This window comes from Chionomys nivalis, chromosome 4, assembly GCF_950005125.1.
Source record: "Chionomys nivalis chromosome 4, mChiNiv1.1, whole genome shotgun sequence".
Classification (NCBI taxonomy): Eukaryota; Metazoa; Chordata; class Mammalia; order Rodentia; family Cricetidae; genus Chionomys; species Chionomys nivalis.
The window spans coordinates 51,080,004-51,224,182 of NC_080089.1; the positions used below are offsets into that span (position 1 = coordinate 51,080,004).

Sequence of the window (144,179 nt, forward strand, 5' to 3'; positions counted from 1 at the left end):
ATTTTCTTGCAGTTTTAATAGATAACATACTTTATGCTATGCTATTTGAGACATGCGCTGCTTCCTGTACCATATACCAGTCTTTTTAGGGAATGTGAAATGCTAGCTGAAGATGCTGAACATGAGCGTAAGGGAACTAACCTGACTTTAAAGTAGTCTACTTTTCCTTTTTGTATAAGGTGCAGCTGAAACCCAGTGTGGAAGATCATAAAGTGTGCTTTTTTTGTCTTTAACAGGCAATAATAGTTTATAGAACTGAAGAGTTCCTAAAGAAGGTAACAAACAAGAGAAGGAAAATGCCGAAACCAGTAAGTTTGTTTCTCTTGATAATGCTTAGCATTCTGTGGGTTGTAAGATAATCATGGGTGATAGACAGTACTATTAAGGTTAACATTAATGAAATTTGGGACCAAGCTGTCAAGTTCTATCCTTGCTTTTATAGTTAATCTGTATGACTTTTGTTTAATCCATTTTGCTCTTGATTTACTTTTTATAAAATAGGGCTATAATTTCATTTGCTCAAGGAAGGAGACAATGATTATAAGAATCTAGCATGCATTTATTGCTCAATAAGTGTAGCCCATTGTCACGAGAAAGTAGTGGCAGTGTGAAGGAGCCATTCTTTTTAACTTTCTTCTACTTAGAACTTGAACGGCAGCTTAGGTTTGTATGCCTAGGTTAATTTCTTTCTTTTGGAAGTTTCTTGACTAAGATCCACTCCTTTGATTTAGGGAAATAAAACGGTATTTTCTTCAATGTTATTTTTAGCTATCAGTGTATCTGTGTATAACTCTAGGTAGCCTTGAGTTCATAATTTTCCTCCTTCAATGTCCTGAGACTTGGAATTGAGATAACACAGGTGGAGTGGAGAGATGGCTCAGTGGTTAAGAGGACATTTGTTATTACAGAGGATCGGTGTTTTATTACAACACCTATGTCGGGGGCTTATAACCTACTCTAACTCTGGTTGCAAGAGGATTTGATATCTCTGGCTTGTATGGGAACCAAGCAGCATTCATGTGCATAAATCCATGTATACACATATACATAATTAAAAGAAAACAAATGTGGCACCATTACTGACCAATTAAATTTTTAAAGAAAATTGTTGGTTATTAGAATTTTCTATTATGAATATCACCGTGGAATGACTTTGATGCAAAAGAAGGTTAAGAATAAGGTATACAAATTAGAAAGAAGCAAAACTGTGTGCATGCACACATACCTTCAGAGGCCAGTCTTTGACTGGAGCTGGACCTAACTGGTAGCCAGCAGGTCCCTGAGATCTTAAAGAGGATATCTCCCCCATAGCTTTGGGGTTGCAAGTGTAGGCTAGCCATACTCATCTTTCTCACATATGGTGTCTGGGGATTTAAGCTCAGATCTTCCTTCCTGCACAGCAAGTACTTGTAAGTGCTGAACAATCTCCCCACCCCAGAGTTACAGTTTTAAAACATGAAAAATTCCATAGATTGGAATCAGAGTTTAAAATGAATGTTAATAGCATCAGAAACAAAATACTTAAGGATAAATATAGAGGGGGCACTGGCACTGAAAACTTAGCATAATCTGACTGTGGAGAAATACACAATGTATGGAGACTAATTATAAAGCATTCTTAAGATGTCAGTGTCCTCTGAATGTATCAGTAGATTTAATTCAGTTCTAATCGTTTGAATCCCAGCATTCTTCTTGGGTAGGGTGGGTAAAGATTGCTAAAGAAATTAAAAAGAAGCATGGAAAACTTAGCTGGATTAAAAACAAGAAAGGAACATCTGTTACTCTGCAGTCTAATTTTAGCAGGAATGCAAAACTTTATTACTGCTTTGGAAAGTGTAGTTTGTCTTATAATTGATATTAATCTGTTACTTATCAATGTCAGGGATTAGCCCTGACATAAATTATTTTTTATATTAGAATGGAGGTGTGGAAATGAAAACACAAATTATATGACTATATTGGGAGGGAGTTTTAGTGATTTTTAAGAAATTTTGCATTTATATTTTGAAAAAATTATTTGTGCTTATTTTTTAAGCAGCTTGTATATTAAAATGTAAACTGGGGGAAATTTATTAGTATTTTGTTTTTTAGGTTGTGGGGAATGACTTAGGTTATGTTTTGTTTATTTATGTTTGTCATGTTTATGTTTATTTTGTTATGTAGACTGAAAAACACCTTTTTTAGATGCCTTTTTAAATTACAATAAAATTATAATTCAATTTGCCTGTCATGCATGAGGGCTTCATTTTTCAGTACCTCCTACCCCAGGTTTTTTAATCATACATATATATCCCTATAATCCCATCAATGAGGAGGCTGATGGGGCAGGCATGAACACTGCAAGTAGGCCAAGTTTGAGTTATATAGCAAGACTTAATCTCAAAACCCAAGGGCTAGGGATATTGCTTAGTGGTAGAGATTTGCATAGATGCACAAAGCCTTGGATTTGATTCCCAGCCACACAAATACTAGAACTCCAAGAATTTTCTCATACTTACTACATTGTGAATATATTCACTTTACTAATCACTATCTTTTTTCGGTTTTATTACAGATCAATGTACGGGTAACTACAATGGATGCTGAGCTAGAATTTGCTATTCAGCCCAATACAACTGGCAAACAGCTTTTTGACCAGGTATCATTAATCCCACAAAGCATGCAATTCTGTGTGCTTGTCTGTGTGTGGTTTATATATGTATGTCCTTGGTGGTGTGTACATGCTGAGGCCAGATAAAATCAAATTATCCTCTGCTTTATTTTATTGAGACATCTGTCACTGAATCCGGACTCAGGCTAGTGGGTCAACAAGCCACAGCAGTCCTGGTTCTACCCATCTACAGTACTGGTGTTATAGGTGTGAATGGCCAAGTCCAGCTTGTTAACATGGAGACTAGAACCTGAACTCATCAGGTCCTGATACTTCAACAGCAAGCACTGTTAACCATTGAGCTATCTCTCTGATCCCAAAAGATGTAACTTAGATAATTATTGTGTGCATGCTATTGCATGCATCTTATATTTCCAATATCCTTGATAATTCAACAATGTAGTGCTTGGAAGTTTTAACCATATATATTCAGGTTGTTTGAATAACTGTAGGAATATTTATGTATTTTCATTTCTACTTTCATGGGATAAGTATTTTCAAAAACACACAAAAGCATAAAAGGGGCTGGCAAGATGCTCAGATATGCTGCTAAGCCCAATAGCCTAATTGAACCCCCATAACTCACGTAGTAGAAGGAGAGAACTAGTGCCTGAGCATTGTTCTTTGTTGTCAACATGCATGTTATATTTGGGCTTAAGAGGTTTTACCATAAAGGCATGATAAATGAATGGATAGATACCATTAATATAATTTAAACTTCATGCAGTGTACACCTATAGTGAGACATTGTTGCCTCAGCTCTCCCTGGCTTTGATACTCAGCTTCTACTTCTCTTTATAAGATTCCACAAATGACTCGGATCATGGGTGTTGGTGATTGCCTCTATGCATTCACGCTCTGAATGTTGGTCTAGGTTATTGAAATTGCTACCTGCTGTTCTTTCAGCAATCCTTAAGTTACTGTTCTGTTTCTTAACAACGTCCTTGAGCCTGAATACCACAAACTGAAAGCAATGCCTTGACTGTAGTGAGTATCTAGGATGGCCAGTGGAAAGGTTCAGTCAGGTAAGGCTAGGAGCAGATATGGCCTTCTCATAACTTCATATGTGCATGTAACAGAGCCTCACTCTTTTAAAACCAGAATTTGCTGATTTAAATAAGAATCTTAAAATAAATCCCATTATAGGCAGTTCAGAATTAGTGTCACATTTGTAGAACATTGTCTTTACACCGAAGTATATAGTACCTGCATAATCCTTTTATGGTTTTTCAGTGTCTACAGGTGTGGATGGGTTAGGGTCTTAGCTGATATTAACATGTATCCCCACAGGGCAAAAGTGTCATTACTATTTTCCTTGTCACTTCCTTTCCTACAGTTTTACCCTGGGGTCGGTCCTTAAAAGGTGGTGGTGTCTTACTTTTAATTGTAATGTTAGATTGAGGCCAACTACTATGTCAGGCATAGCAGTTCTTTTGTTTGATTCTTTGTTGAATAACCGTTTCTCTTAACTTCTCCATGTTGGACCAAAGAATAGAATTCATGTACTTAATGAGTATGCAAGAAGATTTCTTAGGGTACAAGAAATAGTGAAATATTTGTTTTTGTTTTTCTGTTTACTAGCATATTTGTGAACAGACTTGTACTGCAGTAATGTGTCTGTCAGTTCTTATTTGCAGGGGAAGATGAGAGCCACTAGGGAGCTTGGGCCTATTTTAGAATTTCCCAGCTGAGCTCTCTGGATGATTGTGTTTGTTGTGACAATTACATACTTGTGTCCTCTGTCGCAACTTCTGAGTGGTCCTCATGCCCTTTCTGTTAAGTCAGCATTGAATGTGTTCTGTACTTTGAGTCAGTTACTTGTGTTGTTGCTGTGAGAAAATAACTTTACAAATGCAGCTTAAGGAAGGAAGGCTTAGTGTTGCTCAGTGTTTAGATCCAGTCCATCCCAGCGAGGAAAGTAAGGCGGCTGGAACTGGAGGCAGCAGGTCACATCACACCCACAGTTAGGAAGCAGTGAGTGATGAATGCCTGGTTTCAAATCTTTTCGTTGTTGTTGATTGAGTTCATGTCTCTGGTTGTGGCATGGTATTGCCCTTGAGCTCACATTCAGGGTGAGTCTTGGCACTAAAGTTAACTAATCCAGATAATCTCTTGTAGGCACAGGCAAAGTTTGTCTCCAAGGTGATCGTAGACTCTCATATTGACAGTATTACCATCACCTTCTCTCTGTCAGAGTTCAGTTAGCATTTTTCATTGTTTGGTACTGGTTTGTTTTTCCATCATTGGTATGAGTCTTTGTATTTGTATTCCACCCACCCTGCCCCCAGAAATTTCTGCTTTTTAAATATTTCTAAGTGATTTTTTTCTTATTTTTTATTTGTATTATTTAAGTTAAAATTTTCAAGTAAGGGAAAGTAAGCTGAGTTGGTTTGCTGTCTTGAAAACAAGTCTCCTTTAAAAAATTAGCCAAACTGCAAAGATGGCTTAAGATGAGTCGTTAAGAGAGCTTGTTGCTCTAACAGAGGACCCAAGTTTGAGTCTCAGCACCCACATGGTTGTTTACAACTATCTGTATTCCAGTTCCGGGGGAGTTGGAGGGTTTCTTCTGACCTCTGTGGCATCAACACACTTGTGTTGTAAAGACAGATGCAGGCAAAACACCCACATGTAAAATGAAATTAATAAATCAAAAAATTGTTTAATTAGCCCAAAGTGCTTACCACTTAAATGAAATTAATTCTTTTTTTAAAAATATTTATTTATTATGCATACAATATTCTGTCTGTGTGTATGCCTGCAGGCCAGAAGAGGGCACCAGACACCGTTACAGATGGTTGTGAGCCATCATGTGGTTGCTGGGAATTAAACTCGGGACCTTTGGGAGAGGAGGCAATGCTCTTAACCTCTGAGCCATCTCTCCAGCCCCAAATTAATTCTTTTATAAGGGTTTTAAATCTCATGTCACCTCCTAACTCTCCTCATTTTATTTTAAATACAGGTGGCTTTTTTTTTTTTTTTAAAGAATACTGTAATGTATCTTGGTGTGCATTCTAGTTCTGCCACTTTATTCCAGTCCTTAGAATGCTTATCACAGATCAGTGTTCATGTGCAACACAGCTCTCACCTCAAAGGGTATAAGTTTATTTTGAGCCCTTTAGAAACATGTACACAGGTTGCTGTGACTGGACCCCTGTGTAAGTGGTTCCATGGACTGTTACAGTCACGGAACCAGGAAGAAGCATAGGGCATTCATCACACTAGTGGGGACAGCAGACAGATGGGAAAAATGCTGGTGTATTTTTCAGATGTTATGTGATGACATTCTTAGCTTAGGGTTAGTAGAAGCTGGTGATCTGCTACACTGCAGTCTAAAGGTGTTTGTTGTTTTTGTTTTTTAAACTAGATAGTTGAAAGGATGTTAAGTCAAATAAAGTGCACGATGAATGACAGTCACAAAGACTAAAGATAACAGGATAATTTATGCACCTATAACATTCAGCTCTCCGCTAGTCTTGTAGAATTTCCGTGCTTTGTCTTGTGGAGTCTTCAGTATAATGTGACTTTTTCCTGGGAACTTCACACTAGTCATTCTATCAGAAGACGGAGATTTCAAGATGAATAAAATAATATCACTCTGTCCTTGAGTGCTAAGGCAAAGCGTTAAAACACATAAGAAGACACACTATACCCCAGTTGATTAGGGAACAGGTGATTAATTTCATTTCTATGATGGAAGAGATTTATTCACAGAAAGAACGTTAGTTGATCTGGGACTTAAAGATTAATCAGTGGATGATAAAGATGCAGAAATCTAGGCAGAAGGGAAAGCATGAGCAATGATGTAGAATGGTCCAAGAATTGTTTCAGTGAAGGTAGAATATTGAAGACACTAGACTCTGTCATCAGAGTGATGTGCTTTGCCCTAGTTACTGGTGGGAATCAGATAGGATTATAGGCTTACCACATCCGTGCTTCTCTCCTTTTGGTTATTGAGGCTGTGATGTGAGCTAAGGAAGTGAAGATAGAAAACACTTAGTCAAGGATGAAGATAGAAGTGACATAACAGGATTGAGAATAAAGAACTTGAATTGATGTTTTCAGAAATGTTCTTTGAACATATCGAAAAGTAAAGAGTGTGTTAAAGAAAAGCCCTTTTCTGTGGCACTTCTACTTACGTAGTTTTGTCCTTGTGATCTGTGGTGTTGAGGGTCATCTGATCACAGTGTGAATGTTGAACTGAATTTATCTGTTTTACAGGTTGTAAAAACAGTTGGTTTACGAGAGGTCTGGTTTTTTGGGCTGCAATATGTAGATAGCAAAGGATACTCTACATGGCTTAAACTGAATAAAAAGGTAAGCCAAGTATACTGATTAATTTGATGCGTTTATTAATCTTTGCTGAAAAGGTATTAGCAGGGTCTCACTAAGTCCAGGCTTCCTTTTGCAGTTGTCTCTTAATTGATTATTACTTACGCCTTTTAGTTCATTGAAGCACCATCAGTATTACTAAACATACTCTGTGAGAACTGAGCTTGTGAGAAATAGAACCTTGAGACAGGTGTTAATATGCGTTAAAATCAAACATGCAGCTGTAAACGTCTTCAGGGTAAAGTCCGGCACACAAAAGTTTTCATTCTGATTGTTGACTGGGCTTCCAGAGCTGCTGGCAGCCTCAGGACCGCACACAAAAGCCTCTTGAGCACATGTGTTTGTTTACAGACTTACATATAACATTACTATCTACTTCGTCAAAAAGGAATTTGATGTAAATATGTTCATTTACAGTGACTTAAAAGTTTTGTTGATTATACTTGAAATTACTATTTTAGGTGACACAGCAAGATGTTAAAAAAGAAAATCCTTTACAGTTCAAGTTTAGAGCTAAATTCTTTCCTGAAGATGTTTCTGAGGAATTGATTCAAGAAATAACACAGAGACTTTTCTTCTTGCAAGTTAAAGAAGCCATCTTAAATGATGAGATATATTGCCCACCAGAAACTGCAGTTCTTTTGGCTTCGTATGCTGTTCAAGCCAAATACGGAGATTATAATAAAGAGGTTCACAAACCAGGATACCTGGCTAATGACAGACTTCTACCACAGCGGTAAGTAAACCATATCTTTAAAAAAAATATTTTCTAAAGTTATTTTCCAGAAGCATTGGTGAAATTTCTTAAAAAATCAGCCTCTGCCTCCCGAGTGTTGGGATTAAAGGAGTGCGCCACCACTGCTCAGCTTCTTAAAAAGACTTATAAGTTGCCAGAAGATGGTAGACTAGGTTTTAAAGATCTTAGATTTTGACACAGAGCTTGACACAGATTTATTATCTGTTCTACTGTCTACTGTTCTTCTGTAGGATGTACAGCTAAAGGAGGTTACTATTTGGTCTTGATGTCAAGATATGAATTTTTTTTTTTTTTTTGTTTCTACATTGAAACACACACAGGTAGATGCATAATAAACACTGTGAGAATAGTAAGTGGCAAGAACCGTTTCTTCCACAGAATGAAGTTTTGGTTTGGTGTGCAGTGTAGTCCAACACTCAAAGCAACATTGCATGGGAAACAAATGACTGCAGAATGACGGTTGGGAACTGAATCTAATCTGGTGTTTGCTCGTTATACTACTTTAGATTTGCAATTTCTTAGGATCCATCATAAACAAAAGTTGTTAATTATTCTGTGCTCTAAAGAGAATTCTAGTCAGAGTCTATGGTGTTTCTAGTATAAGTATATTGTTTTTTGTTATATATATTTTATATATATATATTTTTTTAATATCCTTTGGCATTAAGAGTAGAAAATATGACCGGGCAGTGGTGGTGCACGCCTTTAATCCCAGCACTTGGAAGGCAGAGACAGGCGGATCTTTGTGAGTTCAAGGCCAGCCTGGTCTATAAGAGCTAGTTCCAGGACAGGCTCCGTAACTACAGAGAAACCCTGTCTCGAAAAACCAAAAAAAAAAAAAAAAAAAAAAAAGAGTAGAAAATATGAATACTTTTGGTTTTCAGTGGAGTAAGGACATTGACAGACTACAGAGGAAACACTTCTCCACTAGAGGAGAAGTGGATGACAGGGTCATGTGATGTGAAGTATGCCTTCTTTCTTGTGCTGGCATAAGGTTTAGTGTGGAGTACAAATGGTCTTGAGCACATTGCGTAGCCCACATTGACTTCAAATTCAGAGTTGGCCTGCCTCAGTTCCTTAAGTACTGGGATTGGAGGTGTTTACCACCATGCTCAGCTTAATGTATGTTTTCTTTTTTAATAAAAAAGTATTATCTACGTGAAACAACAGTATTAAATTTAGTCACAAAAATAGATATGGAGAATTAAGGGATAATCAGGACCGAAGAATTCTGTTTTACTGTCTGTCCTTAATTTTCCGTGAGTAATGAGGTAGTCATTTTTTGCAGTCCAGGATATGATTCGTTTAACATTTGAGTTGTTGTAAACTATAGAATACCCATTCTAAAGCATTGCTTATTTAAAGTAATTGAAGCTGTCTGAAACTTGGTCTTAGCTTTCCCTAGTAACCTCTTCTGTGACTCCAGTATTGAGCCAGGATGCTGACTCTGACGCAATCCATCCTTGTCTGGTCCGTGTTTATATCCTCAGTTGTTTAGTTCTCTGCAGTTTTAACCTGTGCATTGGCTCGTGTGACAGTGTCATCACAGTGCAGTTACGAAAGGACTATAGACGTTGAGAAGACCTTGATTTTTGAATCACGAAGTCATTAACTACATTGTTTTCCTTTTTAGTGTTTTGGAACAACACAAACTGACAAAAGAACAGTGGGAGGAGAGAATACAAAACTGGCATGAGGAACACAGAGGAATGCTAAGGTATCTGGGTAATGGTTTTCTATACATTTCTTTCCAAGTTAAAGCATTTTTATCTCATTCAAAATCTTCTTGGTCTGGCAAGATGCCTAAAGCCTCTGCCACACTTGATGACCTTAGTTGAACCTCGAGAACCACATGGTGGGAAAGAACCATCTTCTGAGGGTTTCTCCCCCCCCTCAATGAAAAGTATTATCTACATAAAATGACAATGTTAAATTTAGTCACAAAAATAGTAATTAGAGAGTATAAAGTGATAATCGGAACTAAAGAATTCTATTTTCTTGTCTATTCCTTAATTTTCTGTTAATAATGAGATAGCTGTTTTTTTCAGTCCAAAGTATGATTCTTTGGAAACACTTGGGCTCTTGTAAACTATGTAATACTCACTTTAAAGCATGAATTATTTAAAGTAACTTAAGCTATCTAAAACTGTTTTAGCTTCCCTGGTAACATCTATAACTTCAGTATTCAACAGAATACTGACTCTGCCACAGCCTGCACACATGCTATGGTTCATGGGCCCCTACACACACACACACCCACCCCCCACTTGCCACCTCCACCCCAGGTTATGCTTCCCATCTTTTGATGTACATAAATAAATAAAAAGCACTGAATATTAGTTCCATTAGTTTTAGTTTGATGTTTCAATTTGTCTACTTCAGTGTATTAAATTCAGCTGTATTTTAATAGGGAAGATTCGATGATGGAATACTTGAAGATTGCGCAAGATCTAGAGATGTATGGTGTCAACTACTTTGAAATCAAGAATAAGAAGGGCACTGAGTTATGGCTGGGTGTTGATGCTTTGGGTCTGAATATTTATGAGCATGATGACAAGTAAGTTAAATGGGTGTCTAGTGAGCTGGTCGTTCTGTGATCCAATGGCTTTCAAACATCTCTGCTGGGAAAAGCTGTCTTGATTGTCCTTATTGCTTTCTTTCCTGACAGGAAGGGCTAGCTAATTCTACATTGAGTTTTAGGTATCATCTCTCTACTTCCTAGTACTTTGTAGTTTCTGAGTTTTACTTCTGAGTCAGTTTATTAAATTAGAGGGGTCACCTGTATTTAAATGTGCCGCTTTTGTCTCTTGAGTGAAATGTAGTAACAAGTAAAATCTATTGCTTCAGTAAGTTAAGAGAGTCCCTAAATGTTGCTGTAGTTGATAGTAGCTTGAAATAACATACATAAGTCAAGAGCAAATAAATTGATAGATGTGTTTAATCATTTTCTTATAAGAATTGTTTTGCATACTTTTAAATAACAATTTAATATATTATCTTTATGTTATTCATAGTAACTAATATAATATCTTGACAAATTAATTTTTATATATACAGTTTGTATTATATATGATACATCATGTCCTTATAGTATTAATATATGAATATATAATTTATGTTAATACTAAATATATGTATGCTATAAATGTATGATATAAATATGTAATACAGTTTGAATATATCACTCTCATAATCCTTTCTCAAGTATAAAAACTAAAGGCTGGAGAGATGACTCAGCAATTGAGAGCATATGCCACTCTTAAAGAGGACGTGAGCTTGATTCCTAATACCCGTGTCTCAAGGCTCACAACTTTAACTCCAGGTCTAGGGAGAATGGATTCATTTGGTCTCTGACGGGTATTTGTAGTCATGTGCACAGGTACATACATAACTAATAATAAATTTTTTTAAAAGAATAAGTCTGTTAGTAATCCTTCCCACCCCAGGCATGATTTTACAGCCCCCTATTAAAGTAGATCATGCTGATTTATCTCATTGGACATTAGTGAGCAGAATAGCATGCATATTGATTGAGTGTTTATCTAAATAAGTAGCTATGCTTAGTGCTTATTAGACTTTAAAAGTAGCATAAATAGTAGAAAATCTTGGTCTCTTATCAGGAACCTGACTAAAATGACCTATGTATGTGTCGGTTACTTTTGTTGTCATAAGAACAAAAATGATTCCAGTCTGATTCCCAGTGTGTTTATAGATAGGGTGGCAGAATGGGGTCACATTGGTAGGCATAGTGGCTCACATCCTGAAATTTTAGTACTCGGGTGCTGAGGCAGGAGGAATGTACATCCTGGACTTGCCGGGTCTATACAATGACAAAAACAACAGACAGAGGTGGGGGACAGGGAAAAAAAATAGAAAGAAAATGGGAGTGTTTTTCCTTGTTTTTACAAATATTTTTGTTCACATATCATAAAGTCTTCAAGCTTTACTGAAATTCAGTACTTTGTATCTGTATTCCACATGACATTTTTAATTACTTTCCCTACCAAGCTGATACTTGTAGCTTAAGACTCAACATAATAAAAGGTAAATGAAGAAATTCAAGCCCGAAGAGGCTCAGCCCAATACTCTTGTTTACTGGATTTTTCTGGGTAATTTTAAGAAAATGAGACATGTATGAAAGTCTGAATGGTTGTTATTTTATGTGAGTTAATTAAATTTCTCTTTAAAGTTAGCATCAGCTGTGTAGTGTGAAGAAGATTAGATGTTCTTAGCATCAGAAGCTCTTAAGACTGGTCATTCACTTAACCTGCCCCAGACGGCTCTGTATTTTCCATTGTTAAGTTTCCTGATTTGAATTTAAAGCAATATTCTTTTTTTTTTTTTTTAAGGTTAACACCTAAAATTGGTTTTCCCTGGAGTGAAATCCGAAATATTTCATTTAATGACAAAAAGTTTGTTATAAAGCCAATTGACAAAAAGGCACCTGTAAGTATTTTTTGTTCATTAACATTTTCTGCTACTTTCTGTGAAGTAACTGAGAGAAGGACACTGATCACCTTGTGTTTTTTCTGACGGTATTCTCTTCCCATAGATAAATTTTACTCAGTGATGAAATGCTATTAAAAATGCAAAGTTTATGGCTGGGCCGTGGTGGCACACACCTTTAATCCCAGCACTCAGTAGGCAGAGGCAAGCTGATCTCCATCAGTTCGAAACCAGCATGGTCTTACAGAGTTCGAGGGCAGCCTGGTCTACAGAGCTAGTTCCAGGACAGACAGGGCTACACAGAGAAACTTTGTCTCAAAAAACCAAAAAATGAAAACAAAAAGTTTCCATTTTTCTTAGTAAACTATCAGAATTTTAACTGTGAGTTAATGACGTAATTGATAATGATATTAGAGGGGTATTAACAATCACTCCTAAGAAATAGTTTAATCCACATTTATTGCTTTCAAGAATGTAATAGAGATAAGCCTTTGAAAATTCTGTATTCTTGTATTCTGAACTTTGTTTTTAATATTTGAGACTTTTATTGAAATGGATTCTTAATAATTAGTGTCACATATACTTGAGTATTCTCTTTGTTATCTAAAAGATAAATATCTGAAGAACTTTTCTAGGCTAAAACACAGCCATGGAGGAAGACCAGTTTTCACAATAATGGCAAAACACACCCTTCTCTGGATTGTAAGGATAACTACTTGTAGTTTCTTCAGAGTTAAAAGATGTGAGGAATGAAGGTGTATGAAATTTCAGAGTTCCTAAACTTGTGTTCATGTGCAGTGACACCATAGTTCTACTGTTGTTGAAATTGAGTAGTTGTGAAAGACGCTATCATTCAGAAAGATTTTAAAATTAAGAATATTTTCTATTCAGGATTTTGTTTTCTATGCTCCTCGTCTGAGAATCAATAAGCGGATTTTGGCCTTATGTATGGGAAACCATGAACTGTACATGCGAAGGAGAAAGCCTGACACTATTGAAGTACAGCAGATGAAGGCTCAGGCCCGGGAGGAAAAGCATCAGAAGCAGTTGGAAAGGTATGTATGTGTACCTGTCAATTTTGTTTTGTTTTTTGTTCTTTGAAGACAGGGTTTCACTGTGTAGCTTTGGAGTACCTGTTCATTTTTAATTGCTTTTGTGACAGGCTATCTAAAAGTTACAGGCTGCTCAGTTTTATTGGTGTACTTTAATGTCAGACTTTGTGTATAGTTTAGGTGATGGGCCTGAAAGGTATTTCTAAAATTTAATTTTACATGCCAGTATAGAGACTTTATAGTTTAGTATATTTATGTCCTCAAAATAGAGCTAGGTCAAAATGAGTATTTAGAAACTCATACTCTTGCTGGGTAGTGGTGGCATATGCCTTTAATCCCAGCACTTGAGAGACAGAGTCAGGCAGATCTCAGTGAGTTCAAGGCTAGCCTGGTCAACAAGAGCTAGTTTCAGGACAGGCACCAAAGCTACACAGAGAAATCCTGTCTCAATAAACCAAAAATCACCCCCCCCCAAAAAAAAAAACTCAAAAAAAGAAACCCAAACTCTAAATGAAAAATACATAATATGAAATATGGGTAATCCCAAGAAGCTTCCTGGGGGAAATGTGATTGATTTGGTTAGGGTGTGGGAGACATATTCAGAAGAGAAAGCTAGCATAAGCAAATGCATAGCGAGAGATAAGAGTATGCAGGGTTTGCCTAGGGACCAACCGGTAAGTGTACCAGGTTAATTCTTTTGAGCACTGTGCAAAGAATATCTCCCAGTGTTATGTGGGAGATAAGAAAGACCTAGCAACCCCAGGTGTCAGGTGTGGTATGCAGAGCTGGGTGTGGTTGGCTGGGTGTGGCCTCTGGAGATGTGAGCCCTGGATCTCAGCAGTGTTGCAGCATCAGCTGCAGAGGGTTTTCACATAACCGGGTTAACTGTCTCCTATAGATCCATTCCACTTTTCAGCAGTAAATAGTGTTTGTTCCCTGCTTGCTTATAGCCATATTCCTTTGAATCTTTCTTTTTCTGTGTACCTATCTCCTTTACCTCCATCCCTGTAGAAGTGTGAGTGAGTCACCAATAGGGAAAAGCTACGTGAAGCCAATACCCTTTCCTAGAAAGGACATTGGTACCAGAGTGCAACCCAAAAAGTTTTGAGCATTTGGATAGGTTATTATAGCCTGCAGTCTTGAGACTTGTTTTGTACTGAGTCCTCAAGAATTAAGGATCTTGTGGCCTAGCAGCGAAGGACCTGTCTTGTGGACCTGTGGTAGTCCTGTACATGACTGTACAGAGGCTATGAGCGATGGAGTAGCCTAACAAACACCCTGGGTTGAGACAACATGCTGTAGAAAAATAGTTATTTGAAAACTGCTTCAGTGAACAGCCTGAGGGGACAGCAGGCTTTTTAAGTTAAGGCACGTCTTAGGCCCTTCTTTTGTCCAAAAAGCCCGGGATATGCCCATTTGCCCATAAGCCTCTTCATCTAGGTTTTCTAGAGGTGTTGAAATTCCCAACTTCTGAAGTCTCTGCGTGAATATACTTTATAAATTAAAATGAGGAGGCAAATGCTGCAGAGACCAAGGGCAGATAGGTGTTGGCTCTTTGTTCTGAGTGTTGAGGAAGTACATCATAGAGAACCTAGAACCAGAGTGGAGCAGCCCTTACCTTTTCATTTATTTATGTGTTTGTTTATTTGTTTATATATTTTTCCTTGTTCTTTAAAAATAACTTTTCTAGAATTTGATTTTTTTTATATGTATTGACTGTTTTGTCTGTGTGTATGTATGCGCACACGACATATGTGGCTTGTGACTGCAGAGGTCACAAGAGGGTGTCATGTGCCCTGGAATAGGAGTTACAGATGGTTGTGGCCTACCCTATGGCTGCTGGGAATTGAACTTGAGTCCTCTGCAAAAACAAGTACTCTTAACCACTGGGCCAACTCTCTAGCCCCAGGTCTCTGATTCTTAAATGGGATGAAGTTGATTAACCAGCAGGAGGCTTGGTGACCCTTCAACCCCCTGTCAGTGCTGGTGTCTCAGAAATTCACCGCCAGGAACTCGTGCTGACTTATGACATTTCTCCTTCAGGCTTCCTTTCTTGGGAACAGACTGATACCCACGATCTGCAGGAATTTCCAAATTCAGGCCTTTGTAGTAAGAAAAGTTACTTTGGTAGAATAGTTTGTGATGTGTCTGAGTGATGTATCTAAGTTCCAGAATTGACACTAGGTGGCAGTCGGTACTGTTTTGTTAATATTAAGGAAATGTTAGAGGAGTCACTTCAGTGAAAAAAAACTATGATTGAAGGCAGTGATTTGAATATTAAACATACGAAGTAACACAGTTTAATGTCTTCATCCTTTTGGTTTTGGTCACCAACATGGAGTTTGTTCAAGATAGGCTCTTGCTAGCTGTCTGATGACAGGTTTTGAGTATATTATTTCCCTAACTCCTTTACCCCCAATGATTTTATCAGGACTGATAGACACAACTAAATCTTCATGGCATTGTTTCCCCTTTTACCTGCATTAAATATCTTCTGCTATCCTAATGGGATTGTGAGAGGTGGTAACTTGTCACCTTATATTCAGGAATAAATGCTAGTACCAGAAGTTAAATGTGTATTGTTTGGTTTTGGTATTTTTTTGGTTGTTGTAATTTTTTGACTTTTTGAAGGGGGCTTCTCTGTGTAGTTTTGGAGCCTGTCCTGAAACTTGGGCTGTTGATCAGGCTGGTCTCGAAATCATAGTGATCCACTTTTCTCTGCCTCCTGAGTGCTGGGAGTAACGGCATGCATTACCACCACATGGCATATTGAGTTATTTTTAATAATTGAAAATCATTGATCTTCCAAGATATTTTGCTGTTAAAAGTACTTGTGTGTTCTCTTTAAACCTTTAGTTTTTTTTTCCCGGTTGGAGGGCTCCTGCTAACTCAAAAAGTGAATTTTTTTGGGTTATGGCAATGGTGCAGCAAGCTATATTGAGATGTTACGTATAATCTGTTCTGTATGCAGACGCTAGACCTACTGAGTTTTTTTCCCACCTAAATTGGCTTTGAGAGCATGCTTTAAACACTTGTTTTAAATTTTAAAATAGTGTCTGTTAATGTGTGTAATATGTGTATATAAACACACATGCATAAAATAGTGTGTGTTAATGTGTGTAATATGTGTATATAAACACACATGCATAAATGAGTATGGAGGTCAGAAGTTGAGATCAACTGGGGAAGATACTTGATAGACAAGGTTCCAGGGTCCCACCTGCTTCTACCATCCCCAGCTCTGGGTTGTAACACATGCTGCCATGTATGCCATGTACGGCTAGTATGTAGTACATACTGAACTGTATGTGGTGAATATATTGAAAAAATTTTAAATAGTTATGTTCTTTTTTATTTAATTTTGGATTAATACAAATAACTTGTTAATTTGTTTCTGTTTATGTGTAACGTGTAACTTGTAATTTCTTTAAGGGCACAATTAGAGAATGAAAAGAAGAAAAGAGAAATAGCAGAAAAGGAAAAGGAAAGAATAGAGCGTGAGAAGGAAGAACTAATGGAGCGTCTAAGGCAAATTGAAGAGCAGACAATGAAAGCCCAAAAAGGTAAAAGTTTTTTTGAACAGCGAATTCAAGATTATTACTATGCTGTTAGATAGCAGTATTCTATGCCAATATGGACTGTTAGTTTGTGCTGTATAGGATAGGTGTGTTTAATTCACAGATGTGCTTAGTGGAATCACATTGAAGTCTGTTTAAGACATGGTTCTGTTGTACTCTTGTTCCCTTTCATTTTCAACCATACAAATGTGTGTGTTCTCTATAATTCATATATAAATTTATGACTTTTCCTTTTCAGGATTCCGTAACTAAAAACATACATTTACTATCTTCTGGCATCTAAGCCAATACATTAGTGGAGTGCTTTGGGACATTTTAGTATTAAAAGCATTTTTCAGTTCTTCCTGTAAAAACTAAGCCCCCAAGAAATATTTGATTTCAGTGTGTTAGAGAGCACTGAAGGTGGGGTGTGCTCAGTACAACCCTTGACTAATATATATAAGGCTTGATTTTCAGCTCCAAAAACATGCACAGACATGTCATTCTGCTTGTTTGCTTTTGACATGTTTAGATGAACTTTCTGTTCAGCTTGTAGTCAAAGTATTGATGTATGTAACGGCGTAAATTAATGTAGACAGATTGTAAAAATATATACAGCTTTAATGGGGAAATAGACTTACAGAACCACAGGTTCCCTCGGAGAACAGGAAAGCAGAAGAAGGGGCGGGGCAGATTTATAAGTAAACATTAGCCTGAGGCGAACACGCCCCCTAATGGGCGGGGCTTATTCTTACAGATGTATATAGAAAGAACAGTGTTTACATTGAATACTTGGGATACACTACTTTAACAAAGCATTAGTAGAAAGAACAGAAGAAAAAAAGTTAATTAAATGAATCAAATTGTTCTTCCGAAGCCAAAAAAATTCAGCAGGCATTGTGAGCTTACTCTTTCTATACCACCTTTCCCTAACAGTTAGTAGAACTAGCCACTTATTTTTATTAGTAATGACAGTGGTATTTAAAGCTTAATTTGATTCTATATATGATGTTCCCATGTGGCAATGTTTTTTAGAAACAGTCAGAATCATTTTCCAGTAGGTGTGTCCAGAGGAGGTAGTCACATAAATGACTATTCATAATTCCTGGAGTATTGGGAATAATTTTTAGTGCAGACTGTTGTGACTTTTGAGTGGAGAGGGGCATATGTTTACTTAAATTTATAATGCAGGCTGGCCTCAAACTTTTGATCCTTCTGGCTCCCTCCTCACAAATGCTAGGACAACTGGCACGTGCCATCCTACTAGCTGTGTACTTTGAGCTGGAGATACGGCTCATTTGGTGAAACACTAGCCATGCAAGCCTGAGGATCTGGGTTTGATTCCCTGAACTGATAGAAAAGGTTGGGCATGCTGGCACCGCTTGTAATCCAGCATTGGGGAAGCTGGGATAAGCAGATGCCTGGGATTGACTGGCTAGGCAGCCTTACCAAATCAGTGACACCCAGGTCCTGAGAGACTGTGTCTCAAAAAGAGAGGAACAGCTAGCTTCTGGTTGATTTCTGGCCTTCGTGTGTAGCCATTATCACAAACTAAACAAACACAGATTTTGAAGCGAGGTTTTTTTTTTTTTTTTTTTTTTTTTTTGGTTTTTCGAGACAGGGTTTCTCTGTGGCTTTGGAGCCTGTCCTGGAACTAGCTCTGTAGACCAGGCTGGTCTCGAACTCACAGAGATCCGCCTGCCTCTGCCTCCCGAGTGCTGGGATTAAAGGCGTGCGCCACCATCGCCCGGCTTGAAGCGAGTTTTATTCTGACTTAATAGCTAAACCTCACCTCTCATACCTAGAATTAATTTACTTAATTTAAAGTTGTAAAGCATCTGTTTATAGATCACAAAGGGGAGTCATAATGTTATTCTTCAGTTCCAAATTTGATGCTGTGCATTCTGCTTTTGGTACATTTTTATCTTCTAGGAGTACAGACATACAACCTTCGTGGCAGTAAAACTGTGCAGACGAAAGAAATATAAGTATAAAACGTTGATAGAGTGACGTTGTACATGTGTGCTAAGGACCACGTGACCAGTATAAGTTGAACCTTTCATGAATACTGGAAAGAAACTTGGATTAAGGGGCATAGGGCACATTGATGGGATACTTGATTACATGTGTGAGGCTGTCAGTTTTCTTAGTACCACACACATGACCTCCTGGATTATACCGAAGGAGTGAATACTAAAGAATGAAAATTTAATAGCAAAGGAATAATGATTCATAGCATTTTTAAATTTATATAACTCTTGAGAGAATGATTACTAAATCTTTTAATCTCATTCATTTAGGATGTATAATAAAAGTATTAATGATTTACAAAACTACTCAAAGAAGCACTGAAGAGTATAAGGGAGATAGACCAGAAAGAATATAGAGCACCTTTGTCAAGACAGTTGCAGATGAGTCATCTTAAGACAGAGGACATCCACTGTATTTGTTGTTTTTTAAATAAAGCTTTCCCAGGCGATCCTAAAACCTACATGATTGTCTTGTAATTTGTGCTGAATTCTCAATTTAAATCAGTAGATGACCATATGTCATGATGTTTAGATTATTATATTTTATTGTCATTTTGTTTTAATTTTTATTTATGCTATAATTCCAAATAACTCATTAAATAGAACAAAAAGAGTAGAGCAATTGTCCTAGAACATTTTGAAGATATATTGGGATACCTGAAAGATAATGTCACCAGACCTGCCATTTATTTGCTGTTCTAACAAATAATCAAAGTGAGTTTGACTTTCGTAAGACAAGCTGTAGAAAGGAGTTGTGGCCTAGTGATTTCATTAATTCTGGGCACTTAAGCACTGGGGGCACGAAACTATATAGATGTAGTCCCTGCTTTGATGCAGTATACACTTTATTGATGAAAGATGGAGCAATAACCTAAAGATAATCACTTTATGTAGTTTGAAGTGCTGTGGAGGGCCGTCAGCATGATGGTGTGATGAGAATTAGTGCCGCTTGTAATGGAGCAAAGCTTTAATTTTGTCATCACGTTAGAATATGACCATAAGTGAGTCATTTTAACATCTTCATTTTCTTAGGGTTTCTGAGATTGTTTTTAGTTTTATTTTCTGAAAACCAGTATTTTAGTGAAGGTACTGATAGAGAGGTCTGTATACATCTGTTAGGAGTAACCTCAGTCATTTGTTAAGTTCATGTGAACTGTACACTCTTGTTCTGGCAAGCTATAAGAATAAGACAATGAACATTATGGCATGCTTTTGTTACTTCTTAATCATTTGTCTTCCCTATGTAAATTTTGTCATTGATTTTTTTTTTTTTGAGATCTTAGATTTAGTCTTATCTTTTTTACCTTGATAGCTTTGTTGCGATACAATTAATATGCCATAAAGTTACCCATTTAAACTACACAGTTTAATGATGCTTAATATGCTCAGAGTAGTATACACCTATTACCTCAATCAGTTTTGAAAATCTGTCGTTTCTAAGAAGAAATCCCATACCCATTAAGCAGTCAACTAATTTCTTCCAGGAATCCTCCCCCAGCCATGGGCAACTGTTAATCCATTCACCTCATCTACAGATTTATGTTTTCTCTACACATAACTGGTTTCTTACTTAGCCTGGTATTTTCAAAGTACATCTGTGTTGAAACATATAGTAGCATTTCATACTTTTTAAATTGCTGAATGATATTTTATATTTTATTCATTGTTCTTGGGCACTTGCATTGTTTCTACTATTTCACTGTGTTGTGTATAACTTATGGATATACATGTACAGATTTATTTTAGTATTTTCATGTTTGTATGTTTTCATATTGCTGGCCATATTGACTTACAGTTTTTGAGGAACTGCCTAATTAATTGGTTTGAAAATGGCTTTATGTTTCTATAGCCATGTGTGATTTCTTTGCATCCTCTCCAGGATATGTTAATGATTATCTTTTAGGTTATCATCTTCCTAAATGATTTTCAGTACTGTTAGGATTTTGATTTAGATACCTCAGTGCCTAATGAAGCTGAGTGTCTTTCCATGTGCCATTTCTTTATTTTGGGGGGAAGTGTTCAAATTTTCTCCCCACTGGCCAGTGGGATTTCTTGATGTTCTGAGGGTTCTTATATGTCTGGGATACATATCTTTATCAAATACATGATTTGCAAATATTTTCTCCCAAGGAGATGGTAGACTTGTCTGTGTTAGCCTCAAATGCTGTCATTTAACAAGAGTGTGATTTCTCTCCCTGCTTCTGTAGTCTCCTACGTGCTTCCTGTGTGTTTCCTAGTGTCTCATTCATGTGCATATTTGGAGAATTGACAAATATATTGAAGGAAAATAGCATGCGTATCTGATGAGACTTTTCTCCTTGGTTGCCCCTTTTCAGGCACTTGTCCTCCTAGTACTTTTTCAATCTCAAGCTCTACATCTTCATCTTGGTCTTCCTGGCCCAGTAGGATGCTAGTCCCAGGCTGCTGTGTGGCTTTGCTGCTGTCCACTTTGGGGAACCAGACACCTTTTTGTTTACAGAATGAATATACAGCACATGTGAAAATGTGTTCTCATTTGTCACACAGAAGACATGAGTGACACATATTCTGGAGTGTTTTAAGAAGAGATCTTGTTTATTCACCAGGCTGACATTGAACTCCTAGAGTAAACTGATCATTCTGCCTCAGCCTCCCAAAATACTCAGGACTGTAGCTACACACCATTGTATCTGGGGAGAAAAAGTTTATGCCTTATTGTTTTCAATTATTGTATCCTAATAATTATGTTATTCATCGAAATTTTCACTTTTTTTGCAATGACATATAATAACTCTGTCATTGCTTAGGTAGGTATACTATGTTATTTTTTTTTAGCCAGTAATGCACAATCCCACTGTTCTGTGATTTCTAAAAATTGTGAATGTTGAACTGTCACATATTTTTTTTCTTCTAAGATTATGTGTTTTCCCTAGGAAATCAGTAGTGTTATTGATAAACCATTATCTTAGAAAAGAGAAAGAAAAAAACTTGAAGTTTTGGGCTGTATTTTTGTTGTTGTTATTGTTGTTGTTACTACAATGTTAGCAGTAGCTTCTAAACTTTGTTCTTGGGGTGAGAAATTATTTGACTTTCAAAATCGTTTAATGCTGGTGTTCAAATATGAGTGAGAAAAAGAAGCTTCCTGGAATTTTATTGGTTTGAATTTCCATTAACTTTGCCTGTCTCCTCCATATAAACATGATGACTGAGCACTCTACTCGGACATGAGTAGGGCATAAGCTGTTTGACTTTGTGTTTCTCCAACCTTTGCCTTGAAAGAGTTGATATTTTAAATACCCCAAGATGGAAAGTTTTAGATTTTTTTATGAACCAGCTAGGGGGACAGTTTGTATTCTTTATCATTCTTACCAAATCCTTCACCAGATTTGACTCACATATGGTAATTCAGTAAATATTTTAGGCATTTACACAGTCTCAATTACTGGTTTGGCTGTCTTGTGAAAGCAGTCATATGTAACTTCTGAGTGAGGGTGTGGATGATGATTCAACAAATGTTAGTAAAATAACATTGGGTTTGGTCCGCGGGCCATTGTTTGTTAACCCTTGTTTCAGAGCGCTGGTGAAAGCAGAGCATTTCTTCATAAGGTCATATGACTACCCAAATATTTCTTTGTAGGTGAGATTAGCATAATGTTCATTTTAACATTTGGAAAGATAGATTTTTGCATAATTTTTTAAAAATTCTTTAAAAAATTTTATTACAAAAAGCTATTGACTGTACCTCTTTTGTTTTTTTAATTGATATTACAGAAAACTGATAGAAAATAACATTTTCTATTTATGTCAAATTTAATTTGTAATCCAAACATCTAAGAATTTTGTTATGAGGTAATTTTTTTTACTATGACAGACATAAAAATTTAGCATACTACAAAACTACCAATTTTGAAGTATATGGTTTAAGGATATGAAGAATCACCTATAAGATGTTTGAGCCTAGGGCATCTTGTGTGCTAGACAAGACTTGTACCACTGAGCCCTAGCCCCATGGCTCTTAAATGCATTAATTTATAGATCTCTAAATATGGTGCCTACTGAGATAAAAAACAAAAAAACAAAAAAAAAATTCAGTCTTTACTTTTGGACAGTACTGGGAATTGCACCTTGGGCCTTGTACATCTGAGCAGACACTTCTCCTACTGAGTTATTCTACCCAGGCTCCAGCTTTTCTAATTCCCCCAGATCAAAACTTAAAATTAGAGATTTTTAAAAAAAATTAAGTGTGTGCTTCTATACAACTTGAACTGTAAGGGACTTTCAATGTCTTTACAGTTTTGAATTACATGTTTGTAAAACTGTTACTCTTTACAAGGTTAAATTTGAAGTGTTTATGTGTTTAAACACTGATTTTTAGAAACTGCAAGTTTTTGGCATCATGCTGTAATGAGGATGATTGAAATTAACCCATGTCTGTGCGCTGGGTGAAACCTTTGACAGAACTAGAAGAACAGACGCGGAAAGCTCTGGAACTGGAGCAGGAGCGCCAAAGAGCGAAAGAAGAGGCAGAGCGGCTAGACAAGGAGCGCCGGGCTGCAGAGGAGGCCAAATCTGCCATAGCCAAGCAAGCTGCGGACCAGATGAAGAACCAGGAGCAGCTGGTAAGGCCCTGCTTGTTCTTGGAAAAAGCTAAACTTCACCAAAGACATGGTGTGATGGCAAACCCAAGTATATGACACTTTCTAGAAAGCATGCCGAAGGGATAGCAACAAGCAACAGAACTGAACATTATTCCTGCCTGAAAAAATTAAAAATCCAAACCGGTACCCAAACAGCATGAAGAGGTCCATGTGTTTTGAGTCATATATTCCTTTTTAAAGATTGAAAATACATTTTCTTTCATAAAGTATATTGTTTACAGTTTCCTTTTAAGTAGAACTAGTGGCCAACAAAAGGATTTTCATTCACTTAGACCACTGGTTCTCAACCTTTTTTAATGCTGTGACCTTTAATACAGTTGTTCCTCATGCTGTGGTGACCTACAACCAAAAAATTTATTTTTGTTTCTATAAGTGTAATTTTGCTAATGTTAGGAATCATAATGTAAATGCTGTTTTCTGATGGTCTTAGGCGACCCTTGTGACTTTCCCAAAACGGGTTGTAACTTCCAGGTTGACAACCACTGACTTTGACTTTGAACTGGCTCTGCAGTAAGACATGTGGCGCCTTGCACTTTGATAAATCGAGATAGCATGTTTGGTTTCTGGATGTCATCTATAAGCCATGACTGGTTGAAGTTTTGTTTATTTGATGTACTTCCAAATAATGAGAATGTGCACGACACAGAGAAGATTCCAAATCTTATTAATTCAGGTGTTTATTTACTGAATGTCTTTGAATCTTGTTTGTTTGCAGACAGTCTTGCTACTAACTTAGGCGACCTTTGAACTCTTGATCTTGATTATCTGTTCCCACTTCCTAAGTACCAGGAGAGCATGGATTCCAGGTGTTTGATGTCACACCTGTCCTTTGCTTTTTGAACTTCTCATTTTCTCTCTTTGAAAATAGAACTGGTGAGGAATCAGATGAGACTGTTGACAAAGTGCCTTTGCAATAACAGAACATTCTATGATTTTTATTTGTTTAATGATAAACTTTAAAACATGCTCTTACATTTTAAGCTCTTATTAATGAAACGTAAGTAAATGCTCATCTGTAGAAAAAAGTATTTTAACTTTGCCTTGTATTATCTATCTCATTATATTAAGTACCTATTCAAAGAAGTTAGTTAAAATCTTAAGGAAATCTGCCTTTTTAAAAAAAAAAAAAAAATGGAAGACTAAGAGAGACTTAAAACAGCCCAAGCATGTACCTGAAAAATTTTTGACTGAATTATAACAGAATATTAAAAAATATTGTCTCCGGTATTTATAATATATAAATATTTTAATTTTAGGCAGCAGAACTTGCCGAATTCACTGCCAAGATTGCACTTTTAGAGGAAGCTAAGAAGAAAAAGGAAGAGGAAGCTACTGAGTGGCAACACAAAGTAATCACTGTTTTGTTGTGTGGTAGCGTCTACTGAATAGCTGCTCTGTTAGTGAGCCAGGAATGTGCTTGCTTGCTCTGTACAGGTGATGTGAGGTTGGTACATGCTCAGTCCCTGGGGGATGCATAAGAGGTGATCATCTAGGGGAACCAGACCGATAACCTGGGAAAGTCATAAGCTTTTAAGTTGGGTCTTGAGAAGTAAATTAGTTTAAGATTGGAAATGATTAAGGGATGAAGCACGTTGTTGACTCTACCATATGGAAAAGAATTGAGTTAGTAGAGTAAGTAAGCATAGCCAACAATCAGGTGTGACTTCACAAAAGTTAGAAGATTTAGGTGACAGTTGAATAATAGAAACTTAGTTATAGGGCATCAAACAAATATTTGCTGATGCACATTGGTGGAATATGTGATACCAGGCTTAGAAGATTTCAGAGCACAGTTAACACAATGAGCAAGATTTTATAAAGACAGGGCTGGAGAGATGGCTCAGAGGTTAAGAGCATTGCCTGCTCTTCCAAAGGTCCTGAGTTCAATTCCCAGCAACCACATGGTGGCTCACAGCCATCTGTAAAGAGGTCTGGCGCCCTCTTCTGACCTTCAGGCATACATGAACACAAAATATTATATACATAATAAATAAATAAATATAAAAAAAAGATTTTATAAAGACAAACACACAGAACAAAAAAGAACCCCAGACCTAATCAGTGTGAAGTATGGATTGATATATTGGATGCTCATAAGTGCCCGAAGGGTGCCATAGTGAGATGAAAGGGTTGAAGAGTTAGACACTGTGGTGGACTGAAGCGCAGCAGCCAGTCACAGGAGGCGAGCTTGAGTTAGGCTGTAGTTTACTAGTAGGACTTCTTGTTTTCTTTTTGGGTTTTTTTTTCTTTCTTTCTTTTTTTTTTCAAGCATGCTTTAATTATGCATGGGCACTCTGACTTTCCCGTGTGTACATATACTATAGTCTGCCATATTCACCCAATTACTCCTTCTAGTTCTGCTGCTGCTCCCACTGAGTGCTTGTCCTTTCCATGCAGCAGCTCCCTTCTACTTTCCTGAGTTGCTTTCTTTTTAATGGACCAGTGAGTCTGTTAGGGTTACAGAGCTTGGGTAAAATCTTAGTTACAGAAACATGATGAGCTTGCCAGTGGCTGCACCTCTCTGAGCAACCACTAACTCCCTGCTCCTTAGGGAGAGGTAGTCTCCTAAGCTCCTTCCCCAGGAGCCTTTTAACTGCTTGTAAATCTTAAGGGCGCAGTGGATGCTGCTAAGGTTTCTGATGAGAATTCACAAGTGCAGAAGTCAAGCTTAGAATTGGAGGGATGGCACAGAGAAGACAATGAGTCTAATTCAATAACATCAACTTATAGTGCACTTATGATATTTATATCCAAGGAAGGTACATGAAATACACAATAGTTTTTCTACAGTAAAATATTCTTACTGTATGACATTTTTTTCCTGTTCTTAAATTTCTTTGAGACAGTTCAATTTTTAATTGGAACATTTTTGACATATTATATGTATATGTGCAAAAATATACATGTAGAAAGGGGGTAAAATGGTTAGTCTTCCTATTATACTGCTTTTGTCATGAGAATTTTATAGACCCTATTTGGAAATGGATTTATGAATTTTAGAGTCATACAAACTTTTAAAATATATTACAGCTACAAGTCCTATGAGCAATTCAAAAATGCATAGAAATCAACAAAAATTAATTAAAAAATAAAATTACAGTCCTACAAGCTAGGACAACATTATTTTAGAACAGTGTACATTCTCTCCTATTTCTTATATTTTTGTATACAGTTATTTATGTGTGAAATGAAATCTTTGTTTATATAATTCCATTTTATTGAATTTTTATCTCATGTAATGTTAGATTATATTTAGATTCTAAAATGTAACCATTAAGCTCTTCAAGCTTAAGGAATTGTTATGGGAGACCCCATGGTTTCGGAGCCCTTTGAGAGTGCGATAGACTCCTAATAGGACATAGGACGAGACTGGAAAGTGAGACTTTCCTAAGCAACCCAGGGAGCACTGTTCCCAAATCATCAGTAATTTGGATATTTTATGTTGTATCATGTGAGATGACTTATCTGGTTAACCCATTGTTAGGTGAGTGATTTTAATTTACCACTGTATTAGAGTAATGACAGTCTGGTTATTCCATTGACTATTTTTCTGCTTGTGCCTCATATATAATCTATAAAATGTGCCATTTCTCAGCATTGTACAGATTTAAGTTTTTTCCCACCAAGCTTTTGCAAAACAGTTACAGCAACAAAGAATAAACCTGTATTAATATTTTTAAGCATGAAATATTTAAAAAATGTTTATGCCTCCTATCTGCTAGAATCCTATAAAATGGAGGTTTAATTAAAAGGATTTATCATCATTACCTTGAAATATATTTTTTTTTGTTACAAAGACAGAATTAAGTATTTTTATTCACAGTTTAACAAACTTATTTTCAATGTTCAGGCTTTTGCAGCTCAAGAAGACTTGGAAAAGACCAAAGAAGAGTTAAAAACCGTGATGTCTGCGCCCCCTCCCCCTCCGCCTCCGCCAGTTGTTCCTCCGACGGAGAATGAGCATGACGAGCAGGACGAGAACAGCGCCGAGGCCAGTGCCGAGCTGTCCAGCGAGGGGGTGATGAACCACAGAAGCGAGGAGGAGCGGGTGACGGAAACACAGAAGAATGAACGTGTGAAGAAGCAGCTCCAGGTACTGATGCAGCTGTGTGTGCACTCAAAACCCTTGCAGTCCGGGCCAGCCTTGTGATTGACTCTTCTTATTTGTCCTGAAGTGACAAGTCTCTCGTTGCTTCCATTACACAACCATTAGCAAGGGCTTTGCTAACTATGAGTTTTCAGTTACAGATGGGTGTTTTGGGCGCCACTCTGTTGTGGGATCTGCGGGGCTGTGTCTCGCCACCCGGCTAGCTTTACACCTGAAATAATTACACGGAAACTGTATTCTTTTAAACACTGCCTGGCCCATTAGTTCCAGCCTCTTATTGACTAGCTCTTACATATTGATCTAACCCATTTCTAATATTCTGTGTAGCACCATGAGCTGGCTTACCACGGAAGATCTTAACCTGCGACACGGGTGGGAGAATCATGGCAACTGCCTGACTCGGCTTCTTTCTCCCAGCATTCTGTGCTGTCTCTCCGCCTATCTAATTTTCTGTCCTATCAGGGCCAAGGCAGTTTCTTTATTATTTAACCAATGAAATAACAGATAGAAAGATGACCCTCCTCCATCAGATGGGTTCATTTTCAAAGGGAGAAAGTATCTAGTACTGTGTAAAATTACATTAGTCTTTAAAACAGATGCAACACTTGATACTTCATCCTTCATCTAAAATATTTTATCAGAATTATTCATATTTTAAAACTAAAAGATCAGTTTATTAAATGTATATTATTAGGTCAGAATAGGAAATTTCAGCGTAATTCAACAGTTTAAAAAGTAACTTAATTTTTTTCTTGGTGAAATCTTAATTTAAAAAAGGGAAAATTATAATAACTGTATTAAGATTTCTAGAGAAAATGTTCATTTTTATCTTACACTAACTTTTCTTTAAAATGACTACCTTGAACTTGATCAGTTATTTCATGTGTTGGATTAAGAAAGTGAAAGCAGTTCAGAATATATAAAATATTATGGCTGATGACTAAAGAAAAGAAAGGCCGTGGGCATTCCTCCCTATCACAGTTACTAACAAAAGAAGTTTGTGGGACTGGATGTGACTCCGCAGTTAAGAGAATGGTCTGGCTGGGCCTTCAGAGGACCTGAATAATTGTAAGTTCCCACAGACAGACATGCAGACAAAACACCAAAAAAAAAAAAAAAAAAAAAAAAAAAAAGCACAAAAAAACAAACAAAAAAAACCACTCCGCAGTGGAAAGATTAAGAATATATTAAAGAGTCAGATTTGGTGTACATGTATTTTTGCATCTTTAAACTTTTTTCATAATTTGTTAAACTCTATGTAATAGCAATGCTTTTTTTAATGCAGGCATTAAGTTCAGAATTAGCCCAAGCCAGAGATGAAACCAAGAAAACACAGAATGATGTTCTTCATGCTGAGAATGTCAAAGCAGGCCGCGATAAGTACAAGACTCTGAGACAGATTCGACAAGGCAATACGAAGCAGCGTATCGATGAGTTTGAAGCAATGTGAGAGCTGTTCTTGTGATACATGTTCTTCCTAAGCTGAACCACCACCAGAGAAAAGCAGGCCTTGCAGATGGATGGAATGCATCCCACCTTGCCAAAGCACTCACAGCAGTTGACTGTGCTCACTAGCGGAAGTCTGAAGGGCGCTCTTCAGCATTAAGGCAGTGTGATGTCATGTTTGGTCATTTTTCTTTTGGCCAGGGAATTGATAATGCTATCCTGTCATCTCTGTACATTTTTCATTTTTTTTGTTTGATTTTTTCAGTTGAATATCAACACTAATGACCATGTCTGATAAATGTGTCTGTGTGCTTTGAGCACGGTGTACATCTTAGGATGATGGTGAACATTTCAGTGCATGCTTAGTTAATGAACTCAATTTTCTTTGCCCTTTCCATGTTTGACCTACATACATTTCCATGTTCACTCATGTGTTTTCTCATGCCCTGTCATGGCAGAGCCGCAATGTTAGTGTCATACACATCACTTACTGGAGGTGTTGAAGATGAGGTATCGGGGTAAACAGACACAGGGTTGATGAGACAGCAGCCATGGTGTAAGAGACTGCATCGCGAGATGATTAGAACATTGAACAGTACAGTGTGCAGAGGTGGTTAATTATTACAGAAATCCCTTAATTACATTATTGGGTGGTTACTTTGCATTTCCTTAAGCACAGTCATCATTGCCAGCTCAAGTGATTGGCGTGACATGTCCTATAATCCTTTGATGACTTTTCTTGCCTGCTGCCTCAGAGATGGAGCCAGCAGGCATCAGTCCTAGGAGAATTTATTGATAAAACTCTGCCTGCGAATAAGTGGTCTCTGAAAAAAATTCAAGGTTTGTTCTTAGGTTGCTGTAGAAACAGATGTCTAATAGATACTGTTGATGATAACTGATTTTAATTGTCAGAAGGAACAAACCTGGACCCTCCTGCAAGGGCAGCAGATGAAAGAAAGCATCAGTTCTAAGGAAGTAATACTACCTCACTGTACACTGTGGCGACTGTCCCCACACAGTGTGTGCGCGCTGCATGTCTGCTATCCATAGACAGTCTCAATCGTGCCCTTCATTGAATGCTAATGCTTTAACTGCCTTTTTGTTGAACTGTGGGGCTCTGATGTGTGTTCAGATATTGTTTGTTCTCACTGGTGTGCTGTTTGCTGAGGGGTGGTCTGTGTCTGAGGAAGTAAGACATTGCCTTTGCAGCGAAGGATTCTCGTCCTTTATTCGTGGTGGGAAAGGTACATCATCTTAGCATATTTGGTTTCTAAATCACTGCTTATTTTATTTGCAGTCTCTAAAATCCAATCTCATTTCAATTATGTCTTATTGAAAAGTCTTTCTGGCTAGAAAGATGTTTTTATATTCTTTGACCATGAAGCACCTGAGTTTGAAGATACAGAAAGCCTTGTTTTCTCTGTGTGGTTCAGCTACGTTCCATTCGGTATTATGCACTCAAACTTACTTTATCTATTACAATTGCCATTTTATTAAGCAGTTTTCATGCACAGTAGATTCCACTTATGTCTGAAAATATCTCGTGCTGTTTTTTATTTTGCTGACTTTAAAAGGAGTAATTTGGGCAGACATTATGAAAAGGAAAGGCCTTGCTTAATATATTTTTTGGATTCTGTAGGACAAGAGACAACTGGTTAACCTTGAAGTAACGGTTGTACAGTGGTTGTGCACATGCTTCAAAATCATTTGTGAGGGAATGTTTCTGCTTTCCATAATGAGAGGGGGAGATGGTAGGACTTCCTGGCCTACCTGGAAACACGAGCATTCTCTTTCCCAAAGCTCTAGAGCGATAGTCCTTATTGCTAGAAGAGTTGACTTCCCATGGATTTTCACTGGTTTTCCCCTATTTGCATTGTGTACAAGATCACTGCTACACCAGTTGTTACAGTGTTGAGAGGTTACCAGTTATATTTGCTGTTAATAGTCTATTTGTAGATTAGGATTAAAATGGGTTTAATCCGTTTTTAAAGTTGTATGGATTTTTCTAAACAGGAACAGTCATTTGCAATATGGGTTTTCATAGAGATTAAACCAATTATAACGTTTATCATTAGCAGTTGAGAGCACATGTTCATATAGCAATGTAAAAACACACTAATGAGTATTTGGTAATTTCCCATTAGCATAATTTCATGTTGTACAAGTAAATTACATATACATCTCTAATTTTGGATAATATTCATTGGTTAACAATAAAGTGACAAAAGCTCATGCCTTTGAGTTCCACTGTTGTTATTTAACATGTTTTCCTCATATATTTCTTGAAATTATAGTTTGAGCCATGAACTATATGACATCTTAGGAGAAAAGTTTGAATCCTTATATAGACTTCCTTTTTCGTCACCCTTTTATCCTGGAGAGGTCACAGTGACTCTTAGATTCTTGACATCTGAAGATAATTTGGGAGTTCATGCATTGCTTTTTCTTTTTCCCAAGGAAGACAGGGCTTCCTCTTGACGACTCTTCTCACTATTACACTTCCGGTGTTCCTTATATTCTATGCTAAGTACCTTAGTCTTACCAAAGCTGTCAGAGCAGTCAACTGTGAGTGTAGAACTGCCTTCAGTCTCTCACTGATCCTTAGCAAATATTCTTAAATAGAAGACTGACAGCTCTCAGAACACTCTAAAAGCCAAGACTTTTTTTTTTATAGAATGTTTTACTTTTTATCTAGAGAGGCTTTATTTTTTTTAACTAGAATTACTACTTTTAAACTTAACAAATTATTGGAATTTTTCTTTATTATGCACTGAAAAATGGCTTGACATTACTGTTGGCTGGAATAATTCCCTTTTTTTTAAATTTGCATTGCCTTATAGATTTGGGATGTTTTAAGAAACAGAAGGATAAACATTAAATTCACAAGTATATGTGACCAATGAAAACTCAGCTTGTTTTAAAAGTTAAAACTTTAACTAAAATATAAGTGATTATTAAATTTGCATTAATTTACTAACCCGTGAGGCAGATGTGGCCCGTCATGTAGACTAATGTTCTCCTCAAACATTTTGGAAGTTGAGTGGATTCTGTGTGTGTTTTGATTACATCATAAAAATGTTCAAAAGCCAGGTGTGCTGGCCCACACCTGTGATCTCAATTCAGAAGGTGGAGGCAGGAGAATCAAGAGTTCATTGTCATCCTTGGGTACACACTGAGTTCAAAGTCAGCCTAGGCTAAATGTCACCCTGTCTACTCCCCATCCAAATAAACAGACAATTAGTTGCGCCCCTGCCTCTACACCATAGATAAGTCAGACATGGGTATGCTTTTTTCTCAACATTGGCTTTCCAGTTCCATACTTTTAACTCCTGTTTTTCCTTAGACTTATCTCTTAGTAATAAGCCCATCTCTTAGGAATTTAAGAGCTGCCATTTCCTGATGGAAAAGGCTGTGTGACTCCTATCCCGTCTCCTCTTTGACTCCTTTATCTCTGTGAATCAAATGTTTTGACTCAAACTTGTCCACACTGCCGTAAGCATGACATTTTCCTTATGCACATACCAAGGGTTGACGTGTTTCCTTCATGCTTGTATACACACTGCCTTAAGCATTGAAGTGTTAACTTTATCTCATCTAGAACTTTAAAGTCCACGACTTCTAGGTCACCTTTGTGTCTTTCCGTGGAGCTCCTGTACACTCAGTGGTACACATTCTTATTTAGTAACCTTCATTTAATCAAAAACATTTGTTATGAATTGCCTGCTATATTTGAGGACTTGAAGCAAGATAAGAATGACCATGACCCTTCAAATATGAGACTTCAAATACTAATTTATCCTAGTTATTACATCAATTTGCATTTCTCAGTTACAGTATCAGTTTACTTTGAAAACGTCAGTGCCATGTTGTTGCTTCGTGCTATTTTGTATACTTAGATTCCTCCATGTTTAGCTAACCGGTTACTCCCATCTTTGAAGTTTATTTCCTTGTCCTAATTGTTCATTTTTATTTAATCACTTTAAAATGTGGGGTTTTACACTGGTCATCGTGTCATTTGTTCCCAAAAGCTAGTGGTACTGACTTTAGCTTTGTCTTATGCACACTATCAAGCATAGCAAGCAGGCTTTTAGAATCTGGGGACATTCAGGTGACTTGGGAGCTTTTCTGATGAGATGGGGATTGTGACATTCTTATCACACTCACAATGTATATAACCTTTTCATTTTCTTGGTTTGAATATTAGACCTACAAACATGCGCTTATTAGAATCCCAAGACAGTATCTCCCTCCTCCGATTCCTTTTATTCATACTAAAAACCTATGAAACTCAAGTGTAGCATTTGAGTCTTTTATATTATCACTCCATTTCTAGTTTTTTAAGTTTTAAATGCATTGGCTCAAAGACGACAGTTGTACAATGATGAGAACAAGATATAAGGAAGGGCAGTAGCAGGAAAGAGAGCGGTCAAGAGAATGGGTGTTGGGTGTGGTTCCCAGGGAAACTGGTTCTCTAGTACATAGCAGTTTCCATTTCATGGGTCAAACTTTTAATGTTGATTAATAAAGATGCCCATAGAGAGGAAGCTCCTGATTTGAGTCTGTAACTATAAGAAGATTGACCTTTTACTCAGTCAAATAACAGCAGCAGCAGTATCTTAAGTGGGAATTTTATGGCATTTTTGGCTGAATATTTATGGGTTTGTTTTGTGACAAACATGTAAGGTGAGCTTGTTAATCATTTCAAGGGTACAACGTGGTAGCACCACATTGTCATTGCTGTGCACCCATCACTAGCATCCATCTCCAGAGCATATTCATCCACACTGAAGGTGTACCCATTGAAGGACAGCTCTCTTCCTGTCCATGGGGGAAGCTGTACCCATTGAAGGACAGCTCTCTTCCTGTCCATGGGGGAAGCTGTACCCATTGAAGGACAGCTCTCTTCCTGTCCATGGGGGAAGCTGTACCCATTGAAGGACAGCTCTCTTCCTGTCCATGGGGAAAGCTATACCCATTGAAGGACAGCTCTCTTCTTGGTCCATGGTGGCTAGTGTTGGTACTTTCTGTCTCTGAACTGTGGGATTTCTAGGTACCTTATCAGAGTAAACCATACAGTATCCATCCTTTTCTGTCTGGCATACTTAATACATTTCACGTAATGTCATCTCATTTTAGCAAGTTTTATTTCTTGTTGAGGTTGAGTTGTTTATATCCATTTTATCCATTAATTGATCAGTTGGCATTAGGGTTGGCACATTTTTACCATTGTGCTGTTCTAGCTTTTCCACGTTTACTGATGGTGCTTGAACATTGCTGTGAATATAAGGCAGACTCCCTAAATTGATTCACTGAATCCCATGCTAATCCTATGCTTCATATTTTGAAAAGTTGTCATATTATCTTCCATGACAGCTGTACTATTGTGTTCCCACCGAAATGCACTAGGCTCCCAGGTCTCTGTACCCTCCCTGACAATTGATATTTTCTGGAGAGCTCCTTTTATTTGTTCTGACAATGAAGTAGTAACTCTCTGTGGTTCTGGTTTATATTTCTTTGAATTTTAAATGAAAAAAAGCATATGGAGTACTTACCTCTTTATTTGCTTATGGTTCTTGTGTATCTTCCTTGAGGACTATTCATTTGGGTTTGTCCATTTTAAATTTATTTTTGGTTGAATTAAGTTTTTAAAAGAGATCTTTATATTCAGAATTCAAGCTATTCTTAATCTCAGGATTTTAGTTTGATTTTTCTTAGACAGGGTCTCTCTAGATAGCCCTGGCTGTCCTGGAACTCACTGTGCAGACCAGGTTGATCTTGAACTCCCAAAGGTCTCTCTTCTTCTGCCTCCCAAGTGCTAGGATTAACGGTGTGTGCCACCACATTCAGTGAGAGTTAGGATTTTAATTCCGTACCAAATATGAGCAGCAAATATTTTTCTGCCATCCTGTGAATTTCTCTCTCACTTTTGTTGATGTCCTTTGCTGCGTACAAGATTTTGGTGAAGTTTGGTATATTTGTTGGTGCCATTAACCTAGGGCTTTTGGTTTTTCTTTTTTTTAAAAAAAAAAACAAAACAACCCATGCTTTTGTTAATTTTAAGATCTTGATGTGTTACCCAAGCTGGCTTCCGACCCCTGTGCATTAACTAGCCTGCTTTGATCGTAATCTTCTAGGTGGTCTGTACTATACATGTGTGCTGTCACCGTGCCAGGTGGTTGGGTTTGGTTTGGTTTGGTTTGGTTTTTTGAGACAGGGTTACTCTGTAGCTTTGGAGCCTGTCCTGGAACTGGCTCTTGTAGACCAGGCTGGCCTTGAACTCATCACAAATCCGCCTGCCTCTGCCTCCTGAGTGCTGGGATTAAAGGTGTGCACCACCGCCTGGCAAGATGGTTGGGTTTTTGGTTGGTTGGTTTTGGTTTTTTTGGAACAAAGTTTTAGAATTTCTATTTAAAACAGCTCTCAATCTCTTGAACTTGTATTAGTCCTGCTTCGGTGCTGTAAGCCCAAGTGCTGGGGTTACAGGCCATTATGCCCGACTTAGGGAAAGTAGGTTTTGCTGAACACATTGCTAAAAAGAAAGGCCGGATGGCAGAATGCCATTTTCAGTGATTAGTCTGCAGACAGGAAAAAGTACATGGAAAGTGGGGGTCACTGCACTGACTGTAGGAGGCAGAGTTTAAGGATGCTGTGCAAGCTGGGAGACAGTGTGCCAGGGTACACATTTTGATTCAAGGACAACTTGTGGCTTTGATAATTCATGCTGCAATGTAACACATAACTAAAGAGTGCAGAGGTTAAAGAAAGCCTAGTGTTCATTCTGTAGCTAGCCTGCAGGAAGGCTGTGGCCCTATGGAGGAGAGACATACCCAGATGTTGTCTGATCTCAGCTTTGCTGAGAGTAGCAATACTCTTTTTCTTCTGCTTGTTTAGGGATTTTCAGGACCTTGTTGGTGACCTTTTGTAGGAAGGTTGCTGGTGAACTAGAATTGAAGATCCTGAGGTCTAATTCCAAGTCTAACACTGTGTTGTATTGCAACTCTGATTTCTGAGTTTATAGGCTTGAATCAGATTGCCTGAGTCAGCATTTTTCTAGAATCAGATATGGATAACTTGGACTTCAGATATATTTTTAAAAACTACTGTCTAATGTTGGCTAAAAGCCATGTACTTTTCAATTCTTGTAGTTGCAAAGCTCTTGCCTCAGTAGGGTGCATGCCTTCAGATAACCCTAATGATGTCATGACTAGAAGATGTCCAGCAAACAGGTTTCTAGGGACTAGGAAGCCAGCTTCTTAGGTCATTGTGAAGGGTCATAATCATCAAGATGTGACCCAATGGTGATTATCTCAGCGCATACAGCTATAGTTTTTTACTGTGTGTAGCATCTTTGGGCAGTCTATTCCGAAAATTTCTAAAAGCACAAGAGATAAAGTTATAACTTACATGCAACTATATCAAGGCACAGAAAGACTTGAAGTGCTGCAACTGCCCATTCATAAGGAAGCATGTAAGGCAGCCCATGACGTGGGAAAGTCGTGAGGGGAAGTAGGGTGGATGTACAGAAGGCAGCCCATGACATGGGCAAGTCGTGAGGGGAAGTAGGGTGGATGTACAGTTTGGGTCCTGATGGAATCCGGGGCCGGGGAAATGTTAAGAAGAGAAAGTGGACTTAAGCCAGACCCTTGGAGAGCTCCAACAGTGCTTCCAAGCTGGGGACAGTTGGGGAGGGAAGAGCACAGACCTTGCACAGTGGGCTGACTCCCCTGAAACTCCAGAGTGATCACACTTGGGATACAGTCACTGAAGAAAGCATTAGATCAGATGAAGTGTACAGTGTCTTCTGGAAGGTGTTTCTCACAAACCTCCAAGTCAGCCGTTCTCAACCTGTGGGTTGCGACCCTTGGGGGTTGGATGATCTTTTCACAGGGGCCGCATATCAGATATCCTGTGTATCAGATATTTCCATTATGATTCATAACAGTAGTAAAATTACAGTTCTGTTGTAGCAACAATAATTTATAGTTGGGGTCAGCACAACACGAGGAACTGTATTAAAGGGTTACGGTAGTCGGAAGGTTGGGAACCACTGCTGCTTGTGATCCTGAAGCCTCAAAGAACAGAAGTGCTCTTTGTAGCAGAGTCCTACCATCCCCAAGGGCCTAAAGCTACCCTCCGGCATGAACTCCACTGGGCACTCCTGCCCAAGTCCACAGGCTTCTCTCTAGTAAAGTGGCAAATAATTACCCTCTGGGGCAAATGTGTTCCGAGCGGCACTTAATTGAGTTGCTCCACACCATCTGGTGTGGTAACACTAATAACAAGGCCCTGGCGATTCACCGATGAGTTAAAACAGCGTAGTCAGAGGAGGAAGCAGGAGAGTCAAGATGAGCATCCAGCGGATAGAGACAGTCCCTTGCTGCTGTCGGCTAGACCACGGATGCTCCCCCTGTTCTGAGGCCGAGCGACACTTTGGTGAATATGGAGAGCTGGTCTCCAGAGCGGTTTGCACAGAGGCCACAGAGAGTGTGACACTCCCCACTGCTGGAACCCAGGCATCCGCCGTGTCAGCAGGGATTGACTTTGGGTTCAGAACCGGGTAAAGGGCAGTGCTGAGTAGTCGAAGGGCTGTCTGGGGTCATGGCTAGTAAAGTCAGCTGTGGCCTGTTTGCGGAAGGCCTCCAGATAGGTCTTTTGTGGAACTCCTAAGGGTCTTTGATGGGGAAAGAACGGCAGCTGAGAACCTTCCAGACACTGTCCTCGCTTTTGAGGACATCACAGTGATATACGCCCTTGCCCTGAGCTGACTTCTGTAGGAAAAGCTTTCGGCATGAGTAAGCGGCGCTAAAACACTGCACATTTCTGTGCTAGGTCAGGTTTGTGAACTAGCCGCTATTGTGCCGTCCTTGACCCATGAAAGCAATTCCGTTTCCACTTGACCTGTGAAAACACAGGGCCGAGTCAGGAAAAACTTTGGGGGTGATTATCAGGGTTCAGAGGCCACAAGCATCCCCACGAAGAGGTGGTGTGTAAATTGCCACTCTACGGAAGAGAAACCCCGCTCCCTTGCCTTCACTTGAATCAGGAGGGTGGGTGCGCTGGACCTAGCCAGACTCTTGTCTGTCCAGGGCTCTCGTGCTGTCTCTAAGGTACACATGGTTCCTCAGACACAGGAGTCCCAGTATGGCTGTACCTTTTGATCTTCCAATAAGTCAGAAAGCCTTCCAGACACAGCTTAGAGAGGCTAGGATTGGAGGGAGGGAGGCCCTCGAGAAGTGAGGTCACACATAACTCAAGACAGGTTAACCATTTCAGGAAATCTAACCATGCCTGGAGAAGAATTCTAAATTCGCAGAACCGGGTGTGATTATTTCAACAAAATAATTAGTAGGTAGAAGGTAAAATGTGATTTTGTTGAAATCTGCCCCTTATTTCACAAGGTTTTGAAAAAGCTTATCAAGCCTAGCAAGATAGACCTGCCTGCCCGAAGGAGCCCAGTGGACCACAGTCTACTGTCTTTGCTGAAAGTGTTCCAGGAAGAGAGAATGGCATACACGGAAGACCTTTAGGGCAGAAAGGGCTAGACTGGCTTCAGGAAAAGAAGGAAAGGGTTATGCCTGATTCTGAATGAAGTTAGGTCAGTGCTATCTGAAGTTGGAAAGGGGCCAGGCCACATCTCCCCTAGTTTATGGGGTTTAGACGCATGCCCACTGAGCAGTTTGGCCTTGGAGACCACATTATTTCCAGAGGTTGGCCCGAATTGTTTCAGAAGTTTGAGCGACAGAAGGTGAAGATGCACTGGGTGTTAGTCCCGTACTTAATTGGCCATGCACAGGGATACACCTGCCTTGAGGAAGGGATACCTCTCCCTGATCCACAGCGTTACCTCAGGAAGGCTACAGTGGCCTTGAAGATGGTAAACTATCCTACTTAGTAGCACAGTAGTTAGTCCAAAGATAACCATCATGGCAGTCTGTATTTGGACTTAGGTTTGCATTGAAGTGGGGACTATATATGTGCACATCTTCTATGTCTATATACCTGTCATGACCACTGTATACTAAAGTGACAAGATATGCTTAAATGCTATTGTAGGCCTTCCTTGTCTGCACACCCCGAGTGAGTATGTCCATTAGTAGAGAAAGCAAGCTGAACTCATGAAACTCTCAGGTTAAATGTAGCAGGGTGGCGGGGACTGGAAAGTAAACCCATCAGGGAAGACTGGGTTCCATTCAGCCGTTTCATCTTCAAGATGAGGTGAAGGCTTCAATGCAAAAAGAGATAGGTGCTTGGCCTTTGCGGGGAAGAGAATCCATCGTTTTCTTGTCAAAGCTCCCCAAATCAGAAGAAACACATGCCCCCCCAAGAGGTGCCTTTAATCCAGGTGAAGAGCTATAGGCCATTAGTGACTGTTGAGAGGGAGGATCAGTCTGCTCCCAGGACGAGCTTACGATAGGTCGGTTATCGTCGTAGAGGATCAGCCCTAAACACACATGCACAGAAGTGACACTGACTGTACTCAGCCGATCATGTGTGCTCACATATATGTACATATGCAGTATTAAAGACGAGGTCATGAATGCTAGAGGAAATGAACAGGATCCAGGAGAAGCTGGCACGGGGTGGGGCGGTAGAAATGATGGCAATAGAGAGCACTTTTGTATGAAATTCTTTACCAAGTTCAAAAGAAACTATGGAAAACAACTGGGGACGTGAAGAGCAGCAAGCGTGTGCTGAGTCAGTGTTACTCAAAGGCATTGAGTAATGCGTTCCAGGACTCCTCGGGAACTGGGACCACTGAGTGCAGGCTGGAGAAAATCTAGAGGTTGGGGCCAGAGGGAAGAGATGAAGGGAGGAAGGCAGCCCAGTGGGCGGGGAGAAGTGAGGTCCTGATGACTTGAAGCAGGACTGTAGTTCCCTGTGGCTATGGAGTGAAGGTCAGTGGGGAAGGGGAAAACGATAACTTTGCTCTCAGAATTCAGATTCAGTGTGATTATTTCAGTAAGTCAGTCGTTTCGACCTTATTAGGATATTTGAAAAGAAAAAGTAACACAATATTTTACCGATGTCCCGTGTCTGCAGATAAACACAGATCTAATTTATCTTTATGTTTCTATTAAACAATACATTTTTACTTGTGGAATTGAAATGAAAACAGTTACATTATTAAGAAAATCGCTAGAGATGTGTTTAGATTTGTAGGTATTAGCCATCAAATCAGAGCAAGGATTGGCAAATGGTCTTTGGTTTGAGACAAGGGCTCACTGTATAGCTAGGGTGGTTGGCCTTGAACTCATGGTGCTCTTACCTTGCTTTCCTGAGTGCTGGGATTACAGGGGTGAGCGACTGTATCTGGGTTGGCAAATTATTTATATGAAGATCAGGCTTTTGCTTTCATGAACCAATTAGTCACACGTGTGACTCTCCAGCTAGCATGGGTGGTGTATGCAAGCCTGAGTTCCAGCGTGGCTTCATTTACATCCAGGTTTCGTGTGCTTTTCATTGCTAGGGAGACTTTAGATCTGTAAGCAACAGGAAAAAGAAAAAAGCTCAAATCACTGTTAGAACCCCAAACTGGTAGGAAGACAGACAAGATAGTTACCCAGCCCCAAAGGCTGTTTGCTGGATTTCAGAATCATAACAGGCAGATTGCACAAACCTCCTATCCCATACTTGGGAGGTGAAGGTTGGAAGTCGGAAGAGCGCGTTGTGTTTGAGACTCGTCTGTTTTATGTAAGAAATCCCTGGCTGGCCAAGCTGCCCAGTGAGACCCTGCATCTGCAGACGACAGAACCACAAATGGCCTGTGGTGTGGGGTTCTCAGCTGTCAGGAATTTGGATGTGGTCACAATGGAGGTTTACTTTGTCGTAGCAAAGGGCATGCCCTGCCCTTTGAAACCTTTTAACATCAACTTAAACCAACACGCCTTCAGAGTCCCCCGAAGGACACTGACCTTGCTGCCTGCTCTGACTCATCCACCGTATCTTCCTGCCGGATTCTTTTTCCAGCGCGATCTGTTCTATTATGGAGGCTTTCCGCTGAGGTTTTTATTCGACTTACTGAATTTTGTATTTCCAGCATTAAATCAGTTGGGCTTTCTTCAATGATTCTCTTCGTGTCTCCTATTTTCACATCTCAGATTGATGCGCTCATTTATCTCTCTCTCTTTTTCCCTCTCTTGTATATTTATGTCTTGAGTAACTGAGTATCGTTAGAGTCTTTCTTCTCAATTCTTCGTGCGGCGGTTCTTCCGGGTCACTCTTGCTAGGTGTCATTATCATGGGATTAGGGACTTACTGGGAGGCAGGCTGTCTCGGATTCTATATTTGCTCCTGTTCTACACATCTGGAGTAGTTTGTTGGCTGTTTTCCCTCTTGCTTCTTTCAGGGGAGGTGGTTTGCAATGCCCAGGAGAGGAGTAAGACACAGTAGGGTTGAAAGGCCCAGCCCTGCCCTTGGGACTGGTGTGGGAAGTCCTGGAGTGGCTTAAGCAGCCTCTGAGGAGGGGAAGTAGGGTCCCTTACTTACTCAATGTACGCTGGGCTTCAGGGGCAAACTTCCTGGGCGCTGTAGGTGGGCTTGGTCGAGGAGGCCATGACTGGCACCTGGTGCATGGTTCCCAGGCAGGGTGGACGAGCCTGTGCAGAGGGTAGCAGGCTCTGTCCTTGCTGTGGGAGACTGTGGTCTGGGCTCCTCATGCTCTCCCTGCTGGTTGCCATTGCTGCTCCTTTCCCATCTCGCTGTGTTGCTCCAGGAAGCACCATGTCTGTCTCTGGTCAGTACCAGCCTGTCTTAATTTAAGTCTTCATTTCCGATGGAGATTACTTTTGCAGTTTTTCTAGCCGTTCCTATATTGGACCCCAGTTTTTTTTTTATACATTTCAGAATTAGTTTAACTTTTATGATGAAAAAGTTTTTGATGGGAAATATTTACATCTGTATGATATTAGAGCCTCCTGATAACGGTGACTTCATCTCAGTTTATTGGCATCTTCCATCATGTGTTTAGGTAACGCTGTTTAAACTGTTACAACAAGATCATGTGTCCTTTGCTAGGTTTATTAATAGTCTTATCTCACAATCTTTTAAGGGTTATGACTGAAAATATTCAGGGCTAGGGTAGAGAAATGAAATTAGTTTTTGTCTGCTGGCCTTAAGAGCATCGCTGAATCCCTAGTGTTTTTTTTTTTTTAATAATTTGCAGATTCTTTGGGACATTCTAGGTTTCCTGCGGTGTTGACAGTCCCGATCCTCCCAGCATTAGAACTACTCTTCTGCTCATTGCAGCCCAGTGCAGAATGCTGGTGGCATCTCATTCCTCTCGGATCAGTGTGTCTAATATGATACCATTCGGTGTCCTGGGTTTGGGGACATGACCTTTACCAGATTAATGGAAATTCCTTTGATAGGCTTGTTCATATTTGGCTAAGAGGTTTGTTTACAAAATACAAAAGAGGGTTTCAAACTTATTCCATGTAATTCGTTGTATATTGAGATAAATTAATCAAGAATTTTTGATTAATCTTCCGAACTAGATGAACAGATATTTATCGTTAAAACAAATGTATGTGTTTGAAATAACTCAATATAACGTATGTCCTAGCTATAGCCGGTGCTCCACAAGTCCTGAGCCACCTGCACTGTGACTGTCCTGCCCATCTGGTCAGTATGTACCACCCTCTCCTCCCCTTCAGAGGACGCGTTCTTCAAAGTAGTGTAATCTCGTAGCGCCACCTGCTGGCAAGATTGGGAATTTCCGCTCTCGCCCTGGGCTTCCTTTCTTGGCTCTTGTCTTCTCTAGCCTTTCTCTTCACTCCCGTCTTCCTTTCTCTAAACCTTAACAGTTAACATACACATTAAGCCATTCTCCTTCCTTTGCTTTCCTTCCCTCTTGGCTTCACCAGTCTAAACCTCCTTTAACAGTGGTTAATAATATCAACCAAAGGGAACAACAGTACAAAACCAACCATACATTTGAAAGACTATTCAGTACCACGGGGTGCTAGCCCCGCTCAGCTACCCATTAACCTCCTCCAGATACTTCAATTCTCCTTAAAATGTCCTCAAGTTTCAATTTTTAATAACTTTTAGTTAATTCTGCCCAGTTTAACAAGCTCAAGAATCAATCAAAATTATTAAACTTTTAGCAACTCTCATTATTTCTATCCTTTTATTAACAGATTTGACAGATTTATAGCTTCTTCTGTATTTTACTATAAGGTTTTTTATTATGGGTTCAACAACCTGGCTTCAGAACGACCATCCACTGCAGCTTATAGAGAGACAGCCCCCCACAGGGGACTTTTGGTGCTGAGTTTATAGGGAGACAGCCCCCCCCCCTTTTAGTACACAGCTCATTTAGGAGACAGAGACTTCCGTATCTAATTGCTTAGCTTCCTACTGCCGAAAATACCACGAGCACCACTTTGGGGCTGATGAGTAGACACGGCCAGTGCAGTCGCGTCTTTTTGGGTTAAGCTTCACCTTGCTTTTGGTCTGTACCTGAGAGCGACAGTTGAGTGTAATACGGAAGACACCGTGTCCCAGACTGATCTCTGCGTAAGGAGAGGGCTGCCGTGGGGACAGAGCAGTGAGAATTCTCCATTTCAAAGCAGGCACCACAAAACCTAGGCCTGCTAGGCTGCTTGTTACCTAGGGACACAGCAGAGACTGCAGAATTATATAGAACATCCAGGCTGGGGCATAAGGGTTAAGAGTGCTTGACTGGCTTCCAGGAAGCCTGGGCTCCATCCCCAGCACCCAGGTGGTGTGCATCTTCCCCAGAACTTAAGAGGCAGAGGCAGGAAGACCAGGAGTTCAAGGTCCTCCTTAGTTACTCAGTAAGCCACGAATACCCACTGATGAAGTTCTGACATGTATGGCTGTAGAACCGTGGTTATTGTGAGACTAATCAGTCTGTGGAGAGTTCCTCAGTCCTTAAGAGAACCCTCTGGCATCCGCCTCCAAGAGATCCCAAGGCATTCCTCTCTCCACGGTCAACTAGTAGAGTTTGAAAGGTGAATTTTAATAATCGTTAAAAAGGAGTTCAGGCTAGCAGTTGAGCGCCCCAGTCGGCCCTCTGACAGCGCAGGCTAAGATTTTCCTGGCTTCTAAACTGCTGAGCATGCTGTCCGAGCCCCCTCCCCCTGCCACCTCCTGCATTCCTCCATGTTCGTGGTTTCTAACCTCTTGATGTCTCTTCCAAAAGGTGGGGACCCAAACTGTATGCCCTGTTCCAGATGCGCTCATGCCAAAGCAGCATAAAGCATATGTAACAGGATGAAGGCCTTCCTGCTCATGAGGTAAGCACAGCTGGCAGCAGCTGCTGGGGTGAGCCTATGCTCCCGGAGGAGCTGCTCAGATCCTGGGGGACCCTCCTATGTCTGCTCACCTGCTGGCCAGGGCCTTCTCCAGTTCAGGTGAAGGTGCTGAGCCAGGGTGCACTGCGGCACCCCGTCCTGCCCACGTCTTCTAGGCTCCTCCCCAGGCAAGGACACCGCCCTCCACTGTAATCGCTTTGCTCAAGTTTATGAAAATGCATTTTTTATCGGTGACCGTGGTCAACTGACCATATTGTAAATGCTCCTTTAGGTGGGACATTCTCTTCATTTGTGGAGACTCCCTGGGTGAGGGAGAGAGGACTGTTGGAATCTACTGCCACTTGGATGTACTGGGGTATCAGAGGTCTCAGCTAGAAGTAACAATGAAGTGTTGTGCACACATGTTGAGTCAGAAGATCAAGGAACTGGTTCATCAGCCTTATTAATAAAGCATTGTGCACCTCCCTCGGTCTGGCTATATTTAAAGATTATTTTATCACGATGACAGATTGTTAGAAAATTAATGTCTTTGGCAAAGACTAGATGAAACCATAGCACTGCAGTTTATCTTAGAGACTGTAATGGATCCAGGGTGAGGTCCCCCAAACCTGGGAGAGTTTCCCAAGTTTTTGCCTGTTTAGTGGCAGTGGTGCCGTGAGGCTTGAGAAGCGACCCAGGCTGCGTCCCAGCGATCTGTCATTTAGACGTCTTTCCAGGGAAGGGAGCAGATGCATGTGCTTGCACAAGGTGAGGCAGTTTAAAAACGCCTGTAGCCTTGGATTTGATGTTCTCTGAAGTGAGGTGGAGGTCACGCCAGACTGTCTTGACGCCACTGAAACTGTCACAGTTCGAAAGTGGATTTGAAGGCTGCTGTGCGCCCGTCTGTGTCTGCTTACACTCATTTTGAAAGGGATACAGCCACCTGTAAATCCATAGAATTCGACGATTCCTATTCCTGGTATTTAAACAAAATTCTCTGCTGGAAACACATCCTAAACATTCACAGATTGCTGCAAACAATATTCTCCATGGCCTTTCATCTCAAAACCCTGTCTTCCAGAGCACAAATTCATTTATCCTGTTTTGTTTGATTAGCAGAAAGCCCAGATTGAAGTAGGCTGCCTGCTCTACCCTCTTCTCAGTGATTTCACCTGCTAATATCTGTGCTCTTCAGAGTGACTCCTTTGACAGAGGCTGACTCCAAGCTATTGTTGGCAGAAGCAGAAAAAGAGAGTGTCTGTGTGACTCACCAGAGCAGCCACGCTCAAATGACAGATTTCAAATTATCCAGAGACGAATTTCTGAAGGGAACAGGGGGCTGGCAGTCTCGGCATCCTTCAGCCTGAAATGTCACATAGCTGTCAGCCTTGGAAGGACCGCGGCTTCCACAGTCAATTGTCATTGGAAAAGGACTCAGCTGTCCTTTAGGCCTTAGTTCTTCTGTGTCTGGGGCTTCTCCCCAGAACTGTCATCCTGCCTACCTGTGGGATTCTGTTGGCCAGAAATTAGAGGTGACATCCAAAGCCACAGACAGAAGCTAGGTGGCTGGTTTGGTGAGTGGTGGCGCCCCCTACAGTCTCGGACCAGAATACTGGCACACTGTGGATCGCGGGCTTCCTGGTCTCAAAATTCAGGCCTTGGGTTCTCTTCAAGGCTCTGGGCTAATTTTTGCTTAAAAGGCCGGGGTCAGATCTGACCTCAAGCTTCTCTGTGTGGGATCCCTGAAATATGAAGTGGCCTGAGGCGTGTACCACATGGAGCTAGTGTCAGTGAGGTGAGCTCACTCCTCAGGCTCGTCTCCCCACCCCCTCCTCCACACCAGAAACATCTGTGACTGACATGATGGGCAATGTTTAGACCAACTCGACATTCATAACATGACTCGGGGGTCAGAATGTCCCCAAACCTGCCGTTCTGATTTCTTTTGAGGCCCCAAACAATTCCGGCTGCTCTGAGGTCAGAGGGCAGCCTGCGCCTCCTGGCATTTCCTCGACAGCGTTCCATCCCCTGAAGAGCCCCGGAACATTCCCAGAGTGCTGAACATGAGTTTTCAGGGCCAGGCCCTTTGCAACCCAACCTGGTGATGTTCATTTCTCCTGTCTCCTGACTTTCCCATCATCTGTCTATACAGGTCCCTGACGCTGACCACGATGAGCTTTAGACTGAGGATGTACTAAGACAGCCCTGTGTCTTGAACGCATACACCCCCAAACTCTGGTATCTCCAGGACAACTGGATGGACTAGTCCTCATCAACCAGAACGCTTGCTCGTGTTCTCCCCAACCCCCGGTCTTGTTTGCTCTTGGTTGTCGTCTTGCTGTTTTTCTCTTTCCTGTACCTTTTCACTGTCTTCCTAGGAGCAGACCTCAGGAGATGGACCAGGATTGGGGATGTCTGCAGACCCTGCGGTCCTCAGCCAGCCAGCACCTGCTGAGCCTGGCTTTAAGATACCATTTTCTCAGACAGATGCTAAAAGGCACCAGCTTCTGGAAATCCCCCAGCACACCCCACCCCCACGCTGTTTTTTTTTTTTTCCTGCATGACTAGCTGCTCATAAGATGGAATCAAAGGGGAGAATTATCAGGACTTTTCCACTTTTTAAAAAATGTATGTGACTTATCTTCGGCTTTTATCTGAGAGCAAATTTGGTGACATATCTCTCCTGTGTGTACTCCTGTCGAATCTGCAGAAATCGATGTGACATACCCCCTCCTGTCTGGCCTGTTTGTATAATTGTATATAAATGTAGCAATAAATATATTCTAACAACAACTGGAGCCTGGATCCCCACTTCATTTTGTACCTGGGTGGCAGGGAGGGGCAGTCACAACTCTCACTGACGGCCCTGCTCACCACTGCTGACCTGCTGACCACCTGATCCATCTGAGCTTCTCATCTCCAGTTTCAGCAAGGGAGTGTTACTAAGAAGCAAGCCAGCGTTCGGAGAAAGGATGAGGGGGTTCAGTAGCAGAGCTGGGACGTGGTGCAGCATTAGTAATTCATGCAGTGGCACTGGTCCTGGCTGAGGGAGGTTTGACTGTGCTAGGACTGAAGCATTGGGTGACAGTTTGCAGTGTGACTCAGTCATCTGACATTAAGGTGACTGTTCAGATACTGAGTCACACTGCAAACTGTCACCTTAACAATATATTGTGCTGCAATGATGTAGTGAACATGGCAGGTACTTGCCAGGCACAAAGGGAGACTTTAAGGATTTTCATAAAAACCACACCAAATATGCCACAATAGAATTTTTTCATTGGTTAGTGGGTTTGCAGAGGTTCCAAGACAATACAGAGAGCACATAAACAGACAGCCTTTTATCTATTAAACACAACGCTGTTTATCTATTCCCAAGGAATGTTTATTAATACTGTCCTCTCATGTACTTAAGGTCTTTTGTTAGCAGCATTTTTTTTAACAATTTAAAAGATAATCATGTGTTTGCTGTGGTATCTTTTCAAATTGCTTTGCTGATGTTTCTCAGTGGGCCTCTCCTTAGTTATAAATAGAACTTGACATACAACCATCCAGTCAGAAGACACAGATATGATGGAGCCCCAGACTGGAACATACTGGGGCCAGGGAGGATTGGAGCACCTGAAAGGCTACTACTTTTTGTGTATTAGAAAGGGGGAGGGGAGACTGGAAGCATCTGGGAATCGTCAGGCTGTGATGCTCTGCTTTTCTGAATAGATCCCTTGGGACTGGGACTAGCACTTGTCTGAGAGAAGTTGTATTTATTGTTCTCCTCAGACACCACAAGAACCAAATGTTCTCAAGGCTGAGTCACCTGGGTGGCATTGGCTAAACAGGGGCCGGTGAACATTCCTTGGTCAGTGTGAGTGAGTCACTCACAAATCAATATCCTCTTCTAGCCATGGCCTCGGGGACAAACGAGGTTATGGATTACACTCAGTAGACCGCGTAGAACATCAGATAAATGGATGCCAGCTGGACATTGATCTTGAAATGGCGATTCAAGGACAGAATCCCATTTTCCCTCAATAAAACGGTAGGCACAGTCCTGTGTGCAGATAAACATGTAAGAGGCCTTTAAACAGGGCTGGGAGAAGTGGGTTGTAGGAGCTTTTCACTGGATTATAAGAGTCAACCGCTCACACCAGGAGACAGCCTGAGAGGTCCTCACAATGGCGATGCATCTGAGGGACCCCTGACAGGTGCACGTCCCTGAAATGGGTGTCAGTGCCAACAGATTTCACCTACTTATAATCACATAACTGGGGCTAATCTGCATGCACTCTTCAGCGTGAGTTCACTCAACAACACACTCAATAATTCATTTAATGTCCTTTGACCCATTTGGCTTTAGTGATGACCATACCAAATGTTTCCCCAGCCTTAGCCATCAAGTCAGGAATTCCAGAGTTACAGCCCAGCATGGCTTCTTAGTCAAGCCTCTGCAGGTATCCACACACCCAGACTCCCCGAGTCTCAGTCCTCCTGCAATCTGGTCTACTCCGGGGGACGTGTCTTCCTTGCCACCCACCCAAGTTGTGTGACTGCAAGGCTCCGCAAGTTGCCTGTAGTACTCTAGCCACAGCCTCAGATGCCCTTCTTCCTGGGCACGTTTCCAGGGGGTTCGCTTCTCACTACTGTCCATCGGAGTGACACTTTCCTCTCTGCCTCATGCAGTACTCAGAAGTAGCCACAGGGCCTCTTCTAGGCACACAGGGTAACAGTGAGCACAGGGACTGGTGAAGGTGTGCTGGCTACTTCTGTCAACCTGACACAAGCCAGTCATCTAAGAGGGAGGAGCCCCAATTGAGAAAACGCGCCCATAAGATCAGACTGTAGATAAGTCTATAGGATATTTTCTTAATTAGTGATTGGTGGGGCAGGGCCCAGCCCATTATGGGTGGTGCCATCCCTGGCCTGGTGGTCCTGGGTTCTATAAGAAAATAGGCTGAGCAAGGCAGGGAAGCAAGCCAGTAAGCAGCACCCATCCATGGCCTCCGCATTAGCTCCTGCCCCCAGGTTCCTGCCCCCAGGTTCCTGTCCTGTTCATTGCTTCCTTCAGTGATAAACTATAATGTGGAAGTGGAAGTCAAATAAACCCTTTCATCCCCAACTCGTTTTTGCTCACAGTGTTTCAGCGCAGCAATAGTAACCCTAACTAAGACAGAGGATGTTAGTCTATCTCTCCTGCTAGACTATAGGTCATGGATACTTGACAAAGTTTATTTGACTTATGAGACTGATCACCCAAACATCCTGGTTCCATGGTCCTGGCGAGGCCAGGGGTGTCCATCGTACCACCAATGAAAACAGAAAGGGACTTGACTGAGAAAGGGCTGAGGGGAGGCTCACTACATAAGTTTCCTGACAGTCCTTCCAAGGATGGTACCCTGTGACCTAATCACTTTCCATGGAGTCCCACCTCTTAAAGGTCCCATTACCTTCATGTTGCCAAGTTGGGAACTAAGGTTTCTTCACCAGAAACAAACCATAACCAGAGCATGGTATGAGCATCTCTGACGAGCCTGGTATCTACAGTCCTTTCGAGTTCTCAAGGGCCAGGGGAAAGCCTGACCTGCATTTCTGTGGGGGGACACACCTGTGTTCTCATGCCTCTAGTGTATTTTCTATGCCCATGGCACTAGGGGACATGTCTGGAGACATCATTGATTGTTAGCATTGACTGGAACTGACATTCAAGAGGAAAACCAGGAGTTCCACAAAGCATCCTCCAATGTGTAAGAAACTCATCATGACTGTCAGGTCCCCCCTGCTCTTATCCAGTTTGGCCTCTGTACATGGGTCAGTCATTACTTTGGAGAGCTTGAAATGGCAGGGAAGGCAGACAGGGTGGGCTGAGGCCAGGCTGGACCATAGGCTGTGACCTACATCCCTGGCTTTTTCAATAGGCCAGTGACTAGCTGCACCAAAGTACAGAAGTCATCAGGTCGTAGAGAATAAGGGATTTGTGTGATGATATGATTCCTAAGTCTCCTGTCTCCAAACTACAGAAGACAGCACATCACTGGGCCCTCAACCCAGGAGCCCCCCTTCCCTCACAGTATGGTCTCTGGGCCACAGGATGACTCTGAGTGGACTCAGCACTCCCCAAGCATGTACAGTCAGACCTCTTGCACCCTGGGTCCCACATATTGTCATCACTGAGTTTTCCTTCTTGGTGATGGGTCATCCAAGTCAGTGGGGCTGAGGCATTGCATTTCCCTGTCATCACGGGGCTGGCTATGTCGTCCAGCATTAGTCTGAAATGAAGTGGATGCTTAACTCTCTCTCCAGTTTTTCTGCTGTGTAACTTTGGGTGCCCCACTTAGATTCTCTGGATTTTAAAATATAAAAAACAAAATATATAGAGAAAGAATTAATTATAACATGCATATTGATTTTAAACTTTTTTCTTCCAATGATATCTGTAAATACTCAGTACTCATTTCCAGATCTTTCTGAGGACAGCAATGCTGATCGTGTGTCCTGTTTTCCTGGGACACCTGCTCGCCCAGCCTTGAGGAATATCTGTGAGTGCTCGAGGCTGAGATGATGCTTGGTGCATTCTGAGAAGTGGTTGTGTGCAGTCAGAAGGAACAGCATTGTTCAAAACTATCACTGTTTCCCTTGTCCACTCAACAACCTTTTACCCTGAGCTCCAGCCATGCAGGGTCAGTGGGACAAAGGGGGTCCTGATCTCCCCAGGGGCCTCTGTACCTCTTCTTGCTGTGCCCAGTGCTGGGGCAAGGACCTCAGTACTGGAGGCCACCCTGGATGAGGGCCAGGGAGGAGTGCAGAACTGAGAGTTGCAAGGTTCCCTCCACCCTAACACCCCAAGAAATCAGCTAGAATAATAGTCTAGCTGTCAGGAGTTGCCACCACTTCTCTGTCTCTGTCTCTGGTGCTTGGTCCAATGTCCAGGAACAGAGGCCGGAGGCTGAGAGCAGGCTGGACAGGAAGAGAACACGACATGACATGCCTGTGAATGGAGACTTGCAGCAAAATCACCAGGTGCTATCAGCATTGCAGGGAGAATGTGGATCTAGACCTGGGGTGAATGACAGTATCTGTTGCTGGGGTTGTGAAGCTGGTTTATAAGTACCCTTGTAAGGCTCGCCCCTAAGTACACTAAAGTAGCCTTGGGTACATCCCTTTCCTAGCTCTGTGGGAACTGTTAGATCTGCTTTGGACTATACCACCCGACCCTTTTTATCTGTTGTCGTCTTTGGGCTTATCCTTTAATTCACCATCATATAATCAATACTCAGGATATGGCCCACTCCCAGAGGAGACCTGAGCTCCCACTACCCAAACTTTTCTCGGCTTTCTGTCTACCTGCCTATCTGGGTCACAGGGCAGTGGTGGATCTAAGGAAAGGGCCGGCTGCAAGTAGCTCATGACTTGGGTAGGATCAAACCCTAAGCAAAGTGATGTCAGAGCAGATACTATACTTGCCATGCTGGAAGACTACATGTATGCTGAAGAAGAAATCTCCAGAAGGCCCAGTATCTGCTGCCCTCCCACTCGAACATTTTAGGAGCTTAGAGTAATGAAATAGTGGGTCTGGGCACATGGACGGCCAGAGGCATCCAGCACAGAGCAGAGGGGCAAGTGGTGGTTAAGAGCAGTAGAGGGGCAGCCGGGGAGTGGGCTGTGTGCACCTTGTGAGGGTCAGGCAAGAAGGCAAGGTCAGGCCTTGGGTTACAAAGGAACTTTGCATTTCTAGCACCTCTACCCTTCCCAGTGTGTTGTGGGGGTTCTATCCAGGCATCTACTTAGCCTCACTGACATCCCTGAGCTGGAAAGAATTCCATCTGCGGTGATTCAAGATCAAAGTCTTGTTCACACTGGGGAGGGGTACTGCTCTGCTTATCCCACTGCGTCCTCGCTCCAGCCCTTCCCCAGTGGGTCTGTCACACTGTCTCAGCCTGCATGTTAGGTTCTCATGAGAGAGATGGAGAGTCTTCAAAGCCAGTTGCTTCCTGTCATTCTACAGTTCCTGGCAATTGGCCTATCCCAACATCCGTGACCACCTTGGCTGGGCTCTCCCGGAGGCAGAGTTAAAGATGCTCCCCTTTGCAGCTGCCTGGGAACCGGGAGATGACAGGAGTGTGGTAAAGGTCCAGGTGCAGGTATTTTGTTTTCAATAAATTCACCATTACAGCTGCCTTTTCTGACACTCCCGTCACTCACTGATGAGCACTTTAAGTCATCAATGTGTGCTATCTTTCCTCCAGACAAGATCGGACCTGAGGAGAGAAAAGTATGAGAACCTTCTCCTGTTCTGGGTTCAAGCGGTCCTGGGAAGGCTGGAAGGCTCTCCCACTAAATGCTGCTATTGATGCATTGCTTCTGGATACATTAAACTCTCTGACAACCATGAGGGCATTGCATCAATACTTCACTGTGCAAGACAGCTTGAGTCAAGACACACAGTCTAAGTCTGCAAGCCCTCAGCTCAGACAACCAAGTGGGGATGGATGATGTTGGTCAACCAACTTTAGGAACAATGTCAGAGGGAAGCAAAGGTTTGCAAAGATGCAGAGGAGGAAAATCCTGCTAGAATTTAATCAATGTCATTAGAACATGTTGCTACAATGCCCACAGCAGAAGAGGAACACTCCCATTGACCAAAAATTATGTGAAAACTGGGTCAGGAAGCCGCAGCTCTAGAACGGCAGGGATCATGTGGAGTCTGTCTCAAGGCTCAGGAGCAGAGTCAGGCAGCAATGCACTCATCTGTACCTGACATGAGTTCTCCGCACCATGCACTGGACACAGGAATCTGTGAAACGGGTCAATGCCATTTTTTTTTTTAAAAGGGAGTTTGTGAAAGACTCTGAGAGCTGATCTGCTGGATTCTGTATACTGTGTGTGTGCTGTCTGTTACTGTATTAACATGTGCAAGATGGGTTCAAGCACACAAGTATCACTTACTAACCTTTGCCTGCTGCATCCCCCAACCTCTGGAAGAAATGAAATGTTTATCTATAGCGAGCTAGTGTTTTGAGCCCCAACTATCAAGTAAAACTTATCTATTATGTTTGTTTTTTCTTTTTTAATACTTACTCATGCTGTGTTGCTTTTAGACTTCAGCTTAACTGCAAGAACGAACCTTGAAGGATGCATGTGAAGCCTGCTTAGAGCTCGCATGCGTCAGTGCCCCAAGATGGTGTACCATCCCAGTCCATACCACCCCACCCAAGAGAAGACTTCTCAGTACTTTTCAATCCTTGTCATCAGAACAAGGACTCTATACCGTCCAGCCTTCCTATTATAATCTCAGTGGAAATCACACTGTCTTAGCTAGACAACCAAACATTTCAGAACCACCAGAAACAAAACACTTTAGAGACAAACAGAAAGAAAACACTCTCACCAGTCATGACTAATTGTTTTTGACATTTAATTTCAGTTTAATAGGAATTAGTTGTGGCTCTAACATTTACATTGATGCGGAACATGTGCACATCCTACAGAGAAGCCCCAATGTCATTAACCACACAATTCAGGCAAGCCAGGGGACCAGAGGAGGAAAATGCTTTGTTTAGTTAGCATCTATGCTGTCATATGAGATCAATTTCTTCATGAAACAACAACCTATCACAGGAAAAAATAGTATTTAGTATTTCCCCCTCTACAGCAGAATCGAATAGTTGTTTCCACTGCTTTGGGGATTGTAAAACCCCATTACAGAAACACACAGGACAGAAAGTGATAAACAGAATAATACATTTATAAAATGGGTGCTCTAAAGATATTCTTTACCTTATTTTTCCTGTAAGAAAAGCTTGAAGGACCAATAAGGAAATTCTCTACCAGCATACAGTTATAGTCGGGAGGGGAAGGAGGGCTGACAGAGAGGGTGTACCATATCTGTAGTATTTGACCATTCGTGGGTATTTAACAGAAGGTAGAAAATCAGTAATTTAAAAAACCTAGGGAAAATCTAAATACATATCTATCTATCTAATATCTATCTATATCTATCTATCTATCTATATATATATACACACACACACATAGACAAATATGTGTGTATATACTTACAAAACAACCACTGGGTTTCTTTTCCCTGCGAGACAGCAGCTGCTTTAGAGAGAAGTGGTAAAAGCTTTGCTGGGAAACATCTGTTGTTGATCTGAAATACCTGGATAGAAAGTCAGTACATGGTTTATGAAATTAAACTTTACAAATTTATAAAGAGTGAAAACATGCATAGACATTCTCAACTGCCAAATGGTCAAAACCTGAAATTGTGATTAAATCTGAAGGACTGAGGATCACAGGGGAAAAGCCATGTCTAAATATGATGGTGTTGTCCTCACAGGAGCAACAGGCAAGGAGGTGAGAGCACTGGAGAACAAACAGTAACACTGTTAAAGCCAGAGCTGCATCCAAGTTTAAAAGAAAGTGTGACTACCTAAGTAGGTGGTGGTTTCCATAGCTACTTCACAATCCTATGAAGAGAGTGTTATTGCTGTGTCCATGAATGAAGCACTGGGAATGAGCATGCTCGACAGTGTGACCTCCAGTCAAGTCAGACTCACAGGTGGTCCTAAGAGCATCACTCCCATGGCAGCCCCTACAGTGTCTAAAACCTCTAGGGTGAGCATTTGGACAGAGAAAGAAGACATACATGTTTCTTATTAAGAGTGACAATGTAACAAATACACTCATTATAGCTGTTAGAGTACTCTGCTTTAAATATTACAGAAAACTCCTAAACTGTGAAATTACAGTATGTCAGTCTTTAAAACCACTTGTAAAGGAGAACAGGTCTGTTGAGTATCAGAAGACAAAATCAACAGAAAAATGTAACTAAGAATACAATCTTTGAAAAATTTGTGGCTAAATTATAGGCTAGGTTTTTAAAACAGACTGTTTTTGGTCCATGAAGCCATTAACAAACAAAAGATAAAGGAATCTTATTCATAAATAAGTACTCAAAGCTCAAGGAAAAATTCCATACTCTTCTCTCTTTGCAGATATTTTGTTGGTTAGACAAGCAACATCCAAAATGATGGGTGTGCTAAGTGACCATCACACATCATCTTCTGAAGGACACAGTGACTACTAGGCGACCTCTGAGACACATAGCTAGTACTTGTTATATTAACATATGCCAGAACTTACTGCATAGGATGTCTGGCTTTCTCCCTCAAGGTCAGGGCTCAGGAATGGCTCACAGGTAAAAACTAGCCTGGTGCTTGTTTCTGTAAATAAATTTTTATTTAAAAAAGTCACATTTTTCTCCCTATGTTGCCTGTGGCTTTTACATTGTAAAGGCAAGGGTGACAGTTTTTAAGAGACTGTTTGTTCTCTGAGAGCAGATCCTACATAGAAGGAGCTGCTGGCACATCACCTAGGGTTTAATTCCTAGGTGTCTAGAACAACACAAGGGCCTTTGCTTTCACACACAGGTACCTGACTTCCTTGCATTCTGATGTGTTTGTGACTAATCTTCTATCCTTTATTTTATTCATTTGTGTGTATCCTGAAACTTTAACACCACAGCTGGGGTTTTCAACTGTAATATATTTGGAACATAATCATTATCTCTAGCTGTAATCTTGCTTGATGTCAGGCATTCTCCAAGAATGAGAGATGAATGAGCTGGAAGAGCCACCCGGCAAAGAGAAGCTATAAAAACTGTCCCTCCTGTTTTCTCTTGACTAAGGAAACAGGCTATTGAAAGGAGGAACGAAAATCAAATATACTTCAGAGAAAATACCAGCAAGTCAGGGGAAGGAGCTCAGCTTTCACACAGAAAGGCAGACAGCAGATAGCCAGCCAGACATTGATATGTGTATAAACATGTACACACACATACATGTACATGCACACACACATACATGTACATGTACACACACACACACACACGGAGTCATCCCCATGTCTATTATAAACTGAAAAATACAACATAAAGTATATTTGTTTTATAAATATATTACTATCTATATACATATAGATACATCCATAAAAGACATGTTAAATAATCATTTGTATAATCAATACTACTTTTTGTGTATTTAAAAATTACACATTCTATTAAAATTATCAAAATAATCTTTAAAATACCAAGAATAAAACCAACCAAGTGTTTCTTTCCATGTAAGTGGTTCTGAATCTTATGTTCAAATAGACCCTAGACTTGGTCATACAACTCAAAGAAACAGTTCAACCAGGAAAATGCTATCCATTAAACAACCCCCTATTTTTAATACTTCATAACAAATATGTGTATATATAAAACACCCTCTTTAGGTATATTACATAGTCTCATAAATGTATTTTCATAAAAACACAAAATTCAAGCTTCCACCAGTGTCAAATATTTTATACTGGTGACCATGACTTTCACTGTGTAGGTCAGTGACAAATTCCCATTAGGATAACAAGACTGAAAACATCTGTATTACATGCAAGAACAGAGGAAGTGCTAAGGCCATTTTGGCCAGTTAGGTACTAATCCCTCTGGACTAAGACACGGGGACAAACGAACTGCTAATCACTGCACAAAGCACAGTCAACTGTCTACTATTCAGGGGCAGAGTATTCCAGTCTGAGTCCTTTTTACCAGCTGACCAATTCTGACTTTCTTAGTACTTATTAACACACCATTTCCAGGTTGTTTATTTATTTATTTTAGAAAGTCTGGTAAATAGGAATTAGCAATTGGGAAGAAATATTTTTTGCTAAAATTAAGGTTTATGATCAGCTATGAACTTGATAACAGACTCCTGTTACTTATTACTTGAGAATTTGATGTAGCTAAAGTCTGCCAAATATGTTCAACTCTGCAAGTGACGCTGGTGCTTCATTTAAGACTGTCCTCTTGTCCTAAGGAGACCTTTCCTTAGCACACAGCTAATAGTACTGAGAAATGGAGGTGTGGGTGGGTTAGAGCTACCCACTCCTTGATAGACACTGGCAGGGGTTATATTAAAGATGAAAAAGAGGGCAGCTAGTCAGCTAAAATCATTACAAAGCCAAATTTTAAAAGTTATATCCTTCTTACCTAAAGTCTCACATTATTTTAGTCAAGTTTGCCCATTTCCAAATAATCACAGTGCTAAAATGAAGCAGAAGTGACAGGTTTATCTGAAGCGACTTCCTACTCTAACTCACACTACGCCTGGGTAAAAGGAACCCCACATTTGCAACCCTGTTTTTGGCACTCTTAGCCTCCATAATTCAACCTGTCCTTCAGCTAATGACTGACAGAATCAAGGACAGTCGCCCAAGTCAGCCGCCATTCTCAGACAGACGCCACTCGAAATGGCTGGGGTGGTGCTATCCGCATCAGTCTTGGGAAAGATGTGCGCCACACTCACTGCAACACAAGAGCAGTAACTGTAGAACAGCACTTTCCTGAATTAAGTTTGCTGAACATGGTTCAGATTATTGGATATGCTAATATGCACAATGCCGTTTAGAAGCATTTACTGTGTACCCAAATCCTACTCCATGCAACACACAGTGTCACACAAGTAGTGAAAATGTTATCCTAGTCGAAGATGCTTGGACGTTATTTTCAGGCAGCATTTTATCTTTATTTTAAGTTAAGTTCACACTAGGTAAGTTTTAGGAGAAAGAAAATGCCAATAAATTTATTTAATATATTTTAATATATAAAACTAAGACAGACACCTTTATTTACCTTAATTGTTACTTTTATTTTCTATCCTATTCTAGACTTCAATTTTACTTTAAAATTTTGTATTTAAATAGGGGATAAAATGTTGCCCAAAAGTCTAATTATAGTTACACATTTGTGTTTTTAACTAGATCTACAAATCAAAATAGTTCTTATTGTTAAAAAGATACAATTTGTATCAACAGTAAAAGGTACTTTCTGGTTTTCAGGGTTTTGCTTCTCTTAGGTTACAGGACCATCCAGACCAGAGCGCCCAGGCTGATGACAGGAACAGAGCTGGACTTGTCCTTTACACTAAGTGACTCAGGCTCAAATTCTGTCCAGCGCAACACTGTCTGCTCTGATCGTGAACCCATCTTCCAATCCTCAGAAGCGTCACTACAGCAAGCAAACCCCGTGACTTTGCAACCAGAAATATCCCTTACTAATACCAGAACAGACCTTAGTCTGTATCTAAAACTACACTATTTGTGGCAAGAGTCTGGCCTCAATAATATAATAGGCCCCCAAAAAACTACCTTCAGGAAAATGGAAAATATACAATATATTACAAAAATTCAAAGTTACCATTTACAAGTTCCCCATTGCCATTTCTATAGTGCAGTATCAATAAATGTTGCATCTCCTCAACACATCAGACCACCTCAGGCCAGCCTTGATAAAGAGCAGGAAAGCTAGAGTGTATTAAATATAAAAGTTGCATTGAGAATACTTAGATTCATTAAAAACAGGCAAGTACTGTGAAAGGTTATTCATCCAGTATCGTGCCTCCCACAGACAGACATTAAGAACATACGTGAATGGAAAGCTAGGCCTTCAGTCTCATCTCTACTGCCAAGAAGCACATTTCAACTGGAAAACAAAGCTTTAACCTGTAATAGTTACGGCTTTTGCCTTATTCATAAAAAAGAAAATGGAAACATTTTTCCATTGATTGCATCTGCTTTCTTTTAAATTGACCATTTAAAATTAACTAATTTTCTTAACAGGAAACCTTCAAACAAAAATAAAATAGTAAAAAGTGCCATACTGGAAATCTTTCTAATATATACTATTACCCATTTTAATATAACTGGTAACTTACATTTCGTTTAAAATATAAAGTCAGTGCTATAGTATATCTTTGTTTCTATAAATAATGATTATAGCACAAAGAAGCCCACTTTCCCCAAATAAAAATAACTTAAAAAGCTGTAAAGGATTCTAGTTAAGCTTGGCTTGAGGAAATCGTTGGCCAGATCTAGTCCAGTACCTCCACATTTGGAAGGTACTGCAATTGCTTGCAGTTGACAGACAAACACCAAGTTAATAAGACAGGAAACAAGGATTAAAAAGTGCTGCATATAAACCCCTGATGCACCAAAGAGGAATATCAAAGATCACAGATACACCTATTAAATCAAACTGGAGAAACTTCCAGCCAAGTGTATAGCTTTAAAAAGGAAATGGTTTTTTTTTGTTTTTTTTTGTTTTTTAAAAAGTCTGAATGTAAAGCAATCCCGTGATGTGTCCACCAAGTGGGGTTCCATAGAGATTCCATGATACAGTAGTTCACATAAATGGATACTATATAACCTCCTTGCTGAGAAGGAGATCACATGTGCTATTGTAGCAAACCTCCCTCAGCATCTGAGCTGAACAAAAAACTAGTCCACACCACAAAGATGCATCATCTTTTCAATACCCCAGCTGGGATTTCTCCACGAGGATGGCTGCGGCAAGCTGCTGAGCATCTGTCATGTGGGGATTCCTTTTCATGACGAGCCTCACAAGTTCAGGGGGGAAGATGTTGCACAGATTGATAAAAATCTTCTCTCGGTTGTCCTGGTACCTCGGGGGATCTTGTGGCATGCCACAGTACGGGATTCGCCAGGTGGGCTCCGGCTGCTCAGGCAGGCTCTGGAAGGTGATTGACTCGTAACACGGGGGTGTGGAGTTATCGGGTAAGGAGTAAGTCTGCCGATAGCCGTAGGCATCCATCCCGTAGCTTGGCCTATCCCAGCTTCCTAGGCCTTCCTGGCGTGAGTAAGGCTTTCTTTGTCTTGAAGGAGAACTATCATAGAGTCGAGAATCAGAAATGCTGTCTATTCTCGTGGCCACTAGGGACCTCCCGAGGTGTGGCGCCTTCGAGTGTGTGGAGCTTGGCGGAGAGGGGTAATCACCGGGACAGCTGGACCGGGCACCCACAGCAGGGTGCTGCAGATGCATAGCCAAGTGCGGAAGGGGAGGCTTGGGATGGTACTTTGGTTCTTCGTGACTGTAACTTTGCACTCTGGTTAAGGGGTCATGGAAATTCTGCAGGAAGGGCTGGGAATTAAGGCGGCCGTGAGGGTGCATGTGTTGACACTTCAGATTCTCTTCCAGTTGTGGGTCAGGAGAGCTGACATAGGACCGGTCGTTGTACCCCACATAGGAGTCACTGCTCCCACAGCTCATGCTCCCGTCACTGCTGCAGTCTGAAGCTACAGAATTCACTCGATAGTCAGTGTCTAATGAGAAACGCCTTTCAGGACTTCGGGGGCCTGAGATACTCAGATTTGAATATGCATTCAACATGGAATAATATCCAATGTCAACAGGAGAGTCACATTTTGGATACTGTTCATAAGGCATTGGCGTTCCATGATTTTTGGTTGCCATCATCATTGGAGGGTACTGTCCCTGTGGTCTTTGATCCTGAGGTGGGAAATGAACTCCAGATGGAAGGCCATTGCTTAAAGATGTAGTGCTTTGGGGTTTTGCAGTAGGAGTGGCCGGTATACTAACTAAGGAAGGTACAGACCTGGTTTCCAATTTGTTTTTGGTGGGAAGCTTTTCCTCTATGTCTTGGTAGACGTGAGTCCTTATGCTTGGGTCTGACTGCCTCTTTGGAGCACCTCGTTTAACGTCTGAAGTGCTATCAACCTTAGTGCTACAAGGAACGCTGTTGCTTTTTACCAGTCCTCCTTCATTTGTAGTTTTGGCTGCTGTGTTTCTAGACATGGCACGAAGTTCATCAGCTACTGACCGCTGAGGCTGGCTGCCCCTTTCTGGGTGGTAATATTTGCACTTGTGTCCGTAGGTGCACTTCTTTCCTATGAAGATAAAATCAGTTAGGCTAAGGAGCATGCCATGAGATCCTGCACAGTCAGTGAGGCACGCCTATCTGAACTTGAGAAGGAAAGGCAGAAGAGGGAGATGGGCTAAGTCCTAGTCTGCTCCTCACTTCTTCAGCATTCTCGCTTACTATGGAGAGCAAGGAGGAACTCAGTTGATGTCTCAGATCACATCTGCCTCTCCTCTTCCAGGTCTTTACGACTGTGTGGGAAATTCTGCTATGAAGTCAACTGTATGTTGCAATGTGATAAAGCTCTGCTTATCTATTCGTATCTAGACAGAATCCCCAATATTCATTCCCATAAACACTAACTTCAAATAGAATTACAGCTATTTTCAGACCATATTTTCACTTAGAGAAATTCATGTATTGAACCCAAACAGGTAAAAACAATTTTAAGGCTAACACACATTCTTAAATTTAATACAATCAAAAGAAGCACATAGTATCCATCTGAGACTTTTCAGTGTTTATTGACATTAGTCCAAGTTTAATAGAATATTGCGCTCTAAGGGTGCATGGAAAGTATTCATAAGGACAGTTACCATATGGACAAGGTTGCTTTTTGTGCTCAGGAACGATGGGCTTCTTTCTCAGAAAATTATCCAGACTTGGGCCATGTCTTCCAAGAGGGTCATCAGGGGGCATGAACCTGTCACAGAGACAACAATAAAAAATGACACTCAAAAAGATTAACTTAATCCTAAAGATATAGTTACTCATTCTCTTTTCTTTTGAAATTTTTATCCAATTGTCTTGACTAATATTTATAAGATCAAAAATACATCAAGTTCTTGTTGTAATAGGAGCGGCAGGGCTGCGTCCCCGGCACCCAGCCGCCCTCATGGCTAGCTTATGTCCCAAAATAATTACACGGAAACTGTATTCTTTTAAACACTGCCTGGCCCATTAGTTCCGGCCTCTTATTGGCTAGTTCTTACATATTGATCTAACCCATTTTTAATATTCTGTGTAGTACCACGAGCTGGCTTACCAGGGAGAATCTTAACCTGTGTCTGTCCAAGTTCTCCTATAAAGTGCAGCTTTCTCCTGAACCTGTATCTGTTTTGATTTAAATAAATTTGACACAGCATGTCCTAACAATGCTTTTTTTTTCTTCTTTTTCTTCCAGTTTTGGGATGTTTGCAAGGATTTGAATAATAATTACCAGGGCATTTTAGGAGATCTCTATCAACACCATTCTTGCAAGGGAATGCAGGGCAGGTGGGGGCTGTGGAGCAGCTGGGACGGGAAAGGAGGGGGAGGGGCAGCAGTGAGGACAGAGACTCACTTGATGCCAGATGTACCAGATGTGCCGCACACACTACTACATTTCCAACTTAAAGCTCTATTTGACACATCAATCAATAATTCTAACTTAGGTTCAAATGAACTAAGTCACGAGTGTCTAACATCCAATTACAAAGTCAAGATTCAATTACACAGGACTCTCAAGTCTGTTCTCTTCCCATTATAGCAATGGCTTCTCAGCTGAGATGGGAAAAAGGAGTTGTGAGGAGGCAGAGTACGCCTGTGATCCCGATCTAGATAACAGAACAAGATCCCATCTGAAGGAAATTTTTTTTTTTTTTTAAGTTCAGGTCTGAGCAGGGTGGTGGTAGCACACACCTTTAATCCCAGAACTTGGGAGGCAGAGGCAGGTGGATCTTTGTGAAATTGAGGCCAGCATGATCTACAAAGCATGTTCCAGAACAGCCAAGGCTACACAGAGAAACCCTATCTCAAAAAACAACAAAAGAACAACAACAACAACAACAACACACACACACACACAAAGGTCAGATCTAGGTCACTGATCTGAAATCCTAGTTATTTGGCAGAGGGGAGGAGGTTAAGACAAGAGGACAGCAAGTCCAGGTTTCCTAGGCTACAGAATGAATTCCAGGCCAGCCTAAATAAGTTAGAGACCGTGTCTCAAAAGGACTAAGAAATAAAACCATGGAGGCTGTAACCCAGTGACAGGGCGCTGGCCTAGTACATACATGTGAGGCCCTGGCTTTGGTTCCTACTACTAAAGGAAGGAACTGAATCTAAGGACACAAGCTTCTTGTTGGGTTAACTATCAGAGGGAGGAAAGAATTCATATCATGCACAGAAATAAATTCTAATACTTGTTACACCCTTGTTCTAACTTGAAATAAATCCAAGTGTTTACCTACAAAATGAGAATATGCACAATATAAAAACTTCTTGAGGAACAATCAAAATGGCTAAAGAAAACTCTTAGCAAATAGTGCTAGTATTACAAAAGCCACTGGCAACATTCCAGGAAAAACTAGAGGCTAGGGATGTAGTTCAGTGGTAGAACACACGACTAGCCTGAGTGAGATCACAGGTTCCCTCCTTAGCATTGCTAAATAAAAATATTTTCCATGTTTCTTCCCTCCTCTTTTCTCTTGACAGTCTCACTCTGAATTTGTTATTCTTCTGTCTCAGCCTGTATAGTGGAGCTCACATGTGTGTGCCAAAATATCCACTTTCCACACTTCTCAGTCGTCACAAGTGGAGAGCTGGGCAGTACTGCAGCAGGTGTGCATTGCAACTGGACTGGTTTCTCTACTCTGTGCTTAGTCTAGTTGTCTTGGAATTCTTTAATTCTAAATATAAAAATCAGCTTATCTGATCTTTTTGTTTTCCTCATTAATATATTCTAAGGAATAATGCAAGGCTGGGAGTATAAACATATTTTTAAGCTTTTGCTCACTTTTGCTAAATTGTACAACAGTTTTCATAAATTTCAAATTTGTAATCTTTCCTTTTCTGTGCATGGGTGGTTTGCCTGCATGTCTGTGCAGCATGCAGATGTGCATGCAGTGTTCAGGGCAGGTCAGAAGAAGGTGCTGAATCCCCTGGTACTGGAGTTACAGATGGTTGTGAACTGCCATGTGGGTGCTGAGAATTAAACCTAGGTCCTTCAAGAAAAGCAGCCAGTGTTCTTAACTGTTGAGCCATCTCTCTGGTCCCAGGTTTTATGCATGTTTAATAGCGTAAGTATTCATGTCTTTGTGAATTAATCAGGTAAGAAAATAAACTCCTTTTGGGTTCACACTGACCACAGGTAACCCTCTTCCACATGTGCTGGTACTCGGGCTTGCTTACGTCACTTATCTTTCAACTTGAAGGCTGAGATCACGACCGCAGTCTTCCTCGGTAACACAACTTTAAAATGTAAGTTATCATGCGTTAAGTTGACTTGACAGGCTTTTGGGTGGGGGGGGGTGGTATAGATGTTTTGTCAGCCAGATCCCTCAGACACTCTAAGAAGCTTCTTTGGCCTCAGGTACTGTGCTAGCAACTCAGGGAAGGGCACAAAGCTCACACTTGCCCCCTATAGCACAAGTGTTCCATTTTGGCTCTCCTCAGGAAGAAGAGGAAACTGCCATCAGAAGAAACCAGTCTCAGGGCTGGTCAGTGGGAAAACGGGAAAGGTATTAATGCAACTATGGCTTATGACAGTTGGCTTACTTACTTGTCATTGACAAAGGAATACATTAATAACCGTTCATCTATGAACTTCTTCCATTCTGGTTTCTCATTCGCCAAATCTCTGTAGTTATCATTGGACACAATTATACCATCAGACTCAAAGGCCAGCTTCACGATGAACCGGTCATCATAGCATACCACTCGTCTGCCTTGGACGCGCCGGGAAGGTGTAAATACCAGGATTTTTTCCTTCTCTAGTTTCCGCAGAATTTCCTGGTCTGCAATAACACAGGGTAGAAATTCAGGAGTAAATACATGGTGACTTTCATATAATCAGAGGCTTTTTTTTTTTTTTTTAAAAAAAAGAATATCTAAGTATTTATTTTGTGGATGAGTGTTTTTGCTTGATGTAGGTTGGTGCACCACGTGTGTGTCTGGTGCCCACAGAGGTCAGATGAGGTTATTATATCCCATGAAACTGTTTTTACAGACGGTTGTGAGTGCCATCTGGGTGCTGGGAAACAAACCAAGTTCTCTATAAGAACAAATGCTCTTAACCATTGAGCTTTATTCCAGCTTCCTGGTGAGAGTTTTTTATAGGAACGGGAACGTAGAGATTACAAATCACACAGTAGATGGACACAGCATAATCGATAACTCTCAACAAGACTTTTAGAACTTTCAGTCATAAAAGCTTTGGAGCTGGAGTCAGCAGCACCAGTGTGACGTCACAGCTGAGGCTCTGCCCCACAGGGCACATCAGCAGCACCAGTGTGACGTCACAGCTGAGGCTCTGCCCCACAGGGCACATCAGCAGCACCAGTGTGACGTCACAGCTGAGGTTCTGCACCATAGGGCTCACACTGAGCTGCTATGCTGACTCCCTTCTGAGCAACAGGTACTTTCTCTCATCTGTGAGTGTGTTGTAGTTTTTATTTTTCCTAAATAGAAGAGGTGGTGGCTAAAGAATCTGAAGCTGTAATGAAGGGAACAAAAGAAACACTTGAAATACAGGCCCACAAGAACAAGGCAGTGGGGCAGCGGTGCTGGTACAAATATGGCGCCACATGTTCTGCACCCTGTCCTCTGGAATGTGGTAATAAATGTCACCTAATAATTTTCAAAAATCCACCAAAAATTCTACAGATAGTTACTACCTGTTTTCTTGCGGTATGTGTTATGAGTTCAGTGGTCACTGGAGTTTAGAATGGACTAGAGGTGGAAATGTGGGTGTCAGAATAAGCACTCATGCATAAAACTCAAGTTTTGCTAAACTTCACATGAGGAAATCACAATCTCACTGAACCTGCTTCTTTGTTTCTGAAATGCTGTGGGCAGGCTGGAAAGAGCGAACTAGTTAACATATGAAGAGGGGCCAGGAAGCTCCCCTCCACCCATGGATGATGGAGAGTTACTTTTATTTAATAAAAAAACTGTCTTGGCCCATTTATAGGCCAGCCCTTAGGTGGGTGGAGTAAACAGAACAGAATGCTGGGAGAAAGAAGCCGAGTCAATGAGTTGCCATGATTCTCCCACTCCAGACAGACGCAGATTAAGACCTTTTCTGGTAAGCCAGCTCATGGTGCTACACAGAATATTAGAAATGGGTTAGATCAATATGTAAGAGCTAGCCAATAAGAGGCTGGAGCTAATGGGCCAGGCAGTAATTAAAAAAATACAGTTTCCGTGTAATTATTTCAGGGCATAAGTTAGCCATGCGGGCGGCTGGGTGCTGGGGATGCAGCCCCGCCGCAGATATTACAACAGAGTGGCACCCAACGTGCTAATGAACTCCACGTAAAACCTGAGAGGGCTTAAAAAGGACACACATTGGTTTGGATTTTAAGGTCAATTTTGTTATGTGTATATGTATTTCTGATCTTGATTAAGGTATTGTGATTATGTAGTTCATTTAAAAATGTAATGTATAATTAGGAAATATAGGTTGCTAATGGATAATCATCAATAATAGTCAAACTTATAGTCATGTTAGTTAGATTTTCTAGATATATAGAGATATATTTCAATTAGATAGGCATTCTTCATATCTTTCAAAGACTACAGAACATGGCATTTAAAATATTTTAATAACTTAGGGCTTTTCATGACAATGAGACACGTCTGCTCCTGGCAGTACCAATCTACTTCAAGAGGAAGATGGGCATTGAAGAGGCTCCTTATGGAGTATGATAGCCATTTGGGCAAGAAACTGCTCTTGCCTGGACTGTTGCATAAACTAGACACAGAGAACCCACAAAAAAAGGACTGCTGAACTTGCCTAAAGGTGAGATGATCTTTCGGGGTTCCTGATTCATGAAAGAGTCTACGAGACATTCTACAGGACACAGCAGTAAATGACTGAACTGTCTTTAAAATTTCCTGCTTCATGGAAGAGTCTGCTGGATACTATGGGCCTGAAGGCCAAAGATGGATGCCCCAACGGTACAAAAGAACTTTGGGTGACTGTCCAGGCAGCGAGATGTCTCTGTCATTTCTAGAGTTTAAAGTTTCTTATTTCTTGTTTACTTAGGTAATATTATATCCTTCTGGAGTCTTTGATGGAGTTAAAGAATGGATAGATAATTATAGTTTTCCTTAGTTATGATAAAAGATAAAATAGATTAAATATTGTAACTGTAATTCTTGCTTGATAACCATTTTGTTATATGTAATTTTACTATGTTAAAGTTAACGCCTTTCTTTTTTGTTTAAACAAAAAAAGGGGAAATGATGGAGAGTTACTTTCATTTAATAAAAAAACTGCCTTGGCCCATTTATAGGCCAGCCCTTAGGTGGGTGGAGTAAACAGAACAGAATGCTGGGAGAAAGAAGCCGAGTCAATGAGTCGCCATGATTCTCCCACTCCAGACAGACGCAGATTAAGACCTTTCCTGGTAAGCCAGCTCATGGTGCTACACAGAATATTAGAAATGGGTTAGATCAATATGTAAGAGCTAGCCAATAAGAGGCTGGAGCTAATGGGCCAGGCAGTAATTAAAAAAATACAGTTTCCGTGTAATTATTTCAGGGCATAAGTTAGCCATGCGGGCGGCTGGGTGCCGGGGACGCAGCCCTGCCGCTCATATTACAACACATGGACCATGCTCTTCAACCTAACTTGAATGTATTTCAATCACATGCAATTGTTGATCTCTTTAAAATTCACAGAAAACCAGTGCTAAAGTCCAAATTCAATAACAGAATCCAGCATGCTCCAGTGCTCTGTCTCATTCGTCTCTGTATTCATTAGTGCCCAGCGCATGAAGCACATTAGAAGATACTCAATGAATGTCTATGGAATGCAGGAATAAGGAACCACTAAAGGGTGCAGACTCTGAAGTTTCTACTCATTCCCTCTATCTTGCTCCTGAGTAACTCATGGGCCTCTATTTCCCAAGAAATGTTTGTCCGCTTTGAACCTGAAGAAGCTGGCAGAGGAAACGAACAGCCTAAGCCACCATCGCTTGTTTAACTTGTGCTTATGAAACAGTTTGTAAGGCTGAAAAAAATGTTAGATGACACATAGATAATTCCAGCTTAAAAATGCAACTTTAGTATATAAGATAGTAAGTTAACATAGCCAGTGCATGTTAAGTATTTATTAAGTGAATAGAAGATTAGCAAAACTGCTAGGCTGAACCCATGACTCTGAAAATTTTAATGTATGCCTTATTTATTTATTTAAACCTGGTGAAAGCGTACTGAACTATTCCATTCACCACAGAGTATGTGCTTGGTGGCTTTAGTCAAGAAAAGTATTACTTAGGGAAAGAAAACACTTGAAAGACTCTGATTATCATTTCACCACTTTACAAAGTAACTGGCACTCTGACGTCTTCTGCGGCCTGGCATGCTGGAACTTTTCCCTGGACTCTGCCATGACCCAAACCGGTAGATTCTTATTTCCTTTCTTGATCTCATATCTTCCTTCCTCAAGAAGCACAAAAGACATCTGCACAATTCAACATCGCTGTTCCTTTATTTTATTTTTTCAGATAGGGTCTTGCTAAGTAGCCCAGACTAACCTGAGATCCTCCTGTCTCAGTCTCCCAATTCTGGGATGGCAGATGTGTGTCCTGATGCCCAGCTGTTGTCTTTTCATTTGAGTTTAATTTATCATACCCTGCCACTGCTTATCTAAGTATTTTAAGGTACTTATGAAAAAATTAAGAAAGTAAAATACAAAGAAATAGGGAGAAATAAACATCCCATAAAAACACAACTTAGATTATTTAACATTTTGGCATATTTCCTTTAAATCATTTTCTGTAATTTTTCTGTTTATATATATATGCATACTTACGTGTATATATAAACCATACATGTAAAAACAATAAAAACCACAAGTTTATATACATCCATATACAATAAAGAGCATGAGTCTTATGTAATACTATATTCTGTAAAAAACTGTCTAGGGGCTGGGGAGATGGCTAAGTGGGTAAAGTGTTTGGTGCACAGTGAAGACCTGAGTTCAAAGTTTCAGCAGTTCAGATTCCTGTAACCCATATAAAAGATGACATGGTGGCATGCATCTACAATTCCAGTGCCAGGAAAACACGGACAGACGGAACAGAGTAGTTCAATGGCTTGCCATTCGAGCTTCCAGACAAGATAGAAAGCACAAACAATAGAGGAGGACACCCAATGCTGACCTCTGGTCACAGGATGGACAGACAGTGATGAGAATACCTACACACCTACACACACCTACAGACACACACACACAAATTCTGCCTAAATATTGTGCCATTGAGGAATATTCTAATTTACTGAACTATTCTAATGAATATACAATTGGTTTTCATTTTCCTTCTATTGAAAGTAATACTACATTGACTTTTTGGATCTAAACCTTTACCTACATCCCTTCTTATTTTTATGGGATTCATTCCTTAAAGGGGAACTTGAAAAATCTAAGAGCATAGCAATCACTCTCCCTTATTCACTGGGAAAGACTGCAAGACACCCCACCCCCAGAACAGGTGAAAACACAGACAGTACAGAATCATATATATATATATCCTTTACATACACATCTTTGATAACTCAATTTTTAAATTAGGCATAGCAAAATTAAATTATAATAAACATGTCTTAGATTTTCTACTGTTGATAAACACTATGAACAAAAGCAGCCTGGGGAGGAAGGGTTATTTAATCTTAGTTTACAGCCCATAATTCAAAGAAGTCATAGAGGCATGCCACTTACTGGTTTGCTCCTGTTCCCTGTAGCTTGATCAGTTTGTTTGCTTATAACGCCCCAGCCCAGGTGGTACTACCCACAGTGAGCTGACCCTCCCACATCAATCATCAATCAAAGAAGTGCTCCACGGGCTTGCTACAGGTTGATCTAGTTGGAGCATTTCCTGAACTGAGGTCCCCTCTTCCCAAAAGAAGCTAGCTGGTGTCAATTTGACATAAAATGAGCCAGGACAGAAATGGAACGATTGAAACAATATACTGTTAAAAATGATGCTGGACATGACCTTTCTCAGAATATTTTATGGCACTACATGACCCAGCAACCTCAGCACATACTTTTTCCTTCTTTATAAATTTGAAAAGTCCTACCTTTTCCCTTAAAGGTTTTACTTTACAGCTTTTCTGTGGCGACACCCAAACTGTTAGTAACCTTTATCTTTAGGCTACTACTAAATGAAATAAGAGCTACTTATGCATAAGCATTGCAATAGATGATCTGCTTGTCCTAGAGGGCTGCCAGGCAATGGTTGGGGCATAGAGTAGCACCTAGAGGTTGGAGATGCTGCACAAAGGGAGGATTCCTTTCCTAGATGGGACAGTGTAGGATAACACAGTATTTCATCACATGACTCAAAACACTGTGCAATTTTAAATTTATGACCTGTTAATTTCTAGAAGCATCCATTTAATATTTTTACCTCACAGTTGACCTTATCTGACCCAAACTTCAAAAACTTTGAATGAAGTTGATACAGTAGTATCAACATTTTAAGATAAACATATTTGAGGGTGGTGGTGGTGATCTGTACTTCCTGGGTGTAAGAGCGGCTTCCTCAAAGCACTGAATATTAGCTGTTAATGTGAATTTGATGGATGGAAAGTAGTAATTGTCTAGATTTGTATATTTTTGACTACTGAGGTTGAACTTTTTCCTTATTTGGTTCTTGTGAATTGTTCATTCCAACCACTTTATTCTTTACATGTTAGAAACAGCTTTGTGTTTGTTAATTTGTGTGAATTCTTAATAGCAAGGGTTTATTTATTTATTTATTTATTTATTTATTTATTTATTTTTTGGATTTTTTGAGACAGGGTTTCTCTGTAGCTTTGGAGCCTGTCCTGGAACTAGCTCTTGTAGACCAGGCTGGCCTCGAACTCACAGAGATCCGCCTGCCTCTGCCTCCCAAGTGCTGGGATTAAAGGCGTGCACCACCACCGCCCGGCTTGTAAGGGTATTTTAAATGTGATCAATAGACACTTAGCTTTAAGAAAGCCACCAAGAGGCTGAAATTGAAATTTGCTTTAATTACATTATTTTTTTCCCTCACATCACTTCTAAAATTTCTAAATTTAGAAAGGTTGTTCCCCTTCCCACCTCAAAGACTACAATCTCTGATGATTTAATTTTGACAACTTATTCTTCAATGATGTAACATTTATTATTACAGGGCATAAGGTAAGAATACAAGAAAATTATTTTTTTTTCTAGAGTTATTTCACCATTTTTGTTCTTTTTGCTGGATCGCATGGGCATTCCACTCTGTAGTTTGACATAGCTACATGGGGCCTAAATAGAGGGAGAACATGACCCTCCAAGGTATGGTTGAGGGGAAGGTTTTTACTGTAGACTTGAGGGGGGGTACAGCCAGAGGCATCTGGAGGAGTCTAGAGCAGGGGGAAAGGCAGTAGGCCAAATAAGGCCATGGGGGAGGAGGGCAGCAAGAGAAGAAGAAAAACAGAGAGCAGAGAGAGAGAGAGGCAAAAGAGAGGGGGCCAAGAGAATTCATGGCAGAAATTGAATGAGATGCTGGAGGAAGGGAAGCCCAAGAGCTGCAGAAGTTTAGGGGAGAGGGTGGGGTGAGAAGATCCCCAGGGCCTGAGTGATCCTGGAGACCAGCAAGCACTTTGGTAAGCTAATAGACACCATAGACAGCCATCTGTCCTCAGTTCCTTTTGGACCTGACAGAACCCATGGCTCAAGCCCCCACCAATGCTTGCCAACTCGCCTCAACCTATTTAACATTGCCTTCATGATATCAGATAAAAGAAAACCTTGAGATAATCTTTCTCACTGGAGGCATGGTCTCGGTCTCCTTTATTCCTTCCACCCTTCCCTTCCTCTGGAAAGTTCTCTAGTTCTGCTCTCATGGGTTTTGGGTGAGAGAGAAGAAGGACTGGGTACTCCCTGGAAGTCAGTATGACTGAATCAAATGTTCAACAAGAATGAACGGTTAAGGAAGGCATGTTTGCCTCAAACCCATACATTTAAAAATGGACAAAATAATGCAAAAGTAAATGTATTTCTGGGTTCTGGTAATTTCCTCCTTTTTTTGGCTGAATCACATACACCAGGGTCTTGCCAGGCCTTTTATGCCCTGTAGCCACTAGAACTTGACAGCTACCTAGGCTAATTTCATAGAGACGACAAACATGGTTTCTGAAGAGCTTCAGTGTGCTTTTCCAAGTACTATGGAGTGAACGCCACAGCTAGAACAGATCTACTAAGAATTTCTCAGAGAGTGAGAACTTTATAAAATTCGATGTCAATGTTTCCACATCAATGAAAAACATCCGACTTATACATAGCTGTGGTATTTGAATGAGAATGGTCCCCATAAGGTCTCCAGTGGGTGAAACTGTTTGGGAAGGACTAGAAGGCATGGCTTTGCTGGAGGAGGTGTGTCACTGGGGGTGGGCTTTGAAGTTTCCAAAGACTCCTGCCAATCCCACTGTGCTCTCTGCATACTGCGCTCAGTCTGAGATGGGACCTTGGAGTTGCTCCTGCTGCCAGCTTCGCTCCATCATCATGTCTATCACAGCAACAGAAGTCATGAATGCATGCAGTATTTAGTTAATATAATTATATAACAGAAAGGTCACTGATGCATACAGTTTTTAGTTAATATAATTACATCATTTCAAACTGGCAAATAAAAAAGGTTTCATTCAAGACAATGGCAGTAGTCACATAGCTAGAGTAAGCAGAAACAGACAGAGAAGCCCCAGAGTTTCAGGCACCTGCATGGGGATGTCATGGGCACAAACAGCCACTTGCAAATGAGCTTACCTGTGATGAGAGCATCAGGTCGGGATTGCTCTTTTCTCCAAGCAGGAACAAAAACCGTAATATCTTTGTGGCCTCTTTCCAAAAACCAATCCACTGCCAATTTTATTCCTCGGCAGGAGAATACTTCTTTGTTTCCATGGCTGAAAAATTATTATTATTTAATAAATTATACTTAAAGCACAACAAAACCTAAATACAAGTTTATGAACAGAAACAGTCAAGTAATTGCAACAACAGTAATAAAGTTGAAATTTAATGTAAAGTAATACAACTTGGAAAAATTAAAGCAGTTGACATCAATTAACTTGGTTAAAAAATCAAAATATGTGTGAAAAAGAAAACAGACAATGTCGGCAACAGAGAAACGTGAGATAGTGTTAGACTACAAGGGCCGACTAACCAAAAAGATGCAAGTTACTTTTGTTGATGGAAGCGTAAAAAAAGTATTCAACAAGAAGAATTTCAGTAAAAAATAGAGAAACTTGACATACAGACACACATAAACATACACTGATACACAGACACACACAGATATACACACAGACACACACACACACACACACACTCAAATAAATAAAAACCAGTGGAAAACATTACCATTTTCTAAAGTATTTGTCTTTCCAAAGAATTTTAATTATATATTTCGTCTAATGGCTAAGTAATGCATAAAGCTGAGGTAGGTAAATTAATACACAAAATGTTGTAAAAATAAAAAACAACATGCACAAAGGTGAGGGTGTACAATAATACCAATGCTTTTAAAATGAGAGAACATTCACAAATACTTTATGTCCTACACCCTAAATTCTGCCCAACACCACTGTGGGAGACAAGATCAATGGTAGCTACAGGGCATTCAGAACTGGACCAGCGGTGCCAGTGCGGCTACTCTGTTAGCATTTACCTGCACCAGCTCACTTACACCTTTTGTTCTGGTAATTAAATATGACACATTCTAACATAAAAAACGTTTCCTGCTTCAGAGATACACTCTGCTGCCTTGTTTTCCAGTATGAACATTGCAGGCTTCATTTCTCATGTATTTTTTCTTCTTAGAACAAAGGAAGGCATAAGAAAATAATATAGGTAAATGCTTTGCTAGCTTTTAACATGTTATCAGATATTCTATACTGTCCTAGTTGGAAGTACCAGAACCGTCTAACATAATTTATTATAAAATAGAAATAAAGTCTACTTGCTTTGAAGATGGTGAAGGCTGAAAGTGCACTGTAGGCTGCTTACAGTCCTATCTAAATGGTCCAGGACAAGGCTAGAGGTGAGGTCAGATGCACTGAAAGGTTCAGAGGATGGGAGAAGGCAGAGTCTGAGTCATACTTCCTAACTGTGACAGGCTGCCCACAATGTGATGTTAGGTTACATGGGAAATACTGAGTGAAATCTCATCTTTTTTCCGAGAAAAAAAATTTTAAAAATTCTAAGTTATCTCTGGAAAGAATATACACAGCAAGGATTCCTAGGTACACCCCACTTGCTAAAGCTTAACTACACTGTTACTTTGATTTAACAACTTGAGATCCAAAACAAACTGAGAGCCAACAGTGTATTTACTTCCTTGAGGTCTCAAGACAGGACTGCATAAGTGTTTTCTTCCCAGGGCTTCATTTGGTGAGAGAGAATTGTCACACTCACTCTAGAAAGTAAGATTATTAATAAATAACTTTCATAAAATGTGTATGAACAGTAGAATATTAAAATTCTAGAGGTGCCAGAGCAGGAGACCGTAGGCCACAAACATGGTCGGGCTAATCAAGGCTGACTGACTTTCTTCTGCTCCGTCCACAAGCTTCTGAGGGAGAAAACAGGCAAGAGGGCGAAGGCTGGCCACAGGAAGGGCGAGCACGCACAGGGTCTACCTTTCTGAGCAGGGCACCCACATCCGTGCCAGTCTGGTTCTTTGAGAAGAAGTGATCCTCGTGCTGGAGTGACTACAGTGAAGCTTCTGCTATTTGCATTTGAACATATCCTTTACTTCTACGGGGCATACTATGTACCAAAGAAAATTGGTATCACTTTATTAATTCTAGGGGAAAATATACTTGTATACAAAAACATTATTAGGGATTTGCAAAGCTATCACAGAGAGGAGCATACATAGGAAGCTAGAGTAATGCTGGATTCTGTCTCTGGATTAGTACGGCAGAAGAACACAGGATTACTAGAAGAAACGAACAAATGCACACTCACACTAATTGGCACGGAAGAAAGGAGCATCATTTGAATGCTGATCTAATGGACACACACAATCCTGCAAAGAGAACAACGTTTCAAGAACCCATGGGAGCTACATGAACAGTCACTTTAGAAAAGAGGGAACCCAAATGACCAATAAACATGGAAGATGCTCAATAGTAAAAATGCAAATTAAAGCCAAAATGAGACACTGTTTCACACCCATCAGATGGGTAAAAATAAAATCTGCAAACACCAGATGTTTGCCAAGAATGTGTGCAAATAGGAACTCATACATTACAGGTTGGAGTGTAAACTGATGTAACTTTTTGGGAGAGCAATTTGGCAATATTATAAACTTGAGGGCGTACTTTCTCTAAAACATAGTAATTCTACATCTAAGTACAGTAAAACCCTACAGCAATGCAAAGCTGAAGTTAGCCACTGGCTTTTACCCCCTAACCAGTCTCAGATTCCAAGTAGAGATAAGCCAGTGTTCCGACCTTCGCAAGGGGATACAAAAAATAAAAGGCAAGTGGGGTTGTGCAGGTTAAGTCCCCAAGTATTCACGATTTTCTGAGCCAACCCTCAACTGGTCAGGCCAAAAAATGAATGTCGGCAGTGGAGTGCTCAGATACAAATATGACACCTATACTCTCCTTCATCCTAAGAATTGGGGACCATTGTGGACGAAGAAGAGAAAAGAACAAAGTAGCCAGAGGGCTGGGGAGGACCAGAACAAAACAGGGTCTTCTGAACATGATAGGATTCATGGACTCAAGGCAGCTGTGTCTGCCTTCACAAGATCAAGCCAGTCAACATTCTAGCCATGGAGGAGAGATGGGTGCATTGAGTCCCCATCCTACATTGATAAGAGAAAGGGTCAGGTTTCTTTAAGGGCGTGGCCCTCGGTAGGTCTCCATGCTCCAGTGGATGACTCCACACTCATGAGTGTTTGAGAAGCACAAATTGGACTCACTGGGTTCTTAGAAACAAAAAGGACAAGAAATTGGGAGGGGGTAAGGAGGCAGGGGTGGGTGACTATAATAAACCACGTACAAGCAGAGGAAGCCCTGGTGAATGTGTGCTGCTGACATGGGCACAGCATGTCAAGGACCACAGAGCCTCAGAGCCATGGAGAATGGGGGAGCCTTCCTCAGGGTGGTGGCTGTGCTGGTATCCAAGTGTGAATACTGATAGTGTATGCAGAAACGTCTACAAAATTCCCTTGCCCACATCTTTACAGCTCAAAGATTGCTCCGCTCCAGAGGCGGTGCCTACTGAGGCTAGCTACACCTGTCTCCTTGATGCAGCTGCACTCCATAAACCTGTCCCCTTGTTTGTGTGTAATACTCACATCTCCTGTTCAGCTGTATACGATAGCCCTGCCCCTCTGTTCAACTCTGTAACAAGCATGCTGAACTTCCGGGTGCTATGGTTTCTCCATCAGAATGGAGTCCACCTGAACCTGGCTTTTCTGTGTCTTTCCTTCACTCTCTTGCTGCCCCTAGGCAGGTCTATCCCTGAACCAGTGCTAGATGTGGCAAAACACATTGTAGGAAATCCTTGAATAATTAATAAAAATACAATATTAAAAATATTAAAATATTTTTTAAAATGACCTTAGAGAGATGTCCCTATCAGCCAACAAGTCTCAGAATTATCCCTAGGAATAGATGAATCGGAACAGAAAACCACCAAGTGGCCCCAAACGGCTTGGACTTGGACAGTGAGGAGAGAGTTGGGTCATTCAGGCATGTAGCAAGGTCTGCCCACTCATAATTCATAGCTACAAGGAGCAGCTGGGGGAGGCTGCTGGAGAAGAAATGGACTCTGATGGAGCATCACAGAAAGCAGGATCTAACGTGTGCTGAAACAACAGCTACACATCAGCCGGTGACTATGCAAATCGCTCTTCTACAAAGAGCAGAAATTTTACTGTAGCTTTGCAAGCATTTACAAATTCTATATATGCATTCAGAGTGTCTTCTTATTCAATAAAAAAAAGCTGATCCTGTATTTATAATTTAATATGTCCTTTAGGTATCATTTTTTTATTTCAATACTATAGCAATAAGTATAGTTGACATCTCTCATGCAAACCTCATGTTAGGTTGAGTATGTTGGAGGATTTGCAGTCATCTTGGAGTAAGAGAACATGAATAAATATTTACTAAGAGCCTCCCTTCCCGAACTATTTTGGTTTAGTGGGATTGGAATTCCAGAGAAAATTCCAAGCCTCTACTGTAAGTACTAAGTTTCTGTGGAGCAAAATGGGTAAGAGCTTGAAGGTCCTATTGGACTCAGCACTTGTTGGTTGGTATGAAACACCCAGGTCTCATTCTTATAAATTTTATTTGTTTGTGTTTGGAGTTGGTATATTTATGAATCCTACTTTGCAGTGACTAGAGCTCATTTGAGGCAAACAAATTAATGTATTTACAGAGACTCTTAGATAAGTTCCATTGAAAATAAAAAAGAATTATTTCAATCTTTGAAAATCATTGTGTTTCTCAGGGAATGAAAAGGATGAACCAGATGGCCATGGAGATTGAGTGAAGAAACCGAGAGAGGGCATTCAGGGTCTTGGCCTTCTCTACCGTTGCTTCTCTTGACTCTACTCCCTAATGCCTCTGTCTGCCTCATTATGAGCCTAGAGTAGTGGGCGGGGGGGATGGACAGATGCTTGCATGGCTATAGAGTGTATGGATACCTAGCCCTTCAAAGGGAAGAATTGTAACCTTATCGGATTATTCTAATACAGATTCATTTCCTAAAACTCTCCTAACATGAACATTCAAAACACAGCTAAGAAAGAAGAAATGAAGAGGAAGGAATGTGGAGTTTGACACTGGGGATGGGAGTCTGCTCCAGGACTAAAGATGCAGGTCAGCATGTGCTTTTCCTGGCAACTTAGACAAGGACCCAGGAGGCAGAACACCAAACAAGCCTACCTGGAGCTCCAGTGACTCAAATGTCTTTTTTGTTATTGAGACAGAGACTCTCTATTATATAGCTCTGGCTATCCTGGATCTCGCTATATAGACCAGGCTGTTCTTGAACTCAGAGATCAGTTTGCCTTTACTTCCTGAGTACTGGGATTAGAGGTCTGCCATCATGTCAGGTTTTCAAATGTCTTTATGAAGATCCAGGACTATCAGGAACATCAGGGACTTTAAGAGTTCACAGGCCTCATTTCTAAGTTGACATGAGTCATCTTAAAAGCTAGTTTCCAGGGCTGGAGAGATGACTCAGTAGTTAAGGGCACTAGCTGCTCTTCCAGACAACCTGGGTTCAATTCTACGCACCCACATGGCAGCTCACAACTGTCTGTAATTCCAGTTCCAGGACTCTGACACTTTCACACTAGTGAATATGAAATAAGGTTAAATAAATTATTGCAGTAAAAACAAACCAGGGCACTTTGTGGCATGTTTTCCGCTAAAAGCCCTATGCGTGAAGATGCTACATGCAGCGACTTTGCCAGACCAGTGAAACAGGCAAGGAGAGGGAAAGGATAACCCTTTTCATACAGCTGTGCCATGGTCGCAGGAAGCTGACTACCTCCTCCAATAGCTCTGGCCGTCCCGTCCTGGCAGCATCCCAGGACATCGTCCTGTAGGAGGCGATCTGGGAAAAGCTCCTGTAGGGCTGCTCAGTCCGTCATTGAGCTTTATCAGTGGGCTACTGGGAACTGTTTTAAATAAATGAGGACGGTCTCAGGAGCGGATTCACACAGACTCTCTTTTCTACTTTGGGGCAACCATGTTACTGGAAATGCAAACCTAGGTAATAGCAGAGGGAACATATGGAGAGAGAGAAAAAAGGTAAAGGGACTTAAGTGGCAACCTTGCCTAGTTAGCTAAAAGTTTGCACAGGGGATGCTTGGGAAACAGATGTAGTTCTATTGGTAGAATACTTGCCTAGTGTATACGAAGTCCTAGTTTGATCCTTCCTAGCACCCCCAAAAGAACACATACAGCCAGGGAACAAACCTTTCTCTAGAGCCACTGTCAAGTAAGAGGAGACTTTTAATACAAAGTCAATAGGCCAAGATGGTAAGAAGCCAGGGCATTGAGAAAAGGAATGCGGAGGAAGACTGAGGAGGACACAGAGTGCGACTCAACTCTACAGCTCTCCTGCCTTCTTCCAGTGACTCATATCCTCAAGAAGCACAAAGAAAGCAACTGGTAAATGAGCAAAGCAACAAGAGGTATGATGGTGGCATCTCATGGCTAGGAAGGAAACCACATGCCTGCCTGTGGTTTTTGCCTCCAACTTTCCCTGTCTTTCTTATGAATATTAACAGCAAAAGTTTTGCAATAAGAGGAATAACTAAACTTCTCTTGATAGCTTTCTGCCTTTCTTTCTTCTGAGGTCCCTGAGTACCTAAGTCCTGTCACGGGTCAGGAGCCATCTCACACTCCTCTCTTGTGTCTCAAGGTCATTACCCTGTGGGAAACACACCTGTCTTGTCGAGCAAGAGCTTCCACTTTCTGAAGCTTCTGGGAGACAAGTCACCTGAGCTGCTGAATATGTGCCCATGTCAATGATAGTGAATCCTGACAGTCTTCCATGCCACGGACCAGACTGTGAAGAACACAGGCTTTCCTACATTAATGGTAACAACACTATCACATGGGAAGGGAATCACTCATTTAGGGTCAATGAGACTTCCTAAACAAATATACTAGAATATATTATAGACCTTGTGCAGGAAAGAAAGGTGAAATTAATTTATAGATGAAGATATGACAGGGACCACTAAGTGTTGGGTTGATTAATTTGAGTCTTACTACTTCCACAAGGCAATCACAGTTTCTGGCAGATGCAACTCCCTATGCCTAGTAAATTGGAAATCAGCAGGAGATGAGATGGATACAAACTATCTTGGCTAATAAATATATTCTTTATGAGATTTTCGCTACTTTTTAATTACTATGTGTGGTCACTTTTTCTCATAGATGTAAAAAGATTATCTGTAATTTGTTCACATTCACCATGCTGTATATCTGAAAAACATACCTATTTTATTTTTCTGTACTCAACCTGGAGACAATTTTATGAGAAGTCAAAATTTATAATAATTTATATCATAATCACCACTGGAGAATTAAAGTATACTTGTTTATTAATGCCATTAAACTATGTCTGGGGGCTAATGGACTATAAAAGTAGTTTTTTTTTAATATAGAGAAAGATTCAGGGAACCACTTATTTATAATTTTTTTTATTCAAAAAAGAGAAATGATAAACCAACCATTGTCTGCCTTATCTGGTAAGTGCAATTCCCAATATCATATTATCTTCATTTATAAGATTAACTAGGCTAACCCAAAGAAAAGAAAGCTTATTTTAGAATCCTGTCATTGTCCAATAGGAGACACAAGCAGTAAATGATGGAGAATCTAAAATAGGAGTACAGTCATTTATTAAGGGAGACTTTCTTCTTAATGATTTATATGGCAGTCAAGGGCAGGAAAGAACACAGGTGTTACTTTCCAATTATCTTCTTATTTCCTTGAAATTTCATTTCACCAGTCTGTTTTATAATGCTTGTAAAGAACTTTTGAAATCATAGGTGAATTTTCATTACATAAAATTATGTACAATATATTTATATTTATTGTATAAATATATTAACTATATAATCAAAGGAAATCTTTTTTAAAAATAAATTGCATAAAATCTACAATCTAATTATAAAAATCATACTCAGAATGGTATGCTTTAATGCTTAGATTAGGAATGGATTTTCAAGAGTGAGCTAATGTGGTACAAATATCAGTTACCTCTGGAATTAGATATGTCTGATTTTAAACCACTTCTCTATAGATCTTGGGAAAATTCTTATTCTGAACCTCAATTTCCCACATTTATAACATTATGAGATTGTGAGAATCAAAAAAAGTAATATATATATAAAGCCTTCCTGAGTGTTCAGCAAATAGAAGGCTTCAACAAACATTAGTTCCTCATTTCTCATGAGGCCTGAGTCTTCAATGTTTAGAAAAGGACACTTGGTTCAGAGTGGGGAAAAAGACTGTAACGCTTCAGTCTCATCAGACAGTATAATGATTCTTACATATCTTGGGCTGAGGACATCACTAAGTAGTTCTCATTTTCAAAAGAAACCAAAAAGGGAGCAAGGGAATTAGAGGACTCAGGAACAAACAACAGCTCTTCTGCCATCCTCTATTTCTTTTATTAAAACAACAACAACAATACTTGATCTACACATGGACTATACTCTAAATCGTGCTTTTAGATGATACTCTCTCTAAGAAGATGAAGTATGAATAAACACATGCCTAAGATTTGATGGATCTTCATGCCAAACTACCCATAGTGACAACTACATAGCAGAGTTGTCGGCCAAGGTTCTAGAAAGGAAGACAGAAAAGATGAAAAACATCTTTTAATGCTTATGAACCATGTTTTATTTTCTAATACTGAAGTCCTTTATGTTTAGATCCATACTAAGGAAAATTAAGAGTTCACAGAATAATAGTAATATAATATTAAATATTTGATGGACACTATATTTAGATAAAGTCTAGGAGTTCTCCAAATATTGAATCCATTTTATTTTTTCTTCAAATTTTAGACCTTATGCATGAACCATCTTAGATACATAAAAATAAATTTTAATTTTAAAGAAACCTAAAAAATGTCTTAAAAACCTTCATTAAGGCATCTTTCAATGTTTAATAATTTTTGGGAGAAAATGTATTTCATTTATGCTGTGTCTTAGGTAGTGCGAATTACTAACCCCTTCAACACAGAAATGCAGAACATTTTATTTTCTATTTTTGTAGTCCAGTTACATCACATAGTATTCGAGAACCTACAATTAATTTCATGCTGTGGAACTGAAAGCATCTGGAGCCTTTCCCCGCAGGAGGAGGTTACCAAGCTGTGCTCTCTCACCCAGGCACACCTGCTGTCACTCCGACAGCCGCTCCACCGCACCGCCTCTCATCTCTTTCCCAGCAGCAGCAAACTACTGTGGATCCCAGCCTAGTTCTTGGGTGACTACCGCTAGCTATGACCCCAGGACAGCAAATCCTGCTGTTACAGGTCACTTAAATCATAGTTGACAAACTGTGCTCCAGACAGAAACTCCACAGTAGGGCACAGTGGCTCTTTTGGGGAGAGGGGCAAGGACATTTCTGCAGTGGGCAATAAAGCCCCACATACATGTCCCTAGTCAAACAGCATTCCACTTCGCTTCCAAGCAAGTTTTGCAAGATTGTATTGCTTTCAAGGAAAAGTAAAGTTTGAAAGATCACTGATTTAGGAAAACGAAACTTTTCAAGTGAAACGGATGATGAAACAGCAAGAGAGGTGGCGCTGAGGCTTGGGAAGTGGGAAGAGGAGGACCATGTTCGTTCTCTTACAAGGTCCATGGCCTGACTAGGATTAACACGGAGGCACATCTTGTTAACTAGATCTGAGTGGGCCATGTGTCTAAAGATGACAAAGAAAAGGTATCTGCTAAGGAAAATTAACATGTGAATCAGTAAAAGTAGAAAAATGTGGACTCTAGCCAGGTTTTCACAGTTATTACCATCAGTAATACTAGTTATGTGAAGACCTGTGCTTAATTTTACTAGTTGGAAATTTTTTAGGTTATGGTTTAATTAAACACAAGGAGGCAACAGGAGAGGTTACTGTTCTCTTAAAATGTGGTATCAATGACAATTAGAATTATAAAGTAATGGTACTATGGGGTATAATTGGGATTTGTCTCAATCAGCCTCTACATTGGTACAACAAAACACATCCAATTTCTGATTCTTTCCATACCCTATTAAAAGCAGTCAGAGAAAATCGGGCACTGTCAGCTAACTTGCAAGCAATACCAGTGATATACCTGAGGGAAATCACGCTGCCCTTGAACTCACGTAGCAAGCCAGACTTACAAACATTCTACTGAGAGGCTTTCCAACAGAAAATGAGAATCATATATGTAATTTTAAGTGACCTAGCAGAGCATATTTTAAAAAAGTAAAATCACTTGAAATCAGTTTGATTATGTTTCAGTTAACATACAATTATATCAACATATAATTGATATAAAAGTCATTGAAATAATTTATATATTATTTGTAATGAGCTTGAAAATCTGTATGTGTTTCACTCTTTGGATATTCAATTCCAACTAGATATATTTTGAGATAATAGCCAAAGCTGCTAGCGGCTACTACAGCACATCAGGAAGTCTATTATACATGTTTCTGATACAGTTTTACTGAAGGAGGCAAAAGGTGTCGGAATCTGCTCCAGCCGGTTGTAGTTTCTCCTGCAGTCGAATCAAAGCATAATGATTTTAACAACTGTAAGTCGGTGTATAAGCAGGTGTGGTATGCAGGTATGGTAAACAGGCAACGGGAGAAAAAACTAACACACCATTGAAGGTAAAATTTTAGCTTGGGCAAGATAGTGTTCACTGCTGAAAATAAAAGTCCTCAAGTTCGTGTAATTTCATAGAGCAGATTACAGCCATAAGGAATTTTGTATCTTAAAAAATGACTCAGAAACTTCAATCGGAGTGTAGAAACTGCTGAACTCTGCCCACATCTTCTTATTGAGTGGCTTAGATCCCTGTTTTCATATCAAGGGAAGTCATCACGATTTGTGCATACCGCTGTCTGTATTCACATTTAACATCTGCTTCTGATTTCTGTTCGAATTTTAAGAAAATGACCCTGATGATTCACCTGGGGTACTGTTCTACATGCCAGCTTTGTACTAATTCTAACACAAGTATTTGTGGGAGGTGGAATATAAACTGTTATGCAAATAGTTGGACTATTTTCCTGTTTTGTGCCATTTCATTGGCATTTAAAAGTATTGATATTATCAGTGCATCTTCCTCTCCAGTTGTCAGCAGTTAAGTTCCATATATTCTTATCTCCAGTTTTAGTTCTCAAATATTCTCCAAATTTCCCTATAGAATCATCTAACTTAAAGACAATCCACTATACCAGTCTTCCATGGATAAGGTCCACCTAGTGGTCTGTCAGTACCAACAGAGGGAATACAAGACAGATCCTACTAGCAAATGAAGTTTTTGTGAGGGGATTAGGCAACACAATATTGATCTGATACTTGGTACGAACATGTACTGGTTCACCTCTCAGTCAGGAGATTCAACCCAACCCAGAAACCCAACTTCACTGACCAAGATAGAAGATTTGCAATGATGGAGCTGGGTTCAATAGTCAGGTCTTATCAAAAAGAGGACAGGGGTCCCAGCTGCCTTTACAATAATGTGTGCTACAGTGTTCTGTAACAGTAATGACAGGCTCTTGGTCTTTTCTTATATTTTTGGTTGTGAGCCTATCCTTTAATGGCTGAGCCATCTCTCCAGTCCCCTTGATTTTTTCCTTATTTGTCATTATTATTTTATATAAAATCTGGAAGAGACTTAAGGAGAATGTGGAGATTTAGTTCATTTGAATCTTGGATGATGAGGCCCTGGAAGCATACTCAAGAAATAAAACACTTTTTGGAAATCAAGGGTCCTAACAGCAGCTAATTCTTACTTACCCTTGGCAGCACACGAGTTTGTACTTTCTTAGCAACATAAGTCATCAAAACCCGAAAAAATTAAAATAACTGGATTTAAGGAAATATATTAATTTAAACTAATGGGAACATATGGAGAGAGACCAGTTTTATATCTCACTGCTGAGCTATCCCAAATTTAATGGAATCATAGATTTTGAAGAAACAGCAATAATTTCAGCAATTATGATTAATATTGTACTTTGTTGCCATGTCTATAAATGGAGTATAAGTTTCATGACTATGAAACAGTATTAAAGAAAGTGGCCTATTTGCTGAATTGTAATATATGAAATAATTTAACTCATTTTTAAAAAGAATTGATATTAGCTATGGCCATTTGTCAGAGCTTCTCGGACTAGCTAGCTTCATTAAATACAAATTTTATTCTGTTCCACACTCAGAAAGCAAGCACTTTGGTTCCCATAACTTTATAGGAAAGGTTAGGAATTTTTCTAAAAATAGGTTCACCCTTTCCTAGATTTGCATAATAGGTCCTTGATCCTATCTGTGGCTGGTAGTAAAGGGACTATCACAAACTGCAGTAAACTAAGGTGATTGTTCATCTGTCAGTTTGTGTCAAGTGTGTATTCAACAGACTTTATCCAGTTCTTAACAACAACTACCATTACCACCAGAAGGAAAAGCATTAACCAAACTCAAAGAAGCATCATGCTCCCTAGGGCAACAGAAAGATCCAGATAAATATGTTCTGGAGACTCCTTTATAGTGACAGTGGAAACTGTCATTGAGGCCATGATAATTGAAATCAATGTAATTATTAAAATATATCATTCATAGTTCATAAGAACAAAGTGGACTGTTAAGTTACTATGGTTATGACCTGCACAAGACAATACCAGATGGCATTTCAACATAGATGAGAAAAGTTTCATGAGGCCACACCCCTAGGTGAACTATGGGTTGTCAATGGTTTCTGAGGGAGGAAAAATAGCTTTCTTCAGGAACAAGCTCCTGATAGGTTACCTAATGGGTGTGGGTGTGTATATACACATGTAAGTATATATAAGACAATAATAATTATAGAAGAAACGAATATGAATTTGAGAGAATAATATGGCTTGGGAAAATGGAAGGAGTGTGGGGGGGTAAAATTATGTAAAAATAGTATACTTCTGTATGATATTCTCAAAAAAATGATTCATGAATTAAAATAAAATCTGGATAACAGTTTAAGTTTTTGTTCTCTCTCTCTCTCTCTTCTCTCTCTCTCTCTCTCTCTCTCTCTCTCTCTCTCTCTCTCTCTCTCTCTCTCTCTCTCTCTCACATTTCAACCTGAACCTGAGGCCTCATTCATGGGAGTCAAGTTCTCTATCAATGAGCTACAGCCCCAGCCCAAACTCATTTGTTACTATACTCTTGATTGAGAGATTAGTTCCTTAAGGTAACAGTACCTGTAATTTATTGACTGTCTATTACACATTAGCCATTGGTAACAACTATCTCTCATCCTGATAAACAATGTTGCAAAATAAGAATTTCCCCTTTAAAAATCTGGGAACAGAAACTGGAGACTTGAACCAACTGGAGGAAAAGCCAAGAGAATTACATAGAGAATTAAGTATGGTCTTTTGATTTTTTTTCAGCTTTTCTTTTAATTATTTAATTTTTTTTTAATGTATTGAGTTCTCTGTCTTCATGGACACCTGCACGTCAGAAAGAGGGCATCAGATCCCATTACAGATGGTTGTGAGTCACCATGTGAAGGCTGGGAATTGAACTTGGGACCAGCAGTCAGTGCTCTTAACTGCTGAGTCCTCTCCAAGCCCCAAAGAATTAAGCATTGTAAAAGTCAGCAAGGAAGCTGGAAAACTTCAGCAGCAGTTTGCCTAGCATGTATCAGGTCCTGTGTTCAATCTTCATCCCATTTTGTGTTTTGGAACAAAAATAGTATTGTTTTCCTACTTTAAATTTGCATCTAAGTATTACTATGTATATCAAGTCTGTAGTTAGCATTTATCTGAGAATGAAATACATTTTCTTTTAAATTTATTTTTTTTAAACTATCTTTTCTCATTTTACATGCTAAATCCAGTTCCCACTTCCTCCTTTCCTCCAGTTCCTTCTACCTTCCCTCCCATCCCGCCCCCATCCATTCCTCAGAGAGGGTAAGGCTGCCAATGGGGAGTCAACAAAATCTAGCACACTGCTTTGAGGCAGGACCAAGGCCCTCCCCACAAATACGTTTCCTTACTTATGGAATCTGTCCTAAAATAAGAAATATAACAAAATAAGATTTTATTCTAAGCTAGTTTCATATTTACTTATCACATATAATCTATTATACGTACAGATATAGTAGATACAAAACAGGTTTGCTAAGTTTGGCATGAATAGAAAATTAATCCTAAAAGTTAAGGCATGTAATATTTATGCATCATGAGATGGACACAATCTCTCTGTAGTTTCGTTACAGAAAAGTTTGGCCCTGAAGTAAATACGTATTTATAAGTGACTTTGGAACTGTAGGCAGAATTTGTAAATGGCAGAATGTATAAGTGACCTATAAATTTTCATGAATTCTGGTACTTTCAAAATTATAGACATGGTGAAATGTCTTATTGTAACTGACAGAATAATACTGCATACTAATCATTTCCTGTCAACTTGTTCTCTCCTGAAATGTCTGAACCACTTCAGCTTAGGTGTCATATTGAAGTATGTGATGAGGGAAAGAAATGGATCTGTATGGCCCCATTTTTATAGGAAGGGTTACAGAATGGTGCCCGAATTAGGTGTGGGCAGATGTTTGTTTGTATAGTTATATAAAAATGATTGTTTGAAATGTTTTAACTACACTATGTGTCTTGCATTAACGCTTTTCTGTAGGTAATGCTCAACATGTCAGATTAAAACTCAACACAATCCTTCCTCAACTTTTCCTCCGTGCCCTTCCCTTCCTGTGTTAATCTTAGCAGAGTGGACCTCAGCTTCCCAATCTTGGCAGCTTTTAACACCAGTCCTCAACCCTCCTAACGCTGCAACCCTAATACAGCTTCTTAGATTGTGGTGACTCCCAACCTTAAAATTATTTTTGTTGCTACTTCATAACTGTAATTTTGTTACTGTTGTGAATCCTAATGTAAGTATCTGATCTGTAGGATATCTGATATGCGACCCCTGTGGAAGGCTCATTTAACCCCTAAAAAGTCATCATCTACAGGTTGAGAACCACTGTTACAGAGTAACTGTTTTCAGATCAACTTCCTAACATGAGATTCTTGAAGACAATTTCCTGGTTGTGATGTGCTGTGACTTTTTTTTTTAAAGCACATCACAGGATATTCTCTCTTAAAAGCCTTCCTCCTCCTTCTCCTCTTCCTCCTCCTCCTCCTCCTCCTCTTCTTCTTCTTTTTTGTCTCTTGGTTTTTTTTTCAGCACTACAAATTTTTCTAACAGTGTCTTTATATTACCAACCCTGGGTCACCCTTCCCTCTAGGAACTGATCTCTAGATATCAATAGTTTTAATGTTGTTGGTTCTGTCTACACAGCAAAATAACAGTGCGAAAAATGATAAACATTTAGGTCTAGAACACTAGAAAATGTTTTGTTTTTCAAGACAGGGTTTCTCTGTGTAGCCCTGGATGTCCTGGAACTCAGGGGGGGCCTCAGACTCACAGAGATCCACCTGCCTTGGCCTCTTGAGTGCTGGGATTTAAGGTGGCTCTGTAATTCTGACATATATCCATGACAACAGGCATTCCCTCAAGGACCTACAACTGTCCTTGCTACTTTCTTCAAGGCAGTTTCATGGTTTTGGAACTATATGTTATCACCGAGGTAATCCTTTGGTACTTCTGGATTATTATAAGAAAAACTGCCAGCAAATTTGGAAAAGAACAAACAGCAGCAGGATCCTTACTGAAAGTCCTGTGCACACGTCACACTTCTATGGTACTTGTCAAAGTTCTCTTCACCCAACAGAATGTGCTGTTCTATTAAAATTATCTCCTACTTGCTACACATCACTGACAGGTTGGTGTAAAGCACCCTTCTATTTAAAACCCTTTGATTATCTTTGAATTGCAAAGCACTTAAGGTGTTACTGCACTGTTAGGGATTAACTCATAGAATTCTATGTACTAGGTAAATTCCACTACCACTGAACTACATCCCCAGCCCCCACTACAGCCTTGTAAGATTTGACTAGAACCTTTGTCACATTTTCTCTTCCACCCTTTGGAGCCAGACATATTTGGTTTTGAATAATGTTTGTTTAGCCATGGTAAGTAATTTAGACCCTGTAAGTTGACTTTGCTGATAAAAGACCCTGCTGCTTCCGTCTGCAAGAGCTGCTTGAACAGTACATACTAGTCCTCTTCATACTTTAAATGACCTACAGGAAACAGCTGCTTTAGGATTTCAATATAGATCATTGTCAAATAAACAGTTCTTACGAATCAATGTCTAAGCTATGCCTTGAATGTCAGGTGGTTATGGATCTGTGACACTCTAAAATCACTACCTACTATGGTAGTCAATGGTCACATGTGCTACTGAGCACTAAAATACAGCAATTCCAGAGTGAGATATACTTTACAACATTCTAAGAATTATTATCACAAGAATAATGCTAAATGTCTTATTAGTAACTTTAAAAACTGCTTTATATATGCTGGCGGTGGTGGCACACGCCTTTGATCCCAGCACTCGGGAGGCAGACGCAAGTGGATTTCTCTGAGTTTAAGGCTAGCCTAGGCTATAAGAGCCATTTCCAGGACAGGCTACAAAGCTACAGAGAAACCCTGTCTCCAAAAACAAAACAAAACAAAACAAAAAGAAGAAACAAAGAAGGGAGGGAGGAAGGGAGGGAGGGAGGGAGGGAGGGAGGGAGGGAGGGAGGGAGGGAGGAAGGAAGGAAGGAAGGAAGGAAGGAAGGAAGGAAGGAAGGAAGGAAGGAAGGAAGATGAAGCTCTAAGGTCTTGAGGATCTTCTGTCTTTTTGTGTCTTTTTATCCTCAAATGGAGTATTGTGGGCACTTACCTAGAGTGACTGAATTTAGATTCACTCTAAACTTTAGGGCATCGAATTCACTTGAATGAAATGTTTTCCCCTCATTTTCTCCTCAGTTCCTAAAGAATCATGTTTGAATTACGTATCTTGAATGGAGCACAGAGCTGAAAAATGCACCTTTGCTTTGTTATCAAACCAATAGAACAGACCTTTATGTTCTAGAAGAACTGAGTTTTCCTAAGTTATTTTCATATAAAATAGGCTATTTGACTAAGATTCTCAGAACTGATGAATGCCATCATACTTGAGTTCTTTTGAAACTCATGATCAACACTAAGCTGGTAACATACACTAATTTTTAAGTCACAGCAATTTAGCCAGAGGAAGAAAGACAAAACCAGAAATATCTAAAAACGAATATTTCTAAAAGCTAATGTTGAGAGATGTTTAGTAATATTGATTTTAATGACTATGAACAGCCAAAGAACTGGAAATAACTTTCAAAGATTTAGTAATATCTTCAATTACTAAACAACTTACCTCATTGCCACATTGCTGCCATCAATAACCACTGGTCTCAGATTTTCGCCATCATCTGTTACAATCTCTTGCATTGGAGACTCAGACCTCTGAGATTCCAGAGATGATGCTTCCCTCATGACACTGTTTATAGTACTAACTGTTTGATCCGCTTCACTTTTATTTCCAAGTTTGACAAGTTCTCCCAATATGTCATTGATTAAAGCATCAGTACCAAGTTTGTTCAGCACAAGTTGGACCTGCTCTTCAGAATAACCTAACTTCAGTGCAAACTCCAGTTTTGTTTGGTATTCTCGAACCACATCAGGGGGTTTCTTTACTTCCTTGGATGGAGTCTGGGACCCATCTGGTTTAAAGTCTTGCAAAATGTCACTGTGTTTGAGTAGGTGGGGCTCTAAACAGGGAGACCGGCATAACTGTCTGTGAGCCTGGGTGAATAAGCACGCCTCTACCGAAAGGCCACTCAGTTGTCCTGACTCATGATCAGAATTTGTGCTTTCTTCAGAGTCACCGGAGCTCACGCTCTCTTCAGACACCTCTTTTTCTTCCTTCCCTGAATTGACTGTATCCATTGTTGGCTTCTCTACCATAGGCCAAGGCACAGCTGCACTTATCTGTGGGTCAATACTCTCCATATAAAGGTGGCCAAGGTCATGCCCCAGGTGATCCTTCAGGCCCATGAAGCTGTTCCGCACACTTGATTCCACTTTGCTATTTTTCCTGTATTCTTGAATGCACAGCACCCCGTATTCCTAGAGAAAAATGTAATACGGTTAATGTACCATATTTATTGTTTGAATGTCTACTTTGTATTTTGTTTGAAGCCTCTCATCACTCATAGCAAACTTGCCAAGAATCCTTTTCATGAGTCCCTCCAAGGCAACAAAGTAAACTGAGGTTTTTACAAAGGTCGTGTTCTCTCTCTCTCTCTCTCTCTCTCTCTCTCTCTCTCTCTCTGTCTCTCGCAAATGTGTAGGTGTGTAACAAAGAATAAGAGATCATGAATTTGAAAAGGAGGGGGCGCATAAAGGGAGCCAGAGGAAGGAGAGGGAGAGAATGATGTAAATCTAGTACTTATATATAAAAGTCTTAAAAAAAAATTAATTTACATATTGAAATGAAGGGGCACACATTCTAAAATGGCCAGTAAGGAACTGAATAATCACAAAGCTAATTACATCTTTGGCCAAGCATGCTGCTGTATGCACGATACCAGTGACTGGGACACTGAGACATGAAGATGGTGTGTTTAGGATTAGCTCAGGCTACACAGTGAGTTTCAATCCAGTCTGTATTACAGAGAGACCCTGTCTCAAGAAGGAGAAAAAAAAAAAGGCTGATTTCCTTCCATTTTGAGATAAATATAATTTTTCATTAGTAATTATGACTTCATGAATACTGAGAACTGTAACAGAAGATACTTTTAAGTATTATGATCCTTTATTAAGTGGCAGCGACATTGTAGTCTATTTCATTTAAGAAAATTTTTTCTATATACATTTATTGAGAGCAGTTAAATAAATATTGTACATAAACTCTGAGGCAAACAAGTATACTGTCATGTCAGTGTCTTGGTTTTTATGTAAAACATATTTTTGTATTGCATTAGATCAGTCAACAACACACCTGCATTTTGTTAAGAGCTTGCCTTTTTTCCATTTTCCCTGCTTAAAACATTTTTGTTGTCATATTACTTTTCTTTAAGACCTATTGGAAATAATTTATTTCTCTACTAGGGACAGGTTAGAAAAGTAAGGTTATGTTCTCTTTATACTTCATTATGAGGACTACATCAACACCAGAAGTTTATTGATTAAGACAACTCTGGTGTTCTACAATTAATTAACAAGTCAGGGGTAGCTAAGCCTAAGGTTGTCATAAAAAAAACCCTATTTGAATAATCTAATGAAGAAAAATGGGGAAACATTTACTTTTAAACTGAAGCTGTTCAACAAAATATATATCAGAAGAAAGCTATTATATAAACATTAAAAGAAAATGCTGATTTTCTGAGAAATTTTAAAGTTTATCCAATAAACCCACTACAGGATCAAATATTTGTATGCAGTGTATTGAATTTTACTAAGTATGATAAATACCAGAAAACATGCAATCTTAAAAAATACAAAATTTCTGTATTTCCTTGGGGTAGAAGTCCTACACTTTTCTATAGGATTTTTTTTTTTTAACCCAGATTTGTTCTTTGCTAGCAACTTGAATACCACTCACTGTTCTACTAATACAACACTCACTGAAGAAACACCCAGCGTTCCTAGATCCTGGATGCCCCACTGATAAAGAGCATCTGCTTCATTATGAAGCTGTGTCCATTTCAACTTTTTTCTATTAATATGGATATGCATGGCCCAATTACTTAGAATTAAGAAAGGGATTTTGAAAGTAAATCTGTACGCCCTGTGATTTATTAACTACAGTAATGTACTAACACCATAATGCAAGTAACAAATCACAACAGCATCCCAATAATGGGATAAAGTTAAAAGAAAAATCTACACCATGGCCATAGTAGAGCTCCCACCAAAAGTATCTTAAACAAGAAAAATCTATTGGAAGCTGGGCTGCCTGGCAACCAGAAGATGGTTGCTAAGCTGCACTCCTTTAACATGCCATCATGAATGCTAGCACAGTGAAAGAATAATTTGGTATGAACAAAAGCCTATAAAAGAGACTGGGACTTAAGTGCGTCTGGTTTACCCTCAGAGAACAATGCAGCTGCCAAACCAATCTGGAAGCTCCGACATCATTGTTCTGTAAACCCCACAATCTGTTCTGACTGCAGGAAGTGCATTTACTGGGAAACATTTTTGATCTCCCCTGAAAAGTTTTGGTTTTTGCATAAGTGCTGTTGTGAGATAATTCAAGATAATGACTTGCTGACCAAATTGCTGAGTTGAACTAGGGAATATTATTTTAATATTGAACAGTTTTGTTGTGTTTTTGAGCTACAAGTCCTATATTGGACATGATGAATACACAGAAAATACAGAGAGTAAAAATCATTAGAATGAAAATTTCTGATTGAAGGATATATGGCTTTTTTAAATTACACTTTTCAAAGTGACAAACCCAGATACTGTAAAGTTTTGAAACAGAAAGTCAGACCACTCTAAAACTGCATTTCAATAAATCTATGTATTATTTGACCGGCGGTCGTTCCTGAATCTGTTCTTCTATGTACTTTAGCACATGTCTATAGTGACAGGACAAGGAGATTTGGATGTTTGGTTGCTTTATAATATTAAGTCATTTAATAGTCTTTATAGTAAAATAGTTAACAAACACTAATAATTTCAACTTGAGATAATTCATGGCATTTGTACATACTATTTGAATAATATTTTACATTATTTTTCAATAATATACAATGTTTCTTAATGTTAAAAATAAATGGTCTAGGTTTCAAGTTAACATTTGATATAACCTAATTTGTATTGACTGAAATGGCAAGGATCTGGATTTTAAAGCTTCAGTCTGTAGAACACTTTGATCAAGTTGTGGCTAGTAAAAACTTGGCATGACTTAAGGCATGTAAAAACCCACAATTTCATACTATCTTAAAATTACTCAGTAAAACTTAAACCTTAGCCTAAAGACTTAAAAAGAGATACAAACAGCAGTAGAAGTTGCACAGCTTACAAGGAGTGAACATAAAACCTTTTACAGAATAAAGATCACCATGGGATTTACTTCTGTGCAGCCTCTTAACAATAACTAAGTTTTAAAAGAAAAGACTTAACAGAATTGTTACTTATCATATGTAATGAATAATCTTTTTCTTAATTTCTAAACCCTGAATGGTTTAGACTTTTAAGTTTTGCATTATTCAGTCAGACCCAAGCTTATGCAAGTATTCATAAACCTCGAATAAATATCCACTAGTAAGGACAGCTTTCCTCTGTTTGTGCAGACGCAGAGCCGAAGCGTCACACACAAGGTCAACCAGTTTGCACTTCCAGAGCTGCTGGAAAACTCTGGGAAGAAACAGAGCCACAACACACAGTGTTTACATACTCTATCCTTCAACACAAAAGGGCTGGGCCAAAATACAACAATCTAAACGACTTTTCCAGTTTCAAAAGTCCATAGATTACCTCTAGATATTATATCAGAAACCTGCTTCTTTTCTTGATAAAGACTATCTACTAAAATTAAATAATAGTATTTGTTAAAAAAGAATGAATTATGTTAATTTCATAGATGCTAAAAAACTCATTCTTTTGTCAAAAAATAACTGCAGGGACTAAAAGCAGGCTCTAGGATATAAAGGGTACTGAGCTGAAATTTACCGCATATACTGAATTCCTCTAGTGAAAAAGGACTGAAAATTCTCACGAGATCACTTGGATAACAGCTTACCTTAAACCAGGTAAAGCTAGTTTTTAGCATCCTAAAGAGCATTATAGTGATCAGGAATATTAGACTATAAACTTGTTACGTCAAATTATTTATTTGTAAAGTTACAATGTCATGAAAATAGGTTTGGTTGTCATCCAAATGGCTATACTATAAGAACAATGAAAATAAAATAATGAATATGTAATAAATACCTACTGCTGTGGTCTTTGCGTATTTAATTACCATTGTCTTTGAGCGAGCACTGTTGTCTGCATCTCTCTAGCTAACAAAAGAAGGATGTCCCTTTGAACAGATTGGTTAATGTTCTGGGGCAACAGATGTCTACTGGAACTGCAGGAGACCAGCAACTGGTGGCCTGCCTATCTTCTGAAAACTTTCAATAGACTTATGCATATGTTCACACAATAGGGCATGTGGTAGAAACGAAAACCTCTCTTTAACCCTTTATGTTCTTTCTCTCCCCCTACCCCCCAAACTGACAGAAGAAAGTCTTTGTCTCCTCCTCACTTCCCCATTACAGAACTCTTGAAAGTAACTAGAATGGCATCTTCAATCTAATATCTGAAATTAACACACGAGAAAATAAATTCTACATGAATAATGAAATTGTTGACAAGGCAACTGGACGTTTAATCATCATCTTTAGAACCAGCTATTGGAAACATCTATCAGCAGCAGCCCATCTCTGCAAACTAGACTCTTAACACAATTGAAAATCTACTGAACCTGACCAGCATTTCACAGAAACTAGCCATGGCAGTGATGCCTTAAGAAACACAAGTATGTGACAAGATAAAAATCTAAATTTGTTGTTTAGCATGAAATTAGAACTTCCTTATAACTTGTCTGAAGTTTCAAATGAGTGTGTATAACACCCATGGCTTGAAAGCATTCATGAAGCTACAAGTAATCGTTTGTAAAATCTCCAAACATAAATAAATATATAAAACTCAGCTTCACAGATATATTTTTACAGAAAGAACCACATTCTCTGGTGTACTGACACTAACACATTTGCATGTTTTCTTTTGTGGTGCTACCTATCCTTCACAGAAATGAAATGATAGCCGTTACAGCAAAGTTTAACTTCCCAAAAGCAGTAAGTAGCAGAGATACTTACATTAGCAGGACAGTACAAAGACATTGGTTTCTGTGGCAGCTTCAGCAGTAACGACACAATTTTAGCTGCAGACTTCCAGGCAGGCAAGAAGAACAATGAATGGTTGAACAGATGGAACGGCAATGTCTTTGCTTAACCTATTACCGAGTGGAACTACAGCCAATCACAGGCCAGAGAGCTCACAATTAGTCGGTCAGGCAGATGCAAGACAACCTCAGCACCCTGCGTCAGGTTCGTAGGTTTCTAAGATAAGCAAGCTGATGTCATTCTTGGGTCTGCCCCGGGCAGCATGTGTATTAACGAGGGGCGTGCAGCAACAATAGGCCACACAAAGCCGCCTAGTAGGCAGCTGCTCTGAGAGCAGTCATTAGGGAGCAGGCTGCCAACAACAAACACCTGGCTCAGGCAGGCCAGCCTTTCCTCCTTGTTTTTAATGCACGAAGACAAAGAAACCAATTATATTTTAACGCAGTAAAAGTTGCATGTTTCCAAAAAGTTGAGGCTATATGCTAGTCTATTAGTGCTTCATTTTTCTCTGAGAGATGAAGAAAATGAGGTGCACCAAAGCAGTAATTATCTATTGCAGCAGTCTCCGTTAATAAATGTTACTGGTGAAATGAGCCAGAAGGTTAATCTATTTCTCTGGCAATAGTGGAAAATCTACTTTAAAGGAGGTGATAGCGTACACCTTTAATCCCAGCACTCGGGAGGCAGAGGCAGGTAGATCTCTGAGTTCGAGGCCAGCCTGGTCTACAGAGTAAATTCCAGGGCAATCAGAGCTACACAGAGAAACCTGTCTTGAAAAAGCAAAACAATAACAACAACAAAATATTTATTAATGTGTTACAAGATAATAAAACTTAAAGAGACTTGGTGAAAACTGCAAAATTAAAGGATTATGCGTTTATAAATAGGATTAATTTTAAAAAGTAACTTCTCTAAATGCAGTAAAAGAAAATACTAGTTAGTCTCAGTTTGTGAAAACAGGTCCTATAAAGCATACATTTAAACAAAAGTAACTAACTTAAAACATCAGGCCAGCCCAGATGAGCTACATCAAATAACAATGGAAGATCTCTTATAATAGATACTGGTTAGTCATCTAATTAAACAAAAGCAAGGCCTTCCATAACATACTTGCTAAAATGTATTTCATAAAATTTGAAAGTTGTAATACTCAAATTTAAGTTCAGAATATGTTAGCACTAAAATGAAATACTGGGGTAATTTTGAAGGACATCTAAAGTACACTAAATAAGTGCCCTTAATTGACTTCTACGTTCCACATGACAGTGTTTATAATCCTATGAACTACTCGCTTCTGAGTGCTGCACAGGCTAAATCTTTAGTGAGCTAAGATTATGAAAACGTTTAATCCAAACGTTAACACCATAAGGCTTTATGGTGTTTCTTTACTGAGAAGAACCTACAGTTACTTCCTTATGTGATGCAGACTGCTACAAGGATGTGTGCCCATGCAGTCACACAAACACACCCTTGTCACTGAAATGCAAATAAAATTTGAGTATAGGCCAAGAACTGCTGACTTATGCAAAGCTCAGACTTAAAAAAAACAAAACCTATAATCTTGAACTCAAAAGATATAAACTGAAGTTCTCAATGTACGACAACTTCCCTTTTCACAGAGTTGTTTTCTTGAACAGCAGTTGTCCATAGTGGGACCATTTGTAAAAACCCAGGGAAAGAAAGTTCCATCTCGGGACTTCTGCCCCGTCCTTTTTGAGTTCACTCCAACAGAAATCATATTTTTCTCTATTTACAAAATGAGAGAAAGATCTATTTCATACACTTAAAAACACTCCCCCTGCTCCCTAAAACCTGAAATCTGTTTCCAGAAAGAAAACACAAAGACATTGTAAGGCAGCGTGTCTGTGGATGTTTGCCCTCACTAGAACTTAGTATTTTACTGAAGTCTGTTGTTTCAAATGTTAGAAAAGTTGTGTGTGTGTGTGTGTGTGAGTGTGTGTGTGAGTGTGGAGATGAGCGAACTTCCTCAACTGGGTTCCCTCCTCTCACGTGCAGGTCCCAGTGTCAGACTCCAGGTGTCAGGCTTGGCAAGCTCCTTCACCACTAGGCCATCTCGTCAGCCCGTGACAGCATTTTGAACTAAACATAACTGCTAGATTCTCGATGTCGTGTTGATTTCTGGAATGAGAACTATTATTTGGCCAAGCACTGTAGTGCTAGAGCAGACGCAGCTAAACCTGTGATCTAATTCATTAGCGCACTGGAAATCCAGACAAGTACCTATCATCACAGCTCATCGTAAATTACTATGCAAGTACACAGAATGCGAAGCCCCACCTTGGGGTAAGCATATAAGTATCACAGAAGTGAGGAGAATTAGAATTTACCTCTGCCTCCCTCCATTTCCAGAGCTCTTTTTAAAAGGTCAAAAAGGTATCAACTCTGAAAGCAATAAGGCCTAAGTCAGATAAAAATGATGAGCACAGCATAAATCCATGCAAAGTAATTACAGCTATAACCAAAAATACCTCATCTGCAAAGCACCGACTAGAGGACACGGTGAGAGCAGTACTTAAGTATTTATATTAAGGCCCTCTTCTTTTGTTGTGAAAGAAAACTACCTAGTACGAATGGACAGACAGTCTTTTTCCCCTTCCTTTTCTCCCGTGCAACCACACAGGATACTTTATAGCCTTCAAACTGATGCTGGAGGAGCAGGCTTCACAAAGAAGAAAACTACCCCTGGGCGCAGCAGGAAGCCTCAACTACAGCACTGGACTAAGCTTTTTCACAAACAGCAAATAAAGGCAGTGATCTGAAAAAGCTAATCAGATCCTGCTGTGATATTTAGACCCTCTCCCTTGCTAGTATTGGATAGTGTTAAGCACATTAAAACATCTGTAGGTGAAAAGAGCCCAGTCTGGTATTTTTAGTCACATGTCACAAAGGCCAGCCTACTCTCCTTCCCACTGCAGACAAATACAAACAGCTGTACCTCAGGAGCTGTTTGGGTCACTGCAAAGCACGACTACACGTATATGGCAGAACTAAAACAAAACAACAAAAGAAAAAGGAGCTACGACAGTTCTTGGTGTTCCCTACAACCTGTCAACGAAAAGGAAGCTGACCTAACATTTGAAACTCAGCCTGTACCTGTTCCAAGGCCTGACAGGGAAAGGACGTGCTGGGAGGCTGTTTGGCCAGAGGTGACTCAGTGGACTTTCTTTTTTCTTTTGTTTTTTGTTTGTCTGTTTTGAGACAGCTATTCTGTGCAGCTTTGGAGCCTGTCCTGGAACTCACTTTGTAGACCAGGTTGGCCTCAAACTCAGAGATTCTCCTGCCTCTGCCTCCTGAGTGCTGGGATGGAAGGAGTGCGCCACCACTGCCCCAGCTTCAAATTGATTTTCTGTTACTTTTCTCTTAGATGTTACTATTTTCTTTAAAACAAGGGCAACAGCACAACAGCAGTATCATGGAAGATTCTTATATAAAAATTCCCCAACAGAGCCCCTAAAGTTTTGAGATAAAATTTTTTGCCAAAATTTGTTATTATTTCTTAAGGTTTTAAAAAATGAACTAATCAGACAGTGTAAGGAGAAGGAACAGGTGAACTTGAACTCAACCATATCTGATGAGTCTTTCTATTAGGAAGGAATCAATCTTCCACACAGTGAACTGTTTTTCTGAGTGTTAATCTGAAATGTTGGCCCACAACACTGACAATACTGACTATATGAACTAAAAACAAATTACTGTAGATCTGCATGGTATCAGTTAAAGTCACAGGATCAGCTGTTCCAAGAGCTGATAAATATCATTTTTATATGCTGATTCTAGGACATTCTTAAAAAAAAATACATTTTCTTAGTCTAAGTGATTGGCCAAGTGGTATTGTAATTAGTATATCTTCTACTAAGGTAAATCATCTAATATAAATGACTTTGTATTTTAAAAAGTTCATAATCTGAGAAAAATATTCATCTTGGCTAACTAGCAATATACTAAGAGGTCAAATGTAGTGGCACCTGTCCATAGTCTCAGCACTCAGGAGGTGGAGGTGGGAGAATGCCAAACTGGAGGCCAACTTGACCTACAAACACCTCATGTCTAGTAGCAAAGTAAGAAAACAACAAGAAGTAGACTGATACATTATAATGCAGATGGAAACAAAACCCAATGGAAACAGCCTTGCTGGCAAACAGTGCGGATTTCAAATTCCAAACGTCTCCTCTGTCCCCACTTTCTTCAGTGAGAGTTGGCATTTCTCATTGCTAAGTTAAACACTGTTGGCGAATAGGGAAGTTAAAATTATCACTGATACATCTTCCTCTACTATCATAAAATAACCAGTGCTGTATTAATAACAAAAACATCTTTCTCAATTCATATCAAGAATGACTTTGTCAGGAAGACACCTAGGGGTTAAGACCTAAGTATTCTAAACCTAGGGGAGAGCATGCTTTGCCCACCTGGAGGGTATTCATGTCCACACGGAGGACAATGTTAAGAAGAGAAAAATAACCAGGAATTCATAAGTGACGGAAGCCGTTGAAAAATGGACAGAAGGGGCATAGTGTCTCAGATGCACTGCTGCAGCAGTGGAGTTCTCTAGCCAGGTGAGATGTGAAAGCAAGGCTGCACATCTGTTACATGTGCATTTTTTATTTTATAGACATAAAACTAGCCTGAAATGGAGGTTATTTTTATTTAATGTTATTACTGACCATTTTCTTTCCTCTGCTTTTGTTATCACCTCATCAGATGTACTCTTGGCCTACTACACATAGTTCTGAGGGAACTGCTAATCACAGCCGGATACACCTCTGGCTACACTAACTGGGTGAGAGGGTGTGCTCTTGACCCAAAACTGCACTCCTAAGACTGTCTCAGGAATTTGAATAGCTAGCCCAGAAGAAACCTAACAAGTCAAACCCTGAGTTCTGTCCTCCTCTTTGGTCTTCCAAGAGGCTTACATGTTGAGTTCTTTCTTTGATCCTTGCCTTAGGGTTACTATTGTGATGAAATACCATAACCAAGACAACTTGGGGAGGAAGGGGTTTATTTGGTTTCCACATCACTGTTCATTATCAAAGGAAGTCAGGACAGGAACTCAAACAGGGCAGGAACCTGGAGGCAGGAGCTAATGCAGCAACCATGGAGGGGTGCTGTTTACTGACTTGCTTTTTGACTTGCTCATCCTGTTTTCTTATAGAACCCCGGGACCACCAGCCCAGGGATGACCCCACTCAGAGTGGGCTGGGTCCTCCCACATCAACCACTAATTAAGAAACTGCTCTAAGAACTTGCCTGAAGCCTGATTTTAGGGAGACATTTTCGCAAGTGAGGTTCCCATCTCTCAGATGACTAGCCTGTATCAAGTTGACATAGCACTAGTCAGCATAAGCCTGTAAGCTTTTTAAATTTATCTTTCTTTAAAAGTCTGTTTTTGGCCGGGCGGTGGTGGCGCACGCCTTTAATCCCAGCACTTGGGAGGCAGAGGCAGGCGGATCTCTGTGAGTTCGAGACCAGCCTGGTCTACAAGAGCTAGTTCCAGGACAGGCTCCAAATCCACAGAGAAACCCTGTCTCGAAAAACCAAAAAAAAAAAAAAGTCTGTTTTTCCTCTGGGTAAAGATTAAATTCATATACATATACTATACTAAGCGTTAGTTGATTGTTTTTGTTTTCAAGACTCTACATTTGGGTCTCCTCTGGCTCTATCTTATTTCTCATTTAACATATAGGGAAAGAGACAGCAAAAGCAAAGGTACAGATGTTAAAACATCTGCCTGGAGGGTTCTCTTTACTCACCCTGATCACCTGTCATTAAGGCTCACTCTTCCATAAGCTCTTCTTAGACTAACGCTTAGTGGTTCCCAGCTCCTTTGAACTTCTAGTAGTCCATACTTCACTTATTTATGACCAGATGTGCTTCTTGAGAGCAAAATTACTTTTTCTTCAGTTACTCCTGTGTACAAATGTTTTAGCACAAGCACTGTGCTGACACCTGAAGATCCTTCAGTAAAAACGCAATCATAAAAAATAGGCCCTTGCCAATTCGAATACAAAAATGTTACCATTAAGATTTTATTTCCACGTGACAGAGTGAGCATGCCAAAGTAGGATTTCAGGTGCTGCTAGTCCTCAAGAAAGCCCAAGACTCCCAGTGCTGCATACTTCTCTGGATTCAGGGTAAGCAGCCCCCACAGGGGTAAAACTTCAGCCTCTGCCTTTTTCCTGGAGTGCAACTGACCTGCTACAAAAGTCTAGCAGGAGGTCTTTTAAAAGCTACAAGAATGTCTGTTATTCTTTTGTGTTAATTAACTCCACATGGCAAACTAATTAAAGCTGCTTAGTGGAATAGGCAGGCTACAAAGAGTAATCATAACTATTTTAAAATTAGAGGAGGGTCCACCATTGATTCTGTCTATAGCACTCAGCACTATCTGAAATGTCAGGCTTCCTCCAGGGTCTTAGGAAGTATCTTTACCAGACAACGGGAGACTGTATTTCCTGCGGGGGGAAATGGTTCGGTATTCTCTAGGTAATTATTTGTGGGAACTTCATATAACAGAGCTACACGAATCACAAGAGTCCAGTGTAATTTCTCTCCTTTTGGAAATTCCTCTCACTCTATAATTTTTAATAGCAGCTTTCTTCTAAAGCGAGGGTGTCTTCAGTGTCTTGTATGAAGGATACCACACATCCCCTTCTCTTACAGCACAGTGTCTATGGAGGGGCAGGGGAGGTGACAAGGAACTGGACCTAAGGCGAGGAAACCAGAGTGTTTCTCAAAACTTGACACTGAATTTGCATCAAATAAGGATCTTGAAGATTCTGATTTAGGCAGTCCACATTTTAACATGCTCATAAAGGCCGTGGGTCCCCCCAGGTTGTAGGTCACAAACAGAATTTGTCCTTTATTCTGAGAAGGGAAACTATAAGATGTTTTTGATAGCTAGGTGCTAGGCTAGTTACATACCTTATAACCTGAACCTATTTCTTTCTGCCATGTTCCACTGGTCTTTTTCTACTTCTTACCTGGCCCATAAGTGAAAACCTGTTGGTTACGACAGACCAGGTCCGCTCTGCGGACGGATCCTTCAGTGCTCTCTCTCTCTCGTTTTCAACTTCAAGTTCTGACCACATAGTATGTTCATGCTTCCACCTTTGTGGTAGTTGTGAAGCTGTTGAGAACTTGCTGGGGACCCTGCTGCAGCAGCATTTCTGTGATGAGCCCCACTGAGCCCACTGAAGTTTCCTTTAATTTTCAACAAAGTTCTTTATGGAGTCATATATTTCTTAAGAAACTTAGCTTAACCAAAAAAAAAAAAAATTTCCTCTGGGCGGAGGTGGCACACACCTTTAATCCCAGCACTCGGTAGGCAGAGGCAGGTGGATCTCTGTGAGTTCCAGGACAGCCAGGACTATTACACAGAGAAACTCTGTCTTAAAAAACAAAACAAAACCAACCAAACAAACAAACAAAAAAAACTTGCTTAAAATACTCTGTTGTTTTGTTTTTCCCAATGTAAATACAGACTTTCTTTCTCTTCTATTTTCTGACTAGCTGTTGCTGGCGCCTTAGAAAATGCTTGTCAGACATAAAACTTCAGTGAGCTATAACTCAACTTGTTCTTTAGTGTTTCCCCGTGACCCTGGAGTGTTACAGACATATAGAATCAGAGTGCCTCTTCCCAACCAACTTTCCTACCTGCACCATAACTTTTAACTAGCTGTACTGTAATATTAGAGAACTATGTGTGTGCATGCATGTGCATACCCTGATACCCTATAGTATGAATGGCTGGGCTTTTTAAATGCTACATATGATATAAAGATAAGATTACATATATGCACACATTTGGTGGAAGATTATATTTACTAATAACTCACTCAGAGAAAACATGTGTGTTTGTTTACCTACTTATCTACCTAAGGTATTAGGCAAATTAATTTCTTCATGCCTAGATATCCTAGTTGTGGAAAATAAAGGCATACAATATGGTTATTTTGGGAATTAATGATCAAACCCTTATAATAGTGTTAGATGCATAATAGCCAGTCAGTAAGTATTAGCTATCTTTTCATATCACATGCACACCATACTATGTATAGCCTTGCAAAAATCAGTTACCAAAGGTTTAAGAGAATACAAGGAAAGCTGGTTGCATTAAAATGATCTATTAAGCAGATCACATACTGTAGTCGGAGGTAAGAGGGTCACAAGTTCCAGTACCCTAGACTACACAGTGGCTTCTGCTTCAACACCAAATATGATGGCATACGTTTTTATTTAACTCATTAATATGAATATGTTACTACGCTGTCTAATATAAACACGAGGGGAGGACTTGTCATTTTCTGTAACTTATTCATTTGCTACACATAGGCTCCAGTGTTTGCTGACTTAAAAGAGATACAGTTATTGCACTCAACAGTATTTCTCAATGGCCAATGCCATAAAAATGAGCGGAACCACTTGTTCCTATTTAGATGCCTCTATTTCTAAAGATGATTCACTGGTATTCTGAAGTTTGTCTCTGAATGCTTCCTATAAACTCTAGGATGCAGTTAACTGCAGCATGGACTCTAATGAGAAGAGGATGAACAAGGCGAGAATAAACTGTAAGTTACCAATTTATAGATGTAAGAAACGGTATCATACCAATGCTCTGTCCCGAACTAGCCTTGTATGTAAGGAACTTACTTACTCGTCGCCTCTCAGCTCTTCAGTGTGACTGCTAGGAAACGGTTGCTGCAAGGACCAGTGGCCTGACACAGAGAATAACTTGTAACAGTGTCCGCTACACAGTAAAAACAGAAGCATATACTTAGAATGTTTGTAAGTGAAACTATAGTACAAAAAGTAGAAAGCTTGATTTATAGTATTTATATTCTCGTGAAATCATTGCAATGGTTCTCTTTATAGAATAAAAAATAGCATGCAAGCAAAGGTTCTCATTGGGTTTCACTCGCCACTTGTTTAAAGAGCCAAGAAATCAAATAGTTTACACTAAATACTTAAATTCAGATGAAAATAGTTCTAAAGTCCTCTCCTTACTAATTAATTAAGAAGAAAGAATATCATTCGGGAAAAGCCTATTATCGCATCTCACTACAGAATCAAATGCCTCAGAGTTAACTGCCCGATTATATTCCCTTTTCACAATCTCACACCACATGAACTTACAAACAAAATAGAGTGATGCTGTTCAGGGGAAAAGATAGAACATTTAGTTCAGAAAAGCCAAAGATACAGTGTGCTGTTTTGTAAGAAACACCAAGAAAAAACTGGTCAGGTTAATTAGAAAATGTTAGTACCTGGTGAAAAAAAGTATAAAAATTGTCGGTAACCAGTAATTTAGAAGAAATATATTGATTTACTGGTGGACAGAAATACGGGGAAAAATAGTAAATGGGCCAGGTGTGGTGGCACAAGCCTTTAATCCCAGCACTAGGGTGGCAGACACAGGTGGACTGCTATGAATTTGTAGCCAGCCTGATCTACATAGTGAATTCCAGGCCAAAGTCCATGTGAGATTCTGTCTATCTGAGAGGTGAAAGGGAAAGAAGGATAGAAAGAAGAAATGAAATTACAACTACAAGACAATGTATTACAAGCGTATAAAAGGAAATTGGAGCCGGGCGATGGTGGCACACGCCTTTAATCCCAGCACTCGGGAGGCAGAGGCAGGCGGATCTCTGTGAGTTCGAGACCAGCTTGGTCTATAGAGCTAGTTCCAGGACAGGCTCCAAAGCCACAGAGAAACCCTGTCTCGAAAAACCAAAAAAAAAAAAAAAAAAAGGAAACTGGTGTTTTTCTAGGGAAACAAAACACCGTTGTTTGTTTCAGTTTAATGATACAGATGGTAGATACTAAAATTTTTCTTTAAAGTACATGGTTGTAGACTAAGAGCAGCCAACCCTCCTACCTATTCATGAGGTCATCTCATTAACTTTGTCATTTCTTTTTTGTTGGTGGTGTTTTTTTGTTGTTTGTTTGTTTTTTCAAGACAGGGTTCCTATGTGTAACAGCCCTAGCCTCAAACTCACAGAGATCTGCCTGCCTCTGCCTCCCGAGTGCTGGGATTAAAGGTGTGCACCACCACCGCCTGGCAACCGTGTTATTTCTAACCACAGAAGTTCCTAAAGCAATAAATTGCTATTTGTCATATTTTTCAGTTAGCTTTCTTTATGGGCCTACGAATTAACTATTGAAGAGTAAAGCCATAATAATTCCCTCAGATACTACTACTGAATAAAATCACATATTCAAAACTATCCCTAAAGAATCATTTGATTTGCAAAAAATCCAACCATGACTAGTTTATTTTATTAATAGTCATTTAGCTGAAATTCAGAACATATAAATGATACATGCTGGCTAGTTGACTCAATTTTATTGCAAGTCTGTTCAAGTAATATAGTTTTAAAGTAATACTTTGATGAAAAGGAAGAAAATAACATGGGCCACAATTAGAAATTCAAAGCAAATGGGAGATTAAGTTAGCATCCAATAAATTCATCAGTTTACCTATTTGCATGTTTGTCATAAGAGATATGCTAAGTGATTCAGACAGGTTACAAAGATGAGTACAGCTGCTGCAACTCTTTAAAGGTTTTTTTTTGTTTTTAATTCTTTCTCTCTCCCTCTCTGTGAGTGTGTATACACACATGCTCACAGTGACCTTTTGGGCAATCAATGGAACATATGCTAAGAACAGTTCAATGGTAGAGTGCTTGCCTAGCATGCATAAAGCCCTAGATTTGATTCCTTGCATAGGAAAAAGTAAATAAATGTGCATACTACAGAAGAGATGACATGTTTGGTATGAAAGGATTGAACTACATAAACATTTTTTTGAGGGGATGGTAGGAAGGGATAAGGAGGTGGCTTTCAGAAATAAAGGTGAGTGCATGCACCTGTGTATGAATGGATCATGCATGCATGGAACTAAATGAACAAGGACTGGGAAAGAGGAACAGCAGCGTGTGTCAGGAAACCAATGGCTCCGCTGTAACTCCTTGCTAACACCAGTCTTCCACCATCAGCTCTGCAGTCCTTTCAAAGTTCTGCAAGATGCAATGGGCAGGACCAACTGGGAGTGAAGAATGAGACAGGGAGCCCATCTTTAGGAGAGCGGGGAACTGCTGTGTGGTGCTTGCTGTCTCCTTTCCTGCCCCTTCTCTAACCTTTCAGCACTTCGGATACATGAGGCTTAACGCTGCCATCTGCCAGCCCACAGCCACCTTCCTTACGCCTGCACCATCTTTTCTACTAAAAATCAAATTTTTCAAAGATCAGTGAGTGTTAAGATACTTGCACGATTAAAAGAATTAGGCATTTAAGTGTGACGGCTTCTTGAGACACAAGAGAGTAATAAGGACAGCTTATTAAACCACATCTTTGTCTTCTCCTGGCCTCTGAACCTCCCTGGTTCTCTCAACCCCCTTTCTCTGCATTAGTGTGTGTGTGGCAGGGGCAGAAGCAGCTTATCTCAGTCTCTTGTGGAAGAAATTTGAACCCATTATGTAAAAAATTAAAGGGCATTCATTGACGAATATAGGGTTAGGGTTTGCTAACTGCACTCTCAGAAGTTTTTAACCCACTGGAGTTTGGTAAACAATGCCTAAAGGCCATGGGGGAAGCAATGATTTGGTAAAAGTGAGTACATTTGTAAGGAACCAGTATTTGTAGAGCAGGTAGCTGAGCATCTCACTTTACCTTCTAACTTTATCTTTTAAAGAGACGACAAAGGTAAAAAGGTCAGTAAGAGGCTGTTTCAGATTGAACATATACATATGCCATTCTAATCATGCTATTTATAGAATACATTTTCATAGCATGTCATTTTTTTACGTGGGGCATTTTGTTAACACTCAAAAGTTTTACATGTTGGAGCATTTCAAATGATAGGCTGGCCACATTACCATATTATGTATAATGAGAAGCTGTTCATAGTAAAGAATGACAGCTAAGGCTTCAGTGTTTCAGAGCACACCATCAGTCCTTCCCAGCAGTCATGGCACATGGTCACAGCACGGTGACTGTCACTGTCGCCATTTGACAGGCAGGAAACTGACCAGGGAAATGAAAAGGAAACTTCTCCCGTATTATACACGTATAAGGCAGCAACACAAGGGGAGCTCAGACTCGGTCTTCCTGGCTGTAAAACAGGCTCATGAGCACCATGTTCGCTCACGCCTATCAAATCCACAAGGCTGTGTGAAGACCCTGTACGTAAACATCGTTGGGTGTGTAGAAACGGATATTCAATCACCGCTAACAGGGCACTAACTTGTGTAACTCTTTACACGTCAGCTGTCGTGTTCACGTATCAGAAAATGGCTTTAACATCCAGGCTGGAGAGGATGGTTCAGCAGTTAAGAGACTTGAGTTCAGTCTCCAGCACTCATCAGGTGACTCACAACTGCCTCCACTCCAGCCCCAGGGCATGTGACGTTCTCCTCGGGCCTCAGAAGACACTTGCACACCTGTGTGCATACACGCACATAGACATACGCAACTAAAAATAACAAAAATGAAAAAAGGAAGTCATATGTAACACACTTTGGGCACAAACGTACGTACCACAATTGTGTATTATGGGGGGAAAACTGGTCAAAACCTCTGTGTCCAAACGTGTATCCATTTCTTTTAGGCTTTCCTAGTTGGTAGGATACAGTTTTTCACAATAGGCTGCAGTAATTTTTTAAATGTGTGTGTTATCAGTTGTAATGTTTCTTTTTTCATTTCTGATCTTACTTGATTCTTTTTTAAAAATCAAACTGCAAAGCCAGGCGGTGGTGGCACATGCCTTTAATCCCTGCACTCGGAAGGCAGAGGCAGACAGCTCTCTGTGAGTTCAAGGCTAGCCTGGTCTACAAGAGCTAGTTCCAGGAAAGGCTCCAAAAGCTATAGAGAAACCCTATCTTGAAAAAGAAAAAAAAAAAAAACCAAAAAACAACAAACAAATAAACAAAAACCCAACCAAACTGCAATATTTGAATATGTTCAATGTCATCCAGGCAGTAAAAATAATCCCTTACACCAGTGGTTCTCAACCTTCCTAACACTGTGACCCTTTAATACAGTTCCTTATCTTGTGACTCCCAACCAGAAAATTACTTTCCTTGCTTCTTTATAACTGTAATTTTGCTACTGTTATGAGTCATAATACAAATATCTATGTTTTCTGAGGTCTTAGGTGACCCCTATGAAAGGGTCATTCTACCAAAAAAATGGGTCATGACCCCATAGCTTGAGAACCTCTGTCTTAAGAGAATATTTAATGACAGGGAAAATTCTTATGAAGAACAAAAACCAAATTTTTTAAAAGGATGTACTCATGCTTATTAAAAGAATTTTAAAATGAAAACGTGGACACTAACATTTTAATTATCTCTAGGTGAGAATTACAGGTGGTTTACATAATTACTTTACACATTTTCTATGTTTTAAAAGTATGATAAAATATGCCAAAATATTAAACTGAAAACTTAAGCTTAAGAGATAGTTTGAAGTGGTAAAAGGAAAAAAAATGAAATGGAGTTTAGAAAACACTCCTCTTTATTTGAGTCAATTTTCCCTATGCACGGCACAGCTAACTTTAACTGACTTGAAACTCATGGCCTTTGTGTTACTCAAGGTGCTTCTTTTGTCTTAGCAAAGACAGAAATAATATATTTCATCTAAGTAGACCATTTATTGTACGTCTCAAGTTTTTTTAATAGTTGTACTGGTCATCTTAAAATTAAATAATTTCTAAGATCAATTCAGGCCACAGAATATGACACAAATTTAAAAGGGGTAAGTTACAATGAGATGACTTCAGTTACTGAGCAAAGCATTCAATGTATGAATGTAAGTGTATAAAACAATGAAAACAGATGATGAAGTCAAAGCCCAGATCTGAAACAGACTAACTTACAGAACAGGATAAAATTAAGCCCACATAATTTTGAATAGGAAATGAGTACAGATGACTAAGAGCAAAAACTAATTTTAGCTTCATCCTAAAAGACAGGGTAATAGAGTTAAAGGACTTTTGAACACCCAAAAATATAAGCTTACATATTTATAACAATAGAAGCTTAATTTTATAGAAGTTTTACATCTGGCAACTCAATTACTCCCAATACAACGAAGAGCCAGGGATTAAGTAAAAAGCAAAATAAATTATAAAAAAAAAGCCTCCTATCCAATCAAACCAATGATGCTATTAAATATTTTTTTAACTAACTTAATGCCTTGCCTAACACCTTTTCATTCATTTAAAATTTTTATTACATTTATTTAGACAGTGAGCGTGTGGGGGGGGCAGAGGTGGGGGAGGGAAGAGAGAGTGCACGTGTTGTGGAATAATCTTTTTGTACACTGTGAAGATATGTCACTCTAATTGGTTTACTACAAAGCTGAACGACCAATAGCTAAGCAGGATTTCCAGACAGAGAAGATGCTGGGAAGAAGGAAGATGCAGAGGAAGCAGCATGGGCAATGCAGAGTCGAGGTAACCGAGTCACATAAAAGAACAGAGATTAAAAGATACAGGTTAATTTAAGTTATAAGACCTAGTTAGAAACAAGCCTAAGGTGTTGGCCAAGCTTTCATAATTCAAAATAAGTCTCTACGTTGTGATTTGGAAGCTGGATGGCTACACACATGCCATGAAATGCTTGTGGAGGCTGGAGGCCAACCTGTGAAAGTTGGTTGTCTCCCTCGACTGTGTGGGTTCTGGATTCAGGACATCAGTTTTGGAGGAAGCAAGCGCCTCTGCACACTGAGCCATCCTACTTGCCCTCATTTACTATTTTGTACCAGTCAAAGCAAGGCTCCAAAGTAGACAATGCTTAGTGGGTAGGAACAGAAATAAAATGAAGATTCTAACTTAGGATGAGAGTCAGCAAATGACAGAGCTGATGTCGGAGACCTCATCTGCCTGTGCCAAACATACAATACAATCCTTTATTCCTTGACCTATACTATCCAAGCGTCCTCTACCCGATGTGCCCAAACTTCTGACACATTGACACAGCATATTTGCAGGTCTTGAGAACTACACAATGAAGTTACCAAAAATAATGCAAAACAAACAAAATCTCCCACGAAGCAAGTCCTACAATGCTGTGTTGGACTCCGTTCTTAGCCATCCTGGGTCTCATATAGGTAGCAGGCTGGACACACCCACTAGGCCTTTTGACACTGACTTTTTAGTTTAAGGTCAGCTTGCTATCATTTAGTTTCACAATGCAGAGATGACATCATCTGCAAATGAGAGAAAGTGAGGGGCACTATCACTAAGGAGCAGCTACTAACAAATAAGAGAAGACAGTATCACTGATGTAGCGAAAATAATTAATTCCTCACACTTCCCACATCTAACACAATCTGCATAGCTACTTAAAGTGTGAATTTCTGTCACTGGGACCAAAAGTCTTAACATTTCTAGTTCTCCATTTACATGTATGTGCACACTACAGTGTTCATGGGAGGTCATAGGACAACCTGCAGGAGCTGGTTCTCTCCTTCCACCTTGTAAGTCCCAGGAATCAAACTCAGGCATCAGGTTTGGCAGCAAGGACTACCAGCTGAGCTATCTCACCAGCCCAACTGTCAAAGATTTTTCAAGTTACTCTTTAATTAAAACATAATGAAATCAGCCTTCTTACTCTGATAGTGGGTTTACAAAACGTATTCTTTTCGATCATTATATTTAGAAATACATTCTCAAACCACAGACACTGAAAACACACTTTTACTGAACTATTCAAAGCATTATGATACTGAAATATTACGAAAACACAAATGTCTGAATGCAGGAGGATGATTACATAAAATAACCTCGTGAGAAGGAAAATATTTGAAGCATTGTTAATATAATAAGTAAATCTTGGTGGTCATTAATATAGAAATTGAAGGGGTTTTCAATTATTTAAATAATATAACTCCAAGTATAGGAGAAAGTGTTCTGCCTTTTTAAAAGAAAATTCCCAAGGATGATGCTATTGCATCGTTCCACTTCACAATAATATGCATGAATATACTAAGTTACAGAGACTTTAAAACTGCCACAACAAGGATGCTGCATGGCTAAGTTAGAAACCCTCACTCTATCATTGTTAACTACAGTTGAATGTTACATGCCTATGAGGCTTATTAGTACTTAAAATGCAGTAAGGCAGTAAGGTGGTATTTTTTGTTTTGTTTTTGTTTTTGGAGTAACTGGAACATTGCAGGTCAAATTCCAGGCTCTCACTAGTTGAAGGCTAAATCTGGCGTCCTCCTTTGATAAATGTTCATTCTCCACTCATTCATTATTTTTCTTCCTAATATAAGCAGTCACATGACTACCAGAGTTCTAGGACGTGCGTCTCACCCAGCACTAGCTACTTGAGCCTAATTTTGAGGCCTTACGCAGAATCTGCATTTTCTGCATCTTCACTCCTGGTTCTCAGGGACTCACACTGAGCATTGCGCTCTGTTAGGAAGCATCCTCTAGAGGTCAGAGATTCAACAATGAAACAACTTCCAGCGAGCGAGAACTGGAAGATCAGCTTATTATTTTACAGTTTATTATTTTAAAAAGTTTTTTTGCAAAATTTCCTCAACATCTTGGTTCTTTGAAAATCTCAAGTCAGAATGAAAAAAAACTCTTCTAAATTTAGATAAAAAACAAATCATCAAGCAGATACTGACAGCAACACTTTTAGACATACACAGTAATTTAATGCAAGGGTCACTGAACTCTGCTAGAATGATAGCAACGTAATTCAGTTTGGACTAATTTTAAAGGAACATTTTCTATTAACCTCTTGGGGTCCAATTTGGCAGTTCTAACCCACCAAAACATCTCCAAAGCAGCCCCAAAATATAAAACAGGATATTTTTATTGTGATCATCTGAAAAAAAAAAAGGTAAAAGGAAGTGACTAATAAAAGCTCCCTTTAGCATATAAACATTCCAAGTTTCTATTTCCCATCCTTCAGTATTTTCCATTACACTGAATAGTTCATTAGGCTGTCATTATTATATATACGTTAACAATATTGATCTCTTGATTCTTATCCAAGTTGGGTTACGGGATACAAATCAGTGGTAGAAAACCCAGCATTCAGAGTTCAGCCCCAAATATCAAAAAGAAAAGAAAATGCTCACTTATTTTGTGTATGTTTTCTGGTTTTGTTTGGCTGCTTGTTTGGGGATGAGGATGCATATTTTATAGCCCTCGCTGGGCTAGGACTCAAGAGATCTGCCTGTTTCTGCCTCCCAAATGCTGAGATTAAAGGTGTGTATCCTGGTCTTAATGGTTAGATAATAGAAAAATTGCAACTTACTTTGAAAGTAAAAGTTATTCTTTTAAAGGAAGACATTCAAACATTCAAAATTCAAACATTTAAATCATGGATTCAGATTGAACAGAAAAGACCCTTTTGGTCTTTTTACAGTACCTTCAAATAGACAGATTTAGAATGACAAGATTTAGTAAGACAAGATGTGACCAGAAAGATATCTGAAGGATGCACGTGGACCAACGTTAAGACTGGTTTTTATAAATCTTTAGTGAAGCTGTCTATTCAAAGGTCAGAGAATATCAAGATTAAGAAACTGTAAGTCAAATTCATTAGACACGTAAGAGACAAATTAAGTCATGCCCTTGTACCTACCCATGATTTTGTTTGAGACATCCTCCTATCTAGCCCTGGCTAACCTCGAACTTAGGATCCTGTTGCTTCAGATGAGTGCTGGAATCACAGGCATGTGTCCTTTGCTCCTAGTTGTGGTCTAAAATTTTTTAATGGGTCTTGGAAAGTCAAAAAAAAAAAAAAAAGATAAAGCGTTTGAGGCATGTCCCCTGTTTCGTGTTTATATTTGAAGTAGAAAATGAAAATCTCAATAAGCAAATGAGTGAAGAACTGTACAACTTTCTCAGATTTCTAAATATACAACGCTTAGGCCCAATTATCTCTTCATCTATTCTAAGGCGGTTTAAAAAAAAAGATGAGAAAAAGAAATCTGAATCAATAAGCGCCTGATGGAGCTGGAGATACTCCAAGACAGTCTGCAACCAATAGGAGAACTTTCCCTAAATGTGGATTACGGTTTCATCTCTTTATCACAAAACTGAGAACACAAACCCCCGAGTGTTAACGGATACCCAAAGCAGCAGGAAACCCAGTTAGAGTAATCAGTAAGGGGAAGCAACCGCTGTTTGTAAGGACTTTAAGGGACAATAAAGGATGAAACAGTTTAAGGGACGAAAAACAGGATTCATTTCTCCAAGTTAAGGAGCACCTTGTCTCGGGGAGTTATGTATGAGCCTAGCAGAAATGGACGCGGGCTTCTGGCGGGAGGCTGAGGAGTGGGGACCGGGACGAAGGGTGATGGGTTTCCCTAGACCCGCCAGAGGACGGGTGGCAGGATGGCTAAGAAAAGCGAATGGCGGGGGGCTGGACGGAGATGCCGGGTGATGCCTCACCCCACTGGCGCGCGGGGGTCCGAGCGGCAGGATCACAGCGGTGGGTCCGTTTCCCTCGGCGGCGCCCGGGCCCGCCTCCATCTTCGCTGGCCGTGGCCCTCGGGGGGGCGGGCAGGAGCCACCGGACCGGCGTTCTAGGCCGCCGGGCCCGGCCTCACCTCGCTCGAATTCCCCGCGGGGCCGGCGCCGCCCGCGGGCTGGATGCGCTCGGCTTTCCCGCTCGGCGTTCCCGAGCGCCGGGCGCCGGGGCCACTCGACCTCGGGGGTCGGAGCCGCCTGGGCCTGGAGTTCCCTGAGCGCGGCCGCCCCGGCCCCGGCAGATCCCGAGCTCCGCGCTCGGGCGCGGCCTCCCCGCCCCGCGGGCCTCCTCGCGCCGGCTGGCTCGGGAGCACGGAGCCCCGGGGACGGCGAGGAAGGCGACCGCGGCCACCCCCGCCCTCTTCCCAGCCCGCGGGCCGCCGCGCCACCCACCTGCAGTGTCTTCTCCGCAGCCATCACGACATGCTCTGGAAGCCGGGCCGGCCCCGGGTCCCCCCCTCCTCCAGGCGGCCACCTCTCGCCTCAGCGCCGGGCCGCCGCGGCCGCCGCTAGGGCTCGGGCCGAGCGGGACGCTCCCCCATGCCGCCGGCCCGCCAGCCCGCTGGGCGGACTGCACGCCAGGGCCGCGGCTCTTAGGCGCCCCGGGGCTCCGCCGCCCGCCGCCGCGCTCCTCACTCGCCCGCTCGCCCGCCCGCCCGCCCCGAGCCGCTGCAGCCGCCGCGTGCCGCGTTCCTCCCCTCCGCTCCCTCGCCTTCCTTCGCCGCTGCTGGAGCGGAGCTTGGCAAACCAGCACCTGCTGCTGGAGAACGCCGAGAACTGAAACAGGAAACCCGGAGCCAGGGGGGAAACCCGGGAGGCGTGGAGAGAGAGGGGTGAGGGGAGCTGCTGGGACCTGTCGGGCTCTACCAGAGCCTCCTCCCTTCCTGCTCTTTCCCCTCCGGGCCCAACGCCGGGGTCTCGGACCCCTCCTCTCCACTCCCCAGTTTTGCCCTCGACGGTGCCTCTTGAACTGGCCACCTTATCTCTAGTCTACCCCAGCTCAGATCATGTCCTGAGCAGTCAAGGAAATCGTGTTGCTTTCTCAGGGCATGTCCCCGTTTGTTGACTTATTATTAATACCCTGCAATGGTGGCGAAGGGGGGCGGATTGGACGACAAACAAAACACCACACCCTGCGTAATAAAACTAGTAAGGGAATTTAAACAAATGAAGCAGTAGGGATTTCACCCTTTGGGAAGGACTTCCTTCAGCTAGGGAACTGGCATTGCTGGAAATGGCAATCACTTCGGAATTGAGGTTAAACCCAAGATAAGCTCAGATCTCTGGGCTGGGAGCAGGCAGCCCTGTGCACCGAGGTGGACACGTGTGAATAGCTCTGAGCGCAGAGCATGCCTGTTTCAGAGAAGTGAACAACACCTAGCACAATCTAGGTCAACTTCTCGGAAATGCTCCCACCATCTTACTCATCTGCTTATGGAAATGTTCTCAGGAGTCTCACTTCTCGCCCTAGCTGTTGGATACATCTAATTCTGGAGCAGGAGGGAAAAACGCTAATGGGCTATTGCCACCATCGGTAGTTTGCTTATATCAAGAAATTGCCACTACAGCCAGGCGAACTAGGCATTATGATCCAGTTTATTGTTAGACAGTCCAAGTTCTAAAATTTTATATAGCTTGACTAGAAGAAAGCACGTGTTTGTCCCAGGACTGGCCTATGGCGCCTTTGGTTACACTTTTCACTTTTATTAGAATTGTTTCTTGCCTTTCTGAATTGTTTTTAATAGGACATAGATCATTTAAGCCTGGATTTCGGTCTACTCAATGTTCTAGCATTCATGATGTCTATCGCAGCTCGAACTGCATAGTTCAATGTTTCTTTTCTTTTTACATCAATGAAATCTGCCTTTGTGGCTCCGTTGAGCAGGCACCTATCCCCATTGCATCTTTAAGTTTTGAGGAGGTCCCAGCTGAAAGCATCCTTCCCAGGATTCCCATGAGTATTCTCAGCCAGAGAGAAGAGAGCAGGGTGTCTTAGCCCATTCTCCGCCTTCAGCGGACCAGTCTTGGGGCCTAACAATAAAACAGCAGGCAGGAAGTTGGCGTTGGTGGTCCACAGTTTTAGTATCACATTGGAGACCCCGGGAAGACTAGAAATCTGTTCTCTGCAGCAGGTCAGATTTTTGGCAGGAGAGTTAGAATACTCTGGGGAGGCAGCCCCTATACACTGGGCCAAACCCACAGAAATCTCTGGAGCAGGACTAAGAGGTGGCAGGGACTTAGAAATTTGGCTGGCAGAAAACAGTAAGTCCCAGCCACTATGAGATGACTTTAGTGACTCAGGAAATTTCTCCATTCTACAGTGTCCTGCCCACACACCCTGCCTCTTGCCCTGTGTCCTGCAATTGACTCATCCAAGTTCCAAGATTGGGTACTCTGTTAAGTACTTTGAGATAAGGTGAATATTATTTGTTAAAGCTAGTATTTACTAGATGATTATGAAATTCTAAATACTAGTCTTTGCATATATTTTCTTTCTTTTTTTGTTGTTTTTGTTTTGTTTTGTTTTTTCAAGACAAAGTTTCTCTGTAGCTTTGGTGCCTGTCCTGGAACTAGCTTTTATAGACCAGGCTGGCCTCGAACTCACAGAGATCCACTTGCCTCTGCCTCCGGAGTGCTGGGGTTAAAGGTGTTTGCCACCACTGCCCGGCTTGCATATGTTTTCTTGTATAATGCCCATAAACTCCACAGAGAGGGCTACCTGCCATAATTTCCCTTTTTTGCTGATGAGAAACCCCAGACCAGGATTACAGTCACTAGATAACCAAGAGGGCAAGGACTACACTTTAAGGTAGTTTGACTCTAGAATTAAGAATAAGATACAATAACTGCCCTCAATCACGTTGTTGTCTAGCTGAGGGAATAAGAACACCCAAAGATAATAACCCTGAGCTTTGAAAAGGGAAATCGGAAGCAGATTGTGCTGGGTCAATAGCATTCTGATGGGTTATGGAGATAATGATAATATTCAAGGACAGAACTAAGGAAGAGCCAGGAACGTCTGGGGAACAGAGATTCAAAGGAAAGGCCAGAGGGGGCGGCAGGGCAGCATCACAGAGATTTGCCAGAACAGAAAGAGGGAAAAAGGAGGGATGGAAGAGAGGAAATGGGAGAGAGATGCAGGCAGATGCTTGGTTCCAGGTAGCCTACAGACATGTGGAGAATCTGTGACAGATTTAAGATCATCTGGAAAATGTCTTATTTTAGGAAGACAAGGCTGTTGCATTGATGGGATGGTTGGAAGGCAGTGAGAAGCAAAATCTGAAGCTCATATGGCAGAACTAATGATGCAAACAGCAGGGTGAGCAGGGAAAGAAAGAGATGTTACTGTGTGACTTAACATAAAGGCCTTGTGGGAATCTGGGTACACACTCAGTGCAGAGACGGAGTGGAGAAAGGGAAGCTAGCAGGCAACTGAGTGTGGTGCAGAAACTGAAGTAAAGGCAAGGGGTAGGGTGGAAGGACCTGCTTCTAAAATTCAGAATCATCCAGTCTTACATGTGCACTGGAGACAATACCAGGTTCTGCATGCATGACTGTCATAGTGTTATCTAAAAATAGAGTGTAGGAGAGGCATTTATCTGCTAATAGGAGAAAAAAATACAAAAATTTAAGATGGTTTCCATTACAAAGTAATCAGGTAGGATGGTTCATTTTTATAAAACAGCACTGAAAGAAAATTTCTAATAAAAATAAACTTTCTAGGGCTCTGAGTTAAGTTGGCTTCCTGCACTTCCACTTACACCATCTTCTTTGCCCCAAGCTATTCTTCTTTGTAAGGAGCGAGAAATAAACAAAACCGTTTTCACAGGTTCAGAGGAATTTCGAATGTTGGAAGGAGACATCATTTAATCTGAACCTACTTGTCATTTTGGTGAGATCAGGGATCAAATCCTACTTGCTCCATAGTAAGCCTTCACGAGGTGTTAGTTCTCGGAGCAAATCTGTACTGTAGTCACAGAACCAAGCCTGCACCTTGAATTGCAACTTGGAATTGAATATAACTGCAAAACTCAGGAGGCCACATCTGCACGGTGACAAACTCTTAGAACAGTATTGCTGGTTGACAACGCTGCCTTTGGATGGGTGACTGTGAGGGCAGTTACTTCTCCCTCCTAAGAGACACTCTCCGACTGTCCCACGCTTAGGTTTATGCTTGAACCATAAAGGTACAAGTTTAGATGCCTGTCCCATCCCACCATGGCTTGCCTTCATCAAGAATTTCTATTTGCCCCCTGCCAGATTTCCAGAGGCTTTTAACAGTTAGCTTTCAGGTTCAAAACTGCCACACATTCCTGGCCAATGTTTCTACTGTCCTCAAAGGTTTCCAAGTGGTATCCTTGGGGCTTTTCTTATGGGTCCTTTATGAACCTGCAGCTACACGTGGAGCAAGAGTTACTTCTCAGAATTGTGGAGTCTCCTGCCTCACGCCTCCCCCATCTCTGCCAGATTCTTACCTTAGCTGCAGTGATGTCAGCAGTCCTTCACTGTGCCTTCATCTTCAGCTCTTGAGCCAACGGTGCTTTCTTCTAGTTGAAGGGCTTCTTTACCGCTTCTGTATCCTTCAGAATATTCTGTAATTCCAAAAACCTGTAGATGAAGTCAAACTTCATTCACCAGCACAACTCCACAAAAACTCTCTCCTAACCACACACCGTGTAAGACGCACAGGGTGACACAGCACCTCTTGCCCGGTAGTCTCGGGGGTGGCTACAGTTGCTTATTAATGCTGCGTTCTTAGAGAAGGAAACTAGAAGACACGAGGATACGCCTTGTTGACCAATCCGAGGACTTCTTTTTTCTGATGGGTAACCACAAGATTCCATAGCGGTGGGGTGACTGTTTTCCTCCAGCATTTGAGGGAGGCCATCAGAGAACCACAGGAGCTAAGTTTTCTGTACGCCAATGTCATAACCATATGCTGGTTTTCTCCTCGAGCCTGGAATGGCAACATCGCTTTTATCATGTTTGGCAAACGCAGGGGACCTGAGAACAACAGAAATTTCGCTGCCATCTCCAGGAGGACTATGATTGCAAATGCCACGGCCGTTTACACAGCTCAGAAGTTATAGAGGTTTTCTTTCGAGATGGGATTTCAAGTGAACTAAAACCTCTTCCTTACCTAGACAGTCATCTGCGGTCTGAAAAGGAAACTAATACTTAGAATTATAAATATACAAAAATCGAGCAAGCTGTAGACGAGTTAGAGTCTAAGGGTCATCTTGAAAGGCCATTAATTAGCATTATTTGCAAAGATTAAAAAGAACAGTAGTTTAATTGTGCACTAATGGAAGATTATTTAAATAGCATACTCTTCCCATCCACTGGTTTTATGTCCAGCTGTCAAAGATTAGAGATGCTTTATGTCAAGCTACATCGTCTACTGAAGGGAGGGTAGAGAGTGCTTAGCTTTGTGTGAAGGCAAATCTATGGTTATCTAAGCACCCGATATCTCTCATGAACACAACAAACTAAACAAACTAGGGTCACTGGTTGCCTCTAGCCAGAAGGACTGAATTAACAGAAGAAAAGGGTAAACGGGATTTTGTTATTGTTCTATGGACTCACACGTTTTGAATTTTAAATTGTACGTATCAATTCAGCTTTCAGAAATACTGTTTAAAAGGCATTTTTATTGATAATGTGTCTTTTTGTAGATACATTTCTGTTGAATTTCATAACTAGTCAGGTTTTTTTTTAAAGTAATAGAAATAATTCCAACTTTACACATGGGTTGATGCGAATGCAAATTAGGGTAACCACGGTAGAAATCAGCATGGAGGTTCCTCAAAACACTAAAAATAGAACTATTGGATGGTAAAGCTATTTCACCACCCAAAGAAATGAAATCAGCACATTATAAAAATACCGATGCACCTACAGAACTATCCACAATCACCTAGATATAGAATCAGCGAGGTGCCAATCAACAGATGAAATGATTAAAAAAAGGTGGTGAATGCAGAGAGGCATATTATTCACCCACAGTGAAGGATGCGCTGTTTGTAGAGAATGAGTGGAACGTGAGGTCACTGTGTTAAGCAAAAGAAGCCAGACTTCGAAAGACAAATATTGCCTTTTTTCCTCTCCTAGGCTGAAATAAATTTTTCTTCTTTTTAAAAAGAGATTCGTGCAGAAGGGGAAAAATTGGGAAAAAAAAGAGAACTCGTGGGAATAGGCAAGGTGTTAATGAGAGAGAGAATTAGCAAAGTACATTATAGGCTTGTATAAATACACCATAATGAAGCCCCTTATTTGGAACAGTTCATATACACCAATGAAAGAATAAAAGTTGTTCCCAGTGATGAGGAAGAGGAAGTGAAAGAAGCCCTGTGAGTTGCACGTGTGGAGTCTGGGGCTTCCCAATCAAGGGAAAGATGTCTGTGGTCATGTGGGAAGGGAGATCCCATGATTGCTTAAGGATTCCCAGACAGAACTAATGGGATCAGTCACAGTGCTTACAATTTAGTTGTTAAAACTCCAACCTCAGGGTCCATGAGGGTGTTTGAAAGAAACTACTTTAAGAGAAACATTTGGGGGATGTTCTCATAGCCAAAGACTGGAACGAAGTGCTCACACATAAACTGGAGGTCTCACGGTAGGTCAATTATAGGTTTTTAATGATGCCCATCGCGCAGAATTCAATTTGCTTGTTCTGTGGTCTTTCTGTACCACAGAATTAAGTTCCATGAAGGCAGAGGCTCTGTCTTGCTCCCCAAAAGATCTTCAAGTCTTTTGTCATGGCAAGGATGTGACACTCAAGGTGGCTCTAGATAATTGGAACACCCCAACATTCCAATCTGTGGCTATTTCTTTCTCTTTGATCTGTTGGAAGGCAGTGAAGGCATGTCCATGGGAGCTAGGACTCAAGGCCTTTGAAAGAGCGACCAAGGTAAAATTCAAATCCCAAAGCGAATGGGAAATCAAAAAAGTATTCAAGCATGGGGAAATAAGGGAAGGAACTAAAGACTAAGATCTCGGAGTAGTACAGGCATGAGCAAGAAAGAAGAGATAGAGGAGGAGGAGCAGGAAAGAAAGAATAAAAGGTTGCCAAATGGCCAGCAAAGAAATGAAATGAAACTCTGCCTTCTAAACAAGCAACAAAGCCTGCAAGAAGAAAGGAGAAGTCGGCTTTGTAAGAAGGGCTACAATGACGGGAAGTGCAGGATTATCAGCAGGGCATACTGGCTGCTGAGTCACCGTGGGACAGAGACTGCAGTAGTGAGGGTGGATCCAGTCACCCTGACTGAGGGTCTAGATTGGCTTCAGCGTCTAGGAGAGTGGGAAGATGAGTAAGCTTAGTGGCTAATGTCAGATAGTTGAGGGGAAGCAATCGATCTAGATAGCTCCTTGCACCCACGGTTAACTCTGAGTAGAAGTCAGTGGAAAATTCACACTGTCAGTTATTTCTGTCTGAACACTGAAATTACAGAAGCTACCTGGGGGAGGACTGTCTAGAAGCCAGGTACAATGATTTACATCTGCAAGGCCAGAGTTCAGGAAACTGAGGAGGCAGGATTGAGGCGGTCAAGGTCAGATGGGCTACTTAGTGAGACTCCTTCTCAATATGGAAAACTATATAGGAAGCATAAGTGAGGGCTCCAGGCAGGAGATGTCAAGTTTATCTTTAGTAAGCAAGAGCCACAGTGTTAAGTTAGAAATGACTAAAGCCTTATAAAGGGATAAAATGTTGGAGGCATCTTGGGGATTTAATGGTCTTTGTCAACCACAGGTCAGGGATTGGGTGCAGTTGACTCCGGAAGACCTTTTTATTCTGCCTTTTCTATTCTGAAGCACCCAGAGTTAAAGGTACCAATAGGGCCACTCCCTGACTTCTGTGTCTGGTCCATCATTTTGGTCTCTTTATCTGAATTATTTTTTGGTGGCCCCCTGAATTGCTTCTCCAGCTCTTCAGCCATCATGCATCTTCCTTTAGTTTTTGATTCTTATATACAGATTTCCTGAGAAAGTCTAGGTCTCCTGGATTAGCCTTAGAATATCTTTGTGTTGGGGTGTGTATTTGTTCCTGTGTGTGTCTGTGATAGTGCATATGTGTGTGTGCATGCACGCATATGCGTGCACACATGTGCCTGCGCCCATGCACCCTTGCAAGTGGAGCTGAGAAGATTAGATATTTCCCCATCTCTTTCAGGGATCCTCTTATGTTTTTCTTCTGTCTTCCTTCTCAGAGCTGGGACTAAATGTACATGCTGTCATGCCCAGCTTTTTGTCGGGGTGATGGGGGATCCAGACTCAGTACATTATGCTTGGGGGTGAATATCTTGCCTACTGGGACATCTTCCTAGAGGGATTCAGGAACCATTGCTCCTAGTTTAGATAGCTACAATTTACAAATAAACACTGGCAAAGATGTTGAGAGAAACTTGGGCTGCTGAAGTGGTGTGATTCACCAAAACACGCTTCCAAAGGCACATGCACATTTCACATTCGGAGAAGGTCTTTACAACCACTTCTGTTCCCTTAGTGCTTGGTTCTTTGTGTTTAAAAGCAAGAGCTGGCGTTTTCTGAGACTCTCTGTAGTGAAACTGAGTACACATAGTTTAGCCGTGTGGAACTGGAGTAAGAGTTGGTAGGGGAGGCTCTTATTTCCTTTAAAATCTGGGAACATTAACCATTCTAATGTTATTTTAAATTACAATGGATACATGCTCCTTGTAGGAAAATTTAAAGTCATGCTGTTTCAAAAATGGAAATCATGTTTAATCCCTTCACACAGGTAACCAATCACTTATACCTGTATTTCACTACCACCTTTAACTCAAGCAAACAAATCTTGAGCCCCAGCACTGGGCTCAGAATCATGAAATTTTAAAAAGTCCATATCTTAAACTACAGTTTTGAAATATGAGACATAGCTGAAAAACAATCCTAGAGGAAACAAGTGCCCAAGTTGCTGGATCTGGGATCCTCAGGACTGTTTTCAAAATAACCTGTTTACAATGGGGGATTCATTTAGTCCATAAATATTTGTGGGCCACCACTGTGTGCCAAGCACTCTTTACATCCACCATGACCTCCTGAGGAGAGTTTCTAAGTGGAAGAAAGCGGCTACCGTCTGTCTGACAACTCATCTCCCGTCATTCTCTGCTCACTCTCTGCCAGTCATGCTGGCCTGCAAAATCCTGATATTTCTCTCTCTGGAAAACCCCTTCTCAAAGGTTTTCTCCCTAATATCTTTACATTTTTGTTCAAATATCACCTGATTAAAGAAGCTGTCCTATATAGCATCCTATTTAGAATCTCATATATATATCCTCTCTTGGTGTACATTCTGGTCACGTTCAGTCCTCTTAGCATAATAAGAAAACTATAGGGTCCTGATATGACCATGATTTGAGAGCTCTGGAATAGGAAGATCAGAATATACAAATAGTAGATTCTTTATTGATAAAGATGAATGGAAAGTTGTATGCAGATGGAAGTTTGTTCATCCATAGGTGAAAATGAAGGAACGCCCATCTCTGGCTATGGTAGAAAGACAACAGGCATGATATGAAGATTAGGACACGTCATAGGAAACCCAGACAGATGTATATCCACAGAACTGTCTTCAGCAAAGTCTCCCATGGGCATAAGAATGAGGCAAAGCAGGGAGCAGGAGTGAGACAAAGAGATGTGATAAGCCTTGGGTTAGCCAGGTGTCAGCTGCTCATCCCCCCTGAGCAAGAAGTAGGCTGTCTGATCAGGTCTCAGTTTGCAAGGTGAACTAGCCTTTGGTGTCGGTGTTGTAAGTTCCTTAGGAGTCCCTACCTTACTTCTTCAGATCAGTCTCTTTGTTTTGTTCCTCTACTGCCTACTCCTCAAAAGAATATTTTGTAACCATTATCGTGTGTGTGTTGTGCACGTGCGCTTGCACATGCGCGTGTGCATTCTTCTACCACATACATGCCAGAGGATAATATAGAACTCACTAAGGAAGCTAGACTGGCTGTCTGGCAAGCCCCAGGGATCCTCCCGTCTCCACCTCCCCAGCACTGGAATTACAGGCATTCACCACCACTCCCAGGATTTTTTACAAGGGTTCTGGGGGTCAAACTCAGGTTCACATCTACTGAAAAAACAGACAGGATATACCAGAGAGCAAATGAACAAAAGGAATTCCATAAGACAGCTAGTCCTCTGGAGAAACAAAGCAGAGCACTAGCAGCTTTGGAGGCTGGTTTGTGGCTGGTGGTGAGACAACATCTCTTCCTAACCCTCCTTGAGCTACAGTGGTGTTACAGGTCTGGCCACATGCGTGACACCGAGCTGAAGCAAAGGGCAAGTGAAAGAGACTCCAGAGAGTAGAGAGTTGTTAAGGATCCTTTGTAAGAAGCAGCATATTATAGTGAGGAGCTTGGAGAGAGAGAGAGAGAGAGAGAGAGAGAGAGAGAGAGAGAGAGAGAGAACTCAAAGAGAAGAGTGGCCACATGGTCAGGGGCATGGATGGTTCAGGAGGGAAGGCTCTCTGTCCAAGTCTGGGCTGGCTGCTCTAAGTGGGTCGTGTTTTCTCCTGTTTGCCTTCGACTTCATATCTTTCTCTTGCCTTATCTTGACCCAGCCTTCGCTCTTTATCCTACCTGTTTGGCCCTTGCAGGCTTTTTAGTTGACATGCCTTTTATGTTCTTGGTAAACTGTACTGGCATCTGACAGTTTTTGGACCCTCGTTAATGTAGACAGGCTGATCTCTTGATCTATAACACCTTTGTCCTCACAACTTCGTGAGGCAGGATGTACCCAGCATTTCATTCCGCTCTTGTTGGGCTCATCTAGATGTGTTAGATCACCTCTTCTAAGTGAGCAGAGTCCCGTGAGATAATTAACCCACAGAAGAGAGGAATGTGCTCACACAAGTGACACAACAAAGCAAGAATGTAAATCTGTTTGGAACCTCCGTGGCTCACAGGCGCACGTGCACGCTCATAGGGAGTACAGCATAGGATGACACACATACGGCAATTAGGACAGACCTAGACTTTTGGAAAAATACTCAATAAATGTTAGACCTGATGACAGACTTGGCCACCGAGTAGCTTATGTTTTAAAGAGGGCATGGGAAGTTTGGTAATGAATAAGTCAGAGAAAACCAATTGAGTACCTGGAAGGCTCTTAGCTATTGTGTTTCTCCCACTTGTGGCTCTTTTGGTAAATAAAGTACCAGGCATTTAATAATAGTGATGGCGACGTCCTTTGAAAAAAATATAAAGTGGGAGAGCAGGCATGCTTGAAAAAATAATCAGTTCAGTTTTAGAGGTTGAACTTGATGGGCATCTAGAATGTCTGGCTGGAGAATAAACAGTTCATCGCAGTACATAGGGAGCGTGCTTGGTTCTTTACCATGTCAGTTGTCAGATTATCTCCATGATACATGGCATTATTCAGCTTTCTGCTGTTGTGACACAATACCCAAGGCTCTCACGGGAAGGATTTACTTTGCTTCATACTTTCAGTCCATGGCTGACTGGTTCCATTGCTTTTTAGGCCTACGGCAAAACAAAAGAAAAATCACATAGGAAGCATGTAACAGAGAAAAGCCGCCCAATTCACGATAGCCAGAAAGGAAAGCCAGAGAGAAGAAAGAGGATGGTGTTACAAGGTACCTTTCAAGGATACTCCCTAAATGACCAACTTCTGCAAAGTTATGTTCAGCTCCTTAAATAGTCACTACTCCCCATAATACACTACTTTAAGAATCTGCCAGTGGATTCCTGCACTGATAAAATCAGAATACCCAAGAGCTGATCATATACTAAAATCCCACCTAAGAACATTGCTACATTGGGGACAAAGCCTTCAATGAATGAACGTGGGGGAGACATTTCATATCGCAACTTACAGCCTCTTTTCGTCTGCCATCACCTTGATACAAACATTTGCCTTGCCCCTCGCATTCTTCATCAGTCGCGTGGCTATACAGTAGTGTTTATCTTGTAAGTTTGCTGTGGGCCTTAAGGTGATTTTTGCAAAATACTCAGAAGATCCTTCAGCACATAGATCAAGGAAAACACAAAAAGTGGGAAAAAGCAAGATCGCATTGGGGTCATGGAGTCCAAGGAACAAATGTTACTAGAACAGCAGCTGTCAGATGTTAAAGTAGGCGGGGAACTTCCAAATGTGTTATTTTTTTTCATGTTGGAGCATGTTTATACAAAAGGGTGAAAGAAAAAGTTGAACAAGGTTATTCTACCCAATCAGTAATCAAAATAGCATGTATAGCCGTTATGTGCAGAAAGGCTGAGTCAATTGGAAGCTCCTGTTAGAAAGAACAAGACTGAGCTAGAATCTGGTTTACATACGTCACCTCTTTTGAGTCAGAACTATTTGTGCCAGGCTGCTGACTGGCTTTCTTGTAGTTGCCTGCTCCTGTTGAGCCACTGGAAGCCAGAGAGGTGTGCCCAATCCTTCCTGAACGCAGAACACTGCAGAACTGGGACCTTCAGTACAGAAACTCTACACACAGTCTTCTCTGCCCAAACCCTCACTGGTGGCTCTGGGGTCCATAGGTGACAGGAACCATGGTTAACATTACAGTTGTGAGGTACAGTTAGTTGTGGAAAAACAGAAGTCAGGAGGCTGGTTTTGAGTCTGAGCAATCTAGTTTCGCTTGTGATAAGCAGCATGCTTGAGCAAACTAGTGAATCTCAACTCATGCATGCCTTTTCTCTGCTAAGATGGTATGCTCACAATTCCACAGGAGTTAGAATTTGTGCTTAACTAACCAAACCATGTGGGTTATAAATAAGCTTCTTTGCTTAGTAGGTGAGACCGTTTTAATTGAGTTATTCAAATGAATTCCTAAAGCTCTTAAAGATTCTGCTAAAAGGGACACTACTCTCTGGGAATAGGACACAGATGCAATTCTCACCAAAGATATTTTTTCTTCTTTCAGAAGTACAGAAAGAAAGAAAATTCCTTCCTGCCTGTGACCGAGAATGTGGAATAGCTTCAACAAGTGGAGTCCACACTGTTCTGATAAAATGTATGCAATTTATTACTGTGAGTTTATCTACAAAGAGGTAAGATGAGATGGACTATACTAAGACTCTTATTTTTTTAAAAAAATTAATTATGAAAGCAAAGACAGGGAATAATGAGCTCAAAGACAATTTGGGCTAGATAGTGAGTTCAAGACTACTCTGGCCTACATGGTAGGACCCCGTCGCAAAGAAAGTAATGGATAGGGAAGGAACTCAGTGGCATAGCATAAGTCCCAGGTCTGGGTTTAAGCCTCAGCATCACAAAAATGTGTATATTGCATACATTACTCTGAGTTATGAACCCATCCATCACTTCATATACCTCTCTTGAATATAGTAACAACATTTAACTTTTATTCTCTGCAATTATCAAGCACAGACTATTTGTAAGACTCCTTTTTAAAGAAGCAGAAATTTGTGGTAAGGATCTTAGACAAGGAATAGAAAAGAAAATGAATAAAATAAAGGGAAATCCAACAGAATGAGAAGGTCAGCCTAGAAATCCAGAAGTTCTTTTTTTTTCTTTTTATTGTTTATTTATTTATTAAAGATTTCTGCCTTCTCAGAAGTTCTTAATAGATGAGAGATTACTCTGCAGGCCAAACTCCCTGAACTGACCAGCAAGTATATAAAATGAGCACACTGGAAGCCACGGGACAGGCTGGAAGCCATGGGACAGGTTGGAAGCCACGGGGCAGTGTGAAGACACGAGGCTGGGTAAGAGAAAACAGCTGAGTGCTGGTGTGTGTTGTGTATCAGAGCAGAGCCACTGCCTCTCAGAAAGGACACAGTGAGGTTCAAAGTGAGAATGCCCAAGCTGAAGCAACAACAACTCTTAGTTGTGTTGCTATTGTCCTCTCTTTAGTCTTTAGTGGAAATCACCTTATTTCTCTAGTTGTAACACAGTAATGTCTTCGATATATTTTAAAGCGAGTCAGGATTTTACTCTTGTACAATTAATTAATAAATCTTTTATAATCACTAAGAGTGCTAGAGGATCAGGTTTGAAGACTGTGGAGCCATCCACCATGTCCAGCACCCAGAGGCATGAAGATCCCAGGCAAATGCAATCCTCTGCCAACATGCGTAGATACAGTCTCATCTCCAACTTGATGCTGCCACCAGTGGTGGCTACTCAGACTCCTGTGCTCACTGCTTCTGGAAAGAGAAGACAGTTTCTGTTCTTGCCAGGGCAGACTGGAAGAGATTTATCACCTTTCTTTCTGTGTCATTAGAGTCTTGCTTAAAACCTATGGTGAGAGCCTCCAGTCAAGAGAGTCTAGGCCACATTCCAAAACCTTTGTTGGAAGAGAAGCTGGGTAATTAATACCTAGCATGATCATTCTACAATACCAGGAGGCCCCTGCCTCAGGATGATTCCCACATATAGTAATCAGGGTTAGAGACCATGAAATAAAAATAGTAAACACACACATATGCACGCGCACGGGCGCACACACAATTTGTAAGAATTCTTTGAGTCTGGTGAATAATGACAAGATATTTTGGCACAGAACTCCTAAGCAGTTTCCTTTTAGCTCTCAGATTCTTCCAGTCAGTTCTTAGAAATTCTCTAAGAAAGTAAAGGCAATACTGAGTTCATCGTGTTTTGGTCAACAACCAACCACACAGAGACAATGGCGATTTTGCCAGCAGTAGACAGGGCTCCAGCTCCATGCTGTTGGCTATCTCCTGACAGTGACAGGAAGCTCTACTAAAGTACCCCTGGGATCTTGGCTAACAGCACAAAAGTACTTGAGGCCCAGACAGCATGAAGCAAGGTTGGATTTATTAAGGAAGTGAGAAGAGAGATAATACATGCTAGTGTGGGCATCAAGAGAGATATATGTCAAGCATCCTGACCACAGCTCTGTCTGCACTTCTGTGACGTTAGAAGCTACTTTGGCTGAAGGGTGTAATTTACAACCAAGTTTAAAGAGTAGACAGAGTTTAAAAACAAAGGAAAGTTTAAAGGTTAAGTATAACCATATGATTTGGTCTCCATGTTGGTTTTATCTCAAAGAATTTCCTTTTGCAAATGAAATCGTACATTAATTAGAGGTAAAGATCAGCGAGGAGTACTGATAATAATGTTAAACTCAGAGGTCCCTATGCTTGGGTTTAAGCGAGATCGGGTCACTTGATGTTTCACTACTTTGAGTATTTTCTGTAGGCAGCCCTCAGAGTGGGTTTCTTTCTGCTTTCTGCCAATAATATCGAGTTCTTGACTCTCAGCAAATGAGTAATGTACACCAAATTCCAAGAATGAGTGGCTTCTTTCTGTTCCGCATTCCTTCTTAATTTTCCCAGTCCGTCTTTCTTGTCTCAGTCTTAGAAGACTTGATCACCCACTAACCTTGTAGCCATTGTGGGAAGTGCACAGAAAACAAAGTCACTTAACAAAGTAATTCTCAGTGTTGAAGGATGGGTGATGGCAGCCTTCTACCGAGGAATATTATCTGAAGAGAGTTTTAGTTCAAAACTTTGAACACAGTATCAAAAATCAAGGAAAGATGGCCAAGTGGGTAAAAGCGCTTCCTATATATGTATAAGAACCTGAGTTCAGATCCCAGTACCCACATATAAGGTCATGTATGACCATGTACTGGCTTATACCCACGGTGCTGTGGAGAACAGGGACAGGAGGATCACTAGGGCTTACTGGCCACCAGCCCAGCTCCAGGTTCATTGAGAGACCCTGTCTCAAGGGAATAAGGCAGAGAATTGTAGAGCAGGACATCTGATGTCCTCCTGTGGCCTCTATGTGCATATACACACTACCTACACATACACACAAACACACACACACACGCTTCAAAAAATCAGTGTCCCTTTGTTACACAAATATATACTCATTAATATAGCAAATGTATAAAATATATTCAATAAGTACCCACTAAAATGAGAAATAGATTTTCAGTAAAGGTAGTAGGACTCCTTCATACTTAAGGCACACCAAGATTAGGTAGTCCTTAGTAATGAGTAATAATAATAATAATAATAATAATAATAATAATAACAATAATACAAGAAGGAACAGAGCATGAAAGATTTTCTCTACCATTAAATTTTCCTTGAAGTTTCTGTCTAGATCTGTGACAAAGTAGTTTGTAAACCAGAATACAGAATGTATATCTACTGCATCTAATAGTCATCTTCCAATTCATCTGCAATGTTGGCTGTGGTGGTGCAGCTGTAAACCACACACCACAATTTCTAGTATCTCCGCAGTCTCTGCATTCTCTCCCAGCACCTAGAGTGGCTAATTCATGTTAGGAGATCTGATGGGAATTAGACTTTCCTCAACAGCCTGGGAACTTTTTCTATGCATATTTTTCTACACATTCCATCTGGAGACAACATTCCCCAAGTGATGGTAACGAAAAGATGGGCGGCCTTCTGTTGGTGCTTACTCAGTCTGTCTTTCCTGTGAGTCATTATTGTTTTCCAGCCAGATGCCAGGGCAAGGCTGGTTTGCAGTGTGCCCTCTTCATTCATTTGGAAACTAAAAAGGTACCCGGCGCACCACGTCCTTCATCTTAGCCATGTACTTCATGTCAGCCACCGGCTCTGCGGGACCCCGAGGCAGAGGTACCTTCACAGCTACTGCAGAGTGCAGCACAGCCTGCCGCTTCAGGGGAACAGTCACGTGGGGCTTGTTAACGGTATGCTTAGAGGGCTTTGAAGGCTAGAGGCCTGGCGCTAATAACATCTCACGGCTGGGCTTTGGAAGAAAACAAGTCTTTATCTTTGTAACTGGGAGATAGAAATGGAGCAGGTAACAATAGTGCTAGGATATTTATCCCCATGTCCCTTCTGGGAAAAATGTTTAGTTATTAGAGTAATGAAAGCTTTTTTTTTTTTTTTTTAACACGCAGGCAGTCTTCTCTATTTTTAGTTTTATAAGACAGGATCTTGTGGAGCCCAGACTGGCCTTGAAATCATTATATAGAGATGATCTTTAATATATGATGCTCCTGCTTCTGCTGCCAGATGCTGAGATTACAGGTGTGTGGGCAGACCCAGTTGGTGGGAGGCCGGGAATGCAGCCTGGGAATCCCTGCATGCTGGGCAGGCACCCTAACACCTGGCCTGCATTCCTAGCTGCAACATGCAATCTTACAACAGTTCTACTCCGACCAGGGAACTAGTGCCTGAGCCACCATGGAGCTTGCTGAGGGTAACACGCCCCATGGTGTGTTACAGCATGGCTCGTGGTGCAGCCATAATCCAATGAAGCCCTTAAACTTTACCAGGAAAGCCAAGTTTAACATTTAGAACCACGTAATATGGATGACAGCAGGGACAAAGCACTACATTTCATACAGGAAGGAAAAAGTATGAACTCAAGAGAACTCCTTGAGAGTTGAGATAAAACAAGGAGCTTCTGGTGTACTCCTTGGAATGTGTGCAGTGACTCAGTATGGGCAGAAGCTGCCTAAAACTGATGGGGGAGTCTGTTGACTGCCGCCTTCTCCAATGTATTAGTACTGCCCCCATATTACCTTCCTATATGGTACCCTTCCTCAGTGCAGTAGTGACTGCTGCCTTCTTCAGTGTATTAGTACTGCCCCCATATTACCTTCCTATATAATACCCTTCCCCAGTGCAGTAGTGAAGAAAAGAAATAAAGGACTTAAACATTCAAGATTTGCTAACCTCTGGGCTAGTAATAATTGCCTGACTATATGGCCCACAAGTGTTTTACTAATGAAAGAATAGAGAGACTGACTAAGAATGCTATAAACTGCGTGGTGGTGGTGGTGCACACCTTGAATCCCACCATTTAGGAGGCAGAAGCAGGTGGCTCTCTGGGAGTTGGAGGCCAGTCTGGTCTACAGAACAAGTTCCAGGACAGCCAAGATGACACAGAGAAACCCTGTCTCCAAACAAACCAAAGAGAATGCTGTGTGTGTAAAGTACAGACTACAAGAGTTGGAACCAGGGCTTTTCAGGTCATCACCACCATCGCCTATGGGTGCACAATTTAACAAGTGTCAAAGACAACCTGGATCCTACGTTCAGGACTGTGCTTATGTGGCGAGTCATTGCAGTGACTACTAAGGGGTCAAGGAGAAGCTAGTTTGTATTGCCCCAGGCTCCCCATGGCTTTAACACATTTATATTTAGCTTTGTCAGTTATAAGAAATGATTATCCTTCAGGAAGTGATGCTGCAAGGAACCTAGGGTTGCCCAAGGCTCACAGCACAGTTCCCCAAAGTATCCTGATGACTACTATTGGTAAGGGGTCCCTGGACAGCAGACCAGTCAAAAACTGATGGGTCAGTTATTAGTCCAGTGGGGAGAGTGCATCTCCAACACACGTGGTTCTCGTTTCAGGGAGATGTTTTTTCTTTATTTCATTCCTCTACTCGAAATGTAAGCTACTTGTCTCTCCTAAAATTTTTCCATGGTATTTTGTGTAATGTCCCATTATGACCTATTCATATTACTGAATTGGACTCTCCTGGATAGCTGTTGTCTTATCTTTTTTCAGTGCTCATGTAGGTATCTCTACTCCATAGCTCATTGCTTGACATATCGTCAGGAATTCATGTATAATCAGCAAGCTGTGAGGGAGAGGACATGGTAAAGAAGGCAGTGCAAGAGGATGACTGCAGTTGTACTCCACAAGTTGTCCTCACAAGCCGTAGTCAGCAATTCCTTGTATTGCAGGATAGTAATTAAGTTGTTTTTTCTTTGTTTTATTATGGCATTTAACTTGACATGCGCATGTTGAGTGTTTACTAGATGCTGAGCATTATGCTATGGTTCCAATTCCTGAGAAGTTGCCAATCTAGTGGGAAAGAGTGCACCTGGATAAATAACTATAACCCAAGGTCACATGATCATTCTGATAAAAGTAGTCACATGCTAGAAAGTGTTCTAAGTGTGGAGCATTCTTTATGTCATTGCATTCCAACAATATGATGAGATAGATACTATTATTGCTCTCTTTTCACACTGGGAAACAGAGACCCAGAAAGTTTAAACAGATTTTTGAATATCATACAGTGACTAAATTGGTATAGTCAGGTGATAAACTCAGATTAGATTGCATCCAAGAGTCAAGCTGGGGTCTATTGCACCGTTACACTCAGTGCAGAAGGAAGGCTTGTTTGGGGGCAATGGCAATAGGCATTACGGAGGTAGAGGATTTCAAGCATGCCTCTAATGACATGTGGGAGAATGTCAGATGGATGAGTTGGCAACGGAAGCAGAAAAGAGAACAGCATTGCTAAAGTCATTAGGGATTCAGAAATGTCATGTGGTCAGGCAAGTGGGGAGTTTGATATTAATTAAGGAAAGAAACCAAGGAACAGTGGGGGCGGAAAGAGAGACAGAGATTACATCATGGGGACTAGAATGCCCTCAAAATTCTATAGTTTCTGAAAGAATCTGTCCTTTTCCAAGGGGTTGTGAATGAGAAGAATTTTCATGACTTGCTGTTTATGTACCCACTGGGTGTATGTCTGGTAACGCCTGCAGGATATCCCAGGTGAGTCAGTTCTAGGGGATGACAGGCAGAGAAGAGCCCAGGAATTTCGAGATAGAAATTCTGCATTTGCTCAAGAGCTAGCCAGGCATGATTTGACTCTAGTTTAGAATGTGCATGTCCCACAAAGAATTGTGAGCTTGTTTTTATATGAGGGAACATTTGGAGGTGGAACCTTTAAGACATGTCCTCTCCTCAGGGATCCTTCTAGTTCCCAGAACTTATTCCTCTCCCCTACCCCCGCATGTTTCCACTCTTGTGACACCATCTCCTGTGAGGGCCTCTTCAGAGCTGAGGAATGGAGGTGCCTTGCCTTGAATCTCCAGAATTGCAAGCTGCCTTTCTTCATACAGTTGGTGTGCCTCCGGCAGTACATTATATTAATTCTGCAAATTCTTAACCTGGCAAGCAGTGGCCTCCCAGGACAATTTTTTTTATATAAATGAATAAAAGAGAATTTATTATCAAAAAGACTCAGGTGTAACAAAATTAGAAGTAATGCTAAGAAGGATTGAAGATAGTTGACTTCTACAATCAGAAAAATCAAGCAAGGTCTAGAATGGAGATTTTAACTGGTAGTGGCCAGCTAGAGCTTGCACTGTGAGCAGGGATAAGTGAATACAAAGAAGTCAGCAGGCTTCTGGCAAGTAATTCTGTTTGACCTGATTAGAAAGGAGAGAACACACAATTATTTTTTAGAGTAGCCAAAACTTCCCTAGGCCTGTTTTGTTTTTTTAATAAAAAAGAAATATCACACATGAAACTTCATATAAGGCACAGTCTTTAATAACTTCATTGGTATTTACCATAAGAAATCAAATATCAAAATTTATGACTATTTCTTGCAGGTTTTGCTGAGAAACCACTCACCGAACATTTGATTTGACTCAAGGCTCTAACACACTCTCTGGAACAGAGTGTTTACAGGCCACAAGATACTGTGTAAGTAATCTTCTCTCAGCAAAAGGCTCTTGGGAAGAGGCAGATAGTGCTGAGGAAGGGCTTCTCTCTCCAGGGTCTGATGTGCGAGTGGTCTTTGTGGTTGGCTGATCGATGCATACCTTGAAAATAAAAATAGCAGAGGTCAGACTGTTATTGAATTACTAATACACAAAGAACTTCCAGGTCAATCTTGGATGACTCTTTCTTTCTGTTCATGGAAATGCATTGGGTTATTGAAAATATAGCATCTGAGGGATCTGAAGCATGGTGCTAGGAACCTGTTTTCTTCTCTAATTTATTAGAATTAAAAAAAATTCACTGGGACCATAAAAAAGCTTCTCCTGCATTTGTTAAGTTGTAAAACAACTTACAGGCTTTCTAATTCTCCAATGTCACCCACAAAATTCTTATTTCTTTTTCGTTGTGGTGGAAAACAGAACACCAGTTATGAACACCTTGCTATAACTCTAGAGTTCCTCTCTTCATGGCTAAAATCCTGTCTGCTGACCAATAATACATTCCCTCACAGCATTGCTTACAAAACTTTTTGTAGAAGGTTACTGCTTGTTCATTTCCCAACAGCTCAGACCCAAATAATAACACAGAAACTACATTAATTACAACATTGTTCAGCCTACTAGCTCAGCCTTCTTATTAACTAGCTCTTAAATCTTAAAACAACCCATTTCTATTATTTTATGTATCACCACGAGGCTGTGGCTTACAGGGTAAGGTTCTGGCAACTGTCTCCTTCCATAGGTACATGGCATCTTTCTGACTCAGTCTACTTTATCTATTTATCTCTGTTCTGATTTCCTACCTGGCTTTACTCTGCTAAGTCATTGGCCAAAATAGCTTTATTCATCAACCAATAAACTCAACATATATACAGAAGGACACCCCACATCATCTCCCCTTTTTTGTCTAAATAAAAAGAAGGTTTTAATTTTAACATAGTAAAATTATATATATAAAACAGTTATTAAGCAAGTATTATAGCTACAATATTTAGTCCATTTACATTTGGCAAATTAAAAATAATACTTTATCATCTACCCTGTCATTGTGAGTCTAAAGTTTTCTATCTAATTTATCTTTAATCATAACTATGAAAAACTATAATTATAACTCTTCAAAGACTCAAGAAGGATATAGTATTACCTAAGTAAACAAGAAGTGCATTGTAAGCAACCTTCAAAACTCTAGAAATGACAGAGACATCTTGCTGCCTGGACAGTCACCCAAAGTTTTTTTGTAACATTGGGGCATCCATATTCAGCTTATAGACCCATAAAGGGAGACTGCTTTTCATTCCCAGTCACCCAGACCCGAATAATCACACAGAAACTATACAAATTACAATACTGTTTGGTCGATGTCTCAGGCATATTTCTAGCTAGCTCTTACATCTTAAATTAACCCATTTCTATTATTATATATTCTACCACAAGGCTTGTGGTTGTTACTTTTTGCTTCTTAGACAACTGCATGGTGTCTGCCTCCTTTAGCAGCTACATGGTATCTCCCTGACTCCACCTATTCTCTCTATATATCTCTGTTAAGATTTCCTGCCTGGCTTTACTCTGCTAAGCCATTGGCCAAAACAGCTTCTTTATCAAACAATGGTAATAAAACATATTCACAACATACAGAGGAGAATTCCACATCATCTCCCTTTTCTGTCTAAATAAAAAGGAAGGTTTTAACTTTAGCATAGTAACATTACATGTAACAAAACAGGTTCAAACAATAATTACAGTTATAATATATAGTCTATTTGTATCTGGCAAAATTAAAGAAAATATACTATAATCTATCCTATCTTTGTGAGTCTAAAGTTTCATATCTAATTTATCTTTTAGCATAACTAAGGAAAACTTTAAGTATCTGTCTTCAGCTCTTCAAAGACCCCAGAAGGATATAATATTACCTAATTAAACAGGAAGTACATTGTAAGCAACTTCCAAAACTCTGGAAATGACAGAGACATCTTGCTGCCTGGACAAACACACAAAGTTCTTCTGTATTATTGGAGCATCCACCTTCAACCTACAGATCCATAGTATCTGGCAGACTTTTTCATGAAGCAGGAAATTTGAAGATCTGTTTTGCATTGTAATGGCAAAGTTCATCAGTTGATTTCTTCTGTGTCCTGCAGAATGTCTGGAAGTTTCTTCTGTGAAGCAGGAACCCTCAAGGAGCATTCTATCTTTTGGAATGTTTAGCAGTCACTTTTGTGTGGGTATAAGCATGTCCAGTTTATACAGCATACCATAAAGCAGTTATAGCAAGAGCAATTTTTTTACCCAAATGTCTAGCCTTGTCACATTGAAGGCAAATTCCATAACAAGTTTCTTTAATGTCCATTTACCTCTCTGAAGTAATTGGTGCTATCAGAAGCAGACATGTTTCACTATTGAGAAAAATCTAAGTTCTTAAAACATTTTAAATGCCATATTTCGTAGGTCTTTGAAGTGTTGAAGAATATCTATCTAACTGAAATATATCTCTGTGTATCTAGAAAACCTAATTAACATGACTATAGTTTGACTATTATATATGTCTACCTATTAATCTGTATTTCTTAATTACATATTATATTTTAAATTAGCTGTATAAACATAATACTTTAAACAAGAGCAGAAATACATATATACAGTGTAACAAAATCGACCTTAAATTTGTAGCAATGGGCCAAAGTCTATACCAATGTATTTATTTTTACATCATACCTCCCTTTGTTTTTTTCAGAAATTGACTGTGACCATTAATCACTTATAATCAACTCCCTTTAAACGAAAGCAAACTGCTTCCTGCTTTAAGTTGGGAGAAGTATTTTTAGCATTCATGGAGACCTTTCGGGGGGGTCTTGTTTCATCAAATCACATAACATGGAAGGAATCCACAGGTTCCCATTCTCTGTGGGAACAAAAGCAGAACCTCTTTTCTAAAACAACATATCCTTAGACCCAAATTTTGAAGTCAGTATACCTTTATGTTGGTTTAGTTTAGCAGCCCTCAGAATAAAATATTTTCTTTGCAGTCAAAAAAATTCAAAGAAAAACACAATAATAAACATAATCCAGACTCTCTATGTATTTTTTATGTTTACTTGGCTTATTTTTCTTTACTCCTTTAATCTATGATTGTACTCTTTTTTTTGATTGTACTCTTTTATATTAATTTTACTGTCTCTTTAAAGACTTTACTTTTTATAACTGTCTATACTCTTTTTCCACTCTGTCTCAAGCCTACATACATTTTAAAACATACTGTGTCTTGTTAGAGAATTTTTATGTCTGAATTTGTCTTATTGTATATCTGAAATCCTTTTTTGACAAAGAGCATTTTAAAATGTCAGCAGTCATTTTAATGTGGGGCAGCCCTGGATGCTGGCTCCACCTCTCTTGACCTTTCAATATGGCAGAACTACATTTATCATTCGTTCTGGGACTTCTGGGTAGGAGTGGTACTCACCACCTCAACTCTGGGAAGCACTGTGCAGCACATAAACTCTTTATGCTTGAGTAAAAGCTAAATCTGTCTTTGAGGCCTGGAAATGTCTCCATGTATGTTAGCAGGAATCTACCATGCTTTTCTGCCTGTGCATGCCTAGCAGACCCGATCCAGTTGCTTGTCCAGGCGACCGGTGGGGCAGTGGTTCAGCGGCAGGCATGCTCTCAGCTACTTTTTTCTTAACCCCAAGTGGTATTACCATCACCCGGATCCAAAATGTGTGACTGGCCATGTGGGTTAGACCCACATTGGGTGCCATTTTGTAAATGGAGACTGTTCTTTGTTCTCAGCTGTCTAGACACGAATAATCACACAGAAATTATATTAATTACAAATACTGTTTGGCCAATGTCTTAGGCATATTTCTAGATAGCTTTTACATCTTAAATGAACCCATTTCTATCATTCTATATTCCACCATGAGGCTCGTGATTTGCTACCTCTTGCTTCATGGGCAGCTACATGGCATCTCCCTGACTCTGCCTACTCTCTCTATCTCTGTTCAGATTTCCCACCTGACTTTGCTCTGCTAAGCCATTGCCTGAAACAGCTTCTTTATTAACCAATGATCAAATTACCAACTTTGATTATTAACCAATTAATCAAATCCAACTTAAGGAAGAACGACTTTGTTCTGGCTTCAGATTCTTAGGGTTAGAGCCCATAATGTTGGGAGATGGCAAGGCAGTTTGAAGCTGGAGCATGGATTTGACTGATCACATCTCAGCCATGTACATAAAGCAGAACGAACAAGCAGAAAGTGGGATGGTGTTAAAACATCCAAGGTCTATCTCTAGTGACCTTCCTCTAGCTAGCCTCCATGGCCTAAACATTTCATAACCTCTCCAAACAGCGCCACCAACTGGGGACCAAGTGCAAATACCAGAGTGTATGGGGCTCTTTCTCTTTCAAAACATGACCTTCAGATGCCAGTTCCCTATCCTTCCTAACTTGAGTATTCCAGATGGGCACAGTTTCTTTCCTTGTTGCTCATATACTCATTTAAAAATGATTTCAAAGCAAACCTTTTAGATTTTAATCTGGCAAAATCTTCAACCATCTTTCCTCCTTTTCCTATCCCAGTGTCTGCTATTTCAGAATTCCCGAAGTATCAGTCAGTTATAGCAACAGTGACTTTCCAATAGGGTTGAGCCCCAAACTACAGAAGAGACACTCCCTTTGACCCCTTTCCTCATAAGTAAGTCAGTGTTGTTACTCGGCTCCAATAGTTAAATACCCAAAGTGACACTAAAAATCCCCAAGAATATCTTTTAGATCCACTCTAACGTTCATTCATTTGTTTACTCATTAGTTCCTTCATAAAATAACTATCTTTAATAAGATATGATAAGGGGAACTAGGGATTAAAGAACATCAAGACAGTCCTGTCTCTTAAGAGTTTGTGGGTTACCAAGAAGGCCGACATTAAAGAAGATTGATTATAGTGAGTTGTAATAAGATTCATGGAAAGCCCCATGGAGCCATCAAAAACGAGATGGGCAAGCTCTGCTCAGAGAAAGCCAGGGACTTTTCTAGAAAGGAAATTGAAGACACTCTCTAGGAAGGAAGGAAGGAAGGAAGCAAGGAAGGAAGAAATTAAACATTAATTTTGAAGATTTAGAATTCACAACATGATGGAGAGAGTACTCACAGGTATGAAATTACGGTAGGTGGAGGAAATACCAGTCTACTACAATGTGTAAGGCAAGAGATGAGCATGGAAGTGTGGGAGAGAAGGCAGGGAGAGATGTCTGGAATGCAAGGAGAGACTGCCACATTCACTGATAGCCATGTTAGTGGTCATAGGAACCATGAAGAACTCTAAACTGCTGTCAGAATTTTATTATGGTAAGAGTCCCCGAGCTTCAGCTTAGGGAATAGATTAGAAAGAGATGTGGCTGGAAGCTTTTCTAGCTTCCCCAGGCATGTTATAGGTACCAGGGGCCTTGTGGAGGTATTAGAAGTACCTCTTGCCCAAACTATTCTCATGATACCAGAAGAGGAAAGCCAGGATTGTGTGCAGGAGAGATGTGGGGTGACAAGACTGATTATTCAAAACAGTAAAAGACTGAGTGACGGGGAGAGAGTGACAGCTGGGAAAGTGTGGGACAAGAGATGGCTGGAGCCAGCTCCAGGAAAGGAAACTGGCATTCACAACAGACCCCTGTGTGTTTCTGTTGTGTACTTGTATGACTTCCCAAGATTTGGTGGGCAGAGTGCATTTCCTGGAAGTAGCTACATGGAGCACACATGAGACTCCTTATCACACAGGAACCATTGTACAATCAAGATGATGACAGAACTGATGGAAGAAGAGATGGATCTTCCTGGGCTATTTTTCAGGATAAATTAAAAAGAACAACGTCATACCAGAAACAGATCAAATTAATGTACAAGTGATTATTCTGCCCTAAACTTTGCAGTTTTAGTGGAATGTTAGAAATAGAGCTTTTAGCGTTTGCATATTAATACAGAGACTTTCTGGCAGTAGGCGCGAGAACAAATTTTATGGATTCCTTTCCTTGATTCATAAAAAAACTCTATTAATATCCTTTGGGGGGATGCTTACTCCTACTGTCTGTGCTAAGGGACATCCTCCAGATTGCCTGAAGGAATTCTAAATTATGAATGCATGAGCTGACAAGGAGTGGGGCTAGAACATATGGAGGTAAGCATCTGACTTCTCAGGAGACCACTCCTTCCTACGCTGGCTTTGTGTGAACGTAAATAACCAGAGTCTATATTGAGCTCATGCAGCGTAGCCTAGAGCCACTTCCTGCCTCAAGAGGGGAAGGACAGTGGCAGGGCACTAAGAGATAAAACTGATCATAATGGAGGCTTCTATTCTGTTCTCCCCCTGCTGGCTTCTTGAGCCATTCTAAATCTAAGTACGGGAACCCCTCCCCGCCCAGTGGTTGCATAGTTGTCTGAATCAGATGAAATAATTTCATGCAATAAGGACACAGAGAAACTCTGCTTAGTTATTGGCTAATTTCTTTTCTCCAATCTCTTAGTGTTTTTCACTGTAACTTCCCTAATGGGAAGACTTGGGCTAAGCACCTGGGAGGCTGGTCGGTATCCTTAGATCAGCTAGGCACAGTACACTGCTTTCCTCTTTACCCATGGGCATTAGCTTTCTGTTGCTGCGACAAAATGCCTGAGATCATCACCATAGGAGGGAAAGTTTATTTTGTTACATGTCTTCAGAAGCTTCAGTTCGCAGTTGCCCGGTTCCATCGCTTTGAATCTGCAGCTGCATATATGGAAGCATCTGAACTGTGACCTCCTGGGGGTTCCCCTGCCTCAGGCTCCACATTACTGTTAGGAGTGCTTAGATGACAGACATAGGCAGCTGTGTCTGGCTTTACTGGATTCCAAGGACTTGAACCTGTGTCTTCATGCTCACACAGCAAGACTTTACCCACTGTACCTGAGCACCTGGTTTTAACAATGTAACTCTGTGCCAACAGAGGCTAGGGAACCACTGATGGAAAGATTATGGAGACAGAGAACTTTCTCCCATTTATGTCATTCATTGGCTGTTCATACCTTTTCACTACTAAATGGCCTTATCATTATAGAAAATATAAATTATAGCATATAGAATATATTTCCCAACACACATGAATATGTTTATGTGTATAAATGACAATAAATAACGTTATACAAACTATTAGTAGAATAGCATTATCTTAACTAATTCAACCAACATAAAGAAAAAAAGAGAATATCTAGTTTGCCTAAAATTCCATTGGGAAAAAGACATGAGTAAATTTTGCTAACCATTTTTCAAGTATATTATAGGAGTATAAATAAAATAAATTATGTCTTAACTTTATTTAATGCATTCATTTATATGTATATTTTATACAAATAGGATATCATATATCTTCTTTTTATCATGGGTGCCTGGAATTTCAGTCCTACCCCATTAAGACTTCAGTATCTCATTTATGAATTAGGACCATCTGAAGTGGCCTATGTTAAGACCTAATGAACTCTCTTACATGTTTTAATCCACATCTATATGACTTTCTGTAGGCCTATTTATATGGCATCTATCTATCTATCTATCTATCTATCTATCTATCATCTATCTACCTATCTATCCATCATCTATCTGTCTTATTGTCTATCAATATCATATACCTATTCATCATGTCAAAATTGAGAAAATAATTCCTTAAAAATGGGAATGGATGCACTGGTTACTGGCATCCTCCAATAAGACTTCAATGCCCATTGGTTGGTAAAGGGTGCAGAGATGAACCACTCTAAAGATGGTTTCAGAGATCAGTGTCTGCTTTATAGCATATGAGCAACTACTTATCTAGTGGAAGCCCATCGACTGATTGAGTAGCACATTATCTCAGACTGGACAGTGACTGTTCACACCACCAGGTTCTCTGTGAGGAAGAGGCACATTAAAGGGGTCATGGAGAGTATGTCCTCAGCCGCAGGCCAGTACAGTCTGCCTACTCATGCTACTTCAGAATCCCTGGAATACTCAGGAGCATGGTGTGCCATGCTTCTTGTTTAGAAGCAGTGTGCCAATTGGCTGGCCCCAGGTCATGCCTGCGTTTCCTTCTACAAATAGATTCAAATACCTTTGCTCTGCAGTTGCCTTACCCTCTGAGGAAGCTAGCTCACAAGTCTCCTGTGGGCCGCCTTCCATCACTCTCTCCCAGGTTCCTTCCAGAATTCTGTGGGTGGACCACCATGTACTCAGCCATCTCTCCCATTGACTGACTTCTGTTTCATTTCAGTTCTTGGGTTTTACATGTGTCCTGAAGTCTTGGCGCTTTGTTTCCAAAGGCTGGCTCCTGAGGCTGAGATGAGGCCTTGAGAGATGAGTGAATGAATGTATGAGTTTGCCATCCATAAAGGCTGTAACATAACTTGATTTCACTTTTTACACATTTTGGTAATTTCTTTACATCTCTCACCAAATTAAAGTGTTATAATCATCTCGGGCTTTACAGTTGACTGGTTTAAAGTACATCTTAAGATTATTCTTACCGTAAATTTATCCAACTCTGAGTAAATTTGAACATTTTTACTCGGTTTTTGACCATTTATGCTTGCTTTTTTGAGGTGTTTCTTTGTTAGTTTTAGTACTTTATACTTTCCTTTTAACATTTAATATTTTCCCCTGCCCTACTCATCTGAGAATGATTTTTATATACTACAAACAACAAAAACTGGTCATTTTCAATGTGATTTAAAATGTGCATTCTAAGAATAGTAATCAGAAAGGAAGAAGTAACTACTAGAAAATCTGTGAAAGAAAGAAAGGAAATTTATATTAGACTAATTTCAGAGTCTTCTATTCAACAATATCTTGTGAAATTTACCAATTAGATAGGAGATTTTTTTTCCCATTTAGTTAAAATAGCTTTCTGTAGAGAAGCAGCCATGCCAAGGGGAAATGATCCTGTTGGCCCAACCTGTTGAAGGAAATGTTTTGGCAAGGCTGCCGCTCATCTTGACTGTAATTTTCACAGATGAAGATCACAGTTGCTAGAGATAAGACACCTGAACAATCAGCATGCATCCTGGTAGGAGCATAAACACTAAGCATATCGTGTTCATCTCATCAAAGAGAAGAGTCAGGCACACCAAGCAAGTTGTTACTTTATGATCTTGGGCGTTGAGTGAGTCCGTCTAACAGATTTTAGACTAGACAAGATAACTTGCTCTCTGTCATTTTTGTCCTTAAGAAAATTTAATAGGCTTCAATGATTGGTGATGATTATAATTGGATTTGTAAGTAAAACAATATCTTGAGGCACACCTAATGATAATGTGGTTGCAAGACGTTATCTGATTGCAAGCATCCTTGGGGAAATCCCTGCTTGATGAAATGATCCCAAGTTGATCATTTCCCTTTTCCTTTCTGTCTGTTTATATATCTACCTACCTACCTATTATCTGTTAACTTCACATCTATCTATGTATTCATTTGTCTTCTACCTATTATCTCTCTATCTGTCTACTTCCATCCTCATTAGAGATTGTTCTTGACATAGCTCCCTTCTCTTTGACCATTAATCCAAAGTGAAGGAGGTGGATGACCCACTCAAAAGTGGAACTTGTATGCCTAATATGGAGAATAGATTAATCACATTAGTTACAATTGGTTGGGGAGTGTTTGCATGTTGAGGTT

The 144,179-nt window shown here is 40.4% G+C and overlaps 2 protein-coding genes across 5 annotated transcripts in view; one reads left to right on the forward strand and one right to left on the reverse strand.

Annotated features, from left to right (window-relative positions):
• Rdx (radixin) overlaps nt 1–47,044 on the forward strand; it is a 64,095-nt gene extending 17,051 nt beyond the window's left edge. For both annotated transcript variants that reach the window (XM_057766941.1, XM_057766942.1), the window contains exons 2-16: nt 237–308; nt 2,555–2,638; nt 6,869–6,964; nt 7,441–7,715; nt 9,370–9,453; nt 10,147–10,293; nt 12,086–12,182; nt 13,074–13,237; nt 16,667–16,797; nt 23,259–23,419; nt 24,715–24,807; nt 27,309–27,551; nt 28,852–29,012; nt 44,179–44,272; nt 46,422–47,044. In XM_057766941.1, coding sequence (XP_057622924.1) covers nt 297–308; nt 2,555–2,638; nt 6,869–6,964; nt 7,441–7,715; nt 9,370–9,453; nt 10,147–10,293; nt 12,086–12,182; nt 13,074–13,237; nt 16,667–16,797; nt 23,259–23,419; nt 24,715–24,807; nt 27,309–27,551; nt 28,852–29,012; nt 44,179–44,245 — 1,815 coding nt within the window. In that variant the 5' untranslated portion in view covers nt 237–296 and the 3' untranslated portion in view covers nt 44,246–44,272; nt 46,422–47,044. The remainder of the gene's footprint in view (nt 1–236; nt 309–2,554; nt 2,639–6,868; nt 6,965–7,440; nt 7,716–9,369; nt 9,454–10,146; nt 10,294–12,085; nt 12,183–13,073; nt 13,238–16,666; nt 16,798–23,258; nt 23,420–24,714; nt 24,808–27,308; nt 27,552–28,851; nt 29,013–44,178; nt 44,273–46,421) is intronic.
• A 6,627-nt stretch (nt 47,045–53,671) lies between these two features.
• Zc3h12c (zinc finger CCCH-type containing 12C) lies at nt 53,672–118,605 on the reverse strand. Of its 3 annotated transcripts, none has more exons than XM_057767153.1 (6): nt 118,540–118,605; nt 90,024–90,775; nt 72,746–72,885; nt 64,517–64,751; nt 61,572–61,678; nt 53,672–61,003 (listed from the first exon to the last, which is right to left on the reverse strand). In XM_057767153.1, exons 2-6 carry the CDS (start codon nt 90,701–90,703, stop codon nt 59,607–59,609), a joined length of 2,559 nt encoding a protein of 852 aa, XP_057623136.1. In that variant the 5' UTR covers nt 90,704–90,775; nt 118,540–118,605; the 3' UTR covers nt 53,672–59,606. The 3 variants fall into 3 exon arrangements, with proteins under 3 accessions (XP_057623136.1, XP_057623135.1, XP_057623133.1); XM_057767152.1 differs by lacking the exon at nt 118,540–118,605 and adding an exon at nt 114,458–114,776; XM_057767150.1 differs by lacking the exon at nt 118,540–118,605 and adding an exon at nt 113,987–114,067.
• Nucleotides 118,606–144,179: the final 25,574 nt, after the last annotated feature.

Bases quoted from the DNA above. Each gene is read 5' to 3' on its own strand.
- Zc3h12c (XM_057767150.1), bottom strand. From the start codon at position 114,067: ATGGAGGCGGGCCCGGGCGCCGCCGAGGGAAACGGACCCACCGCTGTG. The intron at 90,776-113,986 runs GTGAGGCATCAC...ATTTTTCTCTAG, and splicing joins GACCCCCGCGCGCCAGTGGG to GAATACGGGGTGCTGTGCAT. The intron at 61,004-61,571 runs GTAACTGTCCTT...TTATCTTCATAG, and splicing joins AAAGCAACCTTGTCCATATG to GAAAGAAGTGCACCTACGGA.